We start from the raw sequence: 121,896 nt of genomic DNA, 5'->3' as shown, positions 1-121,896 counted from the left end.
TAAAATCAACGGGTTTCTTTGCCCTCTGGTTCTGGCTGGGTTTGGCCAGTAGGGATCTTTAGCAGAAGTTTTTTGAGAGGGAAGGTTATATCCCTGAACTCAAAGTCTCTGCTCTTTCCATGGCTTTCTCTATACATACCTCTCCTTCTGGGTCCCAGCACTTCCTTTGTTCCTTCTGTCTCCAAAGTGATACTAGCTCCATTGTTACTGGCCCTGGGATACTGCATTCACTATTGCTTGTACTTTCCCTACCCCATTCATACCTTTGTAAATTATGCCTTTATTAAATCATCCTTAAATTAACCTAATATCATTGTGCTATCCTATCGGGGACACTGACTAATCCAAGGGTGTACAACTATGTGACAAAAACTTCAAAGGAACTGGAGTTTTTGAGAGAAGGAGAAAAGGTTTGGAAGCCTTTCCCACCTCCTGTGGGGGTGTGAGAAACAAATGGCCTCTCCAAGAGATACTACATGCTGTGTACTAGAATAGCTACTGGGTATACAGGAAAGGTAATAACAGTTAACACCCAAGCAGTGACTTAACAATGAGCCTCACTGTATGAAGCACTGGCCTCTTGACAAGACCTCCTAGAGAAATGCCACCCCACCCCTGGGCTTCCAGGGAGTGTGGGCTTCTAGGGGTCCTGTGAGCTAGGCCCCTATTCCATCAGAATTCGACCATCAGTCCTAATAAAGGCAGAAAAACATGGACAAAGAAGACTGAAGTCCTTTTTTTTTTTTTTTTTTTTTTTTGCAACAACCAGGGAGACCACTTTGATCAATATAATGCCTACCCATGACAAGGTAGGATAAAGCTGGGTTCTTAATCTGGGTCAGAGACAGAACTAGAACCATGTGACCACCAGGACTATTGATTATACCCCTCACTATTGAAGATTTCTGGTACATTGGGTCAGATAAGGTGACAGAAATCATCCCAATATAACTCAAAAAATCTTAATTATAGCCAAGATTTTTGACTTATTAAATATACTAATATCTGCATCACAGCCTTTTCCAGGACTCCTTGAATGCTACCCTTGAAGCCTAAGGCAGTTATTCAATACTTATAATAGCTATATTAAATTGTATGGTTATTATGTGCCAAGCACTTAGAACATGAAGTAACTCATTTAATTTTCACAACAATGCTGTGAGATAGATACTGTTGTCCTCCTTTTACAAATGAAGACATTGAGGTTCAGAAAGATCATGATCTTTGTTCTGAATCATGACCCTAGGAATTGATAGAAATGGGATTCAATCCTAGTTATTGTTCACATTTTTATCATCCACAGTATCATTAAAACTCTTCATTTTATATTTATACCAGCTACTGTGCTAAATACTAAAAAAAGCATGGTAGAAATATGGTTTTATTTACTATATTTGACTATTCATTTATAAAATTAGGAGGAAAAAGTTTTTCTTAAGTGGCTTTTTAACATTCCAGTAAAGAATTACTTTTCCTTTTTCTAGCTTTTTCTCCAAGTTCACTCCAAAAGGATACTACATACTTATAGGTCTATTAATTATGTCTATATTATGTCAAACCTTTTTAAGGTGAATTTATAGTGAATGATTAAGACAGCATAATTTTATTCTTTGTCACTTTATGTCCATTTATAACAAGACATTGAAACTTATTTAAAATACATTCCCTATCATTGGAAGTCCCATACACATTACATTGTTCATTAATGACAATTAATTATTATAGTGGCTTTAATTTTTCAAGTTGTCAGACTTTTCAGTTTTTGACCCGTAAAGCAAGAAACAATATTTCTGCAAGAAGCACTGCTTGCCTCTGTAGTCCATGGAATTGATTTTCTCCAATCCTTCCTTCCCCTCAAGGCTTTTTTGTCCTTGATAGGAATGCAAAAGTTGTGCCTTCATTCTCATTTGACTTTTTGTTATTCCTTAACTTTATAAAGAAAAAGTATGGCAAGTGTGAAATTCAAAGATATAATAATACATTGCCTACCATCTAGCAAGCATGTACTTCTTCAATCACCTCTCAGAGCCATCTTAAGAACTTGAACACTATTATCATTCCCTTTGATAGGTAAGAAAATGAAGACTTTCCCATGCTCAATCAACTCTCCTGGTGCTTTGATTTGACTTCCTGTGGATGTATTATGGTCATCTAGTGGCTTTAGGATATAGTGATTCTTGGGCAACATCCTTGGTGCAGAAAACATTTTACAGAAAGAAGAGATAAGAAATGAAATTTGCAGATGGGTCCATTTAAAGGTTAGTGCTATTTTATCTCAGAGGTTTTGTGTAAATAATCAATGAATATATTTTACAAATGGATAGATAACTCTTGCTGTATCCTGAATTTAACTTGGTTTCTTCTTCCATGAAGTATTCAATATCCTATTTCTCATCAGTAGATGTTAGGTGTCCTAATCATTGTGAATTCCTTCTCAATTTATTAAAAATAGGCTTGTTCATTTATTGACATTTAAAAAAAATCTCAGGTGATTTAGCTATTTTCTAAAGTTAAAATATACCATATTCAGGTGGGCTCTTTGCTGATTTTGTTTTGGATGAGTGAAAAGATAATGTTAATGAACCCAGAAAATCCTAATACTTTGTAATATTTTTAAAATATTTCCTAATAGAACTGTGGAACAACTATGTCTTTCTTCCTTCAATTATGCTCTGCCCTCAATCTTGAACCACTGACTCTCACTCTGTCTTTACACTTAGCCTATAAAACAAGCTTAAGTCTTTCCCATTAAAAAAAATAAAAGCAAAATCAATAAAACCATCCCTTCATCAGTCTGGCTCAGCATAATTCCTTTGAACTACACAGCTCAACCACATGTAGATGGCACTGCAGTCTTTAACCACACCTTCTCCCTATTTGCCAGAGTGCTTTTCTACTGTTAAGTCTATTTTTATGCAGTTGGACTTTGTCATGGATTTGAAGCCTTCTTCTGAGCATGGAGCAAAACGGTATTTCAGATGTTGAGAGAGAGTCATCCTGAACCACGTTTCTCCAGTAGTCTTTCTAAAAGGGGTGACAAACCACTCGAGATAGGCACCTGCCAGACCCAGGCTTCACAAGGAGAACATTTCATTTACTCCCTGAATACTTCCCCCAGCCTTGCATTTCTTTCTTCCAAAGCTCTCAGACTGGTGGCCTTGTCTATCTTCTTCAGAAACATTTACCTCCCACCAAAGGAGGTCTCATTCCTTGGTCTGTTCTTCGTTATCATAATGGCCCAGACTTCACTTGAATGAGTATTCAGACTTCATCTAAGTATTCAGTCTTAGGGATTCCAGAGGATATGGGCCCAGGTCTTATGAATAAAGTCAAAGGTGAACCTCTCAGTGGTGGTTCAGCCCTTTTTCCACTGCAAGCTAAGTCACTTAGAATGTCACACTGCTATCAGACGCATTCAGTTCCCTCAGAGACAACTCAATCCAATCCTTTCTCTATGAATTGATATTTCTTAAAGGAATTTGGGGCTTATCATGTAAGAACAAGGGATTCCTGCTTTCCCTGCCACGTTGAAGAAATAGCACTAATTTTATTAGAATTTGCTGGCTTTACATCTCTTCTGATGGGAGCTTTGAATGGAAGATGATCACATATCCAGTTTAGTCTGCCAGACAAGAGGTACTGGAAGTTTGTAAGTTTTACTCTAGCTGATTCATATTCCCTTTCTCCATTCAGACTCATTCATTTGTTGCACTCCCATCTAATTGATGTTCTAAAGGGGAAGGCCTTTTCCCACACTGCAGCTATGACTAAGGTGTTGCTGATCCTTCTTTATTCTCACACCTCACTTTAATCCCCTGTTTCTCCAGGGAACAAGCCATCTATCTCACACAGGAGTAGCAGTAACTGACTATGAAATTGAGGAGGTGTGGTTTTAAGATCTCATACAAATCCCACATCCAATAGCAATTCTTAAATTTGGAAAGGTTACCAGCCTAAGATGCAGAGTATTGTGTACTTTCAGCTGCTCAATATGCACACGTTTTACACACACACAGACACACACACACACACACACACACACACACACACACACACACACAGTGTGGGCCATCCTAGTCTTTAGGACTGGTTGCCCCAACTCAGTCCCATGGGGTGGTACTCAGATATCTGAGTCCACATGTAAGTGAAACTAGCCGTAACTAGTTATCATCCTCTTTCTTTTGTTGAAAGCCAATGTTCTTAAAAATCACTAGTCTATACTTGCAGTTTCATTTTCCTTGTTTATTTTCTCTTCTCAATTCACTGATATCTAGTTTCTGCCATAATTATTTTCCAATAGCATCTAGAGTTTCAAATATAAAGAACACTTTCTTTTCTTTCTTGTCTCAGGCAATTAAAATTTTTTTTCTTAAATTTTTTTGTTCCAATAACTTATAATTATTCCATTTGCTTTTGATTTTCTTCATACCATTGTTGTTATATCTTGTTATTCTTTTTTAAAATGTTTTTTAGATGTTGGCCTTTATTTTGTTCACTTATTTACATGTGGTGCTGAGAATCGAACCCAGTGCCTCACACATGCTAGGCAAGCACTCTACCACTGTACCACAACCCCAGCTCCTGTATCTTGTTATTCTTCTCAAGCATTTTTTCTATTTTCCTTGAAATAAAAAATTATAAATTATATTTCCAAAAGTACTAAAAATAATCACATGGAAATTTGGGTATGCACCAGATGGATTTTGCCATATATTTTTTCAGACCTTTATTCTCTTTGCTTCTCAGAAACAAAATCCTTATTTTCTCCCTCTGCTCTTTGTATTTCTAAGATTTATTTACCTTGAGTATCTTTTTCTGTTCACTTTTTATGGCAGACTAATGTTTATCACCTCAAAATCTATTCTTCTTTTCTTGCTCGTCACATGTTAACTTATCTGAAGACTACATTTCTTATCCTTCTATGGCAGCTACATGAGTTTTTGGGATGAATTCTTACCAATGGAACTAGAAACAATGAATGAAATTTTTACTTTACCTTTTTTAAAGGAAGATGGCTTGCTTTCATTCTTTCTCCTTCATGGGCATGTCTATGACCAACTGCAACCAGGAAGATGAAGAAGACATTCTAGGAGAGGACAGAAAAGAAGATGAAAGAACCTCATAGAAAAGTTGCCCTGCCAGTACAGGCCCTACTGTTATGTTGAAAGGAATCTTACATTTTCTTGATGTCACTGAATTCTGGTGTCTCTTTCTTATAGTAGCATAGCCTTTGCTCTGAATAATACATAACCTGGCAATGGAGAACTTCTATCAAAACTCAAGAACAAAAAACATTGCCTGAGCAGTCAGACAATTGGCAGTGAGGAAACATCTGTCAGGCTGGAAAACTAGGGGTCCTTGTTTGCCATTGCCATAATATTTGGTAAAAATCTCACCTATCTAACTTGTAAGGCTGATCACATTCCTTCTATGACTGACCTCCAGGAGAAGCCTTTGAAAAGAACCAGAGTTTAGGTGTATCAGTTTTTTTTCTCTGTGCTGAATTCAGCAAGGTTTTTCAAGAAATGAGTTCACATAAGAAATGCTGGGTTTACAAGCATGAATGAAAGGAAATAAAGGATTTTGACTGTGTAGGGTTGAAAAATCTAAACAGGAGGTAAGACTCCTATGCCAAAGACTTTATTAAAGTCCTCCCATTGGCATTCTTCAGTCAAAAAAAGAGATGAAGATTTGTAGGTGGAGGAAAGTTTCATCTGATGATTTGATAATTTTAGTGCATGAAATAAATTGGCAATAGATTAACAGGAAAAAGCATACAAAATTTATAAATATGCAGAACACAAAGAAAGAGACTCAAAGAGAAGGTAAGATAGTTGAAGCTTAAATACCCTCTTTATAGGAAAGAAGGAATTAGGAATATAGGTAATATTAAAGGAATAGTAAATTTATTTTTAGAAAAGATTAATGTGGTCAGAAGAATAGATAATGGCCTTGGACAACATTCTGGGCTCTAGATGTGATGTTTGACTTTCTAGTCTTCCTCCCTGTGATACTAATTTTAGTCTTTCTGGTTAATGAAATTTCCATAAGCATTTGGAAGGCAATTTCTATCCCTATCTTGGTGGAGCCAGTCAGGATGACAAAGGAAGTTTGGGGAAAGCCTTTCCCTGTGGTAGGAGGAGGGAAGCAAGAGGACCTCAGAGAGACCTTGATTCTGAGGCAACTTCTAAGATTTTTTAGCAAGTCAAAGTTCCAGTCCTGGGGGTATTGTTTTCTGATCCACGACCCAGTAAAGATCAGATTAAGAGTGTTGCCTCACTTATTTTTTAAAGATTATATGAAAGTAGCCACCATTGACACAATAGGAAGAGGAACGAATAGTTCATAGAAGCTACAGGATAGGCATGTTTAAGAGGTAGGTTCAGAAAAGAACTTTGGGTATGGGTCCTGGGCAGATGTCCTGAATCATGAAGGGGCTGCATCTAGAGAAAACCATTGTTAAGTTGAAAAATGTCATAAGTTGGGAAATGCATTTTATATGCCCAACCTATTTGTGTGCATAGTCATCTGGTCCTATTACTTTGGGGCTTTTAGAGAAGCAGAATACCATGGTGGGAATCTTGTGGTAAAATCTTGAGCTGTTCGTCTCATGGTGTCCAGGAAAGCAAAGAAGGGACAGAGGACAAAACATACTTATCAAAGGGCACATCCTCAGTGACCTACTTTGTCCGACTAGGCCACACTTCCTAAAGTCTCCACCACTTCCCAGAGTGCCACCCTCTGGGGATCAAGCCTTCAAAAAAATGAGCACATTCCAGATTCAAACTGTTAATTATACTGAACATCTACACTGTAGGTCTCTATCAACTGTTTCCCATTGTGATCAAGTGGCCAAAAGGGAGCCATGACTGGCTGCCTATGCCCAGCAACATCACAAGAGAACATTGTACCACATATTACTAGCTCAGGAAAAGGTCAAAATTAGAAATACAACTTCTTCAAAGTATTAATAGCTTTAACACCATTGTACAGTCAAAAAATTATAAGTTAGGGGCTGGGCTCAGTTCATAGAGTGCCTGTGTTGCATTCGAAAGGCCCTGGGTTCAATCCCCAGCACCACACACACACACACACACACACACACACACACACACACATTATAAGTTGAACCATTGTAAGTTGGGGATTATCCTGTAAGGAACTGGAAACAAGTAATAGAAGGCTATGCTTTTGAGGAAATTGTATTGCTTAAAAAAAACGCCACTAGCCTAACATGCGAAAGCCAGCTATTGTTCATATTCTAAAGCTGTTTCCAGGAAAGCTACTCTTCTATATCCATTTCACTTTTGTACTTTGAAAATAATCAGCAAGGAAGAGCCTCCCAGAAGGTAGAATCCAGGGACCTTGAAAGCATAACAAAGGCATCTAGATGAGTTATTCAAGGAACTTCCAAGGCCAGGCAAAGGATTTTTGCCTGGAAAGAAGAACAAAAAAATAAAAAATAAAATTAATTAATTAAACTAAAGACTAGAGATTGCTGCCCATTTCCCATGTTTTTCTTTTCAAATGGAAATTTCTTCTCTTTTATTCTCTAGGCCTATACTATCCAAATATGGAATTCTTTCTCATGGATTTACTTTAACCACAATAGTGCGAAAAGAAATTATTTCATTTCATTTCTCCATAAACATGTATCTTTTCTGTGGTACATTGTATGTTCACAAACTTGTTCCATTCTTCTCTATAAGCCTGTTTTAGTCAGTTTTTTTTTTTTTTTTTTTTTTTTGCTGTTGCAACCCAAAGACCTGACAAGAATAATTAGAAAAGGAAAAGTTTATTTGGGGGCTCATCATTTCAGAGGTCCCAGTCCATAGATAGCCAACTCTAATCCTTAGAGCTCGAGGTGAGGCAGGACATCATGGCAGAAGAATGTAGGGAAGGAAAGCATCTGGGAACATGGCGCCAGGAAGGAGAGAAAGAGAGAGAATGCAAGAGAGCAAGTTTTGCTCAACAAGGACAAAATATATACCCAAATGGCACATCCTCAGTTAATTCTATGATGCACTGGCTAGATCAAGACACTCATAACACAATTAATTCAACTCTAAACTTTCTTGCATTGTCTCACACATGAGCTGGGGGATACCTCATATCTAAACCATAACAAGGCCTCTTTGCCATGTGACTTTCCTATTCTTCCTATCAAGGGATGGACCCCAGATTCTCCACTTTCTTGTGTCTGGGTTGGCCTGTAACTTCCTTTGGTGAATAAATGCAGTAGAAGTGATGATATGGGAATTTTGAGCCTAGACCTTGAGAGGCTTTGCTCTCACTGTCTTCCAAAGGTCTTGTAATCGTGAAGAAACATGGGCTTGTGTCACCGTGATTGAGAGGTTATATAAAGAAAGATGCCAAGCTGATATCCTATAGCAACAGCCAACAGTACTGGAAACATACTTTGCTAGGCCCAGTGGAGCCCCTTGTTCCATAAACATTAAGAAATTAAAGATGGCAACAGCAAAACAATAAATAAAGCACAGGCCCCTTCTGAACAAGAACCCTTTGCAGCTGCATAGGTCAGATAACTCACGTGTGCCACAGACCTTCGGACCATCAAGCCTCCACCAAGCTTCCAGCTGACTGTCACATGAGTGAGTCCAGGTGAAAGCAGAAGAGTCTCCCAGTTAAGTCAAGCCCAAAACTGACCTTTGGAAATAGATACTAAGTGTTGGTTGAAGCCACTAACTTCTGTGATACTTTATTATGCAGCAATATATATGTAAGACAACCCCCCACCTTACTTCCCATCCAGGATAATTAAAGTTTGAACCTTTCAACTTCACTATACCTTCCAGCTCATCTTAGAAGGACTGAGGAATGCTCTGGGCTTTCTCCTTCCACATGTGTTCTCTTCTTACTAGGAGTTTGAGTTGTGGAAGTCAGTATGACTGCATGAATTTAAATTCTAGCTCCTTCAATTACTAATTGTGTGACTTTGAATACATTATTTTACTTTGTCGTGCTTCTATTTCCTCCTCAGTAAAATGGACATAACCTTATCTTTTTAATTAATATCTGTGAAGTTAAGACGAGGTAATACCTGAATAGCACTAATCACAATGACTGTACTTACTAAATGCTGTGAGTATGTTGAAATCAACCATACTGTTTATGAGATTCAGGATGAAAGTTGCAGGAAATTCATAGAAGATTTCTGGGGTTGTATAGGAACAGTGTTCAGAGAGGTATAAAACAGATAATGTCCTAGACAAACTATAAAGTAGAGTGAGGTTACAAACTTGAGCTCTGGAGTCAGATTTTCTTCCTTCAGTATTGGTTCTGCCACTTGTTCTGTTTCTTTGGCACACTTCTTGACTTTTTAGGTCTTAATTTTATCAACTGTAAATGAGATTAATAAAAGGAAGACTCACATAGTGTTATTGAGAGGATTGAAGGAGAACTAAAACATTAAAGCCTACAGGCCTGGTACATAGAATATGCCTGCTACATTACATTTAAAATGTGAATATTGGTCAGACAGGCAAGTCAAGTTCACTTTGAGAGGGAAATTACCAAATATACTTTATATTGGTCAATGCATTAGAAAGGCGTAGAGATGTATGTTTCCTAACCCTCTGTGTAAGCCACAAAAGCAAACAGAAAGTGCTCTAGCAGTAGACTTTAGGTTAAATGGAACTGTTCAAGTAATCCCAGTTTATTCTCTACCACTTAGCTTTCAAAAGTCCCCTCCACGTTCAGGTTGGTCCTTGTTTGTTTGGTTTTTTTTAACCTACTCATAGTTCAAGAATTCACTTATTCATCATTTATTGAGCACTTTGCAATATGCCGATGAATGACAGACCAGTTTAAGTTCTCACAGAGCTTCTGAGTTATACAGGAGGCTAATGGGATGAAATTTGTTTGCCCAGTTAAAGAATTTGTACTTTATTCTAAGAATAATGGGAAGTCATTCAAGTGTTAACAAAAGAGTGACATTTAGAAATAGCTATTGACTACAATGTGGAGAGCAGAAGGGACAGGGCAGAAGTCCTACAGCCTGCTTTGGTAAATAAGTTTTATTGGAACACAACCATACTACGTGTTGTCTATAGTTGTCTCCAGGCATTAGGTGTTGACTAACTCTAATCATCTGGTCCACAAAACCTGACCTATTTACTACCAGGTAATTTAAAGAAAATATTTGTTGATCCCAGGAAAACTGTAGAAGTAACCACAACTATGATAATGGTGGCTAGCTTTGGGGAATGGATGTTAGAGATTTTGGCAAGGCAGACCTAAAAGTATGCCAATTAGTCAATGACTCTGAGGAAATTGTGACCCAGATATCAGCTGGAATCATCTACTTTGTTTTTTCAGTAAATAAGAGTTGTTATGCAACTCTCTTATAAAGTACAACACATCCTGAGATATTCTGTCCATTTTCTGGGCATCTGATTTTAGCATTATCTTGACCTCTACTAATGGGTTTGGTTTATGGACTATCTCATTGTTCTGATTTAGCAGTATAACTTGGCCCCGTGCTATGATATTTCTCCTCTTAACCTCACTGCTTCCTCCACTCATTCATGCATCCTGGGGAGGTATGAGAATTTAGGGGTAGTGGAAAGCTTACTGACGATTTGGGAGCAAAGAGGGACATTAAAGAAATACAAATAACTTAGAATATTATATATGTTAAGGAGTATTTCAGACATACTCTGAAGTTACTCTAGCTTCCATCTCTTTTCTCTCTGATCCCCAGTGCTTTTCCACACCCCCACGATTTCTGGTGTAGAACAGTTCCTCTGTTGTTATACACCTCTTACTAGCTCCAGTTCTCTAGAATTATCTACATATAATGATTTGTTAGGGTGTTTTCCTCTGACAAGAATTTTAGTACCAGCTATTGAGAGAACTGGTTTAATTTCAGTATAGTAGCAGGGTGTCTTGGAACCAGGGCAAGGATACCCAGAGCAGGTTAAGATCACACAAAGTGTAATCTGATGCATCAGCTCAAGTAGCCAGGCAAGGAGGTAGTTCAATAGGGGCAATAGAGTGGGGAAACCAAGGTTACTTCTTAGCAGTAGTGTAAATAGCTCAGGGTGAGTATAAGGTTGTAAATAAGAGAGAAGACCAGGGGTCCAGAGTGAAAGAAATCACCCAAAAGAATGTATTGTAGACTTTTGACTCCTCATGAAAGGAGATTCACCTTTTTTAAATGAAAAGGAGGAAGGGTTTATTTTGGTTTACAATCTTGGAGATTTCAGATGAGGGTGGTTGACCCATTGTTTGGAGGGCTGTGGTGAGGTAGTTTATTAAAGTAGGAACACATGGCAGAGGAAACTGTTCACCTCATGACAGCCAGGAAGCAAAGAGAAGGAGGATGAAGTCAAGGTTCCAATATTCCCATCAAGGGCACACTCCCGGTGAGCTAGCTTCCTTCTGCTAGTCATCACTGAAAGGAGAGAATATTTTAACTAAAATATATATATATATATATATATATATATATATATATATATATATATATATATATATATCTTTATATAGTGTTAAACATACAGTAGGGACACAAGAAATATTTGATATGCCAAACACTTAATCTAATGTTATTTCTAAAACTTAGCTCTCCTGTGGCCCTAAGACTTGCTGTTTTGATGTAGAATAATCTATTAGGCCTGAACAAATCAAGCAGCAGTGGCTTTATTTCTAAACAGCTTAAGTAAAAGAGTATCAGTAAATATATTAGACAAGTTCTTCCTTCAAGAAGACCTAAACCAGGTCTCAATGTATTTGTATCACAATAATAACAGCAATAAACAACAAAATAACTTCTATCATTTATTGAATACCTCCTAGATCTGAAATACAGTATCAGATACTGACCTGTGTTCTTTTCGTATTTTCCTAAACCCTATTATTATATTCATTTTACAGATGAGGAGGCTCTTGCTCAAAGATGTTCACTTTCCTAAGGTCATGATAAGTGGCAGTTTGTCTGACTTCAGAACTCTTGATCTCAATAATACTAGCCCTTGCCGTCTCATAAAAAGTTGCTCTGCCTCCTATTTCTTTTTCTTTTTTTTAATATATATTTTAGTTGGACACACACCTTTATTTATTTATTTTTATGTGGTGCTGAGGATTGAACCCAGCTCCTTGCCGTGATAGATGATCACTCTACCACTGAGCCACAACCCCAGCCCTCTGCCTCTTACTTCTAAGCCTTTGATCTCCTCATTCCATTGCTTAAAATCCTTCCTTGTTTTCTCATCTCCTCCTGAGTAGAGTCTACATAATTTCGTGTGCCATATTTATTTTTCATAATCCCTGACTAATTTAATGCCCTCAGCTTCTGCTGCTGTTTACATATTGGCATTGAATTCCAAGAGCTTGTGTTTCCTGGGAACATGCTGAGATCTCCCATGCTTCCCCAATTTTTCATATTCTCCCTCTTCCTGTAGTACTCTTCCTCCTTTAAAAGTTTTAAAACTAGATACCCAGATTCTAATCAGTGAGCGATCTCCTAATCTCTCTGGTGTTGGTTCTCCTATCAGGAAATTGAGATTATATTTCCCCAGTTTGGAAATAGGCTGCCTGGAATGACTTGCGGCTTTTTCACTCTCTGGTTGATCATCTTGGGAATATTGGTTGGTTTCTTTAAGCCTCAGGTTTTTATGCTTTTAAAAGCATTTTTATTGGCTGGGGTTGTGGCTCAGCAGTAGAGCACTCACCTTGCTCGTGCGAGATGATGGATTCGATCCTTAGCACCACATAAAAATAAAGGTATTGTGTCCAACTACCACTAAGAAAATCAGAAAATAAAAATTAAAAAAAAACATTTTTATTAAGTAGGATACTGATGGAACTTTAGAATAGTGCCTCATATAGTTAGTACTTAATTAGAACAAACTTTTTTTTTTTTTTTTTTTGTATCAGAGATTGAACTCAGGGGCACTCAACCATTGAGCCACATCCCCAGCCCTATTTTGTATTTTATTTAGAGACAGGGTCTTACTGAGTTTCTAGTAGCCTCACTTTTCCTGAGGCAGGTTTTGAACTCAAGATCTTCCTGCTTCAGCCTCCCAAACTACTGGGATTATAGGCATGCGCCACCACACCAGGCTAGAATAAATTTTTACTGACCCTTGTGCAAATTGAATGAGTAATAATCTACCATAATAATTATTACCATGCTGTGTTTCACAAATTCACTTTTGTAATCCTTTCCTGTAAGTATTCTGTACTTTCTATACATGGCTAGCCATTTTGTCAATTTGCTCGCATACTTCTGATTTCAATTACTTGTTTAAATCCTCATCTCCTCTGTTACCCTGAATTCCTTGAAGACAAGGGACTATTTTATTATCCACCCAAACCTAGCATAAATTGGTATTTAACATGCATGGGTTGATTTATTGAAAGGATGCATTTATTAGTAAGTGAGAATGAGTCAGTTTCAGGGGACTAACAATGAGTATTAGTACTACTTGTAGTTTCACACTGCTGGGTAATGTTTATTAAGTACAGTTTTCTTTATACTTTCCGAAACTCCTGGCACTCATTAACTCATATAATTCTCACAATAACTCTATTAGGTAAGTATTCTCCTCTTGAAAAAATTTTGAAAATTATGAAACTTCATTATCACTATATACAGATAAATTAATTGAAACTTAGAGATGTTAAGTATCATACTCGAAGTCACACAGCTAGCAAGAGGCATACAAAACTTCATATTTCAATAGAAAATTGCATTTCTTAAGAGATACTTGCCTTTCACTGTATTTGAAACATTTTGCAACTCTTTATAAATAAAATGTGTCTTCAGACTCTTTTTAAAAAAGAACATAACATTTCCCTAGATCTATTACTACATGAATTAATAAATAACATCTCTAACATTTTTTTTTCTTTTCTATCTGTATGATTGTCATGACTTCTAGATTTTTCTGAATAAAGTTAACAGAGATGTAACTAGAAAGCAGCTCCCATTCTGACTAACTTTAAGGCCCATTTCTTCAACTCAGTCTCTAACTATGCCCCCCATCCCATATTGCACACTTTCCTGGGACTCTATATTCTTAATGCGCAGAGTTCTGAGATCTTCCTTAAGAGACAATTTTATAGGGTTTTTTTGTTGTCCATAATGAAACTCCAGTTATTCTGTTGCAGGTGGTCTTAAAACATACCACCTGAACAACTCTGATACTTTATACAAGTATTTCATACTTGCTTTATACAAGTATTTAATTTCCTAGTAGGAGAAATGAAATACTTGTATAAAGCAATGCATAAACTTGCTCAAATCCTCAAAGGAGAGAGGAAGAAGAGAGAAATTCCATCTGGAATCTAAGTTTCATGAAAAAGGTGGCACAGTATTGGACTTGAACTTTAACTAAGACAGAAGTGAGGAAAAGGCATTCTATGTTTTGGGGGTAGCATAAGCATAAGTATAGGGGCAGGAAAAGATTTTTTTTTAATGACTAGTTGTTGGATTTAGCTAGACTGAGTAGAGAACAGAATAGAAAATATGAAGAGGAAAAACAGGAAAGGTAGGTTTGAGCTACACTGGAGGATTTTTATATCTGCATTTGTTTGAAAGGCAATAAAGAGTAATAAAAAAGCTTTTGACTTGAGGTGAAAGGAATAAAACCAACAGCAGGTCAGAAGAATTCTACAGAGGTATGAGTTGGAGAAAGGCAATTTATGAATGACAAGGGAAGGTGTAAGATTATAAGGGTTTGAAGTCTCTTCTGCCATTAATAAATATTTGTTGAGAGTCTATTGTATGTGAAATATGTGGTAGTAGGCAGTGGGAGAAGATACAAAGGAAATTTTCCTGGTATGATGCTGGGAAGACATAAGAGGTAAAATATAGTATATGGGCCGAAACATAATAAATGAAAGAGGAAGAGCAGAGGAGGTAAATAAATAAATTTGGTGAGTAGAATTCACAGAATTTGGTGTGTGCTTGGACATAGAGGGCTAAACAAGAGGGAGGAATCTAGGAAAATTGAGGCTCCTGAGTTGGTAACAAGAGGCATGATGACTCTTAAATGGAGAAAGATGGAGAATGAACAGTACAAAGAGGATGGGGGACACTGCATTTGAAGGACCTGGGAAACTTGATAGGATCTCGAAAATTTAGATCTGGAGCTCAAGAAAGAGAGTGTTAGGTAGTATATCAGTGGAGTTTACAAAACATATATCTCAGTGGAATGAGGAAAACCTGAGGAGAAAATAGGGATATTAAAACAAAACTGAGATAGGGTTAAAGTTGGGTGAGGCTATTACCTGGAGTAGGTAATACAAAGTAGTCAGAAGTGACTGAGTGGGGTGGGGGTGGGGATCATGGGAGAAATAGGCGAACTTAGAGCAAAGGGGGGTGAGGATAGGAAAGACGGTGGAATGAAATGGACATCATTACTCTAAGTACATGTATAAAACATGAATGGTGTGACTCTACTTTGTGTTCAACCAGAGACATGAAAAATTGTGCTCTATTTGTCTAATATGAATTGAACTGCATTCTGCTGTCTTTGTATAATTAGAATAAATACAATTTAAATTTTTTTTAATGAGCAAAAGGTTAATTGCAAAATACAGAGTTAAAAATCAAAACAGAAAGCTTATATGTTCTCAAGTTCAAGACTTATAGTAAAATCTCATGGGCTGGAGGAATGAGGCAAGAGCTTACAGAGAAATATGAGCAAAGGTAATAGACTGAGCTGAAGAATGATTTTTTGCAGAACTTCTTTTGGTGAATGTGCTATATTTGCTTGGAAGAAATCCTTTGGTAGGCAGTGAAACTCAAAGGGACTTAAGCAATGGAAGATGCTCATTCAACTCCAATGTAGGGAAGAAGAGAAAGTGTAGCATAGAAAACTCTACTCAATTCCTCTGGAATTTCTCCCTAGAGAGAATATTGAAATACTTGGAGATAATTTCCTATAGGCAATTAAAGAGTTGAATTCTGAGTTAAAGTAATGAAGCCATACAGGGATATCAGTGAGTTAATTCTTTGTATGTTTATTTATTTTCTTACAGTCAAAGTATGATTGGTCTTAACTGTTTTAATATTCATTACAAGTCAAAGAAGATTTTAAAAAGCACAAAAACCATATCTGAATTATTTAGGAGACAAGTGGTTTTAATCTTCTGCTTAATTTGTTCATCCTCTTCTGCCCACATCAGCATAACAAATGTTGAATCTAGATAGTTGGTGTTTTTAGGTATTGGTTATAATTACTTATTTTCCAAGCACTTATTATATGACCAGTAATCCAAATTTGCATGATTCTTTTCAAAGCATCCCATGATGCTCTTACAATGGACATTCTTTTTTGGAAGAATTAATACTTCAGATTAAAATAAAATGATTTGAAACTGAGTTCCTTTCACCTCTATGTTGGTACATTGGGAGAAGTACTTTCCCTTTCATACTAGTGAAAATACCTTGTGTGTAAAAACAATATTTAAAGCCAAATCCTGGCAGTTTTTAAAATGTCATTTAGTACAGGACTTCATGTACAAGTCAGAGGAGAGTTTCTATGGAAGGGGTCTTTAGAGGATGCTTGTATTTTAATGTAATGCAAAGTATCCCTTTAAGTCACTTGACTCCCTCCTATTACTTAGTTAATTGCTCAGGATTAAAACAAAACAAACAAACAAAAAACAGGAATATCATTCTCTCACTTTTTCCCTCTCTAGAATGTCAATTGTCAGTTAAGATTCTTCCTTAGCCATGTGCTTTGAGCTTCCTAAATTAATTCCTTGACAAGCTGAGAAAAGTGGTGAGAATCCATGGAGATCACTCATGGTACAACGTAAGGCGCAAAGCTGCAGGGTGCAATGTCTGGGGAAAAGTTGTGTAATATAGAAACTTGGTCTTTGAACATCTTAAAATTTGGCTGTGTTCAGCGATTTAGCTCTCAGAACACAGTTGTGAGACTCAAAATTGTGGTTTTGATTCCTATGTTCATAATGTTGCCTCTTTTATAGGTTATAGATTTTGATAACTAGTCACTTGTCTAAAACTAATAATATATTCATTCAAAGTTGAATGAATGAATGAATGAATATGATTTTGTTTCTAAATTTAAAAAAAAATACTTATTTTCTTATTGGTGGCAGCAAATAGAGGCTAATGAGAAGAGATGTGTGTGGGAACAAGACTGAGCAAAGGAGATTAGTTTGGGTGCACTTGTCCTAATGTAGACACTGGGTGCTGTGGGAACAGGAAGGAGTCAAGGGTGACTTCCAGGTCTCTGTGGTGGCTTGGCTGATCTTGTTAGCCATGTAGAGAGATGGAGAACCCCTGGAAATAATACTCCATCTGAAAAATGATTCTATCCAAAGGTCATCTGAATTCTGACGACCTCAATTTCTATCTATTATAAATGTTAGTATATGCTTCCACACTGTAAATGTTGGGAGACAAAATGAGCTTCTTATTTATGTCTAAAGAAATAATTTCTATGCTTTAAAATTCTGACATTCACTTTTATTTTTTGTTTGTTAACTTCTTCACTTTTTATTTGATTAGAGATAGAATTAATACATCAAGTTAAATTTCCTTATACTGATAGTGTTTTCATTAATGATATTATAGTTATTCTACATAGAGAATATTAGTAGTTTAATTTTTTCCTTACTCCACAACCCATTTCTCTCAACATTTTGATTTTTCAATATTGTTAACATTTAGGGATAATACACATTTTATTATAGAATATGTATAACAAAGTTTGAAGCTAAAATTTAATTATAACTGTCTTTCAAAAATGATATTTTATCTTGTATTTACTACAAAGAGAATTTTAAAATCTGAGACCAGAATCATACTTTTCTTTGTAGAAAATAAATCCCCATAAAATATCTTTCTCACTAAAACTAGTTTTTCTTCTTTTAAAATATTCTTAGTATATTTTTAAAAGGGATGGGATGGGTAATTTTCAAAACTGTTACTTGTTGGAGAATAAAAATGTTTTGTTTTTACTAAAAAGCACAGAATACAGACCCAAAGACTAAGTGGGAAATGTGAATTAGCATGTTTATTTTCTAGGTAAATAATAACTGCTATTCTTAATGCTTCTGACTTCTCATATAGAATATCTAAAATGGGACAACAATTAGTAATGAACATGATTCAAATTTGATGAGTAAATTGATTATAGTAATACTATTATTGTATGAACAATAGTCATAATGACATAGGAGATCATTTTGGATGATAAATATTTAAGGGAGAAAATGTTTGTATATTAAAAATATGGTTATAAGAAGGAGGAACATGGAGGGGAGAAGAGTGGGCTGGGACTGGGTAGCCTATGAACACCTCAAAGCTGAGGAAATGGATGAACAGAGGAGGCAGAATGTTTCCTATTAGTACCTTTGTTAGCTAGAAGAAGCCAAGTACTAAATGGAGGCCTACTTGAAGGAGGAGCTTTCCCTCCCTGGTATAGCTGAAGGACAGCCTCTGCAATGGAGCGCTGCTGGCTAAATGGGGCCACTGTTTTGCACCCTCTGTGGTTCCCTTGAAGAAGATCTGTGATGTGGAGCAGCTGCAGTACCAGGCAGCAGGCTTGTATTTCCATCACACAGACACCCTCAACTTTTGCTGTCTGCAATAGCCCACATCAGTCTGCCTTGGACCTTCTTCCCAGAGACCACAGACATCTATGACAAGAAGAACATGCCCCAGGTTATCTACCGCATTCATGCTCTCAATGTCTTCCTCTCCTAGTTGGGATTGGCCCCTCAGATACATACATGATTTATATGTGAAAGTGAAATTCAACAGCTGAGGAACCCAGCAACATGGCCTCTGAACTGCCTTCAACAAGATGGGGGGCATCCTGGCCAGTGAATTTTCTGTGGATAAGACTGCAATCCACATAGCCATCCTTGCCATCAATGAAGCATTGGAGTGAGGGGTGGTCTAGGACACCCTGGCTGCCTTGCAGAATCCTAGTGCTCTTCTGGGGAATCTTTGAGAGCCTCTGATAGCCATCTACCAGGAAATGTTGGCCCTGGCCAAGATGGAGAAGGCTTCCAGTGCCAGGAACCATGATGACAGAGAAAGCCAGGACACCTATGACTACTACCTTACCCAGACTGAAATCCAGGGCAACATCAACCATGTCAACGTCCGTGAAGCTCTAGAAGTCATTGATGAAGCCCTGGAAAGAGAACCCTGAAGCCTTGCTTGAGGCCCTTCAGGACCTTGCCCTGACCCTGCAAGAGGTGAGGAGAGACTTTGCTGACTGGTATCTGAAACAAGTGACCTCAAACAGAGAGCAGAAAGCACAGGAGGTGGGCCTGGTAGAGCTTTTGGAAAAGGAGGAAGATCAGACTGCTGTGGCTGCAGCCAACAGCGAGAGTGGTCAGAACAAGCCATGCTCCAGGCTGTGAGGTGGGTCAACAAAGCCATTCAGAGGGGAGTAGCCATGGACACAGTGAAGGAGCTGCCTCCAGGGTACCTCTTTGCTGCTACTGTGTACCAGCAGGAGCTAGCAGTGCCCCAGCTACAGCAGCAGGGAGAGCTTTTCCAGGAGGAGTTCTTCGTGGCTATGGAGATGCTGTCAGCCATAGTCCTGATTAACAGGAACCTGGAGGCCAGGGATGCCTGTGGCTTCTGGAACAGTCTGGCGAATCCCATCACTGGCCTAGCAGAGGTAGAAGGAGAAAATGCTCAGTGTTACTTTGATGTCTTGGTGAAGCTGTGACAGGTGCATGGAGTAGATGTTACCTTCCTGAGTTGGAATGACCTGCAGGGCACCGTGAGCCAGGGAACAATGCCCAGGTCCAAGAAGATACCAATCAGGTCCTTGTGGTCAGCCTTATCAATGAGGCTTTGGACCAAGGCAGCTCTGAGAAGACTTGTCAGCCTTCCTGTTGCTCCTTGGTATCATCTCTTCCTTGTGGCAGCCAAAAGACAGAAGGCCAAGGTGACAGGGAATCCTGGAGCTGTGCTGTGGCTGGAGGAGATCCACCAGGGAGTGGTCAGAGCCAACCAGAACACAAGCACAGCTGAGAATGGTCCTTGGTGTGGCTGTTATCAATCAGGCTATCAAGGAAGGCAAGTCAGCCTAGACAGAGCAGATGTTGAGCAACCCCGCCATGGCCAACCAGAGAAGTGAAAAATTCTGCTCCATATTAGCATGCAGCCCATCCTCCCTTCAGTGTGGTGCACAGATTTGCCCACCTCCTGAACCAAAGCCAGCAGAACTTGTCAGCTGAGGCCCAGCTGCTGAAGCTCCAGGAAGAGATGATCAGAAAGATCTGCTCCAATCAGCAGCTGGGGCAGGACCTCATCCTATGGACATCAAGATTGGCCTGCTGGTGAAAAACCAGATCACCCTCCAGGAAGTGGTCTCCCACTGAAAGAAACTGACCAAGAAGAATCCCATAAAACTAAAGGCCAAATGTTTTCTCTGATAAATGAATGCTAATTCATAATGGGGTGGGGGGTAAGGGATGAGTGGAAGAAATTTGGATGGGGCAAAGGGGAGGGAGGAGGGATTAGGGGGGTAGGAAAGATGGTGGAATGAGATGGTCAACATTACCAGGTATGCCGCAGTCTGGCTGGGCACAAATCACGAGCCACTGAAGCAGGAACAAACTTTATTTCTGAACTCCACCAGCACACTCCACACACGCTCCCCGGGAACTCTCCCAAACGCCACAGGGCTCTTCCAGGAACCACACACCAACTGGAAATTTCTCCTCGGGCACTTCCCCAACCAATGGGAACTCTCCTGGAATCCCCATGAGAACTCCAAAGTAGCAGGCCCGGACAGCAGGGGTCTAATATACACAACTTAACATAACCATTATCAACTCTCAACCACTCCGTTCTGGCAAAAATGCCATGCGTCATTCGGACTCGGCTGTGGCTCTCAGCACAGGTACATGTATGATCCTACTTTGGGGACAACCAGAGAAGTGAAAAATTCTGCTCCGTGTGTACAATGTATTGAACAGCATTTTGCTGTCGTGTATACCTGATTAGAATGAATGAATGAATGAATGAATTTAAAACAAAAGCAAAAAAAATACAACAAGAACAACAACAACAAAAAGAAGACGATGAAGAAGAAGCAGCTGTCAAATATGATGGTTCTGGATAAGCAGAAGGGATTAAAGTCGCTAAGCAAAGAGAACCTGCAGAAACTAGAAGCTTATCAGCGCCTCTTCTACCTGCTCCAGACTCAACCCATCTACCTGGATAAGCTGATCTTTCAGATGCCACAGAATAGAACCACCAAGTTCATGGAGGCAGAGATTTTCGTTTTGTACAATTATGCCTCCAACCTTTGGGAGGCCTACCTGCTGCTATAATGAGTGGGGACAGAGCACCCTGTGGGAGATCCTAGGCAAGTTTATCAAGGACATGCTGGAGGACAAGGTGCTTAGTGTCCACACAGACCCTGTCCACATCTACTAGAGCTGGATCAACCAGACTGAGGCCCAGACAGGGCAGTGCAGCCATATTCCCTATGATGTCACCCCCAAGCAGCCCATGAGCCACCTCAAGGTCCAGAGATGGCTGGACATCTCCTTGGCAACTTTCTTGCAATGATTGATAAGTTCCTTGTAGCCATCATTTCATTTTTGAGCCCAATTCCATATGGGCTGTGGTATGTGGCCAAATTTCTGAAGACAACACTGGCAAATAAGTTCCCTGATGCCACAGGGAGTGAGGTCCATAAGAATGTGGGGAACCTGCTGTACTATGGCTTCCTGAACCCCACTGTGGTGGCTTCTGACATTGTGATCCTGGAAGTAAGTGATGCCCTGGCCACCCCACAGCACCATGCCTTAGGGGCTATAGTCCAGCTCCTGCAGCATGCATCGGCTGGCAAGGCCTTCTCTGGGGAGACTTGGCACCTGTGGGTCCTGAATAACTATCTGTAGAAGACACACCTCAAGTTCAGGAAGTACATCTGCAGAGTCTGCCAGATGCCAGAGCTGGAAGAGCAGTTTGCTAAGGATGAGTACTCAGACATGGTGGCTGTGGCCAAACCCATGGTGCACATCATGGTGGGAAAGCTGGTTAACATGCACAGGCTGCTGCTGGAGCATCAGGACTGAATAACTCCTAATCACTGGGACCCCCTGTACCAGCTCCTAGAGGACCTTGGGGAGCTGCCCACCATCCCTGACCTCATCAGGGAGAACATAGCTGCAGATGGTCACATGGATAAAGCAAACTCAAAGTGTCCCTGATACTCACCAACAAATTTGAAGGGCTAGAGGCAGATGCTGATGATACCAATGTCCAGAGCCTGCTTCTAAGCACCAAGCAGATGTTGATTGATATCATACAGTTCCACACTGGGGACTCCCTCAAGGAGATCCTGACTCTCTCAACTTCCAGAAAGCAAGACATCTGTAGCCAGCACAGGCACTGGCAGCAGCAGAAGGCAGAGCTGGTGAAGCTTCAGGCCACATTCCAGGCCCTGAGCTCTAAGACTACCGACTGCGACAACCAGTACATCCGGGCCTGCCCGGACCACCTGGCCCCCAGCAACAAGAGTTCCAGGAAGGGGAAGAAGCAGTCATCTCTTCATTACACTGCTGCCCAGCTCCTGGAGAAGGGTGTCTTGGTGGAAATTGAAGATCTTCCCATCGCTCACTTTATAAATGTCATTTTTGACATCACTCCGGAGATGAGTAATTTGAAGTAAATGCCAATTTCCTGAGTGTGGACATAGAACAATGTGTTTGTGGGTGCCCATGTGGCACTGTTGTCCTCTGTGGCAGGATGGGCAAGGTGGCCTTCCATGAACCTCAAATATTGTCCCCTTGCTTATGGTCTCTTTATATGTGGGTTACTAGGGTATTTATTTTCTCTTCCACCCCTATACACCAAATCATTGTACAGACTTAATCCTGGTTTTAATTCTTGCATCTTTTTGAGCTCAAAGAAAGAGTTCTCATTTGCCCTATTCAAACTAATATCCATGCTAGTCTTTTCCACCTTGTGTTAAAGTCACCTTGGGTCAAGGCACTAGGGATCCTGCTGGTGTTTAAAAGTTCATTATCTCAGCTTCCTTTGTCTTCTACCCTCAGGATTCTTATGCCTAAGAGCTGACTCTTTAAGCAGATTCAATGGATCTGCAGGCCCACTTCTGCCATAACATAAGGCTGGTGCCATAACTTAGCTATAGGAAGTTGTGCTGCTGTGGGTATACATGTATTGCTTTAGTATGCAGATGAATAATTCTTTTGGATAAGTATCAAGGAGTGGTAGAGTTGGTCATATGATGGTTCCATTCCTAATCCCAAAGGAACTTTTCTAATTTCCTAAAATTGTATTTTAGCTCTAAGGTCTATGAAAATTACTCATGAATGATTCAACTATCAGTTTTATTTTTTAAAGAACAATTTGTTCAAAGGAACAAAATATACACGTGCAAACTAATTTTTTGCTATACTGATATATGAGTTCTTTATGTTACAAAACAGTAGGCATGAATTTTATATGTTGATAAACAATGATACTTCTAGCATTACCCAGTAAGGTCTATTTGCCTTGTTACTAGGCATTTGGATCTAGAATTTTAAGAAAAAAAGGCAGTTTCATAAATTTGCTACTTTTTCAAAAAATGGTGGAAGGTAGAACCAATCCGTAGAGCTATACTGAAAGATAAATGCTCCAAAATCAGAGTAGTGGGGAAGTAGAATAGCAATCTGTTTATGGGGTGGAGCTTGTTGGTTTTAATTGGAATATATTTTATGAATTTTTAATGTTTAAGGGCAAATTACAATTTTTTTGTGTGTGATGTTTGTTAGTGTCCTCTATTTTTCTCTTCAGTGATTGGATTTTTTCTTCTAGCTATCTAGAAGCTTCTTACATATTAAGCACCCCTTTATGTGTGATTTGAATATCAGATATTTTCCCCAGCTTATAATTTGTATTTTTACTTTGCTTATGTTACTGTTATTTTTCAGCCATTAATAGTGTTTCATTTTTAGATTTATTAATATTTATGGGTTCTGGATTTTGAGATAAAATTATAAATATCTTCCCATTCTAAGGCAAGAAAGGAATTTACCCATGTCTTATATACCTTTGTGTATTTACATTTTATATTTAAATCTTTGACCCATTTGAAATATATCTTAGTGTACAGTATGAGATATAGATTTAACTTCATTTTGTCTGGATGCATTTATTTAAAAATTCATATTATCCTATGGATTTAAGATGCTGCTTATTTGAGTTTAGAATATTTCTAGAGTTTCTACTAATTCCATTATTCTATTCCTATAAAAATCCTCAAGTATGTAATTATTTAAGTTCTGTAGTATGTTTTTATTATAGAGAGGGTTATTCCATAATCTTTTATTTGTTTTCTTTTGGGTGCTGGGAAATGAACTCAGGGCCTTGTGCATGGCAAGTATACGCTCTACCACTGAACTATAACTCCAGTCCCTCACTGATTTTTTTACAAGAGTTTGAGAAAAATTATTCTTGCTAGTTTATTTTTATAGATGGACATTAGAATCAGTTTGCCGTATTCGAGAAAATAATTTGTTGGCATTTTCATTGTGATTGTAAAAAATTTTTAATTAAAATTTAGGAAGAATTGGCATACATTGACTTTTTTTTTTTTTAATCCCAAACACAGTTTGACTCTTAATTTGTTCAGATTCTACTTTGGGTCATGAAGGAATGTTTCAAGTTTTCCTCATAAATTTTGTATATTCCTTATTAAATTTATTCTTAGGGACTATTTCTTTGAGTTTGAATAAGTTTATTTGCAAATTTGGTTTACTATTTTGTCTAGCCTTGAAAATTTAGAGTTCTTCAAAATTTTTGAAGCCCTCATTTTAATGCTATATTTACTTATTTTATGTCACTTCTCCACAATTTCACTCTAAATTTAATTTGAAAGGCTTGGATTTTGTTTCTCAACAAAATGTGAAAAATTGTAGTTCACCATTGAATTAAGGTTTTCATCCAGTTCCTTGCTTTTGTTTTTTTTAAATATTTTTTTTAGTTGTAGTTGGACACTTTTGTTTTATTTTTATGTGGTGCTGAGGATTGAACCCAGTGCCTCACACGTGCTAGGTGAGCACTCTATTGCTGAGCCACAAGCCCAGACCCCTTGCTTTTGTTTTTATTTGTTCTTTTTAGATATACATGACAGTAAGAGTATATTTTGACATATTGTACATATATGGAGTGTAATTTATTCTAATTAAGATCCCATTCTTGTGGTTGTATATGATGTGGAGTTTCACTGGTCACATATTCATATATGAACATAGGAAAGTTATATTTGATTAATTTTACTGTCTTTATTATTTCCATGCCTCCTCCTTTCCATCCATTGCCCTTTGTCTAATCAAATGAATTTCTATTCTCCCCCGCTCTTATTGTGTGTTAACATCCACATATCAGAGAGACTATTTGGCCTTTGGTTTTTTGGGATTGGCTTATTTCACTTAGAAGGATAGACTCCAGTTCTATTCATTTACCTGCAAATGCATAATTTCATTCTTCTTTATGGCTGAGTAATATTCCATTGTATATATATATACCACATTTACTTTATCCATTCATCTGTTGAAGGGCACTTAGGTTGGTTCTATAGCTTTGCTATTGTGAATTGAACTGCTACAAACATTGATGTGACTGTGTTACTGTAGTGTTGATTTTAAGTCCTTTGGGTATATACAGAGGAATGGGATAACTGAGTCAAATGGTGGTTCCATTCCAAGTTTTATGAGGAATCTCCATTCTGCTTTCCAGAGTGGTTGTACCAATTTGCAGTCCCACCAGGAATATATGAGTGAACCTCTTTCCCCACATCCTCACCAACATTTATTGTTACTTGTATTCTTGGTAATTGCTTAGGCACTCTTTATTGCAGTTATAACAGGATCTTTTCATTCTTTTATTTTGTAAAGAAGTATTCTATGTGTGTACATATGTATACATGTATGTGTGTATGTATGTATATGTACATGTAGGTGTACACATGTGTATACAATTAAAGTAGTTCCAAGAAAGGATGTATGTATTTAAATTAATTTTATATCCTGATCCATACTTAATTTTCTATTATTTATGTATTTTTGTTGATTTTCTTTGATATATTCATACTTATTTATTAAAATATGCATGTATATTTTAGTTGACTTTCATAATATAATCATATCATCATCATCTATCAATAGTGACAATTTTGCATTTTTTTCCTAGTATTGATATGGTCACTTTCTCTCTTTCATCCAGTTCCCACAACTGGTATTTCTAGTATCCCTTTAATTAGTAGTGGAAGAATGGGCATCCCTTTTGTCTTCCCCTTGACTTGAGCCAGGCTCTTCTAGTGTTTCCCATTAAATCTGGAGCTGGCTTTGAGTTTTAAATTTACTTTCTCAACACATTACTATTTTGCCTTATCTGAAAACTGAAAATTTGGTCCAATGGTAAAATTCCTACATGTCCAATAATGTACTGTTTTAATCCCCTCTCCCATTTTTTCCTATGAAACCTTATAGTATTTGCAAGTATGTATAGAAAAGTATCTGGAAGGATATTTAACAAATTGATCTAAAAGTTACACATCATATAAATAGTGATTGGTAACATCAGTTTCAACTAATAAATAAATCTAAAAAAACCCAATAATTTTTGACACAATTTAAAAAATAAGTTGGAAATTAAAAAAAAAAACAGAACTGTGGTTCTTCCCATGCCATCGTTCTGGATTCCTTTCTGTTATTAATTTTTTATAATACAAAAATAAGACCCTCCTTTTTAAATATTATGGAAGTGATCTTTGCAAATAGCAATAAAATGAGAGTATTCATCGGAAAACTTTGTTTCATTTATAAGAATTATTTACTTTTCTTTTTAAGGATGGAGAAAAAATCTCCAAGAGATGAAAGATTTCAATATATTTTGGAAGCTGAAGTTGGGTTAATTAGTGGCTTGGCCAAGTGTAAGAGGGACTAAAGTAAGTGTTTAGAGTAGATAGCACTTGGTTGTGGGGTATACTGTGGAGGGGAGGGGTGGGGCATTAGACTGAAGGAGGTTTGCTCTAAAGTGATTGCTTTACTGAACTCTGAACCCCCTGGTCCTTCATATAGCCAGACTGGACTCAGGTACTATACCCTAATGGTACCACCATCAATATAATACCCCTCTGAGATTAATGTTTCTTCTCTGGAGAAAGGATTTATTCTTCCATGGAGAGTTCCCACAATAAAAGGGCTAACTAAAGAATTGAAAGAACCCTTGAAAATGAAATATATGTTTGGAACAGAACTTTAGTAGAAGATTAGAAGATAAAGTTAAGGCATTCTCCTGGCCCACTATGAACACTTGGGGCAGGGAATTTTTGTTGTTGTTGTTGTTGTGGGGGCTGTTCTGTGCATTGTAAAATGATTAGCAACCACTCTGGCCTCTACTCATTGTATGCCAAGGCATCTGCTCTTTCCTGTGGTGACAACCAAAATTATCTACAGACATTGTCACATTGCCCTAGGGCAGAGAAATCGACCTTCCAACTCCTCCCTTTGACAATTTCTGTCTCAGACAATGGAAAAGAAAGATGCAGAGATGATCAGTAGAATAAAGGGATGACAAATTTAGAGAATTAATGTCGATAGTCTAATAGCCTATTAACAAGAATTCACAAGGAGAGAACAGAGAAAAAGGTAGGGAGGAAATTATTGAAGAAATATAAGAAAAAATTGCAGATAAAAGACCCTTTAATGTTCAATACAATTGTTTTTTTTAAAGACCTATTCTAAAATACATCATTATGAAACTTTAGACTACCAGGGAAAATTCTAGAAAGAAAAACAGATCAAATACAGAGGAATTGGAAACTAGAAAGACATTAGACATTTCAATAGCAGCATTAAAAGTAAAAGACAGTGGAATAATGTTTTTACAGTCTATAGGAAATTGAACTCAATCCTATCTAAATTATCAATCAGTAATAAGAACAGAATGCATTTTCAGACATGGAAGTAAATATTTTCTCCCTATGTATCCCTCTGAGTAAACCCCTGGAGTGTAGACAGCAAAATAAGAGTAAACTCAGTCATGTTTGGGCATTGAAAGGTATTATTAATGGACATTGGATAGATATGTTAAGGATTTTAGACAAAATTTAGGTTTAGATTATTTTAAAAGTGAAAAAGCAAGGCAATTGTTAACTCCAGGAACATATTTTCAAGAAAAGTATTATTATGGCACACTACTTGATTCAGCAATGCCATTATATTTACATTTTGTTATGAATGATGTAAACTCTAATTATTGTTTACTGAATGTGATGTGTCAAGCCAAGGGTGTGGGCAAAGTGGTGGTGATGCTGGTGTGTAAACAGCATGTTATTTTCCAATACCATGACAAGATGTCAATAAGTAGTATCTAAAACTGAAAATTAAGTAACATTGGAATATGGGTTCCATTAGGAATTGAAGAACATACAGCTGTGTTGTAGGGAATATGGGGCAAAATAGGTGGAAAGGAGTAGGGCAGAGACTGATGTGACTTAAGGATGATGGTTTTTATTATAAGCCATTAAGAACCATTAGAGGATATAAAATGTTATATGCTTATATGGAAATATCACAAAACTCAATTATTTTATACAATTAATATGCACAATAATTAGTCTAAAAAATGAGAAAAAAGAAAATGTGAATTTTCACCCATATAGAAAAATAGAAAAATTTTATTTTTATAAATAAAATGCAGAAAAAGCAACACATATTCATTATGGGGAAAATCACATAAAATAATTAATTGTTATAATATCCTGAAATAGTTTCTTTCTAGAAATTTCAAAAACACAGATGAATATACTTTTAAATGCTCATAAAGTCTCACAAAAATTCTTGATACACTTTTTCCAACATAGGAAAAAGTGTAGTACTTGAGGTTATTTACTTTTTACTACTCAAACCTTTCTGATCAAAGTGTTCGGCTGCCACTAACAGCCTAGTGAAGAATTGAGGCAGTTTTCCAAAACACTTTTATCTTGCTATCTTAGCAAGAAGTAGCTTTTGGTCTCAGTTTTTCAAACAAATGACTCTATTTAGAAGTTTAAGAACCTTGGGAAAGAGAAGTTCATCAGGAAAATTTGCTTCAATTAAGAGAATTTTTGTACTTTTTGAAGTGCAGATGAATAATTTAATTTTTCTGAACTGTTTCCTTGAACCATTTCTAGGAACAAAGATACAAAAAGTGCAATTCAGCCTTCATACTTCACATTTAAAATGCAGAAAAGCTTCAGAGTAAATACAGAATTTTGAGGAAGTATCATTGGAAAGGGAATATTGGTAAAACAAAGGTAAGAATAATTAAAGATCTAAATGTAAATAACAAAATTGATATTTTAAAGAAATTAAGCCACACTAAAATTTTCAGGAAAAAATGTAGTTGATATAGTCTGTCCCTCAAGGTCACTGAGTTTTGATTAGTTTTCAAATTTTAACATTTGAGTAATATTTACATTTAATATTTAACTAATAATCCTTTTGAATCTCAGGCTTTGTCTTTCTTGCAGTTTGGTGATGCATTTATAGAGGCCTAACATGAAGGAATACAGTGGGACATATAGTGTATTCTGTGGGTTTACTTGGCCTGAGTTCTTGCTATTGTTAACAAATTATTAATAATAATAATAACAGAATAACTAACAACTAACAGAATAGAACAGAACAACTAACAGCCACCACTGACATTCATACTAGTGTCTGTTTGTAGGGGGGTAGTTTTGATCCAGAGTCCTGACATGACATTGAAATCTATCCTCTCTGTGGGCTGACCCCGCATATGTCCATATATAACCATCCTGCCCAAGGAGTTAAGAAATAACCATTGTCAGGTACTACACACATTGTGAAGCAACTATGATGAAACAGATGTGGTCAAAGAGCACTGCTGCCCTGCCTGGTATGTTCTGAATCTTAGGAAGGAAAAAGGGAATATGCATTTGGGGGCCTGCAGGATGGATCTTCCTCCCTTCCTGAATACAGGACAGGTTTCTGTCCCTATAGCACATTTTGTATTTTCCAAGTTAGTCTGAGCTTCTTTTGCTAAGACTGGGTCTTCAGAAGTAACTGAATTATTATTACCATTTTGTAGATGAATAAATTAAGCCTCAGTAAAATTCAGTTAGCTAAAGTCACACAGCTCTAATAAATAGATGGACAGAATGTCAGGTTTTGATTTCAATTATATTGCTTTTCCCTTGAAAATAAATATGGACAGGGTGTGTGAGGTTTTTTTGTTTTTTTGTTGTGTGTGTGTGGGTGTGTGTGTGTGTTCTGGCCCAAATTTGAAGCAGATCTGTATTTATGTGCATGTATATATTAGGTCAAATATGTTAGCTCTATTGATGGATATTTCTCACAAGTAACTATCCTGTGTCGTTAACGGTGATGTTTACAAATTACTTATTTAGAACTTATGTCCTTTCAAAAAAAAAAAAAAGCGGGGGCGGGAGGGGAGACTTTGCTCTTTGCAAATTATAATAGCCACTATACTTATTATTTTGTTTTATTCCACACAATTCTTTGTGGTTGATCCAGTTTTCTTCACCATATATAAAAGGTTGAAAATATATTTAAAGGCAAAGTTAATGCTCTGGGCAACTTGGGATTCTTAGCCAGCTTCAAAATTTCAAATCTTGCTTTAGACAACAGAGGGGCTCCAGGTAGGTGTAGGTAGAGCAGCCATAAAGAATGTTTTTCAGGAATTCTGGAGGAGGCTGCTCAGAGAGAACAGGCCTCTTCCACATGCCTCCTACCCAGTTTGGAATGCACCTGCAGCCCCGAAGGAGAATGGGGCGGGTCTCGACTTTGGCCATGTCAGACGTGGCAGGAAGAAGCAGCAGTTGCCCTTTCATCTCCTTTCTGGTGATCAAATCATGCTGTTCATTAACACAGTATTTGGATATTTAGTGCAGAATGTCAATTCTTAATCTAAAAAGATTTCTGGTTATGTGGCTAGTCCCAGTGCGGACCGCTGCGGAGGCGGACTAACAGTTCTCTCCACTCCTGAGTTTGGTTACTTGCTTTGGAAATCCAGGGAACCACATGCTATGCCGCTGGTGAGGTGTGATCTTCCAGGATCCCACTGCAGCCTACCTCAGGTGTGGGCGATTTGGAGTCCTTTTCCGGGACTTCAGTTTCAGGACACGGAGGTGGGCCCCTGGGACATCTTCGCGGCCCCGCCCACTTTGGCCGAGGGGTCGGAGACGTGGGGAACCGAAGCCGGAGCCTGAGCAGCCGCGGCCCCTTTAAGGAGCCGCTCTGCGGTAACCCGAGCCCGCAGTTCGGGCGGGCGCGGCGGCCGCGCGGCAGCTGAAGCCTCGGTGACTGCTCCTCCAAGCGGCCCGGAGCCCGCGGCTTCCCTGGCTCCCGCGAGCGTCTCGCGGGGGTGGCTCTGGCCGGCTCCAGCCTTCGGGCCGGGCCGAATGACCAGGAGGCTGTAACCACTGCCGCCCACTCCCGGCCCGGCGCTGTCGCCGCCCGTGCCCAAGTCGCTCCGGGACCCGGCACAGGTGACGCCGTTTGGAAGGGGCTCGGGGACAAGGGCGGGCTCGCCTCGCGCCGCCCGGGCAGGGTCGCCGCGGCTTCCCACAGCCGGCCTAGCGCGGCCGAGGGTTCCCGCGCCCCGAGGCTGGGGGGGCGTCCCGCGCGGGAGGCGGCAGGGCCCCGGGCGGGCTGCTGCAGGTGCGGGGCGGCCGCAGCATCCTCCTCGCCCGCCGGCCCCCGCGCCCTCCGGGAGCAGATGGAGTCCCGGGCCCACGGCCCCCGCGCCGCCCCGCGTTCCATTTGTGTTTCCCGGCTGCGCGATCTGGGATCCCCTCCCTGTTGGAGGCGTCTCCGGGGTCTGAGCCCAAAGCGGGTGGGTGCAACCTTTGGGTATCCAGGAAAAGCTCTATTTTTGCTGGAGACCTGCACACAAGCAGGCGCATCAAGTGGGTAACCGCCTCCCCCCAGCCTCCCGCAGCCCCGATCTCCTTCTCAAACAAGTAGCTTTTATTTACCCTTGCAGCTCTCAAGTGGGTCCCATTTTTAGCCAGCCGAGTGCAGAAGAGTCCAGTGGGAAAGGGACCCAGCTCAGCTCAGGGAGAAATGGGTTTCTATTTCCAGCGCTACCACTGAAACCCCTGCCAAGTTTATTAAAACTAAGTGCCTCGGTTTACCCGACCTTGAAATGGGGTTTGTAATGCCAGTTCCCAAACTGTAGGAATCCTCTGTGAAAGCACTTTTATTTGTCTAGGTTCATTTAAGGGTCACTGTGGCTGGTCTGTATTTTCTTAATTATACAATGTTTGAGAGTTAATGTGCACTTTTTTAAAATATAAAATTGTACAATTTAAAGAGTGATCTTTGACAAGTGTTTATATCCAGAGAGCAATTGAGGGGCAAGATGGAAGAGTTTGTGTGGATAGTGGGAATTGAAGTGTGAAGTAGACCAAAAAAAGTGTCATTTTAATAAAACCTTTTATGTAGCCACAAATGGGTTTGAGAAGAGTGAACCTTGTATGGGGGTGTTTTAGATGAGATACTGCTATGTAAGCATATGGAGTGGAATATAGGCTTACCTTTGTGTAGCCAATGTAATGAATTGAAGAATTCCAGTTCCCTTTTAAGTATGCTTTATATGAGGTAAATAATCTTTCCCCTTGTTTTTCCTAAATGGATGGAACTAAATTAGAAATGTGAACTCTTGTCGTGTTAGAAACTTTGAAAGAATGACTTGAAGAACCATGGATTTTAGTTTGCCACCCCTCTCTTGCACCATATGATGATCCAGAGGATAATTTATTTTGAGGATGCTTTTTTTTTCTTATTCCTATCTCTGCAACTCCTTTTGCCACATCGCCTCCTTCCAGAGTTTTGAATCTTTACTGTGTCAAATTGCATGAGTTTTCTCTGTCTAGGCTGACTGCCTTGAACCCAGCTGCTTAGTCATTATCATCATTTTTCTCTTTCTTTTCCTTCTAAGCCTTGTTTACCCTGGTGGAAAGAATTATAGCTTTTGGCTGCTAAAGCTCTATACTTACTTGGAAGTGTCTAGGTATGGCTGTGGTCATGGGGCTGAAACGTTTATCGTAAACTCCAGAGAAGCTGAATCTTTGTCGGGGTTTTCTGAATAGAACCCAGGGTACAAATGGAAGAGTTGGCATATTTTTTCCTTCATTTTTCTGAAATCTCCTTTGGAGAGATTAATTTGATTACCAAGGGGAGTCTTGGGAACAGGGTGCTATCTGAAGTCTAACTCAGTCCTTGACTGATTGGGAGCATTCCTGCAAAGGAGTGGGAAAGAGGAAGTATGGGCTTCAGATGGGATGGAAGGCCCTCTACAGCCAGATAACTAAAGTGTAAAGGAGCCCTGGATTCCTGATTGGGAGTGGGAGAGGGCCAGGTATCAAAAAGGATATAGTACAGTTTTGAGGCAAATTCTAGAGTGAACCTAAGGTGCGATGGGCCCTTCTGTCCCTTTCTCTTAGAGAGTGTTTTTTGTCCCTCAGTATCAAATGCACCTATTCTATAGTTATCAGATCTGTTCACTCTCTTCCCTCCATGCTCTGAATGAGGTCTGGCGTCTGTGTCCTCCTTTCAAAGCTGGCTTTCCCTTTAATAGAGGAAACCAATCAGTTTAAGTTGCAAGAAACCCTCAAAGTCTCCATTTACCCTTCCTTCCAGATTAATATCCCATGTCTTACAGATTAAGAATTCATTTAGGCTTCAGTATCTCTTGGAAGGTTAAGAAGTGGGATACTTAGTTTGGCTGAGAAAAGTAAGCTGAATATACTAAGATGCAGAAAACTAGTTTTTCTTGAGAAAGATAATGAGTTAATTGTCTTGGTGAGAACTGTGGGCACTTGGACCAGGGAGGGCAGGCGTAGGGGTGGAGTTGTGCTAGACAGCTTGTACCCTTGTCCTTGAGAGAGGAAAGGATCCCACTAAGCTGGTATAGTCACCTTGTTGTGCTTTTCCTCCTTCCATTTGTCCTGTGAGCGGAAGAAGTTAACAATACGGAGGTGGAAGTAACCATCTGTTCACAGAAAGGGAAACAGACTTTAACTGAACAGTAGGGATGACTATGTTCACCTGGCATCGGTAACAGGCACTGGAGGTATGTATTACACCAGAGAATGCATCATGACAGGAAAAGTGAGGCTAATTTTGTAAGAAAGCCTGAGGTTATTTCAAGAGTGACTTTGGTGGTACTTTTTCTTGTGGGGATGAAAGGTAGCACACAAAGAAATGAAGTCCTACTGCTCTGAGGCCTGCTATTCCTGGTGAGACAGTTGGATGTGCTACAAGAAGATCCCAGACCTGAGGAAGCAGGATAAGGCAGAAATAGCAAAAGATGTTTCTTTGCTCAGAATGCTAGACTGTTCAGGGAGAAGGCAGTCCTGTTGGATACATGAGAAGGAGCTTGTGAAATCTGTGTAAAAGGCCAAGGTTTTTGAAAATAGCCAATGAAGATAGCTGGAAGTCTTCTCAGAGCTTGATATCCTGCATGGGAGCAAAGAGATGCTTAACAATGGGACCAATGTCAAGCGGGGGGGGGGGCAGATTTGACGAAATGACAAAGGCTTATCTAAAGCAGTTTTTCAACATTTCTGGATGACAACAGTACAAAATACATTTTTATTTTGAGACCCAGAACATAATTAAGTATATGTGTTCAAAACAAGTTTCTATTTCTATTCTATTACTGTTTCTGTTCTGAGGTATACAGTTGGTAGAGAGCTCAGTGTCTCCCTTTACCTTTCCTTCCAGATTAATATCCCATATCTTACAGATTAAGAATTCATTTAGGCTGGATCCCTATTGGTGGGACAGAAGAGCACACCTGATGCCTGAGAGGTATAGGATGCATATAACTGAACAGCAGCTGGATGAGGTAGATACAAAAATGGGGACTTCCCACCAGTTTTGTATACTTCAAAGCAAAACAGTTTTGATGGAAGAGGAAGAAGTGAACTCAGATTTGAAAACAGATTTCACAAGAGCAATAGACTTTTCTCTGCTGGCTAAGTGAGAAGACAAATGGATCCTGAACAAATTGGCTGATGGATTTAGGTCATGTCCACTTTCGTAGGCTGGGTAGGGAGCATGAGCTTGTAATGCAAAGTGTCATGGTAAGTGGGAGGCTCACACCTCCCCTTCCAGCTTTGAGAAGTTTGAGCAGAAAAAGTGGATAGAACGTGTTGTTTCTAAACCCCACTTGCTGATCAAACATGTTAGGAAGTTGGCTGCTTGCCTCACTGAGAATTGGAAAAGGATCCTCATTCCTTTTTTTTTTTTTTTTTTAAGGGTTAGGCTATCGAGACTTCCTTAGAAGTCTGTTTCATGATCTATAACTAAGCTCAAGCTTCTGCCTCAACCAGCATCTGGGAGCTAATTAATCAAGGGCAGAGCCTATCTGCAGGCTTTTGATTTCCTTTTCATAACAATTAACATCTGACTGCAGCACTAATACTCCCACCAGCAAGTAAAACAAGGTCTGCAGAAAAAGTACACTGGTATCAGAGTTCACCCAGCATGTTGCTTGGTTACTGCTTGCTTTTTATCATTGACATTACACTTAGTTGGATCCTCCCTTTGACCTATCTTGCTCCCTTGTCTGCTTTTCTTACCTTAGTTGATAATTTTTTTTTCAGTGTTTGTCATCTTTTGTCCTAAATGCTTTCTCTTATCTTCTTTCACCCTTCTTTCTTCATCTTCCCAAATGCTGTCTTGGCATTTATTCAATGCTTTCTACCCTGGCTTCTCTAATCTTATCTCTGACCTCCCAGACTTACGGTGTCCACCTGACTATTCCCTTGGAGCCCGATTTTGGATCCTGCAGCTTAGAATGAGTTTATGTATTGGTTTTAATTTAACTTTAAATTTTTAGACATGGAGATACTACCTTGGTCAAGTTAATTTACTTGTTTCCAAATAGACTTAAAAATCCATTAAAAAGGACATTTTTGGGGCTGGATGTATAGCTCAGTGTTACAGCACTTGCCTAGCATGTTAGTGCAAGGTTGTAGGTTCAATTTCTAGTGTCATACAAACACATAAAAGTATATTTGAAAGATAAGGAAAATTTCTCCCTACTTGATATGTATTTATTTAGTGGGATTGGGAGGAAGAAGTACATTTTATTTGAGGAAAATGCTTAAAGAAATTTAAATGCCCCCTTTACAGAGTGTTATATGACATGATTCTTAAAACTAATTTTGCTTGATGAACATGTTTGCTCTAATACATGTAAAAATATTGAGACAATTAGGAATTAACTTAAATGTTTTATAATTTGTTACATACTATTTTAAGGCCTTATAAAGACTACAGTTTTTTTCATATTAAGGTTCCTTGCCTTTTCATATTTTTAGAACCCGGTTAGTGCTACCAGACAGATTTCTTACATGTTTTGTGGGGAAATGGAAGAATCAGGGCAATGTAAAGGCTGAAGCGTAGGTGGTCAAGGGGGCAGGCCTGATATCAGAGCCAAGGCTCATATTTGACAACTTCAGCATCATCTCTCTGAACCAATCCTTAACACGTGCAGTTGGAAGATTTGAGAATGATTTATAGCTTAAAATCATAAATGTTTTCTCTAGTGCTTTTTAATCACAAAAGTGAAACTAGCTTATTATGAAAAATATTAACAATCAGTACTCAGGAGAGTAAAATGGAATTTCCCCTTTCCCCCTCCCCCATTCCCACTTACCCTGATTTCACTCCCAAACACTGTCAGTTACCAATTTTGAGCTATAGTCCTGTAGACCTTTTTCTCTACAAAATCATGCCCAGAGTTATTTATTTATGAACAGCTGATCATTTTGCAGTCTGCCTTCATATCATCTTGTTAATTTAAATGTCTGTATGTGTGATGGTACAGCTGTATCCATATGTTTAACCATTTTCCTGTGGTTGAGCCTTAAGGCTACTGCTCTTAATGCTACAGTAAACATCTGTACATACCTCTTTTCACATTTGTGTGAATTGTGTTGAAGACAGAAGATCAATTCATTGATATAGTGCTTATTTTATAATTCAGGCAACAAAGTGCTATCAAAACTTATATAATCTGCTGCTTAACTTCCAAGTATCATTCAGAAGGAAAGCACAGTAGTAGGTGCTATGGGAATTTCAAAGTGGGGCAATGTCTGGCCCTTGCTTACAAGAGCTCACTATTTAGTAGGGGTAATAACATGCACCTTGACTCTTATCTTTAGTTTTATTTTTACCCCATGCTTGTTCTGAAAGGGATTTGGCTTACAAAGATGAACACACACTCTGAAAAGATGAAGTAAATTTAGTATAAAAAAAGAAATAGGGATGAAAGGCTAAGTGAGGCCCGATTGTATACCTTGAGGTCCTATTTTGTAGTTTGAGGCCCTCTCCTCTTGCTATATGTTCTAGCACATAAATTTTCTAGCAGCCAAAGAAAAGAGACAAGTAATCCAGAACCAGCTTCTGGATGTCCAGAAAGAAAACCAGATTGGAAAAGCCCATGTATTCCTGATTCTAAAAGTTGAGAAAATTTCACCTTTTCGTTTTTGTAACAAAACAAAACAAAACAAAACAACAACAAAAAAAACCTGCCTTTTCAATGACTAACATTCTCAACAGCATTCCCAGGATCATACAGTAAACCTAGAGACTTGGTTTTATGATGCCATTTCATATCATGTTCCTCAGTGCTAGCCAGGGGTGTCATGCCTCGGTGCAGCTCAGTGAAAGGTCAGTAGGATGAGGTGTAACTTCATGGCTTTAACCCAGAATTAGGTTTTAGAGGACCTAAAGGGACACATGAGCCATATAAACAGAAATGTGATACTGTTCTCTGGCAGTTTTTCCACAGTGTAGCACAGAATACACAACTGATTTGCCCAAAGATATTGGCTAAAATTTATGAAGCCAGAAACGAGGTTGCTCTAGATGGTCTTAATATATTAGAATTATTACAATGGTTAGAAAGAATCAGAGTCGCCACACTTTAAGAAGTCTCGAGAGCATCTTCAAGGTTGAAATTGTTGATAGGTTGTGGAGTCTGAGAGTGTCACCCATTTGTGAAGCTGGGAAAAGTTCACTTCTCAAAGGCACTTGGCTCTGGGCTTCATGCTACATTCACCAAATCCTTGTCTCAGGAGCATTGTTCCAGAACAGGTCTTCATTACTAAGTTTGTGGGTAAACCTTAGTCTTTTTATGTTTTTTGACCATGCTTGAATTTAAACGTGAGGGTTGTATTTAAACGTGTTAAACTTAAGGCTGCCTGAAGTCTGTGAAAGGATAAAACCACATCTGATTTGCATTACTCATCTCACTAGCCTTGAAGTGTTTCAAAGAAACAACGTCATTCTGATTAGATTTTTTGACTGCCCGACAGTATCCACCAGATACTGAATTGAGTTGGTAAATATCATACTTATTGGGCAATTGTATAGTTGGAACCAGGATCAGGTGATGACAGTCTTATAGGAAGCAGTTAGAAGAGAATACATTCTCAAAGTGCTTTGGGTAAAGTTTTAAGTGGCCCTTCACTAAAACAATAGAAAACCACCTAGAGAATTTATGAAGTCCTTGGACACCCAGTCAGATCAAAGGTGTAGACAAGCTGCAGAGTCCCCGGTAAAGGGAAAACAAAAGAGGGAAATTAATTGTATTGCTTCAGATGTGAAATGTCATATTCTTCTATAACTTGGTGCACCAGAGAAATGGGTGTGACATTTCTTGGTTAGGAAAGAGCTGGTAGTATGGAGCACTGTTCTTAATATTGAGCGGTCTTTCCATCTATTGCCAAATAAGCACCCCAAACCCTGGGGGCTTAAAACAACACTTTCTTATCATTTGGGGGTTGACTATGCAGTTACTCTTCTGACTACAGGCTCACCAAGTGCATGCATTCAGCTGCAGGTCCAGCTGGGCTGGCAGGTCCAAAATGGCTTGCTAGCCTGGCTGGTATTGTGTTGCCTGGCAGCCTCAGTCTCCTCCTCATGGCCTCTCTTCCTCCAATAGACTAGACTGGTTTTCTTGGATCACTATGGAGGGAAACATTCCAGAACAGAAAAAGACAGACAATGAAAGGTCTCATAAGGCCCAACTGGGTTCTCATGTCCTCTTTTCTGCTGTGTTTGTCAGCAGATGGCTAGACCAGCCCAGATTCATAGAGGTGAAGTGGCAGTGTCACTTTGCAAAGAAATTGATGGCCACCATAAATGGCTACATATGTCAGACATGTAGGTGCACCAAAGGCATTATCTCAGTTAAGCCACACACTCATCTTGCAGGGTAGGCATTCTTATCCCTGTTGTAGAGAACGTGGAGATCAGTCACAGTCTTCCTTTCCAGAGCTACTGATAAGTATTCATTCCAGGTCTCTCTAGCTGAATGGAATTCATCTTGAGAACCCAACAAGTGGCAGAAATTTGCTAAATTGTTCTTCTAACCCCTCTAACCCTTCGGAAACTAATATTTCCTGGGGGAAGCATGTATAAAAGAGAGGGAAAACAGAAAGTAGGAGGCAAAGCCCTATCTTTGCCATTTTGCTAAAGATGTTCTAAGTGGGTAATCAGATTGTTGATTGGAGGTGAGAAAAACCTTCCTGTATCCTTAGGTTCTGACTTCCTAGGTACTTTGGTAGATGTCCCAATGATCCTTAAAAAAAAAAAAAAAAGCAAAATATACTTGGGAAAAATCATACTTTGTCCAGATTTTCCTTGATTTCACAGTGTTGGTTGGCAGAAAGCCAAGGGGTACTCTAAGCCAAGAGGCTCCTTCTGTGATCCCTCCAGGAAGGGAAGAGCACTGATATGGAAATAAGTACTTTAGAAGCCTGTAAGAAATGGTTGGCTGCAGACTCTCTTACTTCTTCCTGAGAGACCCCTCAGGTGATTCAGTGCCACCTGGTCCCTCCTTTAGGGTCAGGCCCCTTACAGCACAGATTCCTTCTAAGGCCTGAATCTAGTGTTGCGTTTGAAACGTTAGTTTTATGTAAAAAAAAAAAAAAAAAAAAAAAAAAAGTCCTCAAAATTGTATCAGCGTCAAAACCCTTCCTTTTTATTTGTGCCAGCTACTGTATTATTGACCTTCCAATTACTGGAGTCTCCTGGCCTAAGAGGCTCTTGTTTATCCAAAATCCAGTGATTGTAATTGGTTCTTGGGGGTTTAAAAGACAAAGCCTTCTTTATGAAAGTTTTAAGTCGAGTGAGATGTGAGGAAGCAACATTTATTGCATAAATCACACATGCCATCTATACTCTGAGCCTTCAGGGCCTAGAAAATAAACTCCTGAATTTCCTAAGGATAGAATTCTTGAGAGCTGGGAGCTGAGAAGCAGAGGAGCAGTAGGGTGAACTGGGGAGGCATTTCCCCTTTGCTGGCTTCCTGTGGCCACACTGCTTGGTAGGCATTATTGCAAACAAACCCCACATCAAGAAATTAAGTGCAAAACCAAATAAAGTTTAAATATGACAAAGATAAAAAACTGACACAAAATACATTAATTATACTAGATTGTTTTTCTTTAAGTAAAAGCTAGAACATATAAAAAGTTTAAATTTAATGTAGAAAAATGAGAACAAAAGTTTTGCTATAATCCCAGTTAAAAAATATCTCTAATAGAAGGGAAAACTGATCAGGTATTATGGATAATCAGGGGGAAAAGTTATTTCTTGAGGGAGCAGGGATTCCCAGGGAGGGGGCTAAGGAGATGGGTTAACCCCCACCCCCTTGCTGTGTCAAAATCTTTTCGTAAGGATGCTGGGCTCTTTGAGAAAAAATCTGTATCAAGGAACCTCACCCTCTCATCCCAGCTCATAAAACAAACTGTGAAAGGGAAGACTACAAAATCTCCTTGATTGGTAGGAATAAGGAGACAAGACAGAGAAAGTGTGTGTGTGTGGTAGAAGTCTCAGATATGGAAATTTGAAAAACATTGAATTAGAGGGATTGGAGGAAGAATCCTAGAAGGCATTTAATCTAAGATGTAAAGAATAGGATTGTTACAGATAAAAGGAGATCTTAAAAGAGATTTGTAGCAGAGATAGGAAGTAACTCAAAAATGTTCTCTGAGCTAAGGGAGCAAGGTGGGGCCACTCTTACTTTTGTATAAGGGTACTCTCTTGTTGGGGGTGGTGACTCATAGAACACAGTTTAGGAGACAGGGTTTAGGCCCCTTTCTACTCTAACGTCCTGTACTTGTAATTATTTCATAGAATTATGTGATAACAAAAACCAGATAGACATGTATAAATATTTTACCTTAAATATTTTATTCTTTGTTATCATCAAAACAACTTCTAATCCAAATATGTTGTTTCAGGGAAGTGTCAATAGCCAGACTTTGTAGCAGAAAGGATTGAACAGTTTCTCTTTAACTTGAGTTCTGTTACATGTTATTGTAGGACAAAAGGTTGAAGGACAAGGAAATAGAGAATAAAAATATAAAGGATATCCTTATTCAAAGTTTAGTGTTGTATTTGGAAGGGAGGAACCATAGAGAGTTATTAGTTCTGTAGTTTTGAGCATTTCCTTGTCAAACCTTAAGGAAGATCATGTATTTCAGAAAGGGAGTGTAACTTAGAGTTATGGGGAGGTGGGTGTAGTTTCCTTGATACAGATTTTCTAAAGAGCCCAGAGTCCTTACCAAAAGATTGTGACACAGCAAGGGGGTAGGGGTTAACCTATCTCTTAAGCCCCTCCCTGGGCTCCTTGGCTTTACCTGGTTGTCTTCATTTTCTTCCCATTTGCTTTAGTTAAAAAATCAGTACCTTCGGGACTGGGGAACTGGGAGTATAGCTCAGAAGTAGAGCACTTGTGAAACGTGTGTGAGGCCCTGGGTCTATTCCCCAGTGCAGGTGAACACATGTGCCCATGCACACACACAAGCAAATGTTTACAAAGTAGTACCATGAATATAGGATTTGTAGAAGTTGTGTAGACGGCTTTATGTAGCTTGCTTTCTGTAGATTTTCACACTAATGCTAATGGTTCTTGAACTTGGTCCCCAGAAAAGAAAAGTGGGGAATGTTTTATGCACATAATGCTCCTTTTTTTTTCACATAACTGTCAATGCATAATGAAAAAACAACAAAGCTGTCACTGCAGTTAATTGAGAAGTTATACACTTGCTTAGATGCTTATCAGTTTTTTCAAGAATGAAAAGTTGAAAGTGAGTATTGTGATAGTTATTATTTACTAAGGAATTTTAATACTTCTGATCAGTTATTGTCATTTACTAGCATTTAGAGAGCTTTGCAATGTACTACCTATGTGAAAATTTAAACAAAAACCAGAATAGGTGAGGGGTATGTATATCTTTTGTGATAGGGTGGTTGTTGTGATAGGTGGCTTGGTAAATGGCTGATGTTTTGAGTTATGTGTTCATATAAAAATCTTGTTTGTAGGCAGAAACTTTTAAATGCTAGAATGTTATGGCTACTGACAGTGGTAAATAATGCCATAAGTATTTCTATAGTTGATAAGTATTTGAAAAAAACAGGGCAGATTATTATAGATACACACACATGAAACTTGAATATGTATCATGTGTTATAGGGAGTTTGAAATGGGCAAATATTATATTCAATAGTTGTTTATAACATTACATTTTCTTTTGGAGGGCTTTGGAGGTGAAAATCTTTGTTTTTTTTTTTTTTTTGGAGGTGAAAATCTTTGAATAATATACTTTGAATAATATAAATCTTTGAACAATATACTTTTATGCTGTTAGTAGTAGGGTTGATAGTTCTGATTATACTGCTAAAGTGAAGGACCTGTAATTGATGAGGTACTGACAGAATAGAAAGCACATGTAAGAATATGAATATCTGTCAATATTTAACAGACATTTGTGGAGAACCTTCTGTGTGGCAGGCACTGTGTTAGGTATGGGGATACAATGGTGAGGGAAACATGGCCATGTTTTCCACTCTCATGGGACACACATTCCCCTAAGAGAAGGAGACATTGTTCAAGTTCCAGCTGCAAAGAAGAGGAGCAGTGCTGTGAGACAGATAATGGGATAATTGACCTGTTGACAGAGTTTGTAGAAGCCTTCCTGAGAAAGTGAGGATTGACCTGAGCGCAGAAGAGCATGGGAGTTAACTTGGGAGTGGAGAGGCAGGGATAGGAGTGGAGGAATACAGTGGCAAAGACCTTGTGGAAGGAGGGAACATAGCATTGTTAAGAAACAGAAGAAGGCTACATTGTCTGTAGTGTAGCAAGTGAGGGAAGTGCCAGAGGGAGAAGGTGGGGTCCCCATGAGAGTGTTGGAAACCAATGAAGATTTTAAGTTGAGAGTAAGAAGGAACTGACATGATTGGAGACAGCTTTTGGGGAAAAAAATAAGATTTCCCTGAAGTCCTCCACTCTTCTTCACACTAAGGAGGCCAATTTGGAGGTAATCCAGAAAAGTGATGTAGTAACTTGAGAAAAATGGATCTTTTTGAAAACTATTTAAGAAGTAAAATCCATAGGACTTGATGGCAGATTTAATGTTGTGGCTGAGTAGGAAAGTACAGAAAGGGAGTTATTAGGGGATGAGAGTGGAGTGGGTTGAAGAGTGAGATGAAATATCACAGAGTATGGCCAAATCTTCCCAGAACTTTGTAAAGGAGTTGGGATAGCGAGAGCAAGAGTGAGTGAGAGAGAGAGAGAGAGAGAGAGAGAGAGAGAGAGAGAGAGAGAGAGAGAGAACTGTGGGAAAAGAGATAGGATTGAAAAAGACTATGGATCTATTAACTTTTTTTTTTTCTTCTGGTGACTTGAGCCTGTTTAAAAGCTAATAGAGCCAGTTTAGGAGGAGAATAGACAGCAAAAGATGAGCAAGAAAGCCAGTAAGGGTGAATCTAAAATGCAGATATTGGGGAGGCTGGCGTCAGACAGGAAGGCAGATGGGTGCAGATGCACATGGTTTGTAGAGTTGGAAGTGGGATATTGAAGTTTTCATACATTGGCTTCATATATGTGTGTGTGTATATGTATTTTTTGTGTGTGTGTGAAGTAGGGTTAGGGTTATATGGCTAAGAAAGGGGAAGGATATTTGGAGTTTCAAAAAGAATAGGGAAGATTTGGAAATTTTACTATGAAATATGAGGACTGCTTGGCCAAAGCTCTGTGGTTGGAGTGCAGGACAGTGTTGAGGGCTGTTTGATCCCTCTATAATTTCATATTCACCAACTTCAGTCCCTTCTACATCTGACTTTCTCCAACAGGGCTCTGATTGTTCAGGGCTTGTTATTGAGTAAATAGTTAGGCATATTGAGAGATTTGGGTTTTGCCAGCTCTTGGCAATGGAAGGGGAATGTAGGGTCTTAGAGTATTACAGAAATGATGGGCTTTAAGAACTAACTGATTAAAGAGAGAAGTTTAAAAAAAAGGAAAGGGCTAATGCATTGGGGAAAAGCTGAGGGGTTAGTGAATTTGCGAATGTTGAAATATGAACAGGTTCAAAGGAAAGGAAGCTAAGTCAATAAAGGAAACTCTTGAACAAATGTTATTTTGGAGACAGAAGAGTGATGGATGAGGGATGATGGTTATGGGTGGTTGAGATGTGTGGAAGAGGTTCTAGTCCAGGTGAAGATAAAAAGGACTGAGTTGTCAAGGTGATACTGGTCTATCTGCACAGACGAGAAATGACTCAGGATGATGGTGGGGCTAGAGGACATCAGTGAACTGGGTTCAATATGTACATGAGAGGAAACGTTTGGAAGGTTAGAATATGACACAAATGAGGAGAGGAAGAGGGCTGGGGGACTGAATGGCAAGACCAAAAGGGAAGTGGGTGTTTAAGAAGGTGGGGAATGGGAAGTAAGGCTGGAAGGGGCTTTGCTTACCATAAAGATCAAAGAGGGTACTCAGGCCACTACCTGACTGTGGAGTGTGGGAGTCTAGGCAGCCACAATGACACCTCTCTTCAAAGAGAAGAGAGGTGTCATTAGAGTGCTCAGAGGAGAGGCCAGGGATATAGCACTGTTTTCTGGATATGGAGTAATAGTTCCAGGGAACCCAGTGAAAGGATTTGGGAGGTACAGGGGATGATAGTCTGGGAAGGTGGCTGGAAAGAAATTTTAGAGCAGGGCAAAGATACCCAAGTAGTAGAGGATGGATTTCTTTAGCAGGAACTGCCTACATTTAAGGTGTTTTCTTGTGAAAATAGGGATGAGTTAGGAGCCCAGGGACAAGTGATCTTGTTTCCCTTGGCTGGAGTCATGACAGGTCCAGAAACTGCTTGTCCTGCATATTGATAGAGATGATGATGGAAGCAGAAATTTACTGAGTGCAAACCATACTATTCTTAGTGCTCAAGGGACATTACGTTGTTTATTTCCCACAACAGCCTTGTCAGTGCTATTGCCATCTCCAACTTGAGGAAACTGAGGTTCATTTAAGGCAAGTTAAGTGCAGCTAACAAATGGTGGAACTGAGACTGCAACTCAAGACTGTGAGCCTGCATACTTTTGGCAATGTTGTATGCATTTAACATTTCCTTACATGTGAAAATTTTGATTTTTTAAAAAATATGATAGAATTTTGAGAAGTCAATGTAGTCTTTAATACAGAGCAGCCTTTTTAGATCCCCAAATTAAGTTCAATCCTAGATCCAGATTCTCATTCTGAAAGCGCTCTGGAAGATGGACTAATGCCCACTGTCGGCTGACCACCTCCTGTCTGTCCTTTACCACTTCTGTGATGGATACTCGGATACTACTAAATTGTTAGGTGGATCATCTTTAAATTAAACTGAACTCTTCCCTTACTACTATTTTTGCCCACTTGTGGCATTTTGAGGAAACCAAAGTTCCTTTTTGCATTTTTCTTCATGAAAATTTTTTGATTTGTTGAAAGACTGCTCTAAAGTTCTCAGACATGCTCCCATCCTAACATTACTCAGTACCTCAAATCTTCATCTAAAAAACACTGTCTTATTTATACTTTTGTAAAGCTATTTTAGTATGTGATTAATTCTAAATTAAATTGGACTGATACTTACATTGATTGAAAGGTATACTTTGTCCTGATATATAAACAAGCCTTGGTTTTTTTTGTGTTTGGTATCTTCATTATCCTATTGTCTCTCCTTGGTTTGTGTTATTTATAAGTTAAGGTTGTGTGTGTGTGTCTATGTGTGTGTGTGTGTGTTGCTATTATGCTAAGTTCCTGTGTTTGTTGCCTTTAAAAGTTTATTCCCATAATTAGTTAACAAATATTTGTAAAAAAAAGTTTACTGGGAAAAACTTACAAACTCCCAGGAGTTACTTTCCAAGTCTGTTTCAGATCATTGATCTATATACAGTTTCTAGTTTTTCAGCCAGCTCTGGATTTACCTAACTTGTTATCCAGCTACATTTCTTTGTAGTGTTCAAAGCTATCATGAGAAACTTTAGAACTTTGCTAGAATCAGATTATCCTTCATTAGGTAGTCCACTAGAACTTGTCATTTGTTTGTGAGGTAAGGGCTGAGAAGGCATTAGCAGTGACTGAGCTGTTCTAGGTCAGCAGGTGGGGAAAAGTGAAGGCCTTGCAGTTCACTGAACTATGGAGCCATGGAGAAAGGGCTGATTTTGGTTAAGTTCATCTTGGGCCAGATAGAGCCTGTGGAGCCTACAGGATGCCCACATGCAGCGTCCAGAGGCAAGCTAACTGGCCAGCTCTGATGTGGTGGGGGATGGCAGCTACGGTTACACATAACATAAGCCGTGTCCAGAGCATGGGGAAGCCAGGTAGAGACTGTAGTGTACAGAGAAGAGATTCAGGTGGTCAGAAGTGGTAAACATTAACAAGTTGAGGGAGTTCATGCCCAATAGCCTTTATTTTTTTTGTGTGTGTGTGAAATGGGAAGAAACCTTATCTAAGAGGGAGAACTGGAAATTTGAGAGCAGTGAATATATATTTGGACTTTTCCCTTTTACTGCAGGGAAGTAGGAAAAGGAGCTCATTAGGCAAGGGAATGCTAAGCCTGAATGCAGCATTATCCCAGCTTTCCTCTTCCCTGCCAGCTTTAAAGATGAACACACTGATCTTTCCCCTCTCTTTAAGGGTTTTATTGCTGAACACTGTAGCAGGGGTCTTTCCTGGGAGCTGTATCAGAATGTGAGGGGTGGAGTTGTGTGTGCATGTGGAAATGGCATTGGCAACTCTGATACATTGGCTAGGGAATCACTGTACTTACAAAGAATTAACGAACAGAGAAAAGTGAGAGTAACAGTTGTGGTTGCTGGAGGGAGAGTGTGTTTTAAACTCACTCAGCAGAACCAAGTCTTGTTTCACCTTAAATAGTGTTGGATATCGCCTCACTCTTTATGTGTCATCTCTGCTGGTTATTTATTTCCTGGAGAGCAGGGAGTGTCCCCGTAGCACACGCTCAACGTTTACCACTTTATGTGGTAAGGATTGTTTTTTTTTTTTTTTTTTTTTTTGCTTCCTTCCAGGCTTATAATCATGACTCCCATTTAGTGTTTAGAACGCCAGCACAATGCCTGGCACATGGTGGACAAGTGTCAGATGTTGGATGGGCCCTTGACTGAAGTGAGGACTGAATCAGGTCTGGCTATGCTGCCTCGGGCCCTTATCTTTGTGAGTGTCTAGTGTAGGCTTAAGAGGGCTTTCATAGGTGATGGTGGTGAGGTGTACCCCAGACCTTTTTCATGTTCTTTTTAACCAAGAAATCAGCCTCAGTTAAAGTGTATGCTGTCTTGGGGGAAAAGTACAAAATCATTGTATTCAGCAGGTCTCTAGAAGAGTTCTACTGGTGTCCTTTGAATTTAGATGGGATAATTGTATTATAGAGTTCATGTCTAGATACTCTTGTACATTGACCCAGAAATATTTCCCATATCTGTTTCAGCTGCTTTTCTCCAGGACAGCTAGTTTCCCAGCTTTCTGCCAGCTGCTAGCCACATGTAGAGGTAAATGAACTAGGCCTAATGCTTCTCCTAATGTGTATTCCTATGCTTGATAATCACCAAACTCTCAAAGGCCCTTTATTTATGTTAGTAATGAGCATCATTTGGTTTTATCCATTTTAAACATGGTCTTGCCTGATTCAGAAACTTAAAACAAATAAATAGGAACAACTGCTTCCTACCAGAAATGTTGATTTTCTGGGGAAATTTCTAAAAATCTCTAGATTAGTCCTTGATTTGGCATGACTGATTAGGCAAGCAACTGCTTATTAAGAAGCAGAGCTGGGAGTAGAACAATTTGATTAGCTTCTGTCTGTTGAGCCTTTAATAGAAGCCATAGCTTGAATATATTGAGCTTAATATTTAGTTTTAAATGGAAGATTTTTTTTTTGCAAAGAAGACTCAGCATACATCCCAAAGACTTAACTGAAAATAAGTCTGTTAAAAATATAAAATATTCATCCAATATAACAGATTTAATAAAAAACTATAATTTGGGGGAGGGGAATGGTAAGTTTTTTAATGATGAATTATTTAAATGCTTTTTTTTTTTTTTTTGGTACTAGGGATAGAACTCAGGAGCATTCGACCAGTGAGCCACATCCCCATCCCTATTTTGTATTTTATTTGGAGACAGGATCTCATGAAGTTGCTTAGCTCCTCACTTTTACTGAGGCTGGTTTGAATTCACAATCCTCTTGCCTCAGCCTCCCAGGCTGCTGGAATTACAGGTGTGCACCTTGGCGCCTGGCTATGTGAATGCTTTTTAATATACTAGTTAAAAGAACAAATCACAAACTGGATAATGTGGATGACATATGTTTTATGACATTTTTTAACAAAGATTCATGAAATACTCATTGTATATCTTGAACTCTAATGAAATTCACTGAGCATCACATGAGCAACCCATGCCCATCCCCAGCTCCAGAGCCAGCAAGGAACATCAGAAGCCTTCGGGACAAACCATAATCACATTTAAGTTTGACTCTTACTCTCTTCTGATTGCTGATTCTGTTTTCTTCAATTAACTGTCCATCTGACCTCCAGATCCCTCTTTACTTTAATCTTAGAAAAAAAATTTTCCCCTTTACAGCTTACTAAGAAAATTATAATGATGTTTAATTTATGTACAAATTTTTATGTGTTATTTGGTTAATACTAAACCTAGACTAAAAAGGCCACAAATTAATTTTTTTAATGCCAAATAAACACATGTTGAACAAAACTAAAAAAAAAAAAGTAAATGAGCAATAAAGTTAATGGAGTTTCACAGAAAAGAATTGCAATATCAATAGTTCTACCAAGGACACACATCAAAAAAAAAAAAAAAAGAATTCATTACAGACATATGAATTCTGTTGGAAGGGGCCCTGTGGGAGACTGATTCTTAGTGTGATATCCTGGTTGGAAGAGAATGAAGTGGGGTTATTGCTAATGCTGTCAATGACTTGGTTTTCTCTAGTGAATTGGCTCCAGTAGGTGACTTTATTTCTTCACATTAGGCAGCTGGAAATGTGTATTGATTCATTTCCTTTTCATTTTAGGATCAGCTCTATCAAAGATGGAGCCATAGAAATGCTATATTTGCTGGATATGAGCAAATGCTTTAGTGTCTTTTTTTGATCTGAATGTTCCACAGATTTTTAAGAGCCAAATAAGGTTCAGTTCAATAAGATAAAAAAACATACTTTGTGTGTGTGTGTGTGTGTGTATACATATGCATATTCCTTTTCTTTCTGCTCTGTCCTTAAAACCTGAAGCTCTTTTATTAAAAAAAAAATTAAAAGTCCATGGAGGCTTTTTGTTCTGAGGAAAAAAGTTAAATATTAATTTAAATAGTAACAGTGGTATGGTTCTTTTTAAAGACTACTTTTTAAAGACTATCATTCTTTTTTTTTTCCACATCCCCAGCCTAGGACTATCATTCTTAATATTTTAATTTTGTTTTAAATGTCTCACTATACAATATGTTTTCATTATGTAATTTTTGTTTTGTTATTGCAAACAATGTTCTATGCTTTTTGGCTTAATTGTTTCTTAGAAATTATCTAACTTTCCCAACTTAAAGATGAGAATTCAGTCACAGAAAAATCAGGTGATTTGTCCTAAATATAATTAATAATATTATTAAAAGAATATTTTGTAATAGTATTTGAAATTCCCTCTTACTGTTAAATTCTAGACTTAGATAATTTTGAATATTGAGATTTTTAAATTAAGAGTTTTTTAAAAAAATTTTAATATAAATGTAAGCTATATGACAAATAGATGGTAAAGGTGAAGAAACATACAAAAGGTTTAAAAATTTTAATATTCATTTAATTTAATCAATTCATTTAATAAATCATAGCAGAAGACTACATTATCATGGGTAACATCAGTGTGAGTTAAGCCAATGTACAGATATGAGTCAAATGCAGTTTTTTAAAATTGGACTACATTTTTGGTTAACTATTATTTTCCTGTGACCAAAAGAAAATACGTGAGTTACAACAGTTAAATTATCAACTAAAACAGATATGTTTTAAAATATAGCAGTTGTTTCCAGAAATGCCATATTTTCCCTAAAAATTAAGTAAAAAGAAATACATTATAAGGACATTCAACTCTATTTTATATAATAATTGTTTACTACTGAATCAAGTGAACAGATAGCATTGTAAGTAAGAGAATGCCTTATTCTTATTTTTATGAAATAAAATAAATATAAGGGTGAATATCTTAATTACTTATACCAAAATAACCAGAATTCCTATATAGTAGTAAAAAGGCAATACAAAAAATACTGAGAAGAAATTAAGAATATCTTATTATGTAATTATATTTGCCTAGCATCCATTTCCTGAGTTCAATCCCTGGTATCATTAAAAATTAAAATTCTCATAGTTTATATTGTTACACTTGTGCTAAATTTAAAAATATTAATAACAATAGAAGTACACATTTTTTAAAATTAAAAAAAATTAGTCTTGTCATGAAATGGCAATTTATAACCATCATTTTTCTTCACAGGTTGAAGAAATATGGATACCAACACCATACTGGTCAGCAGCACACTTTGTACCAGCTTTCTCATCTTTCAGCTTCTTTTCCACTTTGTAAGTTCTTGGTTTTCAGCAAAAGTTTCTCCAGGTTTTAATAATCTCAGCTTTGAAAAGAAGATTGAATGGAACTCAAGGTAAAGCATATGAAAACATACTTGACTTAAAAGAAAACTGATTTTCTAAAGCAAATTATTTAAAATAGTTTTTAAAAGGCTTTCATTTAGAATCTAACAAAAATTCATGGTCTATTTTTTAGTTTGACCTTAGAAATAAAAGAAAAGACAAATAGATTGATCTCACACAAGAAAAATTTAAAAATTCTTATATTGAAAAATGTTAGGAATAATGTATTGCACTTTCCAGGGAAGTAAGTGTAGGAAGATTAAGTAGACTCCAGCAACTGGAAGTTCACGATTTTGCATTCTTCTCTGAACTCTTTGTAATAACAAACATATTTTTTGGCAAGGAGAAAAGGAGAAAACATTTGCTGGAGTTGTGAGTAGCTTATACAGTATTGGCCAGCTTATCCAGACCCAGGGCAGTTAAAGTATACAACCAGAGAACATAGTGTATGATCTGCCCATCTGTGTCTTTTAATGGACCTTCTATTATAATTTGGAGCCTGTCAGAACTTATTATTTTATTATGTAATTCTAAAGTGTAACTGCATTTTAGTTTTTTAACAACAACAAAATCAATGGAACAAGAATTAGTTTATGATTGAAGAAATCTACTGAAGTTTTCTTAAATTGGTTGCAAATTCTTTGTGTGCAACCCATTAATCTCACAAGGGTTCAGATGCAAAATGACTGCTACTGCTCTCTTGGCTTTAGAGCATTCATGTGCTCAAATGTTGCCTCATCCATTGTAAGTTTTTTTTTTAAATTATTAGTATTTAGTTGAAGTTAACACAACTATAAACTGGATTTAGCGTTTCTAAAATTACTATCATTATTCTTTACTGAAATTTCCTTTTAGAAGTTAAGAACTTCTACCCATGTCTAAGAATTGTCTTATTTGACCTGAAATCCCTTGTCTGTCTCCTAGCCTATTTGTTTTGCAGTCATTCACTTCTATAACTCAGACTGTGAATAAAAATCTAGTGTTTTCTTGTGTACACTAATATGTCTGGTTCATATGTACTGCTGTTCTTTTTACCCTCCTAGTCCCCCAACCCCCAAATTTTTCTTAAGATATTTTTTTAAAAAAGAGATGTGATTAGTTTGTGTTAATACTAGCTCAAAAATATTATTAACATGTGGTGTACTAGAGATACGATTATTTTAACATTTGAAGATAATTGGAATGGTGGGAAAGACAAGGGCTGGGGAGACATACATTCTTTGATTGTATTTTAAACTATTTTCATTTCTTTTCACTGTGGTTAGGGTAGATAAAGGCATTTGATTATTGGGTAGCTGCAAGCCAAAGAAATGAGGGTATGAAGAGATAGAAGTAAAGATGAAAATGAAATGATGAAATTGAAAAATATTTTGTATTATTCAGTCTCATCGCTGTCCTTCTATGATGCAGAAAATTACCATTTTGGAAAGTGAGTTTCTATTTGAAAAAGGCATCTAGGATAATACAAGATTCATTTAGCTGTTTAAAAGGTGTTTCCTCCACTTTCTGTCTCTCAAACCTGTTTCCTACTCCAGCTTTACATGGGACTAAAGAGTGCAAATTAGGAAAAAATAGGCCTTTCTTTCTTTTTTGTAAAGTACAGATATATGTATGTTAAGATTCAGCTTCCAGTCGTAAAACATACAGATCAATATAGCACACAGCATTCTTTCTAGTAATCAGGAAAGAACTTTGAACAATAGGTGGCCTGGGGTATTTACTAGTAAAAGGACAAAGAAAATACTGGGAAATGAACACCTGATAATAGTTTAATTATAGGTGAAATTTTACTTTAATTATGTTTTTTTTTCTGGAAACAAACCTACTTATGAGTATATTTTCCATCTTACAATTAAAATTTTTTGAGTTATTTATATTCAATTGCTTACTTATAGCATATAAGGAAGTCTGATAATGTTAAAATATTACTCATTTTAAAATCTCTTTCTCCCAAATTTAACTCTTTTGCTTATTAGAGCTATATAGTTTCTATTGGCAATATTCACACTACTTGTGATTAAGTTAGTAACTTTAAATTGCTTGTTCCGAAATGGTCATTGATTGATTGTTTCTGTAAAGTGCCACTTATAAGCCCAAATACTTCTTTTTAACTCTTTGAAAAAAAAATTTATTTTGGTGTTTATTTTTAGATGCTAAGAAATATGTACATTTTTCTTTGCCAGGAATCTGATTTTTAAAAAAATAAAATATGAAATTTTTACTAACAGAAGTTTCTGAAAGTATAGACTTTAAAATGCAAAGTGGTGTGTGAGTGCAAGATGATTGCTTTTCCTGTTCAGTACAGTGGGAGCCATCTGACCAGACCAAGTAGCATTTGATTTTGCTCTGATGAATACTCTTCACTAGAGCCCTTCCCATCAGCTAAAGGATATAATGCTTCCCACTCACCATATACATCTCAGTAGAGAAGGGCATTTGAAACCTGAGTGTCACAAATAAAAAGGATTTTTTTCAAAAAGGAAACTTTCTGACTCAGTTACTAAACACTAAAACTAGTTGGTGAGAGGTTTTTTCCTTCTATATAATTTTCTAATAGCACAGAGAGCTGTCTGTAATTATTTAGATGGAGTGTTTAACTTGATAGCAAGGATTTTACATTTTCATCCTGCTCAGGTGTGCTTGGCATGAAAATTCCAAGCTTTTAAACCAGATAAATTGGCTTAATTATTCACACTTCAAGATGATCTTTTGGGTATTTCAAAGGATTCTTGGTCAATAACTAAATTAGTGAAAATCTTTATGCATTTAAAATATGATTTGGTTTAAGATGGTATATCTATTTAAGATCTATAGATTGAGTATCTTGATTTTTCAAGTTATGGTGAAATTTTCTAATATCAAACTCTCAATATTGTTCATTTATATAGCTCATTTTAAAAGATTTGGGGATCATACTCTAGAAACCTGTTCATCCTTTCTTATGAAAAGAAATACTTCATTACTTGTAAACTTCTAAATAAAGATTTGAGAAATCTGAAATTGTTAGGTAAAAAAATTTCATTGTGCAGATAATTACACAGTATCCTGTATGGTTCTTAAGTAGCATATCATAAAGCTCAAGTACTGTTTGAGTTACTAAATTATTTACCAGATATATTCATAAAAACATGTTTTTCATTTAAACCCTATTCTTTCTATAAAAGAAAACTTGACCTGGATCTTGTAAAGATTTTGCTTTCACTTGAGCGTTTCATGTAAAACAGATTTTTCTGTATAAATTTATGGCCCTCAGTTTTTTTCTTTGGAAGTGCTTTCATAATAATGATAAAGAGGAACTAATAATAGCTGCCCATGTTTTTCACAGATTTGTTATAGGAATCAAGTGCAATAATGCATGTGAATCTACATTTAAAACTAAAATCTCCAAGATAATCTTCATGTCATGACCTATTAAAATTGTTTTAAGAATATGGAACTGATTAAGGCAAATGGATTTGGAAGTCATTCCCAGCTGATTGTGGCAGGAGACTCCTCCTGCAGTGATGCTGTCTGGGATGGAGCTCAGAGGACACAGAATAGAGGCCTTACCAGCTGCTCTCAGTCTGCATAAAACTGATCCTCATGTACTCCTGCTTCAGAACTTTTAACTAAGAAATGAATCACCAGTTTTCTAGTACAAAATTGTGGATTTGACATTCTTCTTGTTATTCATATCTAAATGGCAATTTTGTATTATACTCTCCACCTTCTATATTTTAATGAATCAAGATATAACTTTTTCAGAATGTTGGTCTTTCCAGGATGAGTTAAAATTTATTGCTAGGAATCTAAAATCTTCATATGTATTTTGTTTCATTTCAGGGTAGTATCTACATGCCATTCTTTGCTGGTTGGGATTTTGGGCCTGTACATTTTCTTCTTTGATGAGGCTATCATAGCAGATCCACTTTGGTAAGCTGTTTCTTTTCAAACTAGTGAATTTGATTTATGTTTGGATATGAATTATTAATAAGAATGCCATTTACTTTAAAACAGAAAATATTGATGGTTTATGCTTTATTAAAATGCTTATATTCAGACTTACTTCAACAAGGTGCATTAAAATGATTTTAGCTTGGAATGCAAATACTGAGGGCCATTTTGCTTTAGTATTGCAGTTGTTGTCCCAAACCAGGAGAATAAGATGATAGCATAAATACTTATACTGTGTTAATGAGTAAATCTAAGTTGTGGTAACCACTTTTTGGAGTAAAACTGAGTCATTATTGAGACAGGATAGTCAGCTGTAGTCAGATAGGATAGGATAATATCTACTTAAGATTTTGTCTTCAAATTTATGTTTGACCCATTGTTTAATATCAATGAAGTGAATGAGAATTATAGAAGGCCATGTGAGAGGAATTTAGTACCACATGAGAAGCACTAATAACTAGCAATAATAGGGTCATTTATAAATGGTTCTTTTTGAAAAATTTAAATGTTATTCTAGTGACAGAGATTTTGCACACTGTATTCTGCAGCATTACACAAGAAGGCTTAGTTCAGCTTAGCTTGAGAGAAAGGAGGTATGTTTTGTGGAAGCATTGCACTGGTATGTGTGGTAGTTATGGGCTTGTGAGATGTAGGGCAATTTAATGAGATACTTTGACCACCATTGTTTAAGGATCCCCCTGCCCATATGAAATAATTCCTATTAGGATATACCAGTTGATAAATTTTCATTAGGAAGTATTTTTTCAAAGTGAATCAATTTAACAAATTTATTTCCTTGATCAGAGGTTTGTATCATCCACCTAAACAATTTTTAGCTTTTTAAAAATTTTTTTCATTTTAATTTTACTAACATTATTGTTAGCAGAACCAGTTCTTTTGAGAAGTAAATTTTCTAACAAAGATTTGATTCATTAGTCAAAATTTGCCTTATTAAATTTTAACCTCACAAGAAAAAATTGATATTTTTGATACATTTTTTTCTTATATTCCATGATTTATTCCACGTCTGATATTCCTGGGTCATGTTTACAGATCAAAATTTATTAACAAAACATAACTTCTGCTAAATCTTTTAATTTGTAGTTTAGTTGCTATCAGATTTATTTTGTATTAATTTTACTAGTAATTTACATTACAAATCAGATGTCTGGCTGGGGCAAAAATATATGATCTTGATATGTGTAGGGGTGGAAACAGCAGAGTTAAACTGGCCTGTTCTAACCATTTTCTGATAGTGTGATAATAGGCAGATCTAGTACTCAGGAAAATTATGATGAAAGTACTACATGGCCTCAAAAGCAGAGTTGAGTTAGATGATATCTTAAGGCATTTGAATTTCTAGCTTAGAATAAAGAAAAAAAATCATCATCTGGAATACCATTTGAGAGCAAATTATATGAGAACACATTTATAAATCTTCAGTAAAATTTTAACATCTGCATATGTGTGTGTGTGTTTGTGTGTGTATGTGTAACTTCACACAAACTTGTGTAGCAAAAGTATTATCTTAGTTAACACAACACTTGGGGCATTTCCAAGTTTGAAATAGGATCTGGAAGTGATGCAGAGACACTGCTCATTTAGGTCAACCATGACCTTATAAGTTTATAGTTATCCTTCTAATTCATTGTGAATGCCATTGATGGTATGGGTGATGTTTTCCAAATTTAAAACAAGCCCTGTACAGTGCTCCTAGATTTGGAGGTTATGGGAATAGTTCTCAAATGGATAGGGTGATCTTAGAGGTGATCAGGAGGCCTGATTTTAATATTGGGTTGGGTTCTAATATCAGTATGGGTTGGTTTTAAGTGAGTTAGAGAATTTCAGCCTAGTTTTCATTCCAAGAGTTGATGATTGATCTACAAGGAGATTTTAGAGATTTGCCTGGGCCTAGAGTAAATTTCATTGAAAGTACAGGCAACAGAAAACCTCTTGATTAAAACAATTTATCTTGTACAGGAAGGCTATTAAATTTCGTTAGGGGTTGAGGGTCCAGGCTATCCTGGGGAAAATATATGTCTGCTAGTAACAGTACCATAGGCCACATCACAGTTCCACTATGTTTTATGATTTATATTGAAAGTGACAGCTTACCATTCAAGAATCTATAGAAATCATTTTCATTATATTTAAATCTCAATAAAGAGAAGTAATTTCTATATAAATTTTAAAACATTAAGTAACTCATCTATAATCCATATGCTTAAAAAAGAACCTTTTTTAAAAAAAATATTTACAGGGGTCAATCATCACTGGCGACTATGAATATTGCTACTGCTTCAGGCTACCTCATTTCTGGTATGTGATATTTAATTCATTGTTTATTTCTTTTTATACTACTCATGGAATTATGCAAAGAATACATAGTCTATGCTTTTGGTTTATCTGAAAAGTAGCTTTCAGAATCTGTCCAGAGGAAAATAATACCCATGATGACAGAAGAATGTAAAACATTTTTTCTTGCCTTTCTGATTCTCACTGAAGTTCCAGGTTATAGAATGGGGCCTCAAACCACCAAGGTCAAGGCATTTAAGATTTTTTTTTTTTTTTTTTTTTTTTTTTAGTGGTCTCTCCTTTTCCTGAAGAGTTTCTCCATTGTAATTACTGTGAAGCTAATGAAGTTTAAGCCTCAAGGTCTTTCACTGTTAGGTCCTTGAAATGTATATTCCAATAGTTATGGTTTGCATTGTTTTGGTAGAATTTGCAGAAATAATTTAGCCATAATCAATTAAGGTCACAGACTCTTTCTACTCTACATTCTTTGCTGTTATGTTTTCTCTAATGTTGGATGGGATTGGAGTGACCTTTTTTACAGTGAGGCCAAGGGAAGTAAGTTGAAAATATGTCATTTTAACTGCAATTTGAAAGGATGTTTTGAAATAAATACATTAACAATTAAGACATTTGAATCATCTTAATTAAAAAAGATATAATAGAACCATTATTTGTACATTTATATAGAAACCCCATTTTTAAATTTTAAAATATTAAATAACTGAAAGAAAATACAAATAAAAATAATGGGATATGAAACAAAATGATAAAGTAATGAATTCAAAAATTGTATGCCATCAAGAAGTGAATCATAACAAAAATATATGGTATCAAAACAATTAATTCATTAAGAGGAAGAGATAAATTTTGAAGATAAATAATGAATAGACTGTTGAATTATTTGGTAACCCAATTTAAAAAGTGAATCAGTGAACTCATAAAAACTATATTTATAGCTTAATTGACACAAAATGATGTTATTGATTAGGTTAACACAAAATTCATTATATGCCACATGTACTAGTTAATGAGTGTTAAGTCAGAGAATAGCCACTCCTCAGGAAATCCTATATGCAAGAAATTTGATTAAAGTTTTCCAAATAACATAACAATCCAAAAAATCTTACAAGAGTTATGCACTGAAATAAACTTTTCTAAACCAAGTTGAAAAAAGTTTGCTTTATTCTCTCAATAGAACATGTTACAAAATAATTATCATAGAAGTTGGTGACCAGAGAGTATACAGAATATCCGTAGGGAAAATAAATGTATTTAGGGAAGGGTATCAGGCAGCTAATTAACAATAATTTATTTTACTTTTCTAGATTTGCACAATTATGGTATTTGACTTCTCTTTAAATTTTGTAATTTGCTTTCTTTTTCAAAATGTTCATATCTAGTTTGTTAATAATTTTTATTTTTACACACCGTCATTGTAGTCTATAAATTCTGATTCCACGAAATCTGAATTCTCCCCTGGAGAGATGATAACCATTTGTTTCCCTTTCTATATTTCATGTTTAGCCATTTGGTAAAGAAAATAGTTGTGTTAACATTTTCTGCAGTTTCTATTTTGATAAACTATTTCCTGAATAATGGCATTTAGTCAGACCCTTTTAAAGAAAAATTGATGCCTTGACTTCTTTCTTTGCATATCTTTTTCTTTTTAATTTTTTTTTAGTTGTACATGGACACAATATCTTTGTTTTAATTATTTATTTTTATGTGGTGCTGAGGATTGAACCCAGGGCCTCACATGTGCTAGGCGAGCACTCTGCCACTGAGCCACAACCCCAGCCCCCTGCATATCTTTTTAATAGTCATAGTTTTTGATTATTTTACTATTGTAAATTAGTATTTATTTATAACTGTTGTTAATTTAAAAAATTTTTGTTGAACATGTGTTATAAACGAGCTGGTAATTTTGAACTTTTTCTATCTTTTCTACCACCATCTTATCTGTTCGCATTATTTTTGTGACAAAAATCAGTAATTCAACTTTTAAATTTACTTTTTATTTGATAGTGTTTTCATTTGTTTTAACATAAGTTAGTCATTTATACTTTCAGAAAATTTACAGGCTATAAGCCAGTGCCTAAATTCTGAGGGTGCAAAGATACCCACAGCTTGGCCCTTGTCTTGGAGGGACCACAGCAGGGTGGGTGATTCAGATATATAGAGCAGACACATAGTGAGAAAGTGGGTAAGAGGGGTGAACAAAGTGTTATCTCAGAGTAGACAGTGATGAGTTGTCAGTAGAAAGAACTAGATACACTTGAAAAACAATGCAGCTTTCTTTCTGTGTAATGTCTTATTTATTTTTCTTCTTACAGATCTGTTGATTCTCATTTTGTATTGGAAAGTGATTGGTGACAAATGTTATATAATTCACCATTGCACAGCGTTGTATGCATACTTCTTTGTAATGGTGAGTGCCAAGATTTATTGTAGCCTACCCAGTAGACAAGATTGGAAATAGGAACTCAAGGGTAAACATTAATCTAAATGCACAAGTGTTGATATAAAAAGACCATCTCTAGCTATGTTCAGGGATCATTCTTGTGATAACGGTATCTTGTTTATTAACTAAAATAATAACTACATATTGGTTATATAATATCTTAATCACTATTTTTGTATCTCTCTCTGCTATATATATTGGAGTTTTAAAATTCTCTTGCAGAGTACCTTAGAGTTTAAGGAATCTTCCTCTGCTTATGTAGAGAGAGAAAAAATCTTATTTTTTTTCCCCTGATATTTAGCTTTCACCCCTGGGTCAGGATACTAATGATGAAGGATAGAATGACAGGCTGATATATATCTGGGAAATTAATTATTTTATTAGTATTTCTGTATCTCACAGAAATCTGTACAGATGCACAGATATTTAGATAGTAATAGCAATAAAACTCTTTTATTTATTTATTTATTTTATTGTGGTGCTGGGGATTGAACCCAGGGCCTTGTACATGTGAGGCAAGCACTCAACTAACTCAGCTATATCCCTAGCCCTAGTTTATAACTCTTAATTCAGATATTAGTCATATCATTAATGTTAAGTGATCAGTTTCAAAAACTACATGTATTTGTTTATATTCACACACATACATATGTGTGTGTTTTCTTTTGGAATTTACTTCAGCATTTACTATTTGATATAGAACACCTGATGTGATCATCCTAATAACTTGTAAGCATAGCACAGCTCCTGTAAGGCCTTCCTCAGTTTTGGTTTAAGAACTCAAGTCAGGCATTACCCACCTTTCTTATCCTTTTGTTACTTTTCCACATTCTTCTGTGGGCAAAGTATTGCCTTGGCTTTGTATAGTGGAATTACCTTGACAGAGTTGTCTCCTTTTCTTTCTCTAAGCTCACTTGATTTTAGAATTCTATTTTCCTTTTAATCCCAGGAAAGAGAGCAGTTGGTGGATTGACTTTGGATGTGATGATAAAATAGTTGTCAGCGGAGAAGACTGCCATGTCCACTCTAGTGTTTTGTTAGATTTTCTCAAAAAGCAAGCTCATCATATTCTTTGTATATGTGTACCTAGAATAATCAAATTTTTAGAGACAAAAAATAGAATGCCAAGTTACCAAGGACTGAACAGAAGGAATAATAAGGAAATTACTGTTTAATGGGTACAGAGTTGCAATTTGGGAATTTGAAAACATTCTGGAGATATGTAGTGCTGATGGTTGTGCAATGAGTGCATTTAAGGCCACTGAATCATACACTTAAAAGTTGTCAAGAGGATAATTTATGTATATTTTACCACAATAAAAAAAGTTAAAGGCAAAGCTTATCAAATGACTGGAACAAACTTAGGAAGGAGATGTTGGACAATGTGCTACACTTTTTAAAAGGTTTACTACTAAGATAATAGGCTGAAACAAATAGATGGAACTTAATAGTGATAAATTTTGTGTATTTAGGTTTAATAATCTATAAGTAAGATGAATGGAATAATGAAATAGAAGTGTGATCACTTCTATTGTACCAATAGTACATCACAACTTAAAGCAAAAGCAAAAAAACCCAAGCCACTTCAATTATAAGATCCCAATAGGAGGGGTATAGTATCTAATTGGGACATGTTATAGTTTTCCTCGTCAGATCACACCCTGTATCCTCATTATTTGGTGTCTGTAATCTTGCATACATTTAGAGGAGAGCCACTAGGGAAAGCAGACAGTTAACTGCAAAAGGGAGATAACATCAGGTACCCTTTTTTTTATAACAAATAATTGAAGGACTTAGAGATGTCTTGTCTGGAAAAGACAGGAAGAATACATGATAGCTCTGAATTGTTGAATTATGAAAGGATTATTAAGTGGAAGAGGGATAGATTCAGATTAATTCAGGATTAATTCAGATGTTGTAACTAGAACTAATGGGAGTGGTAAAACTGGGTGACTTTTGAACTAAGGCAGAGGGCAGGAGATATGGAAATGTATCATGGAACCTGCAGTTTCACTTAAGGAGATAAGAAACTATTAAAATATTAAAACAAAATGTCACCCAGTGATAAATCATTAATACTCTAGTAACTTAAGGAACTACAAAGACCATTGTATTAATTTTTCCCTCCATATGTAGATGTTTGAATTAAAAAAACTTCTGAGTTTACAGAAATTTGAGGCTTAGGAGGTAAAACAATTTTAGGCCTGATTCTCCATAGATAACTACTGACAGTATTTGATATATATTCTTACAGCCTGTATAAATTGCACATAAATTTGTCACAATGTATTATGCCCTTTTGTATTTTCTAAGAAAGATTATGAGATATGTAGGACTTAAAATCAGCCTTCAGAAATATGTGTATTTAGATTGGCACAAAAAGGTAGGGATGACTTCCTAGGTCAGCAAACATGAGGAAACACCCTGGGGAAAGGTGTCAGCTCTTCCTGTGATATATTCTGGAGCCGTGTTTAGAAAGAGAGAAATTAGGGGAAGGGCTAGGATGTTTTGCCAAGTTTTTACAAATTCAAAAAAAAAGTTTCCTTAAGGTGTGGAGAATTATCACTTTGACCAAAGATGTTTAGATGCAAACAGCATGCACATTTACTGTTTTTCTTAGTAACTTTTAATATTTAAAGAATATCATAAATTAAATCTTTATCTCATACTAATTTGGTTCTTGGTTCATTGTTAATTTTAATTCTATACCAACATGAAAGGAGTTGAAAGAAGTAATCCGTTAAGTTCTAAAATAATGCTTTAGCCCTAGTGTGTTTCATGAATATGTTTTTGCATTTGCAAACTTCATTAACTAGAGAGAAATTTTCAGAATTATTTTTCAAAATTTAATACTAAAAGCTATGGCTACTTTCAGTGTTTTCTCTAACTTTGGGGGTTTTAAAATATTTCAGGGGGGATAGTAGGGGATAGGAAAGGTAGCAGAATACAACAATTACTAATAGGGCATTATGTAAAATTGTGGATGTGTAACCGACGTGATTCTGCAATCTGCATTTGGGGTAAAATTGGGGGTTCATAACCCACTTCAATCTAATGTATGAAATATGATATGTCAAGAGCTTTGTAATGTTGTGAACAACCAATAAAAAAAATAAAATATTTCAGATACCACAAGAATAAGTTTTAGTAATGGATCTCATTTTGGAAAAGCTGTGAAGGACAGTGATTTAGCAAAGATTTTGGCCGACATTAGGAACATATTAGCTCATAATATTTTGCAGAAATCTGGCCTTTTATATTCTCTAATGTTGTACATATTTACATAGAATACCATAGACTTAAAACAAATAGGAAAAATAGACTGGAAGAAAGAGCTGTTTTTAACTCTGGGGAAAAGGACAAAGATATGAATGAGAGAATTTATCTTTAAGAAAGAAAAGTGTATGTCTATTATATTTATGAGTACCTTATAAAAAGTTATACTAATAAAATATTTCAAGATTTTAAAATTTGATTCAAATAAGAATTTCACTAAAATAACATTTCCTTGCAATTTTTCTTGAGTACTATTGCATACTATTCGAAGTTCTCCCTTGCCTTAATTCACTGCAGAATTTAACTGTGAGAGAGAATAGCAGAACATTTCAGCTTGTCTATTTTAGTTGGATTTTCTACAATTGAACTCAGTTATTTATTCTTCCAACCTCTTCTTAACCAAATATTACAACCAGTTCTTCTGAACAAACTCACCTAACCTGTGAACAAGTCACCAAAGTTTGTTTTATTATAAAAGCACACAAAATATGCATGAACTTAAAATGTGAATGATAATTTGTTTCCTATTTCTAAAGTGCTTGTTTAATTCTAGATGAGTTAGAGAGGTCATACATTTGCCCTTTTCTCATCCCTTTGTCTCCTTGCAACAGATGTGTTTTCTATTACATATTAAAATGAATTTATAATTAAACAGTTGGGAATGGCCTGCCCAAGGCTATGCTGATTTTTATCATCTACCATTGAAAATTCTGCATCTCAGGAAACATCTTCCTGTGATGTGAAAATAATGTAGTTGGCTTGTAGTTCATAACAATGGGTCAACTATTGTTGCATGATTCTAAGGGATGAAATTCAAGTGTGTTGTAATTGTAAACAGCAGCAGTCCATCTTTGACTTTGCTCATTCTATTAGCTGTTATGATTTGTTTTAGCATAGAGCTAGTATAACACTGTGAATATTAGTGTATTTCCTAAGAGTGTAGATAATGAAAATTAGAATGGTTATATGCCAAATCCAGAATGTTCCACACATCACTGGAAAAGGTTATTATTATATGTGGAAATCTATATAACATTATTTTATATGTTAGTATATAATGACATGTTATATCAGATGGATGAAAAGACAAATAAAATTGAAATAGATAGATAACCAAAATAAAGCATACTACACAATATACAGAAAAGAAATTGGGATTTGGCATCATTATGAGTTGAATTATGCCCCCTCCAGAATTCATACATTGAATTGACTTTATTTGGAAATAGGGTTAATGGAGACTTGATTAGCTAAGTTAATATTGGAGTTAATATACTGTAACTGATGTCCTTATAAAAGGGGGGAATTTAGACCTAGACATGTATTTAGGGAGAAAGTCATATGAAGTGAAGAGTTAGGCTATCAAAGCTAAGGAATTGCAAGAAGCCAGCAGAGACCTGGAATAGATCTTTCCCTAACACCTTTAAAGGCCCTGTTGACACTTGATCTTGGATTTCTACTTCCAGAACTGTGAGACAATACATTTCTGTTTAAGCCATCCAGTTTATTTTTGTTATATGATATTCTGAGCAAACTAATACAGGCATAGTAGGGGAATCAGAAAAGCACCTAAGGAGGGCTGGGATTGTGGTTCAGTGGTAGAGTGCTCGCCTAGCATATACGAAGCCCTAGGTTTGATCCTCAGCACCACATAAAAATAAATAAAATGAAGATATTGTGTCCAACTATAACCAATATATATATATTATATATATATATATAGTTACATATATAGTTTTTTTTAAAGCACCTAAGGAGACAGAATCTCACAAGTCTGGGATACAATAGACAAGTACTTCTAAATCAATCTGAACTTTAGTCATCTTCAAAAAAAAAATAGTTGAAAATAGCAGGCATTGAATGAGCTTGGATAATACCACATAAATATACATATGTTATTTTGTTGTTCCCTTGATTTCTGAATGAAAAGAAATAAAGTTACATTTTACTAATTCATAGGTTGCAATTAAAACATTCTATAGGCAAAAAGGGTGGAGAGTTGATGAGATGTGTTGACTTTTCTGGTATATAGCTGATTCTATCAGATCTTATCAGTGGTCATACTTTCTAATACTCTTTATCAGTTGTTGCATCAAATCACAGCAACAAAAACATGCTCCCCCAGCTCTTAGGCACTTTGATTTAGAAAATGGAGTTTCAAATCAAAGTGTTGATTTCTGTAAGGATTTTAAAGAAGCTAAAGAAAATATGAAGCAAAAGTTGATGATAGGTTCAGATACAAATTAGATTTTGCTCATCTGCCTTCCTATTCAGCAGATAGTGCAAATGCAAATACAATGATGTTTTCTTTCTAAAAAAAATAAAAAGATATTACCTGCTAAATGCCTTTGCACATAACACTGCTAAGAATAGATGTGACTTGCTTACTGATTTTGAGGCTTTCATGATGATAGTTTTTTGTCACTTTTAAATTTCCTCCAAATTTGCAGTTATTTTTTAGTTAGTGGAAACAGGAGAGGAAGAATATCCTCTGAAGACATGTGCCTACAAAATAGGTGTCACTGTTGCCAGCAACAAAAATAAATTATATGTTAGTGTGTTGTAAAATCATATTTTCAGAGTTGTGGCCAAAAAAGTATCCTTTATTTGGAAATAAGTTGAGGATGAGAATGCAGAAAAATATTAGAGTAAAACAGACATTTATAAACATCAGTTTCCAAAACTGGTGATATTTGAGGAGGCCCTAAGGAATTTAGCAAAGGGTAAGCTGTCTACACCTAAGTTATTTGATGTTATGTGTTATCAAAACTCATATGGTGAAACACTCAGTTTTTAGAAGTGAGACAGCTTCAAAACTAAAACAAATAAGGTAATAAAGGGGTAGTGCCTTGAACTGGACTTACAATTTGGAATCTATCCAGTATGCTTTGGAGTGTATAAAAGTGGTAAATGTTTTAGACAGAAATGATGAAAGTGATGAATTTATGTATGCAAAGGGACTTATTAACAGTTGGTCTGCCAAAGAAAGCCTGGAGATAGAGAGTGGATAGACATTTCTGAAGAGGTGGAAAATTACTTTTTATAATTTTAAAAGCTTGCTGTTGCTAGAAGTAAAATCTTAAGTATTCTATGCTCAGACATCTTCATTGGGAGAATATTTAGCTTGAGCTCACCATATTGGACAAACACCAGAAATTGGTATAATGTGGGCTAAAGAGCAGAGCTGTAAGTCAAAGTGAATTTTATGTTTGATCTGAATTGTCTTAGTTGAATACAAGGAAAGAAGGATGTCCTAAAGGCTATGGCAATTCAGAGATTACGTTGTTTTTGTTTTGTTTTTAATTCAGGATGGATAGATAATAGCTTCAGTTAGCCCTATGTTTACATTTTTTTTAAAAAAAACATGTTACATATTCTCTTTTTTAAGTATATAGTACTATAACCTACTAACGTTAAAGTTATACTTTACTCAGTTATATCCAACTGAGTTAAAGGAATAGAAACATAAATACTGTTAAATTTTTTTCAAAAGTTTTTGTCTTATGAGTGTTATTGCCATTAATTGCCACTGTTAATAACTGTTCACCATATTCTGTTTAAGGTAATAAACCTGGATATACTACTTTCTCATACTTACTTGTTTTGGGATTGCTATAACTTTCCTGGTTGACTCTCCAAGGTTGGTTACCCTCCTGTCATACAGGGTTCACCTGGTCTGCTATTTTTTGTCTCTTTGGCCATCCTTCCTCCCTTCTTACTCATCATCCATTCCAGTATCAACTAAAGAGAATGAATTTGACATTATAAAAAATTGTTAGCTAAAAAACAAATAACACAATCAATAAATGGGCTAAGGAAAAGAGCAGATACTTCACAGGAGAAGATATACAATTGATCAACAAATATATGAAAAATATTCAACATCTCTAGCAATTAGAGAAATGTAAGTCAAAACTAAGATTTTATCTCATTCCATTCAGAATGGCAATTATCAAGAATTCAAGCAACAATAAATGCTGGCAAGGATGTGGGGGAAAAGGTGAATTGATTCATTGATGGTGGGATTGCAAAATGGTGCAACCACTTTGGAAAGCAGTATAGAGATTCCTTGGAAAAACTTGGACTAGAACCCTCTTTGACCCAGCTATCCCACTCCTTGGTCTATACCCAAAGGACTTAAAATCAGCATTCTACAGTGATGCAGCCATCTTAATGTTTATAGCAGCTCAACTCACAGTAGCTAAATTGGAATCCACCTAGATGCCCTTCAATGGATGAATAGATAAAGAAACTGTGGGATATTGGGGCTGGGGTTGTGGCTCAGTGGTAGAGTGCTCGCCTAGCACATGTGAGGCCCTGGATTCGATCCTCAGCACCACATAAAAATAAATAAATAAAGATATTGTGTTCAACTAAAAAATAATAATAAAAAAGAAACTCTGGGATATATACACAACAGAATATTACTCAGCCATAAAAAAGAATGAAATTATGGGATTTATAGGTAAATGGATAGAGTTGGAGAATATTGTGCTAAGCAAAGTAAGCCAATCCCAAAAAACCAAAGGCCAAATGTTTTCTCTGATAAGTGATCCATAATGGGGGGTGGCAAGGGAAGACTGCAGGAACTTGGATTGGGCAGAAGGGGGGTGTGTTTTTCTGTGTGTGGGAAGAAAGATGGTAGAATGAGACAGACATTATTATCTTATGTTACGGATATGAGTGCAAAGTGTGACTCTACATCATATACAACCAGAGAAATGAAAAGTTGTGCTCCATTTCTATAAAAAGTTTTAAAAAAAAGTTGTTGACCTTGGAAAAGTTAATTTAGCTTTGAATTTTAAATTTCTAAAATAGTTTCCATTAATAGATACTAAAAATCTTCAAATAAAAAGTTCACTTAATTTTTTAATTCTTCCTGTTGTTCCTATTTAATATGGTATATCCAGTAGAAAAATAGAAAAATAATTCCCCAAGTTGTGTGTGTGTATCTAATGTATTAGGGTAGGTAGGATTTGGGGTTTTTTTTGAGATGTAATTATAATTATGATTTAATTAAAAGAGCTGGAGTGACTCCATTTACCTAATTTTTAATTAGGTAATTTTTAAAGCACATTAGATAAAATTCTTGGAACGTATACTTTTGGTTTACTTTCAAATGTTTATTAACTCTACTGTAATCTTCATGTTATTAACTTGGTAGAATGTACTCAATATTATGTTTAAATTTAGAAAGGTCTCCAAGGTATGCGTTTTACCTTGAGGATCTTTTGACTGATAGTATATTTTTTAGGTCGATTATGATAGACAAGACTTGACATGTTGTTATATTTGACAAATATGTATCTACTCACAAACTTAAATATGTTTATTTAGTATAATTGTGCTTTTAGGATTTTTAAAAGGTACTTCTGCTTAATAATGGATATAAAAATGAGTTCCTATTAGATATTTAAGTGCTGTTAAAATTCCTCACCTTCTGAAATTTCATACTACTTTGTGATAATTCTTTCTTCAGTAGTTCAAGGATGCTGTCATAAAGGTTAAATACAGAGTTCATTGGTTAAGCATTCAGCATGAGAAAACTGCTTGAAACCTGTTTTCATAAATGAACATTAAATGCATAAGTAAACTTAAGCATACGGTATACTGTCTTTTAAAAATATTGTTGAATTCTAAGGACATTTCTAAATTCTTGTGAAGAAAACCAGTTAAGTAGTAAAAGGTAGAAAACTTCTTGGTCTGTATCCATACTGATATGTCATGTCTAGAAGCTGTTGAGTATTTCTAAAGTATTTGGACATTTTGATAAGCATGTTATCCCTGACATTGTATTTTATGTTTATCATCTAGAAAGATGGAGTGCTGGTGTATGTTGCGAATTTCCGCCTGCTTGCAGAGCTTTCCAGCCCTTTTGTAAATCAGCGGTAGGTTACACTATCATTAATTATTTAAAAGTTGTGCTGTTTATTTTCAGTTTAAAAAAACTTTTTCCTCAAGATGCAAAACCTACCATATAAAAAATGAGAAGATGTGGTATGACTTATTGTCACCATTATCCACATGGGGAAAATGAGCCTGGGAAAGGTTCAGTTGAGTAACTTATCCAAGGTTCCCCTGCTGGTAACTGGTGGTAGAAGCTTTTGAACCCAGCTTTCTTTGCACTAGACTGTGCTTTATGCCTGGTTCCAGGACATTCATTCTTTCACCCTTCATGATGTACACTGCACAGTGAACTGTATTCACTGTATCTTAGAATTCAGTGGGGGTTCTTCATGGCATCATTCTGGCTCATCTTAGGTTTAGTTTATATTCCTGACACTAGCACCCTTTCTGTCCCCAAATTGTGATATCAACACTATCTTTGACTCTCATTAAAAAAACCAGCTTTTTAATTTTCACTTAAAAAAATTAAAAGGCTAGTTTTGTTTCATATATGGACACAGCATAAGTAACTAACAATGTATAATATTGATAGCTATTGCTAGAGAATGTTTTAAACCATCCTAATCATTTTTTTTATGGGGGGTACCAGGGATTGAACTCAGGGGCACTTGATCACTGAACCACATCCCCATCCCTATTTTGTATTTTATTTAGAGACAGGGTCTTAATGATTTGCTTAGAGCCTTGTTTTTGCTGAGGCTGGCTTTGAACTTGTGATCCTTCTACCTCAGCCTCCTGAGCTGCTGGATTACAGGCATGTGCCACTACTCCTGGCTATCCTAACCATTTTCAAAAATACAGTTCAGTAGTGTTAAGTATACTCAGTAGTATTAAATATGTTGTTGTGTAACAGATCTCTAGGTCTTTTATCTTGAAAAATCTAGATTATATTCATAGTTCCCCCTCCCCAAAACTACTTTAAAATTCCATTTGAATGGTCCATGGAGTGTTTGTCCTTTTGTGACTGGTTTATTTAGCTTAGCATATTGTCCTCAATATTCATCATGTTGTAGCATGTGATAGGATTTCCTTTTTTAAAACCAAACCTATTCTTTTGTATCTGTATGCTACATTTGCTTTATCTGCTCATTCTTCCATGGATATTTAAATTGCTTGCCCCTCTTGACTATTGTAAATAATGCTGCACTGCACATGGGTATGTAGATAAATCTTTGAGATCCTGTTCTGAATCCTTTTGGACATATATTCATAACTAGGGTTGATGAATTATATAGTAGTTTTATTTTTAGTTTTTTAGGGAATTTCCACACTGTTTTCCAGAGTAGGTACATTTTTTTTATTCCTAGCAACAGTGCACAAAGGTTCCAATTTCTTCATGTCCTCCCCAACACTTGTTATTTTCTATCATTTTTCTAGCTTCCATTTTAATGGACGTGAAGCAATAGCTCATTGTGGTTTTGATTTGCATTTTTCTGTGATTCATAATATTGAGTATTGTATTATTCAGGTTTTCATCACGGTGACCAAAATACCTGACAAGAACAACTTAGAGGAAAAATAGTTTATTTTGGTTCATGGTTTCAGAGGTTGAGTCCATGGTCAGCCGACTTCATTGCTCTGAGCCCAAGATGAGGCAGAACAACACCATGGCACAAGTGTGGCAGAGGAAAGCTGGTCTGCCCCTGACTTGACAGGAGGCAGGGGGAGAAAGGAAGGAGCTGCAGGGAAGGTGTGCCCCCAGAGACCCACCTCCTCCAACTATGCCCACCTACCTACATTTACCAAATTCAGATGTGGTTATTTCACTCAAATTAGGATGGACTGATTAGCTTAAAGCTCTCAGCCATTTCAGCTCTGAATTATCCCTGCATTATCACAGACGCTTTTGGGGGATACCTCATTTCCAAAAACAAGTATCTGCATATACTTATTGGCCAATTGTGTTTCTTCTTTGAAAAATTATTTATTCAAATTCAAAATTATTTATTTGCCCATTTGTTAATTGGGTTATTTGGATTTTTATTTTTAAATTATCAGATATATGATTTATAAATATATTATTGCATTCATAGATTGGTTTTTCATTCTGATGATTGTTCCCTTTCGTGTGCAGAAGTTTTTAGGGTTGTTGTAGTTCTATTTTTTGTTTTTATTTTTTGTTGTCTGTGCTTTTGGGGTCATATCAAGAAATTATTGCCAAATCTAATGTCCTGAAGCTTTTCCTTATATTTTCTTCTAGGAGTTTTATAATTTGATCTTAAATTTCAGTCTTCAATCCATTTTGAGTTAAAATTTATAAGTAATATAAGGTAAGGGTTCATTTTTTTGTATGTGGATGTTTGGTGTGCCCAGTACCATGTGTTGAAGAGACGGTCCTTTCTCCATTGCATAGTCTCAGTATCCTTATCATTGGTCACTTGGCCAGATATGGAAGGGATTATTTCTGAGCTCTCTATTCTGTTCCATTGGTGTGTGTGCAAATCAGTCTAATCTTTGGGCACATAATGTCTTTCCATTGATTTAGATCTATGATTTCTTTTAACATGTCTTATAGTTTTAAGTATATACAACTTTACCCCTTTGACTAAATTTATTCATGAGTATCTTATCTTTTTTGATGTTATTGTAAATGAGTGCTTTTTAAAATTTCTGTTAAAATTGATCATTTAAAAATTTTTAGATTTATAGACAAATTGCAAAGATAGATCAGAATTCACACATACTCCTTGCCTAGTTTTCCTCAAGGTTAACATTTATATTACCATAAAACATTTGTCAAATCTAAGATATGTTACTGTTAAGTAAATCTCAGACCTTTTGGGCCTCATCAGTTGTTCTATTAGTGTCCTCCATCTGCTCTAGGGTCCATACCAGAGTGCCACACTGCATTTTGTTGTCTCCTCAATCTGGGGAAATGTCCTCACAATCTCTTCTGATCTGTAAAAGTTTCTTAGTCTTTTCTTATTTTTCTTGCTCTTGACTCCTTGTTATGGAGTACTGGCAAGTTTTCTCACAGAATGTTCCCCAATCTGAGTTCTTTGGGTGCTTATCTCATGAATAGACACAACTTACAGGACTTCAGAAATACCCCCACAGAGGTGAAGGACTCTTCTTGTCATTCCTTATCAGGGATTCTTTACAACTCCATGATATCACTGGAGATATTAACCTTTAACACTTGGTTGAGGTCGTGTTTTTTGCCAGATTCCTCCATTATAGACTGCTGGCCCCCCATATTCTGTTCTTGAAAGCATGACTTGAAGTATAACATACCCTCAAGGCACTGAAAGAGGGAGGGAGTTGTTCATTTTTGACATTGGCTTTATTGTTATCCTCTACCATGCTTCTCATTTAGCAGTGTCTGGTAGTTCTTTTTTTGTGAATTGTTTGGTCCCTCTTTCCATGTCCATGGTTCCTGTTTAGGCCTTCAGGATTTGCACTGCTTCCATCACTTCAGAGCTTTCTGACTGAATTGCCTAATTCCAGATTCTTCCTCTCTCAACCTTCTCCTCACACTGATACCAGAGTCGTCTTTCCTAGTTCCACTTTCAATACCTATTTTCTGACTACAAATCAGAATTCTGTTTATTCTGCTCACTTTGGCTTTGGAAGTTCTCTGTGATGTGCTCTGTTTCCAGCCACATTTCTTAGTATTCAGACGCAGTTTTATAGTCTGTCTACTACTTGAGGGTTGTTTTCATGTTTCTTCCTTTGTTTCTCCCATATCTTTTATTTTCCCCCAATTGTTTTGGGGGTACTAGGTATTGAACCTAGAGGAACTTTACTAATAAGCTACACCCATAACCCTTTATTTTTTATTTTGAAACAGGGTCTCACTAAGTTGGTAAGGCTGGTCTCAAACTTGTAATCCTCTTGTCTCAGCCTCCCAAGCATTCCTCCCCCCAAACTTAAAATAATTACTTACCCTTTAAATTCTAAACCCCCAATCCCCAAACCAAAGGAAAGGCTTTTATGATTATATGTTGTCTTTGTATCATAGTCACATGTTTTATATTCTTAGGTGGTACAATAGATTCAGCATGTCTAAAATAATGCCACATATCTCTCCCTGTGTCTCATGATTGACATCTGGCCCTCTTCCCAGTTGCTCCTGTTCAACATGTGGGAATCATCCTGTTTCTTCCTCATCTGTTCTGTCACTATGTTTCTTATCTCTGTTGCCTCTTTTCCATCTCTACTGTTGGGCCCTAGTTCATCACCATCTTGCCCACATTGCCTTACCTGCTTCTAACTCTGCACTGTCCAGCAGAGTCACCATGAAATACAGTATATGTAAAGTAGCCCTTCTCTGAAATGCTCAGGACCACAGGTGTTTCAGATTTCAGACTTTTTACGATTTTGGAATACTTGCATATGCACATAATGTGCACATATGCACATCTTGGGGAAGACACTCAAGTCTGAACATGACATTCATTTATGTTTCATATACACTCTATACACAGAGCCTACAGAGAAGTTTATATAATATTTGTAGTATACCTGTATTTTGACTATCACCCATCACATGGGTTACATGTGGAATTTCCCACTTATATCACTGTGTCAATTCTCAGAAAGTTTCAGATTTAGGGTTTTTATGATTAGGATCTTCAACCTATGTGACTGTTTATATTTAAATTAATTAAAACTTAAAAATCAGTTCCTTAGTCTGACTTCATAGCCCCATGTGGTCTAAGGCTACTGAATTGAGCAGCATATCAAAAGGAGAATTTTCATTGTTGCGAAGAAAATTTCCTTTGAACGGTGCTACTCTAGACCAGCTTGGCAAACTATGCCTTGTGAGCTAACCCTACTGCTGTTTTGTAAATAAAGTTTTGCACCAGCATCTATGTTCCTTTGTTTACCCTGACTGCTTTCTTCTGAGGACAGCAAGGCTTAGTAGTGGTGACAGAAAATGTATGGTCTCCAGAGGCAGTGACATTTATGTCACTTTCTGACTCTTTTACAAAAGGTTTGCTGATGTCTGCTCTAGACCATACACCTGCCTCCAGTCTTGTCCCCCTTTCTTCTCTCGTTTATATTATTATTGTCTACAGTGAAGATAATATGCAGCTCTCCTGGTTGAAACCCCTCAGTGGCTCCTGCTGCTTACAGAATATAGTATGAGTCTTTAACATCACACAGAAAGCCCTCCAAGTGGAGCTGTCTTACCTCTTTCTGGCACATTTTCCCAAAAATCTGATGTCATGCCAACTTTTCCATTTTCTGTCAAGGGCCTCCTGTCATCTTAGTCATTCTTCAGCACTCAACCCAGAGATCATTTTTATCACCAATCCCCATCTCTTTCTAGGCTGGGTTGAGTACCTCTCACTTGTGCTTCAAATAAAAGCAACATTTATTTGCTAAGTTTTGATTAGTTGGAAAAATATGAATGTAATTGCTGGATGGGGCTATAAACCATCTTCTAAAGAGGCTACAATTTTGCATTCCCACCAGCAATCAATGAGTATCCTGTTGGTCTACATCCTCATTAGTACTTGTTTTTTGTTTGTTTGTTTGTTTGTTTGTTTGAACCATTTTATGGCTATATAGTAGCATCTCATTTTATTTGTATTTTCCTAATACAATGCTGACTGTTGTTTGTTTGTGTTTTGTTTTGAGTTACAGTCTCACTATGTTGCCCAGGTTAGTCTTAAACTCCCTGAGCTCAAATGATCCTCTCACCTCAGTGTCTCAAATAGCTGGGACTATGGATGTGAGCTACTGTACCTGACATTAAGTATCTTTTCATGTGCTTGTTTCCCTTCTTCTCTAAAAAGATGTTTAAGATGTTTTGCCTTAGTTTTAGTTGGATATTTTGCATATTGGTGAGTCTTTGTATATGTTGAATTCTTTTTTTTATGTAATTGATTTTATTTTTTTAAATACACAACAGCGGAATGCATTACAATTCTTATTACATATATGGAGCACAGTTTTTCATATCTTTATATATAAAGTATGTTCACGTCAATTCATGTCTTTATACATGTACTTTTTTGCATTACAATTCTTATTACACATATATATACCACAATTTTTCATATCTCTGTTTGTATAAAAAGTAGGTTGACACCCAATCATGTCTTCATACATGTACTTTGGATAATGATATCCATCACATTCCACCATCCTTGCTAATCCCCTGCCTCCTCCCTTTCCCTCCTACCCCTCTTCCCTATCTAGAATTCATCTATTCCTCCCATGCTCCCGCTCCCTACCCCACTATTAATCAGCTTCCTTATATCAGAGAAAACATTCAGCATTTGGCTTTTTGAGGTTGGCTAACTTCACTTAGCATTATCTTCTCCAGTGCCATCCATTTACCTGCAAATGCCATGATTTTATTCTCTTTTATTGCTCAGTAAAATTCCATTGTATATATATGCCACATTTTTTTTTATCCATTCATCCACTGAAGGGCATCTAGGTTGGCTCCACAGTTTAACTATTGTGATTTGTGCTGCTATAAACATTGATGTGGCTGTGTCCCTGTAGTATGCTGTTTTTAAGTTCTTTAGGTGTGGACTGAGGAGAGGGATAGCTGGGTCAAATGGTGGTTCCATTCCCAGATTTCCACGGAATCTCCATACTGCTTTCTACATTGGCTGCACCAATGTGCAGTCCCACCAGCAATGTATGAGTGTACCTTTTTCCCCACATCCTCACCAACACTTGTTGTTGTCTGTCTTCCTAATAGCTGCCATTCTGACTAGAGTGAGATGATATCTTAGAGTAGTTTTGATTTGTATTTCTCTGATTGTTTTAGATGATGAGCATTTTTTCCTATATTTGTTGATTGATTGTATATCCTCTTCTGAGAAGTGTCTGTTCAGGTCTTTGGCCCATTTGTTGATTGGGTTATTTGTTTTTTCAGTGCTTAGCTTTTGAAGTCTTTGTATATGTTGGATTCACATACTTTTATCATATATGTGTGCATTAAATATTTTCTCCCAGCATATAATTGTATTTTTATTCTCTTAATAGTGTCTTTCACAGAGTGAGTTTTTTATTTTAGTGAAGTCTAGCTTACCAATGTCTCTCTTTCATAGATTGCATTTTTGGTGATGTTATCTGAAAACCAGCCAACCTGAGATCATGTGGATATTTTTCCCTGTGTTTTCTTCTGGAAATTTTTGTAATTTTGTACTTTAAATGCAGGCCTTTAAGCCAATTTGAGTTAATTTATGAACGAACTGTAAGTTCTCTGCCTAAGTTCTTTTTTCTGCATATGGACATACAGTTTTGCAAAGTCATTTTTTCACTAAATGACTTTGTCCAAAATCATCTCAAGTGTATCTGAGTGAGGCTATTTCTGAGATTTTTCTTCTGTTCTGTGGTTTTCTTCACCTATTTCTTCACCAGTGCCATGCTGTCTCATGCTGCAGCTTTGTAGTAAGAGCCGGAGTGGGTGCTGACTGTCCCCAGCTTTGTTCTTTCCAGTATTGTGCAAGCTGTTCTAGCTTTCTGCCTTTCCACTTAAATTAAGGTTTATACCTTAAGAGGATGTTCCCTGACTTTAAAAACTGAAACATAAAATTAAGATGGTTAACTCCCAGCTTTTCAGAATATGATGATTCTTTAATTCTCTTTGCAGATGGTTCTTTGAAACTCTGAAGTATTCTAAATTTTCCAAAGCTAACGTCATCAATGGAATTCTCATGACGGTGGTATTTTTCGTCGTGCGGATAGTAGCAATACCTCCTTTGTATGGCTTCATGCTTGCCGTGTATGGAACAGAACCCTACAGAAGGCTTGGATGTTTACTCCAGTATTCCTGGATTTTTACTTGTATTGTTTTGGATGTGATGAATGTCATGTGGATGATCAAAATTTCAAAAGGGTGCATCAAAGTCATCTCTCTCATGAGACAAGAGAAAGCCAACAATCGTCTTCAGAATGGAAAAGTTGACTAAAGGTGTGCTTTGTCAAACACCTTCATTTAGATAAGCAATCCTCATTACTACCCAGCATTATACCTACTAATAGGATGAAATCTTGGCATGTTCTTGTGCTTTGTTATTAATTATAATTGTTATTCAGGGTTTCAGTGTCATTCTTTTTAACCTTTAGAAAAGAGAAACTAAAATTTAGTTTTCATTCCAAGATTTCCTCTTTTCTTCTGCATTATAAGCATGGTTAAAATCTTAAAGGTTTAAATAAAAATTATAAGTGTGGTGAATTTTTCCAGAAATCTCTTGGCTTGCACTGGTATTTTTCTATGTGGAAAGAGGACTGTGATGATTTGGCACACTTGATGTGTCACCAATTTTGCAGAAAGGATGGGAACTACTTTGAAATCTGTAAATAGCACTCAACATTTTGTTATGCTGCACTCTTCTCATGTCAACACCTATATGGGGGTTAATTTCTAAATTGTTGACATGTTCTTTTCCTAGGTTATTAGAAATGACTTTTTTTCATTTCAGATATACATTCATCTATTAATGATGAAGGATTTTACTCACTTTGGAATATTTCATTAGTTTAATTATTAGAAAATACTTCTGCATTTTACAGTTTTTTAGATGTCACTTTCTTCTATTTTTAGTATTTTATCAAATTATCTCTTATGACAGACATTATAAACCTCCGTAGTGGATGAATTTCTTCTTCTAGAAATGCATGTTTGGTACATGACCACTTAGGCTGATAGGAGGAATCATTAAGAAAAAAGTTTTAATATTACTGTTTGTCTGCTTCCCTTGCACTTTTTCTATGAAAAAATATTTATATTTGCAAGATCTCCCCAAGTTCAGAACTCATCATCACCAATACCAGTTTTATGCAATATGGATTTGTTCTGCCCCTAAAATAATCCTCTTTTTGGTGAAACCAAAACTAAAAAAAAAATCAGTATTTACTTTACTCACAATTTATTCTCATGCTTGCTTTGAATTTTTCTTAAAGAGCAGGAGGGAAATAAGGTAATTTAATCCAAGCATTCTGGTTTTCAAAATTATTGTCTTATGTGAAGATAAATGACTGTTTTTCTCTGTGTGTTTATATATATGTGTGTATTCACTTTGTTTCTTGCAATCCAAATATAGAATTATATATTTAGTTCTTAATATCTTTATTTATTTTTTGCAAGTACTTGACTTTAATGATTGTTCTTACTTTAAAAAAAAAGATTTAGTTCAACTATTGGGGAATACTTGAACTTAATTAAACCCGAACCTAAAGATCTAATCCATTGTTTCTGGGTTTAAAGGATAATGTTTGATTCATTTTCATTGCTCATGTTAGGATGATGAAAGGAGGTTAGCTGAATATCATCAATACTTTTAATTTGACTGTGCAATGCAGATAGAGCCTGATAAGTTCTAGAACTCAAAGACAAATTGAAATCTCAGTCAGTAACTAAATGATAAAATAAGGTTGACTGGTACATTTATTTTTTGAAGACAAAGTAATGCAAATTGTAGGTATTTATTTTTAAAGCAGTTAATAAATTACATTGATAATTGGTTACTAAATTTATTGCTGCCCACATCAGAGGCATTTAAATATGTACTGGTTATCTAGAGGGTGAGGGTGTACAAAACAAGTGATTTTTGTCTTGTCCTTGCTCTTTTGCAAGCAAAGTAGCTTTTTTAAAAAGGAAGACATTTATATTGCAAAACTATTTTGGAAATTGTTTCTTTAGAAAGTAAATGTTGAAATAAATATTTTTGACTCTTTGCATATTTCTATAATTCTGAACACAGATTTTAAACCCACCATCAAAGTGACAAAAATATAAAGCTATGTTAGTGCATCTCCATATAGCAGTTTTAATAGTTGTTTCATGCTTTCAACTTTTTTTTTTTTTTGTCACTGACATTATCTTTCACTGATTGGCAAAGCTATTCATTAAATAATTATATTTAAAATATCAAAGTTTTAAACTAAGGCTTGTTGTTCTCTTAGAAATCCTTAGGTTGGCTACATGACAGTTAATTCAGTATCCATATTCAGCATTCAGAAGTAGTGCTATACATTTTTACATACAGAATATATGAAATGGAAATGTCACGACGAACTACTAAGCTTCTTTAAGTCAGATCTTTACAGGAGCTATACTTTGCTATTCTGCAGTTGTATCCATCTACCTAAAATATAAATGAAGACAGAACATATCATTTATTAAACAACGAATTTTCATTTGTTAAATGACAAACTTTTGCTAGACATTTTAGATATTTAGTATTTTGGCTACATGGATTAATTTAAATGATTCTATCAGGCATTCTGATATTTAATAACTATTAAAATATTTATAGAAAATAAATGCAAATTGGTATAAATTTTTAAGCAATTCTATTTTTCTAGAAAATTCGTGCAACCTATGTTGTATTCTAGAAAACAAAAGTTCTTGTGAAACTTAAAAATGAATGAAAATCAACTGTTAGCTTGCAAGATCACAGATTCTGCATTAAATGTTTTATTTGTAAGAATTTAAAAATTGTGAACTTGAGTTTATAAGAGTTTGCATTCTTATGCCCAAAATGTTTTTAAGGATTACTTGCATTTATTTTAAAACTCAAAAGAAAGTTACATGTGAGTGCGAAGAAATTAACTCAAGCTTAAATTACCCTATAGTATGTTGACATTTTTTATTCTAAGTGTTGTTATTTTATAGACTAATTCTCTGTTAGTGAAATGATAGTTACATTGTTATCATCTCTAAGAATGATTCATATATTGTGGATGACCCAGTACTGTCTTAAAGATCTGGTTTTTAAAAACTGACTAATTTATAGGTATTTGAATCAAATCCTTAATTTTAAAGTTTCTTTGACTCGAATCAGGTTTTTACTAAAGTGACAGTTTTAAAATTTTACACCTTCTCTGAGATGGATTGGAGAATGTTCTTTATGATATGAAAGATGTGTTTTACTGTCAGCGGCTCATAATGTACTTAGACACATTGTTCTCATGGAGATACATAGGGGAAAGAACTGTTGTAATGTGCATGTTTCTTTTGTTTCATCTTTAAGGAAAATAAACATGTTCCAAAAGACCCTATTAAAATAAATATTTGAATAAATTTCTGTTTCTATGTTGCTCTTAACTCCAAATATGTAATACATCTGGATTGGCGTTTAGTGGTTTACTCTTGTTGCATGAAATTGAAAGCCCACTTATTTATTGACATCACCAATTATACGTAATAGAAGCTTATATTTTGGCATATGTTTTGGATTCCATAAGAGTGAATATGTCATTTTATTTGAGGAGTGGCTCAATGTCTCTCAACACGTCAGAGCCAGCACAACAGTAGGACCCTTTCTGTGTGCAGAGACAGGAAGGCACACACACCTCCCAGCCTTAACCACAGTTCACTTGTACTAAAGCTACTGAAAATGAATTCTGTTTGTATTTTGGTGCTGAGGATTGAATGAAGGGCCTTGTGCATGCCATGCGTGCACTCTACAACTGGCTGTAGCCCCAGCCCTGAAAATGAATTCTGATGCAAAAATATGATAGGAATACAAGAAGCTCACAGGATCTGGAGTTGGAGGAGACACTGAGACTGCTTTTCCCTTAAAAGATGAGAGTTCTCCCAGATTCAGAAGTTTTTCTGAGTCCTTCTAGCCCATCTATCACTTCCTCCTATTACCCCCAAAACTTCATCAGCACCTCTCTTCCTCATGCTGACACCTTTTTGTGTTCACTTTTGAGACATTCCAGTTCATCTGTAAGCTCCTCCGTCTGCTGGCAAATTTAAAGGTTTACAAATAGGTTCTGTCATTTTAAAAAGCTTTGTAGTAAGTTTAAGTAGAGATCAGACAAACCACAACTTATTAAGAGGCTACAGGAAGCTGTTGAGCATTTAATACCTGTTTATAACACAAAGCAAAGCTAATTATGGTTTTATTAAGAAACATCTGTAATCTCTTTCTTAAACTGGTTTAGCAATAAGTTTTGTAAAGTGTTTCAGCTGGGGATTTATTGTAGGCATGTAATTATGTAAATGTTCTTAGATCCCATGACACAAGGGGATTGTGGAGAACTGACCTAACTCTGTTACGAGGGGGAGATCTGACTTGTAACAGTTTTTAAAGTCCTGCTCTTCCATACAGCAATCTTTGTTATGGTAATATTCACAAAAACAAGTTTACTAGCAAACAGAATACTTGGTGTTTCCTGGAGTACAACATCCACTGACTTGACATGGACTTGAGCTCTACTTCTTTCTTACCTAGACTTCAAACAGCCTCTACTAGCTTTGATAATAAGTACTCTAACTGGAAGATATTTTGGAATGCAGTGAAATATTGTAGACATCTCCTAAAGGTCTTTTAGAATTTTCTTCTCTCTCTCTCTCTCTCTCTTTTTTGCACTGATAATGTTTACACTTACTGAGCATCAGTTTTGATACCAGGCCCTTCATGCAGACCAAAACAATGAGAAATGTTTCTAAATCTCAAATATTTATAAATATGATACCTCTGGATGAAAACTTATTGAACATCATTTGTATATTTTGTCCTTTATATTTTTATGTAATGCTTTCTGCAATTAAATGTGCCTCAGTTATTTGCTACTTGGCTAACAAAACCTAAAAATACAGCTGTAAATAAAGCATGCTGTATGTTTGTTTCTTGCTTGGTTTGTTTCTGGTCTGATTATGTCTACTTAAGGAACTTTCATGTGGATAATACTCATAACCCGGGTAAGTTATGAGTTTTCTTCGGGTAATTATTAGAATTTGTAATAGTGACATTTAAATAGACTTTATTTGAAAAAGTACTTGAAAACTGCAGTACATGCAATACCTATAGTGACATATATACAATTTTTTCCTGAAAATATATAATATTCAATATTGTCAAAGATTTTTGGAAGTTTTTCAAAATACATTTAACATTTTGTGAATTACATACTTTTTAATTTATTTCCATAAAGTTGTACTTTTATTTATAGAATATAAGACTAGATAATTTATAAATCAGTGTTACTAAGAACTAAAATATGATAATAGTATTCTTTATTTTGGTTTCTGGTTGTGCTTTGCCTGAATGAAGGGATAATATGTCTTTCAATATTTTCATTAAAATTTTGAAATATTTGTATACTTTGTATGTGTACCATTTTAAATTACATGCAAGTTCTAAGCAATAATACTCATGCCATACAGGGTCAGCCTACTTTGTCATGACTATTTAATACTAATTTTAAGAATGATAGAAGTCACATTATATAAACTACGTCCCCATGAACACCTTTGGATTTTCTTGTGCTGGAACACTACTATAATGTAGTGCAAAGCTTTGTATTTTGTGGACAAAAATAAAATCAATTATTCAGTGCAAAAGTTTGTCTGCAAGGTGTATACTTCAATAGTAATGAATGAATTTGGTGAGATTATGTTCCTAAAATCAATCTCGTCTTACCTAAAGGTAAGTTTTTATTTCTCAAGGTGTTTGAAGAGCTCATTAACCTTCCCTCCATCTCTCCTCTCTGGGATCCCAGCTTATAGCAAATCAGAAAGAGTTGCAAACATTTTAGTCATGCTTGCTAATGGAAGGAATGGTGCTATCTAATCAATAAGCCCTTTTAGATTAAGTAAAACTTTGGCGGTTAGGTTTTTAATCTCCTTCCCTTTGTCCCTTAGGCCTCTCATGTGGTCTAGTGATCTTTGCCAAATGTCTTGGCTGTAATCCCTACCTTCTCAAATGGCCTGTGGCATTCCTCCTGCATCTTGGTCTGAGAATACCTAGTAGGTCAGGAAGCTGAGCACTAATAGAATAGAATACTGAAGTGGTTTTTGCCCTCTGGAGAGTATCATGAGTCATGTTCAAAACATGCCTAAAATGTTGTGTCAAGACTGGCAGGGGAACAGCTGAATTTCAGAATGAAAATAGCAATCACAGCTGTTGGTGGAGAATAGGCCACAGGTGAAAGGACAGGATTTAGAATTGCTTGAAGCAAGTGGACACCTCAGGTTGTCTCATACTAATTCACCCCTTTATTCTTATATCCTCTAGTCTTTACCAAAGTCTACTTTTTGCTTCTTCCTCCTTTTCCTCCCTGCTTCTCCCTTTTAAAGATCCTTCAACATACACAAATTAAGTGATTTGGTAAATTGGTAACTTTTCCCATGCTAGTAACTGATAATCCGACACATGTTCCTGGATGCTCCCCCAAACAGGACTCTAAGGACCGTGTACACTACTTTGCCTGAATGGCTGTGCCTATCATCACTTGTGGCACAATGATCCTTGGTCTCCCTACCATTGGCAAATAGCCCTTTCCTCTCCCTCCTCCCTCCAGCTAAATTCCATGACTACATCTAATCTTGTCATTTTACCAGATCACCAGCATGAATTGCCTGAGCAAGGGAGAAATGGAAGGTAACAGCGATGAGGGGCTGCCTTTCTATCAAGGATCAAGGTCAAAGATCAGTGGAAATTTGCAAAGAAAAAAGGAAGGAGGAAAGGACTTCAGAAAACAGGAAAAATAAGAAAACTCCATGTATGTACACATTGCATTCTGGTTGACAGGAACTTCTCAAATAAAATTCTTATACATAGTATCTGTGTTTAAGAAGTTTTATGACTTTATATTAAAGTGCAACATGTATGAATATGTATGTATTATATATGGTCCATGTGTATGTATCTCTGTGTGTATCTAGATACACATTCAACTGCTGGTTTCATGATGTGGCCTGCAGTTTCAAAGTCACCTTTGTTTGAGAAAGTGCATAGTTTTTCAATGTTTGACCCACTTCCAATGACCAGATGCCTCTATGCAGAGGAAGGAATGAGGAGGAAGCACAGTGAAGCCATAGTCCTAGTGGTTTACTGAGATTACAGAGAAGTATAAGTCCTGATCTGTAGTAGCTACCAAAACCCCAACAACACCCAGTCATTAGGTTTTCTAGACAGGACTGTGTGTCGGATCATGACAGATTTTACAAGATGAAAGGAGCCGTTTTTGAAGTTGGTTTGGACAGAGAGGATGTATGAATTGGTGGGGCACTGGAAGAAAGAAAGGGCTTTGTTTGGATTGTAAATTGGAAAAGAACAATTTGGAAAGAGTGAGATGCTTAAAAACTTATGGTCACTATGAAGAAATTATCTTAATTATTGAGTTAGTTTTGCTATCTATAAAATACTGTTTGAAATATCTCTCTGACATTGCTTCCTACTCTATCCATCCTATCAGCAAGAACATTAATTTGAAACAGGTTATTAGGAAAGAATATGTGTACCTTTGAAGTTTCATTAGTAATGTGATTTGAATAACATTCAAGGGATATTCTCAGTGCCAGTTTAGGTAAATGAAAGTATAGACATAGGTTAAGTGATGGAGAAACTGGATAAAGAACACTGCCAAGAGGTTAAAGCCTGATGGTTAACCCCAGACAAGGAAGATAAATAAAAGGGCTGGTTCTGATAAATATTGCAGAGAGCCAAACGGATTTAGAAAAATTGAACATAACTCAAGGATAAGGCTTTTGAACTGAGAAGAGACAGACACCACGGGGCAGTGATGTCAGAACAAGGCAAGCCACAGACTCAATGGAAGTTTGGTCAGCAGGCTGATGGCAGCTGTCATGGGACCCTATGGATAAGAAGAAAGAAGTCAGGGGATGAGGCATTTGAGCATGAATAAGGAAAGAAGGTACAGGAGTTGGAAGAACAGAGTGGAGCCTGTGATAGACTTAACATAATGGCAAGGCTGTGCAGAATTCAACCTGTGAGAAAAAAAAAAAAAAAACACTCTTAAAGTGCCACCCTGTAGCACTCGTGGTTTTGATTCCTTTTCTGATTCCTAACTTGCTGCTACCTTATCCTCTGGTGCATTCCAGGTTCCTGACAGGCCACGGACTCATGGTTTCCTTGCAACTCTCTCAGTTTCCTTTTTTCTGACCCATAACTCATGGCTCCCAGTGTCAGTTCAGCTCATCAAGTCAAAGAGTTGATGAAAAGTCTAGAAAGATGGTCAGAGGTCAAATAATAAGGTTTTCTATGATTTTTTTCTATGTTTTTTGTTCACAGTTTCAACTGTGGGTCTAGGAGCTAGGGGCTGCTGAGAGTCTAAGAGACTCCATCTTGCTGTGGAACTGGTTCCTTAGGTGAGGCAGTTTGGGGTTGGTGAAAGAAGGAGCAAAAGTCTAAAGGTGGAGGAGAAGCAGCTGTGTGTCCTAAACATGGGTGGAGGCTGCAGTGACTCTGTTAGGTTTTCATTTGTGAATTGTCAAGAGGTGAAATAGAGAGGCACTTTGAAAGTGTACCCTCATTGAGTACTACACAGTCTCTAATTGGCCTCTCTGACTCTGTCCTCTCCCCCATCCATCACAGTGCTACTGGCCATGTCATTTATCCTTAATTTTTGTCACAGCCCTGCTCAGAATTTCCAGTACTCCATTCAAATGTAAATTCCTTAAACCAAACTTGAGGTTCTCTACTATATCACCCTATATTACCTACTCAACCTCATTGTCCACTTGAAAGTTCTACGAGGTGGGTGCCACTGTCTGTCACAAGCTCCTCCAACCCTAGGCATGTGTACTGGCTGCACCTCTAGTATGTAGTCCCTTCCCCACTCATGAATCTGTGTCCTACTCACTCTCAATACTATGTATTAATAAAATTGGTTCTTTCCCCTCTAAAAACAAAAACAAGTAAATGTCCAGGTAGAAGGGAGAGGAAAAAACTCATTATTTTATCATCTGTCAAATGTTTGCTAGATTGTCAAGTGAGTTTCTGTAACAACCAGGATAAATAAACTCACTCTTGATTGACAGCTGATATTCCTAACACTTCCTGTCCTGAACAACCTTTTCTGGCCACAGAAGAGCTGCTCTGTGTACTTTCAGCCTTGAGGTCAAAGAAATGAGTTCACTGCCCCAATGACTGTGACAAGTAGTGGAAGCAGGGCACTGTTTGGGCTGGAGCACAGACTTTGATAGTTGGAATAACATGGTGGGAAGGCTTTTCATCTGGGAGATTAGAGACTGGGACGCCAACTCCTGCTCTACTACCCACTGGCAATCATTTTAGAAAAGCACTTTCACCTTGCTGGTTTTTTTTTTTTTTTCTTTTCTTCTTCTTCTTTTTTTTTTTTTTTTTTTTCCCAATTGTAAACTAAGAAGTTGAACTGGGTGAGTTGAAGACCCCTTTTCTTTCAAATTCCATCATTCATTGTTACGGTAATTAGAAGCAGGTTTAAGATATAGCCCAATGTGTGGCAGGTTTTAATTCCTATCAGATAGCAATTCCAGAATACTGTTTTCAGTTGTGTGAATTTTTGGAGGCATCCTAAATTCTAATTTTGATTGTGACTGTATGCCCTTCAGTGAGTCCACTTGTTTATGATTCCATCTCCCTTACTTGTAAGAGGAGATGGTATCACTTGCAATCAATGAAATTAGCCAAAAAGGCTGAATATAATATTTGCTAAGTGCTTCTCAGCACTCATAGGGGAAAGAGATAAAGTTTTAATGATGTACTTTCCAAGTTGGCCAAGTTGGTTTTTAAAATATTCTTCCAAGTGTTAACTTATGGAAGATGTATACATCTTGATGATGGTATCCAAACATATAACTCATTTTGTTTCCCCACACAAAATATAATGATCAGAATGGAAAATAGATAAATAATAAAAAGGTAATAAGTTATTTATTCCTCTCTCACAAAAATAAAAACATCTGAATCCTCCATTATTTAGAGAAGTCAGTCCATCACTTATAGATCAGTTACCTTGGTTGACTCAGTATTGGGTAATCAAGACCCCATAAGCTTTCTTTATTCTTAGTGAACCTACCCATAGACTGCTGGGAACTTTCTGGAGAGTCAAACAAGGATGAATTGGGATGAGGGAATTATTATCATAACAATGTTTGCTGTCTGTGATTTCATTGGGTGGTACACTTTACTTCCTGAAATTTTATAAAATTTAGCAGGCCAATCTACTATAGAGGATTCATTCCAGGTTTTATAATCTATGGAGGGACTTTCATAAGGTAATATATCATTATGGAAAGTAATGGAAGAAATGAATCTGGGGAAAAGTATGGATAATCCCTTAGCATAACAATGAGCTAAAGCAAATAATAACAGGGATTCATATGTTAAAGAAGAAAGTGAGGAAGTTGCTGTGCCAATATTTTAATTCTTTTTAAAACTACATTACAAAATGAAAAATTTTATGTTTGAATTGTTTTTAAAGGGATCTAATTTGTTTATATAAAAAGTGAAACCAGAAGAAATCTGCACTCCATTGTCGATCCCTTTCATGATTTTCTAACCATTAGCTTCAACTCTTAAATCTCTTTACCCTGAACCAAACCAAATGATTGCATTTTCTGTGCTTAACCTAGATGGCAGAAACCTGCTGGAAAATCGTTCACTATTGTGTGCTGGATCTGTTACAAATTCCAGATCTCAGTCATTTCCTTAAATAACACCAATCCTCTATGCAAGGCAAATTCTAGCAAATAGAGACAGTCAGTAAACGAGAATTGGTGGCATAAAAAGTGGGGGATTTACACAGTGAATAAAACTGTCAGGGTCCTTGTCCATAGGACACTAGGAGTCGGAAGGGAATAAAATTCAATCCATCCCATTAAAAAATTGAAATCCTCTCCCTAAGGTAGTGGTATTAGGAAGTGAGACTTTTGGAGGTGATTATTCATGAGGCTGGAGCCCTCATGAATGAGATTAGTTCTCTTATGAAAGAGACCTCAGAGAGATCCATTGTTCCTTCCACCATGTGAGGAAGCTGGACTCTATGACATACTGAATCTGCTGATGCCTTGGTCTTGGACTTTCCATAACTATGAGAAAATTAAATTCTCTTGTTCAAAATCCCTCAGTTTATGGTGTTTTATTATAGCAAGCTCTAATGGGCTAAAATAAAGATAAGGAACAGGGGAAAGCATAGAATACGTCAAATGATCCTGTAAGATGTGTTTTTATCTTTGATTTCCACATCTGGCACAGTATTTCAGTAAGTCACTCAATCAAAACCTTTTTTTTTTTTTATTTTAAAGAGAGAGTGAGAGAGGAGAGAGAGAGAGAGAGAATTTTTAATATTTATTTTTTAGTTCTCGGCGGACACAACATCTTTGTTGGTGTGTGGTGCTGAGGATCGAACCCGGGCCGCACGCATGCCAGGCGAGCGCGCTACCGCTTGAGCCACATCCCCAGCCCTCAAAACCTTTTTTATTTAGTATGTTTTATGTTCTGGCTGTATTTTAGGCTCTATGGATAGATCAGTGAAGGAGGCAGACAAGGAAGGTACTGCTGTTTTAGAATTTACATTCTAGCAAATAGACGGGCAGTAAACAAGAAATGGTGGCACCAAAGAAGAGAGTGGAGATCAGGGGACATTTTGAAAGGCACTTTGTGGAGATAGCATTTGCACAAATACCAGAAGGAAGAGGCAAGTGTGGTGAACAACATTCTGTTCAGGGAAAACAGCAAGTGCCAACTCCCTGGGGGTCAGATCATATTGGGCTTCTTGGCCCACCTGAGGTGTTTGGCTTCTCATCATACTCAGAATAAGCATTCAGGTTTTAAGTAGTCCAGGTAAGAAATAATGTGGGCTTATATCTAGGCTTTCAAACACTCGTTCCCCCCCCCCCCCGACAAATCACAGGAAGAAACATGTTTTATGTGGTGACTCAGTACACAAACAAAAAAATTGTGAGACACTCTTACATGAGGGATGCGCTTTGAGATTTTCTATTCTCTTTTACTGTAAAAGACGAAATTCTGGTTGTCATCCACTAAACTGATCTCCCAATTCATCAGTGGGTTGCTATTCATTCTTTTGTAAAATGTTGGGTCAGACTTAAGTGGTGGCAATAGAGATGAAGAGAAATAGATGGTTTTAGAACTTATTTTAGAACTAGAGTTGACTGCAGTTGATGGACTGCTTTTGAAAGATGTGGGAAGAAGCCAGAAAACTGATGATTTTTCTATGATTTTGGCTTGAACAAAAGGGAAGATGTTGTTTCTATATCTTAAGAAAAGAAAAACCAAGAAAGAAGAATGTTTGGAGGGAGGAGTTAAGGAGGAATTAAAAATATTCTCTAAACACTTAAAAATCCTGATTATGTATGTTCGTGTACACACAGGTTTATAAAAATTATTGCTAAATTACAAGCCAACTATTAAAATTTTTATGTAGCCTCTAAAAGTTAAAATACTTAAAAAATATTTTTTAAAATGTTCTCCATAAAAATAAAACCTGCATACTAAAATAAAAGAGAAAGAAATATGATCCATGATCTAGCTACATAAAAATTACCATGCTTACTTAGTTTTTTAATGTTTTCTTTTTTTTTAAGAGAGAGAGAGAGAGAATTTTTAAAATTTATTTTTTAGTTTTCAGCAGACACAACATCTTTGTTTGTATGTGGTGCTGAGGATCGAACCCGGGCCACACGCATGCCAGGCGAGCGCGCTACCGCTTGAGCCACATCCCCAGCCCTTTAATGTTTTCTTAATGTGACTTTTTCTAAAAGTTTTATTTATTTTATTTTTTTAATTTTAATACTCGGTCTCACTAAGTTGCTTTTAGAGCCTTGATAAGTTGCTGAGGCTGGCCTCAAACTTGCAATCCTCCTGCCTCAGCCTCCTAAATTGCTGGGATTATAGACAGGCACCACTATGCTCAACTTGCTTGAGGTTTTATAAAAATAACTATATCTAGGGTTGGAATTACATAAGCAGTGTGTTAGTCTGTTCAGGCTACTATGAAAAATACCTTATGCTTAGTTTATAAACAACAGAAATATCTCACAGTTCTGCAGATTAGGAAGTCCAAGATCAAGACACTGGCAGATTCCGTATTTGGTGAAAGCTTCTAGGTTCCACTTTGTAAAAGGTGTCCTCATTGCATCCTCATGAGGCAGAGGTGCCAATGAGCTCCTTTGCACTTATTTTAAGGCTATTTTTCCCCCTCAAATGAGGAATTCCTCCTTTCTTCTCCTAGAGGCCTCATACTTTATGTCATCAGGATTAGGATTTCAATGTATGGATTTTGGAGGGACTCAAACATTAAGGCCATCATAGGTAGTTTAGGGGTCACCACTGATTGGCATTGGTGAGTTATGATTATTGATGCTTAATGATTAGTTTTATTTTCTTAGTAACAAAATAGGAATCCAATAATGGGGAACTTAATAATTTGGTACAATGTTTCTCAAACCTTAAAAATTCACACACATCATCACACTATAATTATTCTGGTATTGTTTTCACTCAAAGTGAATATTAATGCTGGATTCTGTGAATATGCTACCTTATCAGGAAAGGATCTTGATTGTCTTTGGATATCCCGGTAGGCTCCATGTAGTCACAGATTCCTTTTAGACAAAGAGGAGGCAGGAGAGTCAGAGAAGGACGTGTCTTGTCATATGATGGGATTATTGTCTGGAGACTGGGAGACAAGTAGGCTAGAAAAGGAAAGGAGTAGATTCTATGCTAAAGCTTTCAAGAGCCCCACTGATGTTGATTTTGACTTTGTCAGAACCATCTGGCCTTCTAATCTCCAGAACCATGGAAGAACAGATTTGGATTGTTTTAAGTCAGTAAAATTTTGTAATTTGTTACAGCAGCAATAGGTGAGCTAGCTATGTAGAGATTACATTTTTTTATGAAAAGAAAGCCAGAATTTAGATATTGTAGGATTTTAGAAAGTTAGATTCCAAAAGTTTATATCTGCTCCAACATAACTTCATTGTTTTAGTTGAAAATAATAAGAAAAAACTTATCTGCCAAACTTTTCCTTATTCAAACTGATTACTTTTGTTCGGTAGCTATATATATATAGCAGAATGATTCATAACAGCCCCAAATTGGAAACAACTGAAATGCCATCAATAATAGAGTGGAAAACCAAACTGTTATATATTCCCCAAATGGAATAGTGAATAAAACAAGAATGTTTTTACTATTACAAGCAATAATATGCTGAGTCACTTGAACTCATCATTTGCTGCTGATAAGAAGCCAGATACCAAAGAGTTAATACTATATAAGTACATTCACACCATATTCAGAAATAGGCAAAACTAATCTGCTAGGTTGAAAGTGACCTTCCAGTGGGATGTGGGGCTGAATAATGACTGAGAAGAACAAAGTGGGTTTATAAGGTTCTAGCAATGTTCTGTTTATCAGGCTCTATGCTAGGTATACGAGTGAGCTCACTTAGTGAAATTCATATGATTTGAACAAATTGTCTATGCTAGACATAAATAAAATCCTAACTTAAAGTAAATCTACATGAGTGTGTATATAATATATATATATATATATATATTCTTTATAGACATGACAGTAGGATGTATTTTGACATATCATACAACATGGAGTATAAATTTCCATTCTTGTGGTGTACATGGTATGGAGTTACACTGTCTCCTATTCCCATCCACTCTCCCTTCCCCATTCACACTCCCCCCCCCCAACACACACATCCAAATCAGGTGAACCTCCATTCCTCCCTCCCCTGCTGCCTATTGTGAGTCAGTATCCACATATCAAAGAGAACATTCAGCCTTTGGATTTGGGTTTGGCTTATTTCACTTAGCTTGATCATCTCCAGTCCATCCATTTGCTGGCAAATTCCATGATTTCATTCTTCATTATGACTGAATATGTATATGTACTATTATATTTTCTTTATCTATTCATCTATTGAAGGGCACATAGGTTGGTTCCATAGCTTAGATATTGTGATAAAGAACTTTATATATCCTGCTATATGAGCTGCTATGAACATTGATGTGGCCACATCACTATAGTATACTGATTTTAAGTCCTTTGGGTATATGCTGAGGAGTAGAATTCCATTCCAAGTTTTCTGATGAATCCCCATACTGCTTTCCAGAGTGGTTGCACCAATATGCAGTTCTACAAACAATGTGTGAGTGTACCTTTTCCCCCATATCCTCACCAACATTTATTGTTACTTTTGTATTCTTGATAATTGCAACTGTCACTGGAATGAGATGGAATCTCTGTGTAATTTTAATTTGCATTTCTCTAATTGCTAGTGATGTTGAACATTTTTTTCATATATTTGTTGACCACTCATGTTTCTTCTTCTGCAAAGTATTATCTGTTCAGTTTCTTTGCCCATTTATTGATTGGTTCTTATTCTTATTATTATTACTATTATTTTTGGTGTTAAGTTTTTTGAGTTCTTTATATATCCTGGAGATTAATGTTCTATCTGAGGTGCAGGTGACAAAGATTTTCTCCCATTTTGTAGGCTTTCTCTTCATGTTCTTGATTGTTTCCTTTGCTGTGAAGAAGCTTTTTAGTTTGATACTACCCCCATTTATTGATTCTTGATTTTACTTCCTGCACTTTAAAAGTCTTGTTGAGGAATTTCGTTCCTAAGTGGACATGATGGAAATTTGGGCCTAATTTTTCTTCTACAAGGTGCACGGTCACTGGTCTAATGCCTATGTCCTTTGAATTGAGTTTTGTGCAGGGTGAGAGATAGGGGACTAATTTTTTGTTTGTTTACAGATGGATTTCTAGTTTTCCCAGTACCATTGATTAAAGAGGTTGTCTTTTCTCCAGTGAATATTTGTGGTCCCTTTGTCTAGTATGAGATAATTGTACATATGAGAGTTTTTCTCTGGGTCTTTTATTCTGTACCATTGGTCTTCATGTCTGTTTTGGGGTCAATACTATGCTGTTTTTGTCACTACAGCTCTGTAGTATAATTTAAGGTCTGGTATTGTGATGCTTCCTGCTTTACTTTTCTCGATGAGGATTGCTTAGCAATTCTGGACCTCTTGTTTTTCCAAATGAATTTCATGACCGCTTTTTCTACTTCTGTGAAGAACATTATCAGAACCTTAATAGGAATTGCATTAAATCTGTATAGTGCTTTTGGTAGCATGGCCATTTTGACAATATTAATTCTTCTAAGAACATGGGAGATCTTTCCATTTTCTAAGCTCTTCTTCAATTTCTTTCCTTAGAGTTCTGTAGTTTTCATTGTAGAGGTCTGTCATCTCTTTTGTTAGATTGAGTCCCAAACATTTTCTTTTCTTTGAGAATATTGTGAATGGGATAGTTTTCCTAATTACTCTTTCAGTTGATTCATCACTAATATATTGGAACACAATTGATTTATGGGTGTTGATTTTATATCCTGCTATTTTGAAAATTCATTTATGAGTTCTAGAAGTTTTCTGGAGGAATTTTTTGGGTCTTCTAAATATAGAATCATGTCATCGGCAAATAGGTATAGTTTGAGTTCTTCTTTCCCTATTTATTTCCCTTTAATTTCTTCCTTTTGTCTAATTGCTCTGGCTAGAGCTTCCAGGCCTGTGTTGAATAGGAGTGGTAAAAGAGGGCATCCCTGTATTATTCCAGTTTTTAGAGGGAATACTTTCAATTTTTCTCCTTTAGAATGTTGGCCTTGGGTTTAGCATACATAGCTTTTACATTGTTGAAGTATGTTTCTTACTTTCCCCAGTTTTTCTATTGTTTTGAACATGAATGGATGATGTATTTTTTTAAAATATTTTTTCTGCATTTATTGAGATCATCATGTGATTCTTGTATTTAAGTCTATTGATGTGATGAATTACATTTATTGATCATATGTTGAACCAACCTTGCATCCCTGGGATGAACCCCACTTGATCATGGTACACTATTTTTTTAATATGTTTTTGTATGCAACTTGGCAGTATTAAGGATTTTTGTGACTATATTCATCAGGGATATTGGTCAGAAGTTTTCTTTCCTTGATGAGTCTTTGTCTGGTTTTGATATCAGGGTGATACTAGCTTCATAGAATGAGTTTAGAAAGCTTCCCTGCTTTTCTATTTCGTGGAGTAATTTGAGGAAGATTGATGTTAGTTCTTCTTTGAAGGTCTTGTAGAACTTAGCTGAGAACCTGTCTCCTTCTGGGCTTTACTTTCTTGGTAGGCTTTTGACGGTGTCTTTAATTCACTACTTGAAATTGATTTGTTTAAATTTCTATTTCCTCCTGATTCAATTTGGGTAGGTCATATGTCTCTAGAAATTTGTTGCTGTCTTCAAGATTTCCTATTTTATTAGAGTATAAATTTTCAAAATACGTTCTAATTATTGTCTTATTTCTGTACTGATGTGTATGATCTTGATGGGAATTGCAATAGAAGCTTGATCTAAAGAATCTGCTTTTAGAGGGGGATTAACAAGCAAAATTCCCTCCTGGGCCCTTCCCAAATCCACTGCCCCACAAAATTCAACAATACTCCCTGTCTTGACAATATTAGATATAAAATTTTGCCCTAAAAGAGATTTGAAATACTTGCCTTATCATCTACTTATTCACCTCTCTCCCTGCAAGACTGATTATTTTCATACCTGTGTTTAAAAATATTATTTAATTGTTAATAAATAATCTAGGCTGGAAAGAAAGTCTTTAATAAGTTAAAGATCAATAACAATATCCCTAATTATGCTTTTATGGAAGAATCTTGCTTTCTGGTGCATTTGGAATTGTATCTGCTAGGGACACTCTTCGTTTTGAGCAGGCTGCCAGTGGAAGGCTAAGCCCAAAGGCTGCCTAACAAGCCTTTGACACTAACATTGTGGTGGGATAATCTGTACAAGGCTGGTAAGTTCCTTTATAGAATGTTGAACAATTCATACATTAAACCGTCTTTAGATCAAGTGATTTCAATAAATGTTTAAGTAATAAGCATCCTATGGTTTCAAAAAAATAAAATTTCCTATAACAAATATGTGTTATAAAATATGTAGTCCTCACATAATTTTTGACTTCCTGCAAATTAAAAAAATGTCTGCAGCTAATAATTAAATTTCTTAGGGACATTTCCTGCCCTTCAGCAGACATTAAAGATAACATCAATTAAAACCTAAATAAGTTCCAGGCTAGTGCTGTTTGTTTATTTTCTTTTCGAGGTCACTAGAGTGTAAGTACTTCCAACATTCTCTTATCTTTGCTAAGAAGGATAAGAACCAACACAGTACTTAGAATTCTTAAAGTACTTGTAGCAACAAGATTATTTTTGCATGAGGTTCATTGTCAAATATCATTATGACCTCTAGAGTTATTTTAGGTTTACTTAAGGATGAAAAACATTTAGAATGTGAATATCATTTTATTTCACATTTTTTTTTGTATATGTATATTTATTTATAGTCCAGCTAATATGTAACAGCACACCAGAAGTTATTACTCTTCTCTAATTTATTAGCCACCAATCAACCTTTCCCTACCTCTCCCTCCCTGCTACTCTCCAGCCTTTGGTGACCATCATGTCTGGCTTATTTTACTTAATAATCTTTAGTTTTATCCATGTTGTTACAAGTGACAGATGTCATTCTTTTTTATGGATGAATAGTATTCTGTTGTGTATATGTGCCACATTTTCTTTTCTATATCAGTTGATGGATACTTAGGTTGTTTCCATTTCTTGGCAGTTACGAATAGTGCTTTAATAGACATGGGAGAGCAGGTATCTCTTTGACTTATTGATTTCCTTTTGGATGTATATCCAGTAGTGAGATTGCTAAATCATGTAAATTAAAAATTTATTTCACAATTTTAAGGAGTCCAAATTATAAAGTTAAATACTGATTTATTACAGTTTATTTTTTAAAATTTTGGTAGTAGTGATTGAACCCAGTGATACTTAACCACTGAACCACATCCCAGCCCTTTTTAATTTTATTTAGAGACAAGGCGTTACTGAGTTACTTAGGGCCTTGCTAATTTGCTGAAAATGGCTTTGAACTCACAATCCTTCTGCCTCAGCCTTCTAAGCTGCTGGAATTATAGGTGTGTGCCACCAGTTTGATTTTTGATGACTCATTTCTTATGAAAACAAAATGAATGAAAGTTAGTTATTAAATCTGGTAGAGAATATTAACTACATAATAACAGTACACTTTCAAAACCTAAGTCAATCAAAGGAAAATAATATAGTAATGCTGAAGTGCTTTATAGTAAAGAGAAATATTTGTGTCATTATTTTTAAGTCATTAAGTGTATCAGTCCATTTTCCATTACTATAATGAAATACCTGAGGCTTCATACTTTATAAAGAAAAGAAGTTTACATTGGCTTATAGTTATAAGGGCTCAAGTGGTGAACTTTAAGTGATGAGTCCCAAGTGGAATAGGGCATCAAATGGCAAGAGATAGGGAATGTATATGTGTGTTGGTTTCTTTCCTTCTTTTTATAAAACCATTAGGATTAATCACGGGGTTCCACCCTAATGACCTTATCTGATCCTAATCACCCTTTAAAGGTCCCATCTCTAAACACCATAGTCAAATTAAGTTTCTATCCTCTTAATGCTTCACAATTAGGATGAAATTTTAACACATGAATTACATAGATGAATGTGTAAACTATATTACTGCTACAGATTGGGCATTATGGTCACCACTACTTTTAATTCATATTTATGTTTAGTATTTTCCCCCAATAGCCATGAAGAAATGGTTGAATCTAGAGGACATTTTTTTCCAGCCTGTGAAAAACCAATATGCTCACCTCTCCACTTGCATGAATTCTTAGGTCCCTGTGTTGACATCTCTTTCTTTCCTGGTGCATTCCACTTTTGGAATCCTTGGTCTGTTCTTGCAGACTTGGATCAGGACTCCTTGTTTGAACCCTTCTTAACTTTGAATCATTATGGTTGGAGATTGGGGCTTTGATATCTTCTATCCAAGAAGGCTGTGAATTCCTTATAGGATCCACGTTGCCTCCTCCCAAATGAGTATCATTACACACCAAGGGGAGAAACAATTATTACTAGAACAAAACAAACAACAAAATGAAATAAAACAAAGCAAAAATAGGCCCTTCTTTCCACATTGAAGGGGAAAATTGGCATACCTAAGGTACTACTCAAAGAATCCTTCCGGTAACCAGTAAGCTTCAGTTCCTCAATTTAAAAAAGGCAAAATTAAAAAATGGTGGCGGGTAGGCATCTTGACATATTAGCAAAAGAGAAGGAAATTAAGAAGAGAACCAGGTAGACTATAGTAAGGAAACTGGGAATTTAAGAGATGTAATCTATTAATACCTTCAATCTTCATCAGGTTGAGATTAAGACTGAGAAGAATCCTCTGACTTTGGGCTTGGAATCATTGTTGGGTAGACACATGACTGCAGTGGTTTGAAGAATGTATGAGAGATGAAGTAGAGACTGTATTTGGAAGAGCTTTGGCTGTGAAAGGAAAGGACAGTGAGAGGGGCTACAGGAGGGTGGTGGTGATGTCGGAGTTTTGGTTCCTTCAAAGAAGAAAGAGTGACTTCCGTGGGCTTGCAAGCTTCACTTGCATCAAGTTAACTGAGCAGTAGGCATAGCCTGATCCACTATTAAAATGCCTTAAAGATAAAAATTATATTTTAAATAAACTTTATTTTTGAGAAGGAGAAATTTAGACTTGTGAAAGAGTTACAAAGATAATACAGAGATCTCCAGGATACCTTTGTACCCAATGTTCCCTCCTATGAACATCTTACATTAATCTAATATAGTTGTTACGGTTAACAAACAAACAAATTAGACAAACTGTTCATACATTATTGTTAACCAAAGTCTACACTACATTCAGGCTTACTTAGTTTTTATCTGATATCCTTTCTGGATCTCATCCAGGATACATAATATTTAGTCATGATCAAAAAAATAATAATAATAATAATCAGGCAGCTGTTAGGCTGAGACAGATAGCTCCAACCTTCTAGGTTCCTATCTAAGCAAATCCCAAAATCCAACTCAGAGTAACTTTACCAACTGGAAACTGCCAATGAATCATTAGCTAGAAACTCTGAGACTACGCCTTTAGCCGATCAAATATTTCCTTTGTCTCATTTTTTTGTGAATATCTTACATAAGTTTTCACTGGGTGTCTCATCCATGGAGTCCAAACTGGTTGTAGGTGAGTGCCACCCAATTCATAAGTCATTGACTGTTCAAATAAACTCTTTAAAGTGATAATGTTTCTAAGTTTATTTTTAAATAGCCTGTTCTTGACTGTGATCATTTCTGGGTCTGCTTATTTTTGATGACCTTGGTGATTTTGACGACTACTGATCAGGTATTTTGTAGAATGTCTCTCAACTGGGATTTTTCTGATGCTTTTCCTCGGGGTTATGGGGTTTGGGGAAAAAAGACCACAGAAGAGAGGTGTAATTTAATCCACATCAGATCAGTTTATATTGCCAATTATCATTACTGATGTTGACCTTGATCACATGGCTGAGGTAGGGTCTGTCAGGTTTCTCCTTTGTGAAATCACTCTTGCTGCCAAACCCATGCCCTTTCCATACAGGACTGTATGGAAGTCATTACACTGGCCCAGACTCTAGGAAAGAGGTGGTGTGCTCCATCTCCCTGAGGGTGAAATATTTACATAAATTGGTTGAATTCTTCTGCGTGATTTTTGTCTCTTTTCCTCAGGATATGTGAGTTCTTAATCCTAAAAAGAAATCTCAATGACTTCATGCCTTGCTTACTAAGATTAAATTTGTAGGATAAATTTCATCCAGGAAGTTCGCTATTTGATTCATACTTTTCAAAACAGATTAACATGCTGACAGTAGCAGAAGCGGAGAGCAGTGTGAAGTCTCACAAAAATAATATTGAAAGTGTCTTGTTCACATATTTTCCTCGTCATTAACATTTCCATAGGCCAAGTAAAAAGTCATTTAATGGAAACTACTTGTAACTGTGATTTGAATAACTTGATGCCGAAGTCCTGGGTCAACATTTTTATTTGTCACTTTTCATTTTATGATTTCTGCATAGGTAGCATGGTGTAAAATCAAAGTTAGAGAGTTTTCTTTTCCTTGTAATTGCTCAATGGGAATGAAAGAGAAGCCACAGAATTAGACAAACGGGTTGTGTTGGTCAGCCATAATCCTTCTAGGTTTTCCCATTTACTACTCATGGGATTGAGGGCAAATTAATTAACCTCTGTAAACCTCACATTTCTCATCCATGAGAATAAACAATAAGAATAAAAATATTAATGTCTACATAACAATTTATTTTAAGGACTAAATGAGATAATATGCTTTCAAATGCATTTGTAAACTGTAAAGTTGTACCAGTTTCTCAAGCTGTTAATTCCTAGGCTGACACTCAGCAGGGTGTACTGCTGCACCCTGTGGAGTTTTTGACTAAAGCTCAGTAGGTGGTTTAGGGCCCAAGTTCCTTTAGCAGGTGTGTGTGTGTGTGTGTGTGTGTGTGTGTGTGTGTGTGTGTGTACAGTACTAAGGATTGAATGTGCTAGGGAACTCATGCCCCTGAATAGTTTCTTGGGCATAATTAAGTTAGGCCTGAGTATAAAGCTCTACCACTGAGTTACATCCCCAACCCTTTTTATTTTCTGTTTTGAGAAAAGTTCTCACTAAGTTGTCGAGGTTGCCCTCAAACTTGCAATCCCCCTGCCTCAACCCCCATCACTGGATGACAGGTGTGCACCACTGCACCTAGAAACTGTTAAAATTTTTGATATCACTTTTTTTTTTTTGATAGCTATTGGCAAGCCACACTTCCTGGCCAGCTCCTTCCTGGCTCTTTCAGACATCTGTCTACTAATAGGTAACAGATGGACCTGAATGATGCGAACATGAGGTTAAAGGGAGAGTTATATAACTGGACCCACTTGCTGACCTCCACATACTTTCTTTTAAAAAGCAACTTACCTGCAGCACTGCCCGGCTTAAGTCAATAAGTTATGTTACGTTTCTCAGTGAACAACCTGTTCTCTGCAGGAGGAATGCAGTCCCTAAATGCTCCTCCTTACTAATAAGACCACAAATAATCCTGAAAGGAGGGGGTTACTTTTGTGACCTTTACACAGACAAGATTGCAGAATTCAGAGAGATATGATAATTAGGAGAAAAGCCCCCTAACAATAAAATCTGTAAGAAAAACTTCCCATTAGAATGGGTCAGCATGGGCCAAAGTGACCCAGAGTTGCCTTGGGTATTTGCCATGCACCATCAGGGACTTGGAAGTCCGATGCAATCCTGCTGTCAGTCAAAAGTCAAGAGGTGGATCTGGGCAGGACTCTCTGGAAACTTCCCTGGGATTCCCAATAAAATTGGAGGACAGGAGGGTATCCCATCCTTCTCTTCTATGTGAGGACCCATTTTCTCCCTTGAGAGTTCCCCTTTTTTCCTTTTTCTATCCTTTCTAGTAAACTTATGCCTGCTGCTCTAAATAACATGCCCGGAATTTTCCTGGCATGATTGTAAGAAATGGTAAGAGAGGACCACTGAGGGTGGTTTGGCTCTGCAGTGGGTTGTCCCCATCAATGTACTGATGGAATAAGCACAGTATCTGGGTTCATCACATATGAATGATTAAAGTACCCTGGTGTGAAGATGTAAGGTAGGGAGCTAGGGATGTACCAGGATAGACTTTGTAAGGCAAACTTTCCTCTTACAGGGGTCATATTGGCTCTCTGAGGCAGCGAGGATACCAGGGTACCACAGACAGACATGTAGACCTGAATTCACTCTGTTGTTCTGTGGACACCCACCTGCTAGTGAAATCATTTACGGTGGTGGACACAGTTATTATACAGATAATTTTTTTCTCCTGTTGCTTGCTTTCCCTTTGTTAAGATATTACCCAAAGTAATGAGTCCATGAGAGAAGTCATGATCCTGAATAATTTCTTGAATATTAGTAAGTTAGGCATCAGTACAATGTTATCAAAACTTCTAAACCTTTATGTAATACTTGAGCTTAAAAATGACTCTTCTACAACATAAATGCCTTTCAGTAGATGAATGGATTAAAAATGTGGCATATATACACAATGGAATATTACTGGGCAATAAAAGAGAATAAAAATCATGGCATTTGCAGGTAAATGGATGCAGTTGGAGAAGATAATGCTAAGTGAAGTTAGCCAATCCCCCAAAAGAAATGGTGAATGTTTTCTCTGATACATGTTGACTGACTCATAGTGGGATAGGGATAGGGAGCATGGGAGGAATAGACAAACTCTAGATAGGGCAGAGGGGAAGGGAGGAGGCAGGGGGCTAGCAATAATGGTGGAATGTGATGAACATCATTATCCAAAGTACATGTATGAAGACATGAATTGGTGTGAACATACTTTATATACAGTGATATGAAAAATTGTGTTCTATATGTGTAATAAGAATTGTGATGCATTCTGCTGTCATGTATTTTAAGAATAAAAGCAATTAAAAAAAAGAAAATGACTGTTCTAGGGGATTAGATAACACCATCAAAAAATAATTAAGTAGTTTCTTCACAAATACATTATAACTTGAAGGGAGTTTACTAAATCACTTCCATTTTGTTAAAAAAATATTCCATATTTGGGAAGATACAGTAATATAATAATTTTTCAGTTACAGTTCATATTTTGTTTTTCCAATATTTTGGCTAAAATTTAGTTTTGATTTATAGAATTATATCAATTGAAATTGAGGACTCAGATATTTTTTATAATTTCAAATCACTAATGTGATTTTTTAGATCATTATTTTTGAGGAAAAAGAAGTCATTTATTTTATTTTGGTATTACAAATTAAAATCAATAGTCCCTAAGGAAAACTAAGAGCATTTCAGCCTCCTTCTCATTGTTTAGCTTTGAGGGTCTGATTTCAACTGCAAGGAAACTCAACATGCCATTCCAAAACTTCTTGGTGATTTTTCCTTTCCCCAGATACTAGTCTTGTAAAATGAAAACTATTATGAAATAGTTACTGCACATAGATTAGCACTTTGATATTTTATTTTGTGTACAGGTATTTTATAGTTTTAAAAATTCTTACCTCTGATAAAAACTTTCTCATCTACATTTATTTTTGTTAAGCATGTGACTTGATAGCATTGGATTTAAATTATAATAAGAAAAAAAACATTTATCAAAGAAACTGGGGATGGAAAGGACAGTGAAATCCATTGGATTTACTTGCATATAGTAATTTATGCAATGTCTGGATGACTTTAATCTGTGCCAAGAATAAGAGCCAAGAATTTTAAAACCAGAAAGGTTCTTAGAAATTATCTTGTAATTTGCATCTTTTTAGGATGAGGGAGACTGAATTCCATGAAAATTAAGTAACCTGGATTCAAACAGAACTGCTCTGAGAAAAACAGAATGGCTTATGACTTTGTGTTCTTCATTGTTTCTTACCCAGTGCCAATTAAGTGACAGCTTAGTCCCTGTAAGAATCAGACATGTCCAGTGCCACTGATGATAACTGAAACAACTGGCTTCATTCATTGAACAGCATAAAGAATTGAGCTACCAAATCTGGCTGTTAAAAGTAATATTTTGTTGATGGTAGTAAAATATATAAATGTATGAAGTCTGCAAATTATTATAATAATATACTTTCAACTGTGATAAAATCATCCCAAATAGAACTCATTAAGGCACAAAAAGAGGATGCTTTGATGTGAAGGGTCTAAGGTACCTCACTTAATTGAGGGATGCACTGTATCACCAAACTGAGAATAAAGTCAGCTTCAAGAATACCCTGAACAGGAACTGCTGCTGCCGGGACTCTCATTTTCATCTCTCTCTGCACCTTCTTGAAGCTTTCATTTTGAACTATGGAAGATGTTGAGGAGGGGGCAGGGGAGGAAGTAACTGTACAAAAATCAAGAGCTTGGAGGCTGAGGCAGGAAGATTCCAAGTTTGAGGCCAGCCTGAATAACTTAGTGAGACTGTCTCAAAATAAAAATTAAAAGACACCCAAGTGGTCGTAGGTTCTGTGTTCTGTGAATCAAATGTATGATATGTCAAGATCATTGTATTGTCATGAGCAGCTAATAAAAAAATAACACTCAAGTGTTGAGGATATATCTCAGTGGTAGAGCACTGTCTAGTATGCATAAGATCCTTGGTTGGATTCCTAGTATCACTTAAAAAAAATATCAAGGGCTTTAGGGGTCAATCTTAGTAGGTTCAAATTCAGTTTTGCAAATTATATTAGTCTGTTGACAGCAACACAATACCACAGACTGGGTGCATTATAAAGAAAAGAGACTCTCTTCAGTTCAAGAGATCCAAGGTTGAGGGGCTGCATCTGGTGAAGGCATTTTTTCTAGCATGTCTGAGGCAGTGCAGGGCATCATGTGGTGAGAGACAGGGAACATGCACATATGAGTAGCTCTTCTGGCCTCTCTCCCTCTGTTATAAAGCCACCAAGATTCAATTGTGTATGTGTGGGGTCTACCCTGATGATCTTATCTAGTGCTAATCACCTCTCAAAGGCCCCACCTCCAAACACCTTAATAGTTGGATTAAGTTTTACCCCTCTTAATACTTCACAGTGGGGATTAAATTTCAACACAGGAAGCCTTGGGGGAACAGACACACTGAAACCATATCCAAACCATAGCACAAATTTACCTTTGACGTGTTACTTAATTGCTCTGAAGCAATAAAAGTCAGTCAATAGATCTTAGTCTGTTATTTGCTGCTGTAACAAAATTCCAGTCTTTGTAATTTATAAAGAAAAGAGATTTACTTTTCAAAGTTCTGGATGGTGGGAAATTCAAGAGTGTGTCACTGGCATCTGGTGAGGAGGGCCTTCATGCTGTATCACATTATGGCAGAGGGCATGGCAGCACAAGAGCAGAAGAATGAGCATGAGAGCAATGTGTGGAAGAGGGATAGAGGAAAGGGTATGCGAGCACATGAGAGGAAGTTGAGAAAGACAAATTCAATTTAATAGCAACCTACTCTCACAATAACTAGCCCACTCTTCCATAACTACCTTAGTTCATCATGAGGGTGGTGATTGCATGACCTGATCACCTTTTAAAGGGCCACCTCCTGATACCACTACATTGGCAACTGCATATCAACATTAATCTCAGAGAAAACATTCAAATTATAGCAAAAAATAAGTTTCTCTTGGGTTTTCTTTGAGAGAGTTGTATGCACTAATATACATAAGGTACTCAGCATAACAGTTGGCCTATAGTAGCTATGTATAAATAGTATTATTTCGTATGTTTAAAATATTATTTGATAAACATATCTTTTCTCCCTATTCTTTCAATGTTTCCTTGGATGAAAAGCAAACATACAAAAAAAAAAAAAAAAAACCAAACAAACAAAAAACAAAAATCCAAGAACAACAACAACCAGAAAACAAATATCAGCATTTATAGAATCTAAGATGTCTTCAGTTGTGAGATGGACCATTAGTTTAGGTACCACTACAAAAGACAATTATACTATGGCTCAGTTATCACTTGAACTTTTTATTTTATACTTCTTGTAAAAGCTCTTTTAGATTTATTTAGATCTAACATGATCCAGTATCAATATTGTGCATACATAGTAATACATAAGCAAAATGCCTGGTTAAATTATTCATAAAACCTGTTCACCTTCTGTGTCTTTTCAACCACATTTCAACTCAGAGGCATCAATGTGTGTTTTTCCACATAAATTATCCTTTGTTTCATCAACAGCATGTGTGGAATTAAATTTCTTTTAAAAAGGCTCCGCTAATATTTCCAGGCCTTTTTTTTTTTTTTCTGAATTGCTCACACTCATTCTGCTGTTCTACAAGTTTTGATGCTGGTATTTTCATGATCTGGGCAGCAATCAAGTCACCAAGAAAAATAACCCATTTAATCCATTTTCAAAACATGTCTTACATTTCATCAGCTACCTGCCTCATGGATAATGCAAGACATCATAAGTGGTGTGAAGCTTCTTGATTTCAGAGATGTGAAAATGTAAAAAATATGTGCATCTAATAATTTATGCACATGTGGTGCTGTACTGCCCATATCACTACAGATGTCTTCCTTTACCATACATACATACATATATAAAGTCATCTTGAAATTAAATACATGCATACATACATACATAAAGTCATCTTGAAATTATTTGAAATAGTTTAGTGCATTAAAAATTATTTGAATAATGTCTCTTTAGCCTATATAACATGTGTTGTACTGGAATCAATTGCTTTGCTTTTTGTTTTATTTTGAACATCAACAGACAATGATAGGCTGAACTTTCAGACCAAAAACAACTTTCTTCAAGTGAAAGAATGCTTTTCTTTAGTTTTAGAGCATCCCACTCACAGAGAATTTGGTGCCATATGAAGAGTCTTGAAATCTGCTGTTTTTCCTGCAAAGATTTGTTGTCACACTGTAAAAAGCAAGCAATAGCAAGGCTTAAGTACCAATGGTACAGAATAGAGGACACAGAGACAAACCCTCATAATTACAGTTATCTCATACTAGACAAAGTTACCAAAAACATATATTGGAGAAAAGATAGCCTCTTCAACAAATGCTGCTGAGAAAACTGGAAATCCATATGCAGCAAAATGAAATTAAGCCCCTTTCTTTTACCATGCACAAAACTCAACTCAAAGTGGATCAAGGACCTAGAAATTAAACCAGAGACCCTGTCCCTGATGAAGTCTTACTAAGGAAGTCAGGGCCTAATCCCACATTCTTAGTAAGACTCCTATAGTATGAGAAATAAAATCAAGAATCAACAAATGGGGTGGATTCAAACTAAAAATCTTCTCAGCAAAAGAAATAATCAGTGAGGTGAACAGAAAGTCTACAGAATGGGAGAAAATTTTTACCCCTCACACATCAGATAGAGCACTAATATCTAGGGTATATAAAGAACTTAAAATCTTAACACCAAAAAAAAAAAAAACAACCCACAAATAACCCAATCAATAAATGGGCCAAGGAACTAGCAGACACTTCTCAGAAGATGATATACAATCAATCAACAAATATATGAAAAAATGTTCAACATCTCTAGCAATTAGAGAAATGCAAATCAAAACTACTCTAAGATTTCATTTGACTCCAGTTAGAAAGGCAGCTATTAAGAATATAATAACAACAATTGTTGACGAGGATGTGAGGAAAAAGGCACACTCATACATTGCTGGTGGGACTGCAAATTGGTGCAGCCAATATGGAAAGCAGAATGGAGAATTCTTGGAAATCTGGGAATGGAACCACCATTTGATCCAGCTATCTCTCTTCAGACTATACCTAAAGGACTTAAAAACAGCATACTCCGGGGACACAGCCACATCCATGTTCATAGCAGCACAATTCACAATAGCTAAATTGTGGAACCAACCTAGATATCCTTCAGCAGATGAATGGATAAAGAAACTATGGTATATATACACAACAGAATATTACTCAGTATTAAAAGAGAATAAAATCATGGCATTTGCAGGTAAATGGATGGCACTGGAGAAGAGAATGCTAAGTGAAGTTAGCCAAATCCAGAAAACCAAAAACTGAATGTTTCTCTGATATGCGGATGCTGATCCTTAACGGGGATGGGGGTGAGGAGCATGGGAAGAATGGAGGAACTTTAGATAGGACAGAGGGGAGGGAGGGGATGGGAGGAGGTATGTGGGTAGGAAAGATGGTGGAATGAGGTGGACATCATTACCCTAAGTATATATAAGAAGAAATGAATAGTGTCACACTACTTTGTGAACAACAAGAGACGTGAAAAATTGTGCTCTATATGTGTACTATGTATTGAAATGCATTCTGCTGTCATGTATAGCAAATTAGAGTAAATAAATAAATTTTTTAAAATAGAGATTTCAAGGCAAAAAAAAAAAAAAAAAAAAAAAAAACCAAACCAAGCAAGCAGTAACAAGGTTTAAGTGTGTTTTTTATTTTTATTTTTTTTTTTGTACCAGGATTAAATCCAGGAGCACTTAACCACTGAGCCACATCCCCAGCCCTTTTTTGTATTTTATTTAGAGACAGGGTCTCATTGAGTCGCTTAGGGCCCTGCTAAATTGCTAAGGCTGGTTTAGAATTTGTGACCTCCTGCCTCAGCTTCCTGAGGGGCTGGGATTACAGGAATGCACCACCACGCCCAGTGCATAAGTGTTTTTAAAGGAATATATTTCCTTTATTTTTTAAGCTGAAGGTATACTCAGCTTCACTTCAGGAAAAAGTAAGAGGAATTTTATAAAAGTTTTATGAGCTTACTAACCTGTCTTTTTTTCCCCTAGTTTTTTTTAAAAACAAGGCATAATATACATAAAATAAAATACACAATTTTAAAATAAAGTTAAATGGCTTAAATTCATGTAACTGCCACAATCAAGAAATAGAACTTTTCAATGAGTTCCTGCCCCTTCCACATAATCTGGTCTTTTAATTTAAGCTGTGATCAATAACATATTGAAATGACAGACCAAAAGAAGGAAAAGAAAAAGAAAGTTCTTAAGTAATTCTGAAACAATGAAAAATCTAGAGTCTCTTCCCTTCTTAATTTTAATTGCTACGGTTATATCTAGCCTGTTTTCAAGTAAGATATTTCTTTTTAAAAAAATATTTTGTTTTAGTTGTAGTTGGACATAATACCTTTATTTTGTTTTTATGTGGTGTCGAGGATCAAACCCAGAGCCCTGCACGTGCTAGGCAAACCGCTCTACTGCTGAGCCACAAATCCCAGCCCCAAGATAGTTATTCTTTAAATGTTTGATATTAACTTGTATAGTAACAAAATATGATATAGTAACACACTTGAAATATTATACATTTTTAGCTAGCCTGGTTCAGATACCTTGTGGTCTCTTATTTCATTTTAAGCAAAAATTGTGTATAGATTTATCTACCACATGACTTCCCGACTTAGCCTACCAGTGTCAAAACTCTGTACTCTGTATAAGCTGTAGTAATTACTGTAACATTTATTCTTTTCCCTTTGTACATGGTGTAATCAAGTGAAGTGGCAACTGTGAATAACTATTATTCAAATGTGTAAAGGTGACATGTCCTCCCTTTTCATCTCCTGTATGAAATTGTGAGATTTTATTGGAATAAATCTAATGTTTCTTTTGCCCATTTTGCTCTAAATGTGAATCAAGTAAAGGCAATATTTCTCAAGGTTGATAAGGAAATTGGATAGAAATCAGAACCCTGGGCTATTTCTTTACATACTGTATCTATGCATTCATTCATTCTTGATTCATTATATAAATATTTAATGTTTTTTATATGCTAGGTACTGGGAAAAGAGTTGGATATGGGACCAAAGATGACTTAGAAATATTCTCCCATCTCGAAAAAGGTACACTTATACACTGCTGGTGGGACTGCAAATTGGTGCAGCCAATATGGAAAGCAGTGTGGAGATTTCTTGGAAAATTGGAAATGGAACCACCATTTGACCTAGCTATCCCTCTCCTCGGTCTATACCCAAAGGACTTAAAAACAGCATACTACAGGGTCACAGCCACATCAATGTTCATAGCAGCACAATTCACAATAGCTAAACTGTGGAGCCAACCTAGATGCCCTTCAATAGATGAATGGATAAAAAAATGTGGCATATATACACAATGGAATGTTACTCAGCAATAAAAGAGAATACAATCATGGTATTTTCAGGCAAATGGCAGGAGTTAGAGAAGATAATGCTAAGAGAAGTTAGCCAATTCAAAAAAAACAAAATGCCAAATGTTTTCTTTGATATAAGGAGGCTGATTCATAGTGGGATAGGGAGAGGGAGTATGGGAGGAATAGACAAACTCTAGATAGGGCAGAGGGGTTTGAGGGGAAGGGAGGGGTTAGAAATGATGGTGGAATGTGATAATCATTATTATCCAAAGTACAGGTATGAAGACACAAATTGGTGTGAATATACTATGCATACAACCAGAGATATGAAAAATTGTGCTCTATGTATGTAATAAGAATTGTAATGCATTCTGCTGTCATAAATATAAAAAAATTACAAAAAAAAGAAATATTCCCCCATCTCACAAGAGTCATATTCTACTGGGGTTATAGACACGTAAGCAATTATGGTAGTCTCATGAAGAATAAATATGATTAGTGATGAGGGAAAAGAGAAGGGGTCCTCAACTCAGACTCATAAGGAGGGATGGGATCAGACTTGAAGAATGAGTAAGAAGTGAGAAAGTATCTTAAGACAAAGAAGAGAGGTAAGAATAAAGCAGGTGTTAAAATGATCCCAGTCTCAGGACCTGTGAGTGAGTGTGCTTCATCTAGAAATAGGAAGCAATGACGCCATCCATGAAGAAATGCCTCATCACTGATCCCGGGGGCAGTGAGAATCCCAGGAATATAGCAGAATTTTATCTGAAATAACAGTAGACAAAATATCCTAGTTTAATCTTTTATTCATAGTTTTTATATCAAAAAGGAGAGAGAGAGATTGAAAGAGGGAGAGATAGGAGGGGGGGGGGCGGAGAAGGCAGGGAGAGATACCCAGAGACAGAGACTGAGGTGGTGTTACCAGGTGGGAGGAGTGCCACAAAGGAGATTTTCTGTTTCTATTTTCTTGACTTGATTTTTCTTTCTACTAAAACCAGAACAAAATAAAAGAAATGAAAACCAGCAGGGAAATACAGAAACACTCCACAAAGGGACGATTGTTTTCATACAGATTGTGTTAAAAAGACCAACAAAATAGTACTTCTTTGTTCTGTTACTGGGAAAAGCAGGCAGGAAATCTCATTTTAGTCCCATGATTTAACAGGTGGACGATGATCCGTTGAATAATCTTTCAAGCTCTGTCTCCCACTGTAACTTCTGAGAAGCCCAAACCACAGTTTCTAGGCACCTGGTGCAATGCCTGGTACATAGTAAGGTGCTCAGCAAATGCTCATTGAAGAAGGTAGGTAGAAATCTAACTTTCCAGCCTGCTTTTCTTGAGCTCTCCTCCTTTCTGGGTTTTTGTTTTGTTTTGTTTTGTTTATGTTTTGAAGACCCTTAACTCACCTGGCAAGGCCTTCATCACCCTGTCACAAAAGGGACTCTTGTCCTCTTGGAGTGGATTCTGAGCTCCTGCAGGGCAGTGGCTTTGTTCTGTTCATCATGCTATATGCCTGAAACCTCACCAAGTGACTAGTCTATGGTAGGTGCTCTGTAATTCTGTTGAAAAAGTGATTTTGTCAAGGACTTATAAACTTTGCAATGAATTTATTTGTATTAACAAATATTTATTGAATCTCCCATTTTTATCACTCTCTTTTAGATATGGAGGATACAGAGGTGACCAGAGATAAGGTCCCTGAAGTTTAAATTCCAGTGGAGACAGACAATGAGCAAATCAGACTCCATGTTTGACACAGGGACCCTGACAATTTTCAAGCTGCACACTTCCTTTTTTCCCTTCATGTCCAACCGCTAAGAAAGTAACAAAGCCTGAGAACTCATTCTTTTGGTGCTGGGTGGGGGCAAGTGTACAGACTATGGAAATCTCAGTGGTGTGCAGAACTCTAAGCCAGGCACCACCCCCTAACCACATGAACATCAAAGCCATTTGTCCTTCCCTTCATTCAATCAATCTCTAATTGCCCTGATTTTCCCAGAAAGACTCAGCTTGTGAGCCAGAAAACTTTTTCACTTGGAGTATGACCCACTTGGAGCATGTATCATTATCCTGGGCATCTTGATCAATGTAGCAATGATGGTAGAGTTATTATCCTAATATCTGTGTAATGGCTATTACAAAATACCTTAGGTTGTGTAATTGATAAACATCAGAAAATTATTTCTCACAGGCCTCAAAGCTGGGAAGGCCAAGATCAAGGCACTGAGTAGTGTGTAGTTAGAGTCATTTTTCTCAAAGATAGTGTTTTCTTTCTTTTTTTTTTTTAAATTATTTTATTGTTGGTTGTTCAAAACATTACATAGTTCTTAATATACCATATTTCACAGATTGATTCAAGTGGGTTATGAACTCCCATTTTTACCCCGTATACAGATTGCTGTGTCGCATCAGTTACATTTCCATTGATTTACAAATTGCCTTTCTAGTGACTGATGTATTCTGCTGTCTATCCCATTCTCCACTGTCCCCCCTCCCCTCCCCTCCCCTCCCCTCCCCTTCTCTCTCTCCATCCCCTCTACTATAAATCGTTTCTTCCACTTATATAATTTTTCTCCTACTCCTCCTTTCCTCTTATATGTAATTGTGTATAACCCTGAGGCTCACCTTCCAATTCCATGCAATTTCCCTTAACTCTCACTTTCCCTCTCGCCTATCATCCCTGTTTAATGTTAATCTTCTTCTCCAGCTCTTCGTCTCTACCCTGTCCTTGGTTACTCCCCTTATATCAAAGAAGACATTTGACATTTGTTTTTTAAGGATTGGCTAGCTTCACTTAGCATAATCTGCTCTAATGCCATCCATTTCCCTCCAAATTCTATGATTTTGTCATTTCTTATTGCAGAGTAATACTCCATTGTGTATAAATGCCACATTTTTTTAATCCATTCATCTATTGAAGGGCTTCTAGGTTGGTTCCACAATCTTGCTATCGTGAATTGTGCTGCTATGAACATCGATATAGCAGTGTCCCTGTAGCATGCTCTTGTTAGGTCTTTAGGGAATAGACCGAGAAGGGGAATAGCTGGGTCAAATGGTGGTTCCATTCCCAGCTTTCCAAGAAATCTCCATACTGCTTTCCAAATTGGCTGCACCATTTTGCAGTCCCACCAACAATGAACAAGTGTACCCATTTCCCCGCATCCTCGCCAACACTTGTTGTTGTTGGACTTCTTAATGGCTGCCAATCTTACTGGAGTGAGATGGTATCTTAGGGTGGTTTTGATTTGCATTTCTCTGACTGCTAGCGATGTTGAGCATTTTTTCATGTACTTGTTGATTGATTGTATGTCCTCCTCTGAGAAGTGTCTGTTCAGGTCCTTGGCCCATTTGTTGATTGGGTTATTTGTTATCTTATTATCTAATTTTTTGAGTTCTTTGTATACTCTGGATATTAGGGCTCTATCTGAAGTGTGTGGGGTAAAGATTTGTTCCCAGGATGTAGGCTCCCTGTTTATCTCTCTTATTGTTTCTTTTGTTGAGAGAAAACTTTTTAGTTTGAGTAAGTCCCATTTGTTGATTCTGGTTGTTAACTCTTGCGCTAAGGGTGTCTTATTGAGGAATTTGGAGCCTGACCCCACAGTATGTAGATCATAGCCGACTTTTTCTTCTATCAGACGCCATGTCTCTGATTTAATATCGAGCTCCTTGATCCATTTTGAGTTAACTTTTGTGCATGGCGAGAGAAAGGGATTCAGTTTCATTTTGATGCAAATGGATTTCCAGTTTTCCCAGCACCATTTGTTGAAGATGCTATCCTTCCTCCATTGCATGCTTTTAGCCCCTTTATCAAATATAAGATAGTTGTAGTTTTGCGGATTGGTTACTGTGTCTTCTATTCTGTACCATTGGTCCACTCGCCTGTTTTGGTACCAGTACCATGCTGTTTTTGTTACTATTGCTCTGTAGTATAGTTTGAAGTCTGGTATCGCTATACCGCCTGATTCACACTTCCTGCTTAGCATTGTTTTTGCTATTCTGGGTCTTTTATTATTCCATATGAATTTCCTGATTGTTTTATCTATTTCTACAAGAAATGCTGTTGGGATTTTGATTGGGATAGCATTGAACTTATAGAGAACTTTTGGTAATATCGCCATTTTGATGATGTTAGTTCTGCCTATCCATGAACAGGGTATATTTTTCCATCTTCTGAGGTCTTCTTCTATGTCTCTTTTTAGGGTTCTGTAGTTTTCATTGCATAGGTCTTTCACCTCTTTTGTTAGGTTGATTCCCAGGTATTTTATTTTTTGGGGGGATATTGTGAATGGAGTAGTTGTCCTCATTTCTGTTTCAGAGGATTTGTCGCTGATATACAGGAATGCATTTGATTTATGTGTGTTGATTTTATATCCTGCCACTTTGCTGAATTCATTTATTAACTCTAATAGTTTCTTTGTAGACCCTTTTGGGTCTGTTAGGTATAGAATCATATCGTCTGCAAATAGTGATAATTTAAGTTCTTCTTTTCCTATTTTTATGCCTTTAATTTCTTTCGTCTGTCTAATTGCTCTGGCCAGTGTTTCGAGGACTATGTTGAACAGAAGTGGTGAGAGAGGGCATCCCTGTCTTGTACCAGATCTTAGAGGGAATGCCTTCAATTTTTCTCCATTCAGAATGATGCTGGCCTGTGGCTTATCATAGATTGCTTTAACAATGTTGAGGTATGATCCTGTTATCCCTAATTTTTCTAGAGTTTTGAACATAAAGGGATGCTGTACTTTGTCGAATGCCTTTTCTGCATCTATCGAGATGATCATATGGTTCTTATTTTTAAGTCTATTGATGTGGTGAATAACATTTATTGATTTCCGTATATTGAACCAGCCTTGCATCCCAGGGATGAATCCTACTTGATCATGGTGTATAATTTTTTTGATACGATTTTGAATCCGATTCGCCAGGATTTTATTGAGGATTTTTGCATCTAGGTTCATTAGAGATATTGGTCTGTAGTTTTCTTTCTTTGAAGTGTCTCTGTCTGGTTTAGGTATCAGGGTGATGTTGGCCTCGTAGAATGTCTTTGGAAGTTCTCCCTCTTTTTCTATTTCCTGAAATAGCTTGAAAAGTATTGGTGTTAGTTCCTCTTTAAAGGTTTTGTAAAACTCTGCTGTATACCCGTCCGGTCCTGGGCTTTTCTTAGTTGGTAGTCTTTTGATGGTTTCTTCTATTTCCTCTATTGTTATTGGTCTGTTTAGGCTGTCTATATCTTCCTGACTCAATCTGGGCAGATCATATGACTTAAGAAATTTATCGATGCCTTCACTATCTTCTATTTTATTGGAGTATAAGGATTCAAAGTAATTTCTGATTATCTTCTGTATTTCTGAAGTGTCTGTTGTGATATTGCCTTTTTCATCCCGTATGCTAATAATTTGGGTTCTCTCTCTTCTTCTCTTCGTTAGCATGGCTAAGGGTCTGTCGATTTTATTTATTTTTTCAAAGAACCAACTTTTGGTTTTGTCAATTTTTTCAATTGTTTCTTTTGTTTCAATTTCATTAATTTCAGCTCTGATTTTAATTATTTCTTGCCTTCTACTTCTTTTGCTGTTATTTTGCTCTTCTTTTTCTAGGATTTTGAGATGATATATGAGATCGTTTATTTGTTGGTTTTTTCTTTTTTTAAGGAATGCGCTCCAAGCAATGAATTTTCCTCTTAAAACTGCTTTCAATGTGTCCCATAGATTCCGATATGTTGTGTCAGTGTTTTCATTTATCTCTAAGAATTTTTTAATTTCCTCCTTGATGTCTTCTATGACCCATTGATCATTCAGTAACCTATTGTTCATTCTCCACGTGATGCATAATTTTTCCTTCCTTCTTTTATCGTTCATTTTCAGTTTCATTCCATTATGATCAGATAAGATGCATGGTATTATTTCTACTCCTTTATATTGTCTAAGAGTTGTCCTGTGACATAATATATGATCTATTTTTGTGAAGGATCCATGTGCTGCTGAGAAAAAAGTGTAACTACTTGATGTTGGGTGGTATATTCTATATATGTCAATTAAGTCTAGGTTGTTAATTGTGTTGTTGAGTTCTATAGTTTCCTTATTTAACTTTTGTTTGGAAGATCTGTCCAGTGGTGAGAGAGGTGTGTTGAAGTCTCCCATGATTATTGTATGGTGGTCTATTAGACTCTTGAACTTGAGAAGAGTTTGCTTGATGAACGTAGCTGCACCATTGTTTGGGGCATATATATTTATGATTGTTATGTCTTGTTGGTGTATGGTTCCCTTGAGCAGTATGCAGTGTCCCTCTTTATCCTTTTTAACTTTGGCTTGAAATCTATTTTGTTTGATATGAGTATGGACACTCCTGCTTGTTTCCGCAGTCCATATGAGTGGAATGATTTTTCCCAGCCTTTCACCTTCAGTCTATGTATATCTTTTCCTATCAAATGCGTCTCCTGTAGGCAACATATTGTTGGATCTTGTTTTGTGATCCATTCGACTAGCCTGTGTCTCTTAATTGGTGAGTTTAAGCCATTAACATTTAGGGTTATTATTGAGATTTGGTTTGTTCCTCCAGTCATATTTGTTTATTTATGTTATTAAACCTGATTAGTTTTCCTCTTTGATTACTTTCCCCCCTTTACTGTCCTACCTCCCACTGATGGTTTTCAATGTTATTTTCAGTTTCCTCTTCCTGTAATGTTTTGCCAAGGATTTTTTGAAGAGATGGTTTTCTAGCTGCGAATTCTTTTAACTTTTGTTTATCGTGAAAGGTTTTAATTTCATCTTCCATCCTGAAGCTTAATTTCGCCGGATACACGATTCTTGGTTGGAGCCCATTTTCTTTCAGTGTTTGAAAAATGTTATTCCAGGATCTTCTAGCTTTCAGAGTCTGTGTTGAGAGATCAGCTGTTATCCTGATTGGTTTGCCCCTAAATGTAATCTGCTTTCTTTCTCTTGTAGCTTTTAAAATTCTCTCCTTATTCTGTATGTTGGGCATCTTCATTATAATGTGTCTAGGTGTGGATCTCTTATGATTTTGCACTTTTGGCATCCTGTAGGCTTCTAGGATATGGGATTCTGTTTCATTCTTCAAGTCTGGGAAGTTTTCTCGTATTATTTCATTGAATAGATTGTTCATTCCTCTGGTTTGGAGCTCTGTGCCCTCCTGTATCCCAATGACTCTTAAGTTTGGTCTTTTAATGTTATCCCATATTTCTTGAATGTTCTGCTCATGGTTTCTTAGCAGTCTTGCTGAACTGTCTATGTTCTTCTCAAGTTGAAATACTTTGTCTTCATTGTCTGATGTTCTATCTTCTAAGTGATCTATTCTGCTGGTAGTATTGTCAATTGAGGTTTTAAGTTGGTTTATTGCTTCCTGCATTTCTAGGATTTCTATTTGTTTGTTTTTTATTACTTCTAACTCCCTGTGAAATTGATCTTTTACTTCCTGGATTTGTTTCTGTAGTTCCTTGTCAATGTGATCTTTCATTGTCTGATTTTGCTGTCTCATGTCTTCCTTGAGAGTCCAGATCATCTGAAGCATGTATATCCTGAACTCTTTATCTGACATTCCATCTGTTGCAGCTATTACCTCTTCTAGAGTTGAGTTGACCTGCATTGCTTGTGGTCCTTTCTTTCCTTGTCTTTTCATGTTGCTTGCGTTTCTTTCTGCTTGGTGAAACTGTTGTGTTTTTGAAATTTTTCCCCCTGTTTATTTATGTTGCTCTTGTATATTTGGGATATCTCTCTTGTAGGGCGGGTAGTGGCTGTGATCCTCCTCTAATCAGGGTGATCTATCCACTACGCTGGTTGGTTGTAGGTCTGCCCGCCCTGCGGGCACGGGTGGCTGCTCTACTCTGCCCCCACTCCAATTGCGGTGACGTTCCTACCACGTCCTCGGATCGTTGGTCCTGATCCGGATGTGGGCGGCAGCTCTTCTCCACCCCTACTCCAATTGATGTGACGTGTCTACCACGGTGGTTGGCCTCCAAGCCTGTTCCGCCGGTGGGTCTCAGATCTGCTCACCCTGCGGGCCTGGGCAACAGTTCTGCTCAACCCCCACTCCCAGTGGGGGTACCTAACTGCCTCTCCAACGGGTCTCTGGGCTCCTTCCGGACGCTAGCGGCAGCTCTGTTCAACCCCCACTCCAACCAGTGTGACGTGACTGCCTCGATGCTACTCGTCCACCACACTGGCAGGCTGCCGAGCCTGTCCTGCCAGTGGGACGCAGGACTGCCTACCTTGCAGGGTCAGACGGCAGCTCTTCACGGCCTCCACTCCAAGTGGGTTGACTTGGCTACCCTGCCGTCGGGTCGCTGGTCCTGTTCCAGGCGTGGGCGGCTACTCTCCTCGGCCCCAGCTGCAGTTGGGGTGTCGCGATACCACACCGGCGGGACCCTTAGCCTGCTCTGGGCACAGGAGGCAGCTCCACTCTGCCCCCCAGGCCCCCGCAGCACCCAGCAGGACCCGGACCAAGAAGCAGTCCCTGTAGGATCCCCAACCCTGAGCCAGAGCCGCTTCGGGAGCCAGGAGCCGGTCTCTCCGATCCCCGCCACATTCTGCTAGGAGCAGGCTCCTCAGGGCAACCGCCGCGGGTTCTCCAATCCCAGGCCAAAGCCACCCCGGGAGCCCAAGCCTGGCCGCACCAGACTCTCCCTGCTCAGTGCACGTTCCGCTGGGAGCAGAGTCTAAGACGCACTTCCCGCGGGCTCCCCAGCTCCGGGCCAAAACTGTTCCAGGAGACAGAGTCCGGCTGCCCCTCGTCACAAGTTTCACTTGTGGCTGGCCTCAGCTTGCGGTCCCCGCAGGCTCCGCGGCCCTGGGCTCAAGCAGCCACGCAAGCCAGAACCCAGCCTCTCCAATCCCTGCCACACTCTGCTCGGAGCAGGCTCCACAGAGGTACCCCAGCCTCAGGCCCAGGCAGCCCCGGGAGCCCGAGCCTGGCAGCTCCAACCTCTCCCAGCTCAGTGTACGCTCAGCCAGGGGCAGGGTCAAAGACGCAGTCGCCTTGGGTTCCCTAGCCCCGGGCCAAAACTGTTCCGGGAGTTAGAGCCACGCCGCCCCTCAGCGCACAATCCACTTGTACCTGGCCTCCGCCCGGAGTCCCTGAAGGATCTCCCGCCCTGGGCCAAAGCAACCCGGGGAACTAGAATCTGGCCGCTCAAAGCCCGGCGCCCACCTTGCCAGGGGTGAGGCCTGAAGAGTATTCTCCTCAGAGTTTCCAGTCCCGAGCCTGAGCGATCTGTCTGCGCGACGCAGGCAAATACCAGCCTGGAATCACCTGTTCTGTAGTTGAATGAGCTGAGATCAGTAGAAAACAGGGATGATTGCATCAGCTCTCCATGATGGCGGCTGCTGTCCTCCTCCGTGTTCCGACCGGTGTCGGGAATCGAACTGGACCGATTCTCTCCTCTATTTCAAAGCTGGAACTCAGCACTCAGCGCGGCCAGTGTGCCACTGGCAGGAGCCTGCAGAATCCGCTTCGCTGTAATCTCGCTCTGGTACCTCGCGGCTAATTAACTGGGGCGCGTCCCAGACTCCATCCATGGGGCGGTCCGCTGACCAGGTACTGCTTCCCTCCGTGCGGAGAAATCGCCCGCGACCAAGCCCCTGCAGCCGAATCCCGCTTGCTGGAATTCTGTCCTCTAGATTCTGGAGCACCTCAATTTCACTGGGGATTCCCACCAAGGTAGCCTTCAGCCATTTCACCTCGTGTTTCTCCCGCACAGTGGCGCAGCGTACTGGTGTGCTGCACTCCCTTCGCCGCCATGTTCTCCTTATCCCAGATAGTGTTTTCTTGCTGTGTCCCTACAGGTGCAAGGGGAAGTGTTATTGTTAGAATATAAGGTGTCCCCCTAAAGCACATTTAGAGGTGAAATGATTGGATTAAGAGACTTCTAGGTGGCAATTGTAGGCAAGTTGTGGCATGGTTCAGGGAGGTGGGTCACTGGAGATAAGCTCTGGAAAGGTTCATATTTTCTGTAGTCTCATCCCCCTTCCCTCTTTCTGCTTACTGGCTGCCAAGCAGTGAGCAGCCTTCTTCTTCCATACCCTTCTGCAATGATGTTCTTCCTTACTTTGGGCTCAGAGAAATGGACTTGGCCAACCACAGACTAAACCTTTGAAACTATGAGCCAAATAATTTTTTTTTGCCTCTAAGTTCTTCTTGTTAGGTATTTTAATCATAGCAATAAAAAGCTAATACAGAACTTGGTACTGAGAAGTGGGATCATTGCTGTGACTAATCTGATCATGTGGTTTACAAGTGTGTGCATCTGGTTTGCAGGGGGAGTTTGGAAAAGTCTGGAGACACAGGATAGAGATTCCTCAAAATTTTGTATGCAGAGCTTAAAGGGTGATTCTGGTGGGAGTTCAAAAGATCAGAATGCCTACAGGAATACAGACAGTAAAGACTATGCTCATGAGGTTTCAGAGGGAAATATGAACTCTTGGGAATTGGACTAGAGGCCATTTACATTATATATTAACAAAGAACTTTCTAAAAATTTCCCCATGTTCCAAGACAGCATGTGAAGCTGGACTTAAAGGTGATGGACTAATTAATATGGTGGAGGAAGATGTCAAGGCAGCACAACAGTCAGTGTCATGGATTTTAGTGGTGCTTTTTAGCCCAGTTTACTGTGAGAATTATGAACAGAAAGCAGAGATTAAGGATTTCAAATACTTGCAGTTTAGCTAGAAAAATGCATGTCAAACTAGGGTCAAGGAAGCATTGGTTGTTGAAGAGATTACAGCCACAAAAGAGACACTAAGTACTTTGCACAGAGATGATAAGAAAGATGACTTGAGGTTATCTTAGGAATTTATAACATCATACCAACTGCAGGCTCAAAGATGTAGAAGATAAAATTCCTTTAAGAAGAGATCATGAGGGCACCCTGCTTTCACAAGAGTGCTAATAAATTGTTTCACTATGCTCATCTGATAGGGTACTCACAGATTGCTGCAGCTATGATCCCAGGGGGGCCCAGCTACTGCACGAGCTGGTGGCAGACCTTGGCATCATCCATACCCTGCAGGAATACAGGGTGCTGAATTTAAAGGGTTATGGAGGCCTTCGCTGAGATTTCAAAGGAAAGCCAGGCAAATTGTAGCAGGGTTAGAATCCCTGCAGGCTGCCCATGAGAGGGTGATAGTAAAAAGCAACCATGAAGGTGAAAACAAAGTTGAAATGGAAACCCTAGGGATTAAGAGGTGCCAGTGATGTGGACTGTCTGCTGAGAAAAGCCACTGAATATGAAGAGAGGCCGTGTGTACTGAAACTGTGAAGGCCAAAGGGGGCAGGACTGCCAATCCTTTGGAAAACATATCTTGCTGTCATCTGACTTAGATGCTATATGCAGAGTTATGGGTTATATTTGCCTGGCTGGATTTTGGTCTTGTTTCCCTCCCTTCCCTTCTTTCTATGCCATTAATCCTCCATTTTATAAGGGGAATGTTTATTCCATGCCACTGCGTATTGGATATACATAACTTGCTTTTGATCTTTACAAGGGCTCATAGTTAAGAGTTTGCCTTGAGTGCCAGAGGAGACTTTGGACTTTGGGCAATGCTGAGACTTTAAAACTATGGAGATCCTTGTAGATGGACTAACTTTTTTTTTTTTTCCTTGTGAGATTAACTTGAGTTTTGGGGTGCAGGAGTGGAATACTATGGTATTCCAATATATGGATACGAGGTGTCCTCCAGAAACTCCTGGTTAATGCAAGAATATTTATAGGTAAAATGATTGTATTAAGAGACTTCTGGATGGTAACTGTAGGGTGGTGAGGCATGAGTTGATGAGATGGGTGACTGGGCACATGCCATCTTCTCTGCAATCTCTTTTCCACTCTACTTTCTGGTCAACATGAAGTGAACCGTCCTCCTGAACCATGTCCTTCTGCCATAATAATCTGCCTCTCCTTGTGCAATGGACTTGGCTGGCCATGAACTAAACCTCTGAAACTGAGCTAAAATATCCTTTCTCCTCTAAGTTGTTCTTGTTGGATATTTTGGTTACAGTGATGAACAGCTGACTAATGCAGACAGATAAGTTTCCTCAAGCCTCTTTTGAGAGGACACCAATCCCCTTAGATGAAGATTCCACCTTTATAACCTAGTCACCTCCCAAATGACCTAGTCCCAACACAATCACATTGGGGTGTGAATTTTGGGGGAAAGAAATATTGAGCCTACTCCATGGAGAAAACGCAAGACATATATAAACAAACCAGAGGATTTCAGGTAATGGTAAATGTTATGAGAAAAATAAAAGAGGACAATAAGATAAAGAGCAAAGTGAGGTGGTAGACAAGGGATGGGGTAAGGCTGAGCTCTGCAGAATTATGTGAAATCTTAAATCTCTTGACTAGACCTCAACTTACTGTGGTGGGGACAGCTAGCTATCACTCAATGGTCTTTCCCCTTTCTCCATAATAAAGAAGAAATAACAAGAATAGCAATACTTAATTTCTTTCTCTATCTTGAGCTGAATACATGACCTGATAAAATTGACATTGTTTAGGTCCCCTTTAAACTAGGACTGAGTTCTACCCTTTGGGATTAAACTGGATCTCATTCTGCTGATGGGGTGAAATTCCAGAAGCCACCCTGACCCACAAAATAACTGTGAGAATTGAAGCACAGCAGGTCTACAAAATAAAGGATGGTTGGCTCCAGACACTGTCTACCTTCAGACTTGAACATATAAAAGAACACCCCTTATATCTTGTTAAAGCCACTGAAATTTTAGATTCTGTGTTTTTCTCATCTCTCGATATCTTTCATCAACTTTATTTTTGCTGGTTGGCCTTAATATTGATTATGCTCCTTCTGTTTTTCTCTTTGTGTGATTTTTTTCCTCATTGAATATTTTGCAAATGTCAGACATCTTGAGCTATTACCTACAGAATCATTTTAAAATTTTAACTTTTATTATAGAGAATGTAAAATATACAAAACAGGATAAACTAAAATGTTGGATTATTTACCAATCACTCAGTCCAATCCTCAGACCTCATATTATTATTATGAATGTTTTGTTTGTGCATTATAATTGTACTTTAATAGTGGGGTTCATTTTGACCTAATCATACATGCATAGAATAGAATTTGCTCCATTTCAGTCACTACTATTTTCTCTTTCTCCCTCCTTCCTCCAGCTGCTCTCCTTCCTCCACTGGTCTTACTTCTATTTATTTATTGTTCTTTATTGGTGTTTTATAGACACACATAAAGTGACATTCAATAAGGTATGTATATTCATATATATATATATATATATATACACACACATAGCATAATTTGATGAATTTCATTCCACAATTTTTTCCTTTTCCTGTCCTTCCTCCCTCCTCCTCTAACCCTTTCCACTATTCTACTGATCTCCTTTCCATTTTCATGGAATTTGCCCCCCCTACCCTGGCACTTTTTTTCCCCCTTATTCTACTGTTTCTTCCACAAAATATTTGACCCTTAACTTTCTGAGTCTGGCTTATTTCACTTTTCCTGGTATTCTTCATGCCACCCATTGACCAGTCCATATCATAATTTCATTCTTCTTTTTGCTGAGTAAAACACCAATGTGTTTATATACCACATTTTCTTTTTCTACTCAACTGTTGATGGACACCTAGGCTGGTTCCATAATTTGGCTCTTGTGAATTGTGCTGCTATAAAAATGGGTATGCATGTATCACTATAGTAGGC

General features: G+C 37.1%; 1 protein-coding gene and 1 pseudogene across 5 annotated transcripts; both read left to right on the top strand.

The window, feature by feature from the left end:
• The first annotated feature begins 18,250 nt into the window (after window positions 1–18,250).
• Window positions 18,251–22,655, top strand: LOC308655500 (ras GTPase-activating-like protein IQGAP3; annotated as a pseudogene). The gene is made up of 3 exons: window positions 18,251–20,052; window positions 20,126–20,373; window positions 21,064–22,655. The product of its transcript is annotated as a ras GTPase-activating-like protein IQGAP3 (transcript).
• An 8,612-nt stretch (window positions 22,656–31,267) lies between these two features.
• On the top strand, window positions 31,268–83,350 carry LOC308655731 (TLC domain-containing protein 4-like). 4 transcript variants are annotated; one of them, XM_081305923.1, is made up of 8 exons: window positions 31,268–31,508; window positions 50,887–51,052; window positions 54,864–54,953; window positions 57,235–57,293; window positions 59,603–59,697; window positions 68,821–68,894; window positions 76,475–76,795; window positions 83,180–83,350. In XM_081305923.1, the coding sequence occupies exons 2-7, from the start codon at window positions 50,898–50,900 to the stop codon at window positions 76,791–76,793; spliced, it is 792 nt and encodes a 263-aa protein (XP_081162049.1). In that variant the 5' UTR covers window positions 31,268–31,508; window positions 50,887–50,897; the 3' UTR covers window positions 76,794–76,795; window positions 83,180–83,350. The 4 variants fall into 4 exon arrangements, with proteins under 4 accessions (XP_081162049.1, XP_081162048.1, XP_081162050.1 ...); XM_081305922.1 differs by lacking the exon at window positions 83,180–83,350 and having other exon boundaries at window positions 31,269–31,508; window positions 76,475–76,922; XM_081305924.1 differs by lacking the exons at window positions 31,268–31,508; window positions 83,180–83,350 and adding an exon at window positions 33,863–34,096 and having other exon boundaries at window positions 76,475–76,922.
• The last annotated feature ends 38,546 nt before the right edge of the window (window positions 83,351–121,896 follow it).

Source organism: Spermophilus citellus (genome assembly GCF_964194105.1).
Source record: "Spermophilus citellus genome assembly, chromosome: 9".
Classification (NCBI taxonomy): domain Eukaryota; kingdom Metazoa; phylum Chordata; class Mammalia; order Rodentia; family Sciuridae; genus Spermophilus; species Spermophilus citellus.
The sequence above is the reverse complement of the archived record's forward strand: the minus strand, read 5'-3'. Positions and strand labels throughout refer to the sequence as shown.

Excerpts from the sequence above, each read along its gene's own strand:
- LOC308655731 (XM_081305923.1), top strand. The coding sequence starts at position 50,898 with ATGGATACCAACACCATACTGGTCAGCAGCACACTTTGTACCAGCTTT. Across the intron at positions 54,954-57,234 it reads ATCATAGCAGATCCACTTTG|GGGTCAATCATCACTGGCGA; the intron begins GTAAGCTGTTTC and ends AAATATTTACAG. Across the intron at positions 59,698-68,820 it reads ATGCATACTTCTTTGTAATG|AAAGATGGAGTGCTGGTGTA; the intron begins GTGAGTGCCAAG and ends TTTATCATCTAG.